Source organism: Epinephelus fuscoguttatus, linkage group LG5 (assembly GCF_011397635.1).
Source record: "Epinephelus fuscoguttatus linkage group LG5, E.fuscoguttatus.final_Chr_v1".
In the NCBI taxonomy this organism is placed as follows: Eukaryota; Metazoa; Chordata; class Actinopteri; order Perciformes; family Serranidae; genus Epinephelus; species Epinephelus fuscoguttatus.
Window position 1 is genome coordinate 30,991,282 of NC_064756.1, and position 106,582 is coordinate 31,097,863.

The 106,582-nt window shown below is 40.0% G+C and overlaps 1 protein-coding gene across 1 annotated transcript; it reads left to right on the top strand.

Moving 5' to 3' along the window:
* Positions 1-3,257: 3,257 nt before the first annotated feature.
* b3glcta (beta 3-glucosyltransferase a) lies at positions 3,258-92,358 on the top strand. The gene is made up of 15 exons (XM_049576600.1): positions 3,258-3,521; positions 15,836-15,879; positions 33,213-33,252; positions 53,902-54,011; positions 63,223-63,299; positions 64,013-64,124; positions 65,909-66,045; positions 66,182-66,245; positions 67,312-67,443; positions 72,784-72,853; positions 75,588-75,701; positions 87,792-87,891; positions 88,356-88,475; positions 89,362-89,506; positions 91,628-92,358. The coding sequence occupies exons 1-15, from the start codon at positions 3,458-3,460 to the stop codon at positions 91,793-91,795; spliced, it is 1,497 nt and encodes a 498-aa protein (XP_049432557.1). The 5' UTR covers positions 3,258-3,457; the 3' UTR covers positions 91,796-92,358.
* The last annotated feature ends 14,224 nt before the right edge of the window (positions 92,359-106,582 follow it).

Genomic DNA, 106,582 nt, shown 5'->3' on the forward strand with positions numbered 1-106,582 from the left:
ATGAATGCTGCCTTCACAGGATGTCGGAAATGCTGTTTCTACAGCTACACATGACAGAAAACTAATTATAAAGCTGTGAAAGTGGGACGTCCATGTTGCCAAAATGTGGCAGTTATGGGGCTCAGAACATAGAGGTCATGTCAAAAAAGCCAATGATAAGCGATGGTGTATACAGAAACAAAATCAGATTTTCATTTTCAGTATGTTGGAAGTTAAATTGTTGCACGCCTCACTGGTGGTTTCAATGAACTGCTGTGAGTAAAGCATCCTTACACACAGTATTGCTTTTAATAATGAAAAAGAAGTGATTGTACTGCATTCATGTCAGACAGCGTGCATGATTTAACCACTGTGGTCAGAGACTAAGACACTTCTCTCATTTCTACAGGATCATTAAGCTCTCGGCTTCATTACAACCCTCAGAAAACCATTCCCTTCAAATTATGTATTTTATAACTGAGAAAATCTGTAAAAGAGACACAAGTTAAGTTTTATCCTGAATCTTCATGCCTCAGCAGAGGATCTATGCACCACTAACATAACAGGAAACACACAGGTGTAACTAAAACACTCGTAATGTTTCAGTTAAATGGTGTTACACATCAGCTTAACATATAAAAAAGTCAAACTAAGAACTTGGTAACAAAACACATTCACAGGCCCAGTACACCTACACAGGTGTTTTGGGTTATTATGATTAATTAGACGGCCGCTCAAGTTAAAGTTATAGTGTTAATAAATGATCTTTATGTACTAATAAAAACGATAAAGTTGCAATTTGTCCCACTCTAACAAGTACAAGTTATGTCAAAGGAGAGTGAGACAGATGAATGAACCACTGTCTGTACACACCCACACATTATTTCAAACAACTAAAGTACATAAAGCATGACTTTAGTAAATACTGGTCATGATTCCTTCCCCAAAAACTGAGACACTATCAAATATGTAGGTCACAAAAGTTTTGATAAGTTGTGGATCCTCCAAGTGGGAGCACAGTCTCCAACTGAGCATGTTTCTAACTGGAGGACACCGAGGTTAAATCATTAAAACTGTTCTCTACTACGGCTCTAAACAGTATCACTCTTTTTCTCGACAGACAGTTTGACTTGACATTTCAAGAAAAGCACAGGTGTTATTTATAACAATGATGGTGGCATGCCATTTAGGTGTTCCCAATCCAGGGACGACTGGCATGGCTTCCTGAGGGACCTAAATGGGATGGAGCTGTGCAATTAGTTACACCTGCTGTGACAAGACAAAATGTATTGTGTGTCCAGCTTCTTTGTCCCCTGTACTGTTGCTCAAAATTTCAGAGCTCGACACATCCAGAGGAGGACTTCACATTACACATGGTGTTTTTTAGGTTGGTTCTGGTATGTATGCTTAGCAGTGTTTCAGTGTGGTCTTTGAAACAGCATTTACATCATGTGGTGAGATGAAATTACCATGTATCAGCAGCAGCAGTTAAATGAGTAAACGTGAATGAAATTAATTTGGAAATTTTAGAGGGTTTTTGGTGGCTAGTCAAAAAAGATTAAGGAGGTGGGTAGTGCTTAGGCAGAAAATTAATCTGCAACTATTTTTTAGATTAGTTAATAAATTAAGTAGTTTTTCAAACAGAAAAGCTAAACATTTGCTGATTGCAGCATCTTTGTTGAGATGACTTGCAGCTTTGCTTTGTTTTATATCATTATAAATTCAATATGCTGGTATCTGAAGCCCCTTTTACACTGCCAGATTTTCCGCGAATGTTGGGTTTTGCCGGCAAGCTGCGAGCGTTTAGACACACAGAGCTGGACTGGCGAGATGATCTGAGGTGTCCAATTTTCCGCCTTGTAGGGTAGTCATATTGGCGGAACCCTTTTAGTTTAAACAGACCGAAGCGGCCTTCCGCAACGGGAGGGGCTGTTGAAGACTTGTGGGAGGAGCTGTTGATGATGTGCGACCCACTGGCGGTGGATAAACAGGAAACAACTGATAGCAGGAAAGAGCAGCTAGTAGCGAGAGGGAAACGCAAACCTCACAGACACTGTAAAGATGAGCAACTGAGGAGACAAGGAATTGCGTGCCCTCCTTGTCCTCGCAAACGAAGAGGCCATTAACCGTCAGATGACGGGGACGGTGAAGAATGGGCCGACTTACAAGAGAAGCGCCTAAGGCCTGACTAGCCACGGCTTCCCTCCCCCGTCACTGTTTACATCACACACTGAGCTACATGTTTTGTTACTTGCTCACGCCCCCCACTGCCTCGAAAAAGGCACATTCTGTATAAACAAAAGTAGGTGGGCGGCATTTTGCCGCACTACCCTATTTTGTTTTTATACTGCCAATGCTGAACGAAGACTGATTGGGCTTTCCTGCAAATTTGCACAATTCCTGTTTAAAAAGGGCTAGAGTTAGGGCCAGTGCTGGACCTAGCACATTTGGGGTGCCTATGGTGCCTGCTCCCCCTTTTGGGTGGTGCCCTAGGAGGCTCCCTATAGGCTCACTTAATACTCCTTTTACATGCAAAAATAGCTATGCTTGTTTCAAGTGTTGTAAACTGCCCACATCCTTCCATGCGTCCTTTATGTTGGCATTGATACAGCCAATAAATGGCACTAGAGGGCAGAGTCAAAAGTTTTGGACAACAAACAACAAGGCGACAGTGGAGGAGGTTGTATTGTACCTTTTAGAGGAAGTGTTACAGACAGCAGTGGTCTTTGAGGTCAGTGAATACATCACAACAGTTCTTTTCACTCTATGACTGATTCAGTCTGTTCCACCATTATTTGAATTTCTTTGTCATGTCCTACGGTCGTATCTCGCTTCAGCTATGCTCAACTGCCTGCACACTCCCTGGTGGTACAGCTATGTTTCATCTGTATGCGAGGAAATGAACAGAGAGCATGGACAAAAGGCTCCATCCGTCTCTGTCATATCTTACGCTGAGCATAAATGTCGCCTATAGCAGAAATCGCCACTGTGCTGGTCTGTTGGTCAGACAAAATAAGGACAGGAAGCTGTCGCATCAAAGACAAACTTTTTTTTTTTTAAAAGATAATTTATTAACCAAGCAGTTAATTGAAAAAAATATTCCTTAATAACAATAATCCAGATATTGGTCTTTATATAATCCTGGCTACGGCCCTGTTAAAGTTCTCTCTGTGTGAATAAAGTTAAACTCCGCAGTTTGAATCAAGAGTTTCACAAGAGCACTTGAAGGCAGCAGCAGTAAGCTCACATGTGTGTTTTTCGCTGTCAGCTGAGCTCAGTGAACGCATCCCGCCAGCAGAGCGCGTCCCTGCGCCTCGCACAGAAAATGGGGATGCCTCCGAGCCGAGCACAAACCCACTCCCCGTTTTCCGTGAAACTGTGAAAAGAAAAAGCCCTGTTGTTTTTTTTAACACTGTCAGAAAGCCCATGCGCTGCGAGCCTTCTCCACCTCCTACACCGCTCACAGGACTCACCCAGGATGCTGTCGAACAACCCGCACATCGGGCACAAAGTGGCAGGCTGTGTGATTTTCCTCTCCCTCTGTAAGTACTCACTTTACTTTCTAATCTTCATGTCAGGGGGCTCGGACCACACAGCTGCGAGAGACTACTGACACCCTCAACAGTAAACAGTTTGTCCTGGTCTCAAAGGTGAAGCTTGTGTTTGGAGAGAGGCGACAGTGTAGCGCTGAACACAGTGTTTCCAGCTGCGAGAGCAGACGAGCTGTGAGTGCATTTCCATAACTGTTGGAGAAGTGCGGAGCCATGATTTGACTCAACTTCCTGAGGAGTTGAAAGGCGATTTGCACATACTGTTTACCATGTGGGTTTATGCAGACCATCGACTGGAAGTTAACACTGGAGTTGATCACAGGGAAAGGGCTGAAAGTGCTATCCGTTGGAATCACGGCATTTCTGCTGAAATCTGTTCCCACTCGCGACAAGCGGCGTTAAGTAGCTTCTTCCTGACACATCGACGTTGCACTAGTGGGAGTCGAGCCCGAAGATGAAGGCACCTCAGGCTACAGCTACTGTAAGCTTTACCAAGTCACATTTCTCTGTGTCAGTCTGGAAGTGCACCAGGAATTTAGCAACTAAAGTAGAAGAGTCAACCACATGCAGTGATTTATTCCTCTTTCTGTTGCCAGAGGAGAGATCATACCAGCCAGCTGAGAGTCATTGTACATTGATTTAACAATAAGTTAAATTAGCTGCAGAAACATGTTAAATTATTAATGATTACATTTGACCTCCTCCTCATTGCTTAGATAGTTAATGGCTTAAATTTAATCTCACAGGAATAAAAGCATGTTTGAACATTGCATACAGTGCCGTACTGTATCTTCCACCATTACCAGCAGAGATCTCCACATCAGAGCAGCAACAATTAATTGAGTAATTAATTAATTGAAAGAAGATCAAACATTGCTGATTCTGGTTTCCTAATATGAGAGAACTGGCTGTTTTTCTTTGTTATAAATGAAGAATCTTTGGGTTTTGGACTGTTCAAGAAGCAATTTGAAGACGTCACTTCGGGCTCTGGGACTGTGATGATCATTTCTCACATTTTTTTGACATTTTATAGATGAAACTATTGATTCATCAAGAAATAATTAGAAGATTAATCAATAATGAAAATACTAATTGGTTGCTGCCCTGCTCTGCATACAGTATTTGCATATTGCACATACTGAATATACTTGGTGATGTGTGATCGTGACACTCTCACATCTGCTGGGTGGGGTGCAGGTACAGCTGCAGCTGTGGAGAGAATTACAGCGAGTGACCAATATTGCATTGGCCCTGTGTACCATGCTGATGTCCTCCTGAACAGTATGAGATAAATGCTGAGCGCAGTAGACTCTGCCTGCGTTGCTGGGACTGAATTTTGTCACTGTAGGATAATAAAAAATGCCAGAATATACAAGGATCTGCAAATATTTTAGTGCTGAAAGAAAAGTGCAACATCTGCCCGAGTAAATAGCACAGGAAATAATAACATACTTTAGTGTTCATGCCCACAAACAGAAAGGTTAGAGGCTAAGAGGATATCTATGAATCTTAATGCTGCAAGAAATTGATTCCGGACACACTTATTTATTATTAATTGAATTCGACCGAGGATAATCAGTTTTTAACCTCCCCTTAGTCACTCTTTCACATTCCGTCTCTGCTCACTGTTCACCTGATCGCGCTTATGTCATATAAAAATCTGCTTGGTCTCTTTATTTTACAGACTTTAATCATTTTTTAAGTTCTCTGGGTTCTCTGGGCAAGAAAAGTTGTCAGATGTCATTTACGTATCATCTTTCATTCTTTGTCCCTGATTGCGCTTTGAAAGGGTAAGAGGTTTTTCTCAGTTTAATCTGTACTTAATACCTGGATATGGTTGAAGTGTTGCATTTCAGCTCACCTCAAGATGCTGCACGTTGAACAAAAAAAATATACTTCAGAGCTTCTATTCAACCTTGTGGATATGTCAAAAATACAGTACAGTCTGGGCCGTATGGAGAGCCAGGGTCAATGCTGCAATCCATCGGTACCCTGTACACATGCAAAAGCTGTTTTTCTGCATTTGGCACCAGGTCAAGCACGTTTAGTTGGGCATCAGCCTCTGACAAGGCTGCTTGTCTGCTCCCCATGCATGTAATATTCATGGACCAAACTTGAAGGCACAGCCAAGATCTGGAGAGTGTCCAGTTTGGTGACATTAGGGTGCCACCTCCACTGTTTTTAAATGATGTCGTCCATAAGGCTTCACCAGACTGTCATTTCTAGTGTGCACTGGAGCAGATTGTAGCTGAGTGTGAAGCAGACAGGATGAGGAGCAGGACCTCCAAGTTGGACTCTTTTTGAGTCCACGTGGGCCAAATTTCAATTGTGACGCATGTGGTAGCTCCACAAAGTCAGCAAGTGATTGCTGACACAGACATACTACAACAATGTACTATATGAGGGACAGAGGGAACACTGCACATGCTGTGGATTTGATTTCAAAAGCTAAAATCTTGAGGAAAAAAAGTCCTATGCTGCTGTTATGTGAGTGTGGTGAAACACTACAAATAGCACATTTGTTGTGGTTGAAGATGCTCCTCATACTCTGCCACTGAGAAATGTTCCTTGCACCTTTTATTGCTGCTTTGTCATCTTAATTTAAGGTGGAACATCTGGAAAGTTCCAGATTGCCATTTTATCTCACCATCCCCCAATTTTAAAAGACCTCAATACAAGTGTCTTGTGGTTTCACTCAGAAGTGAAAATAAGGACTGTGAAACTGATGTGGGTGATGATGGTGAGGAAAGAGAGACAAGCTCTCAAACAACTGTCTTAATTCTGACCGCCAGCTGTTGGGTAGAAAGACTGATATCGCAGACATGAGCAGCCACGTTGAGTTTTCTCTGCAGGCTGGAAGGCCTCACTGTGGGTGAGAGGGTGAAGAGGTGTGTGATGCAAGAGGGCTTCAGGGTTCAGCTGCTGCTGTTGCTTCCACACACTCAAAGGGGCCAGCTGAAGTGGATCAGGCACCCTGTAAAAATGCCATCCACCAAAGTGGCTAAACTCTTTCAGATGCAGGATGTGCTGGTGAGATTACCGTACGTCTGGGAGGTTTTGGGAGTGCTTGACGATCTCGCAGAAAGAGAGCTGCTGGGGAAAATTTGCTCTGTGCACTTGCTTTTGAAAATCTGTCCACCTGTCATCCAACTGATGAATGGATGGATGGAGGTCTTAGTTACAGCTGCAAGGATTAGTCGATTAATCAATTAGTCGATTGACAGAAAAATAGCCAACTATATTGATCGATTAATCGTCAAAGTAACTTTTCATGCAAAATTGGCAGAAAATGCTGTTTTCAGGCTCTCAAATATGGACGCTTCCAGTGTTTCTCTGTTTTATGTCATGTAAACTGAATATCTTGGGTCTTTCTTGGACTGACAAAAGAAGACATTTAAGACATCATCTTGGACTTTGAGAAACTGGTGACATTTTTTCCTATTTCCTGACAGTTCAGTGACCAAACGATTATTTGAGAAAATAATTGGCAGATTAATCAATCATGAAAATAATCATAGTTGCAGCCCTAGTTTTAATCATGATATCTGACTGAATTATCCATCCATCCATCCATCCATCCGCTTATCTAGGGCCGAGTCATGGGGGCAGCAAGCCGAGCAAAGCATTACAGATATCCCTCTCCCCAGTGACGCTTGCCAGCTCCTCCTGGGGGACCCTGAGGCGTTCCTAGGCTGGATGAGACATGTAATCCCTCCAGCTTGTTCTGGGTCTACCCTGGGGCCTCCCACCAGTTGGATGTGTCTTGAATATCCCTAACAGGAGGCATCCAGGAGGCATCCTGATCAGATGCGCAAACTATCTCAACTGGCCCCTTTCAATGTGAAGAAGTAGTGGATCTACTCCGAGCTCACTCCGGATGTCCAGGCTCCTTACCCTGTCTCTAAGGCTAAGGCCAGCCACCCCAAGGAGAACGCTCATTTCAGCCGCCTGTATCCACAATCTCATTCTTTCGGTCACTGCCCAAAGCTTATGACCATAACTGAGGGTTGGGACGTAGATGGACCTAAATCGAAAGTTATAATGAGAAATTTTTAATTGAACTTCAATTACTGCTATCATATAAGCCAAAGAAAAGCTGAAAATCTTCAGCAACTGAAACCAAAATATTTTTGGCATCAATTATCAAAATTGTTGCAAATTCATTTTCTGCCCATGAACTAATGAATTAATCAGCTTAGGATTTCAGCTCCTCCATTAACAAGGCTGCTTTTTGGCAATGAATTTTTATGCAATTTCTGCACCAGTATGATCAAGTACTTTAATTTTCAGGTATTTAATTTCCTGGATCAGTCAGAAACATGACTTCTACATCTGGTTATTTTATCCATTAACAATTTCCCAATTCATTTCCCACAAAAATGCTCATACTGATATTGGGATAATAAAATCACATACTGTGATGATGTAGGATCTTATTCTTATCATCCGCCCTGAAGTGGTACTTACCAAAGAAAACACTGAAGATAAGTAGTGTTTTGACATTCCTTTTAAACACACATATTTGCAAGGCAGATCCAACTTACAATGCTGTAAAAAATGTAGATCATTCAGTTACTGACAGCAATATTATGATTGACAGTAACTAATGACTTAAGGTATTTAAGACACCTTACCACCATTTTTTGTTTTCCTTTTGTATGGCCATATTAATCACTAATGGTATATATTAATATTTTCTTTAATTGAAGATCATCTTTCAGTGCACTTGAAGATGTTGGATATTAGGCATCCTAAGTTCAAAAAAGATGTAAACTGTATTTAGATAAAAGGATAGCATTGAGAGAGCTCCAAGTAAAAGCAATAACTGGGTTAAGAGTTGCCAGTATGGGATCTAGATGGCTGCTGGCAATGCTTGAGTGGAAAGAAAAAGTTTAGATTTAATATGACACAATGCCAGATGAAGCCTTTGCTTCTCGCATGCCTAACATACAAATCAGATGCATTATTACGATTGCATGTGCAGTGCAAACTGTGTGCCATCTGTGCCAGTTCTTTGAGGAGCTACTCTTATTATAATAGTGTTTGCTGCCCCTGTCACTGCAAAGTGTTTGTCCCTGAAATAATTACAGAAAGAATCACACTTTGTGATTAACTTTACAGATTTTTCACCAACAATGAAAAATGGATTGAAGCTGCAATAAGTGATTTTTTTTTTTATTTATAGGGACCAGAGAGTGAAATCCAAAAACTCACAGCAACACATTTCTCGCTTTCTTAAATTCTGTTTGGATGGAAAGAAGCAAACAGACAACACAAATCAAGGCCCAGACAGGTCTGCATGATTCTCATTCTCACTTTTTCACCAAAAGTAGCACGTGTAGGCCGATGCATTTTCTTTTAACACAGGAAAACACATAAAATAGGCAAAACACTGCTTTCACATTGCCAGTAGACCAGCAGACAAGGATGCCTTTCTGTTTTGTTTTTTTGTCTGGTGGTTTACATTCAAGCCGGAAAACTGTACAGTAAACAGTAAAAAGCAGCATGGAGACCAGTGAAAATAGGTAGTTACTTCCTTTTAAGTCTCTTACTTATTCAGTCTCTCTCTTTCAAAGTCAGTGCTGACTGAATTTTGAAAGGTTTTTTAGCACTGCTTGGATTGAGACTGACAGTATTTTGTGGTGACCTCTCATCAGTGCATTGGCAAAGAGGTTTAACCCTATGGGCCCAAACGACGCAAAGTGCGTTCAAATTCACACCTGTTCTTCTCTATTGACTTTTTTTCCGCATCATAGCGAGAAGCCACGCATATCACGTGAAACAGCAGAACCGCAGCAATCTGACAAGACCAAGCACTTGTCGGTAGTCCAGTGTTTTCACAGCGAAAAAAATGATAAAGTTACACTAAAATGATGTATAAAAAGCTTTCATACAGCTTTGTGCACACATTACTCTTAGATGGATTACTCGCGAATGCAGGGTCGCACAGAAATGCCACACATATCACATGAAAGCGCAGGAGCAGAGCTTTCTGATGACACCAAAGAGATTGTGCTGTCATCCCATCATGCAGTAAATACAGATCAAGTGTCTACAAAATGAAAACCTGACGAATTTCTTTACAATCCATGACACAGATCTTGTTATCAGTCACTGAGGAAGTGAGGAATAATATTATTACTATTTTTCTGTTACCTTAGATGTAAATATTGCATGTTTCTTTCAGATAAAACACATTTTTGACTTGTGAATGAGTCAATGGAATTTCTTGCAATAATGAAAAAATACTGGCAATCATGTCCGCCTGGCACAAACCACATGTTCTGGACAGCTGTGAAGTGACAGAATGTCCCAGCATCATGGTTCTTATAATGCCAGATTCCAGAGAGTCTCCCCTCTTCATATATGGCAGAATATGTCAACTTCCAACTTGCTATGCTGAGATACATGCAAAAATGTAAGAATTTAGTAACACTTTTTTTTGGATATAAAATTAATATAAAATACAGGCACATAGAAGGACATCGAATTATGGCTAATCTGGATAGCCCAGATTGTCCTGAAAAAAACAAGATATAGCATGTGTATGTAGCCTTTATAATGACTGTGATATGAGCTTAAAAGTAAAGGCAGTAAAAATACCCCAAAAAGGCCTAGGGCCCATAGGGTTAAATTAGCACGTTCACCCGGGTGTTGTATTTTCATCACTGCTGATTGGAGCTGGTGTTGATAGATACCTGTGACTACTGCAGTCATTATTTTAGTAATTTGCACATACATGCACATAGAAAGACAGAAATATTTATATATATTAAAATGTTTAAACATTGTGCAGGAAAAGTTAGAAGCTGAAAATTGCGTAATTGATCAGAATGTCAGGACTCAGCTGTTACACAAAATTGATAGAAATGTAGCTACCAATTACAAAAAAGTTTGTGTTTACAAACTGAAATGTAGAACAAATGAATCAATGGACTGAGTCCTTTTCAGATGTTCTTTGAATAACAATAATGTAGAGGTTAATTAGAAGCAGGTTGTTCCAAAGACATGGTCCTCTGCGGTCCGACAATACGGGTCCCGAGAACAAATGCCAATTGTAACTTTTCCCATTAAATACAAAAGTCAGATGTTATTGGGTGTAAGTGGGTTTTTTTGTCCAGTGGCAAAGGGGCTTCAGTGAGCTGTACAACTCCCCTCCTTGAATGCACAGAGACAATAATAAAACTGAGAGAGGTCATAAGACAAAGAATTGGACTTCTTGCTCAGTGTTGAGATCAGAACAAACCCTATTGACTGCCAAGAGCATCCATTTAAAATGATTCTGCAAAACCCATAATAGGTTCAATGACAATGCCTTTTTTCATCTAAGGCCAACGCTTTAAAAATTCTTCCTGCAATGTCTGTGCGCAGTAATTAAGAATGATCAAGGTTATGAAAAGTCAATAGACATGGTAAGAATAGAACAGCAAGCTTTAATTAAACATTTGTGGTGGGTAGCAAACTTCCATCTCCTCTTTTTAAGTGTTATGTTTTGTTCTAATGGAATTAGGCGGACAGAAAACAGCTTTTGGATGACATCGGAAATTCTTGTTATTATTTCATGTCTATTATTTGATGTAATTAATAGTAATGTCCAGTATTTGTCCACATTGTGGTACCTGCCTGCTTTCTTCTTGTGTGAGGGAGCTAGGTAATTATGGTTGTAAATTCGACCCCGGGGGGATGGCAAAAGGTTAAAATATTTAAATCTGAATGGCAGTGCAGGCTACGGTTACTGTAGTGGTACCTGCAGGCCTCATCTAATTTTATCAACCTGCTCTCATCCACTAAAATCATAATTGGTTTGCCATCTACCGTCTGCCTGATTCCATGTGAACACAACATTACTTGCTACCTACACCACTCGACCTGTGTACTATACTTTGCATTGGCCATAAATCCTAAGATTCAGAATGATCAAATATGGTATGAAGGCACAATCTGCAGACTCATGGTCAGTTAGCTAGCAGTTGGAGCTAACCTCGGTAGTCCGCACTCATGCTACGAGGGCTGAAAAAAAAAAAAACCCTCTGCAGCCATCAAATTTGCATGAATACAGCAAGATGAAAATTAACTTTGTGTTAAATTTTAACACACCTTACTGGCAGAAACAGGGCGACATGAGAATCCCATTTGAGTCCACTTTGTCACCACCAGTGGAGTTTAAGTCCAGTATTCACTCGCCTTTTATCTCTCAGTGCGGAATGTTTGAATGTCCTCACCAGCCACTCTATGCCATTTTTTTTTGTATGAACTCCAGTGCTGGGAGCTGCTGTCTATGGTTTTAGGAGGGGTTGGTAAGAGCTGAATTCACGTTTAATGGCCCTCAGCTTTGGGATGTTTGTGCAGTGGTGTGGATGGCAGCCCCCCCATAAATATCAGCATTGTGAAGCTAACGTGATTTGAGGCTTTATTGTCTTTGCCAGATTAAATAACTTTGTTTTTCAGGCCCGGTGCAGCTGCAGTTCAGACTCTTCACTATTCAGCCTCTTTGGAAGCCTTTGGTTGTCTCGTTTTGCTTTGAGCACTCAGACATGGACGTGGTGATTATCAGAGCCCTTTTAAAGCTGACACTGGCTGCTAATTAGCATTCAAGTTAATATAATACACCTGCATAGCAGCCTTTGTTAATGTGATTTAGTTACTTCAAAGTACTTTCATGTGGTGTTTCCATTTATTTCCACTCCCGCTGTACCCATTAAATCCTGGATGAAGTGGAGAGTTCAGTCAAACACCAACCAATTGTCAAACAAGCAAATCATCGCTTAATTACTATAAATCTCTCAAGATTTTTAACATTTTAGACAAGGAAATGACTCCTGGCAGATCTGTTCACCTCCAACAAAGAGGAATTGTCGTCCTGTAAAGTATGGAGCCATTATGCATATTTTCTTTGCACAGTGCTTCCTGGCTAATTGCATTGGACATCTGCTTTTATTACAAAGACAATGTAAATTGAGAAGCATGTTGAAAAGCCTTCAGCGAAGCCATTCAGAGCTTCCAGCATGTAGAGTGATTTGCAGTGTTTCTAAAATCAAAGCAAGTAAGTTCCCCTCAGTGCGTCTCAATTGAAAACATGGTTGACAACAACAGAGTTGATTATGCAGGCTGAGAAGGCGATGAGATGGAGGTGCTCCCATCAGCACTCCTGACACTGTGTAGGGAGTTACACCCCCTCTCCCTCTCCCACTCCTCTCCGTGTGTCTCTGCCTCTCCCTCTCCAGGGTGAGCCATGAAAAGATGGGAAGTTTGAGCAGCTGTAGCGGGAAGGATTATGAACATATTCCTGTAGGAAGGCTCGTTTCACGCCAAATGTTGCATTTTTAATACTGACCGAAACTGGGATGCCAGATGACAGTGTAGTCGTTCTACTCGCTCTGCGGAGCTCATGATTTGCTGAATCCGATTTTATGTTTGTGAACTTCACATGGCAATTAGGATCCATGGACATTAGATAATAATGTGTTTCAGCCTGAGTTTGGTTCAGCTTGCTTTTTTGTTGCTGATTAAAAAAAAAGAAGTTTAATGCAAATTGGTATTACTTTTCTTACATTTAGTGCTGCTTTATCAGCAAGCAAAGGCTTTTCTTCTTTAGGAGCCATAATATTCTGTATAGAAGAGATAGAAGACACCTTTGTAAAGGGGCAGTTGATAGAAAACAAGTTTATAACTGTAAATAAATGAAAATAAAAAACCTTGACATGGCATGGTGCCTTCTCGACAGTCTCAGCTCAAGGTCCAACAACCATATCCTGTGGGGGTGACCTCTAGTTTACCTGGAAGAGTGTGCACCCCGTATATGTAGCAGCTTGGGCTTTGCTGAGTGTCATTCCCCCTCTCTCTCCCACTGTTCCTGGTCAACTACAGCCGTCCTATCAATTAAAGCTAAAACGCCCAAAAACATATGTGGTCATCAGAAAAGCATTTCCCCAGTTGCCATGGAGCTGTAGTTGCTCAGACCTTACACTATTCTGAGCCCTTTTATGACTTCTTGTCCACGTTTGTCCAGAAGTTAAGTTTGATGGTTTGTTCAGTCATCAATTATATTAATTAACAATATCATATTTATGTTATTACTTGTAGTATTATATAATAGGTGAAAATTGAGGCAAAAATCACAGCTGAAATTTGATGAAAGGAATACTTTACCTACAATATGAACATTTGTAAATCAATTAGTCATGCTGTGTTACCTTGAATTCATGAAGAAAACTTCTTGCATGCCTTCACTCAAAACAGCAAACATATTGATTGTTTGATGACCATGTATAACAACATAAAAATTATATCAGAACATCCATTTATAAACTCTCACACAACAGCTCAGTACTTCTCAAACATATGCATTTTTGCAAAAAAAGAGAGAAGTTTGAAATTGTAAGGTTTTAGTGAAAATGCATGTGTTTGGGAAGTATAAATGAGTTATACTGCATGAGGTGTGTGAGAGTTTGTATACTGATGTTTTGATGATGTTTTGCTGTTGTTTCACATGGTTCCCAATCAAACGATAGATCAATGTTTGCCATTTTCTGTAGAGGCATACGAGAAAAACAATGTTGTCTTCACAAATTCAAGCGGCATGACTACTATAGATGGTCATTTTGTGGGTGAAGCATTCCTTTAAGATGCTATTTGGTGCAGAAGCATTGATTTTTTTTGTGTGTGTGTTTATTTTTCATTATTTCCAAGGACTCTGGGTGATATAAGGGATCAGCAGAAATCTTGTCATGTTTTGTGTGACTTTCTTTATTGGAGGCATGTTTGAAAGCATACCTTGAGTTGCCGCCAACACAAAACCACTTTATTAATTGTAAACTGCAGTGAACAGTGTCCTCTCAAAATAATAAGCAAATGTTGTAAAAATCAGTTCCACTCTCCTTTGAAATCACTGTGTATATTTTTGTGAAAATCAGCAAAGATTGTAGATGTAATTATTGTCTCATTGTGTTTTGTTTGTTTGTTTCTTTTGCTCCTGTTAAAGAAATTTTATTAGGGTTGCAGCGGTATATCGGTTTCAAGTTAAACCATGATATTAAAATTGACGGTTATCATACCATGTATAATTGCTTTTCTATGATACTGAAAAAAATGCAACTGGACAGAATTATATATATTTCCATTAAAAATGTGTTTAAGTGTCAAATATGGTTGTAGAATGTTTGTTTAGACAAAAATAACCCTTCAGTTTTAATTTCTTAAAGGTCATTCTGACTAATAATGATAATAATTCTGTAATACCGTGAAACTGCGATATTAGGTATTGTTAAACTATCATACGGTTGCAGCCCTACATGGACCATGTCTTCTCTTTCAAAGGAACTTTAAAAAAAATCCTTTGGCTTGGGTGGCAGATTTGGACTGTGTGAAAATTGGCTTGCATCCTTTGTTGTTTTTTGGTGCTTTCATGACTAAAATAATTAGGTTCATTACACTGTTCGTTTGTTCTGAACTGGTGGCTTTACTTCAGGCTTTACACACTGAAGTGTTTTGAAGTTAAATCAGCTCTTTGAATAATTTAAGACGAGGGTTCCCTTGCAATGGAATTAATATCTGACCAAATTGCCACAGATTGGGTCATGAAAGCAAAGTCAGAGAGATTGTATCTGTCTTCAGAAATGTATACCTTTTATATTGGACTTTGTGTGTGTGTGTGTGTGTGTGTGTGTGTGTGTGTGTGTGCGTGTGAGTGTGAGTGTGTGATATTACACTACAGTAGCTACTTCAGCTGGATTGTTCCTTGAAAATGTTGTTGCTCTTAGGTTTTAATCAACACTCTCAGTTGCCCTCTAATGGCTGCTGCAGCGAGTCAGGAGAAGAACTTTAACTCTTTCTAGGTTCCGTCACCTAATTAAAGTCAGATTTAAAGCTGACTGATGTTGGAGTGCAGGCTGATTTGATATAAACGGCTGTATAAATTCATTCTCAGAGACACTGCTGTTTTTGAAGTATTGATTTGAAATCCTGGGAATCTTTCTGAGAAGATTTTCTCGTCTCAGAATCGATGGCAATGTAATTGGATAGAAGCACTCTGGGCTCTAATTATAAACTCAAATAGATGAATGGTGCTCTCAGAGATCCAACATAGACTCAGCACGGAGGAATTAGGCTGTGAGTTATCTTTAAAATTTTATTTTTCAGATATAATAACCTAAAGCAGGGTATTTTGATTGGTTCTGCCTGTATACGCCAGCTTTTGGATAGCCTGCAGAAAAAAAAGGAGACGGTTTATGGTTCATTTCAAAAGGATTCATTGCTGTTTGTGTCATTGTCTAAAAAATATCATTTTTCTCTTTCTGTTCTTACAGTTCATATCAACTTTTCTGCTGGCAGCTCAGGAAAAGGCTCACAGGTAAGAAAAACAGTTGATGCATGTGATACTTTATTTCCTGTGTGCAGATGAACTCTTGCGCTTCTGCTAGTTTCTTGATAATTAGTGTTAATCATTCATTTGCCAGTCTCCTCACCTCTATTAAAGCCTTAATTACCTGACCAACTGAAATTAACGACCGTGGTTTTCTTTCAAATGGATTGATTATTGCCCTCAAGATCGGAAGCTTAATTTGCTCCGCAGTGCAAATCCATTCACTCTTTCCTCAAGTGCGAGATGATTTTCTTGCTGTTGCATTTTCTAAGTCTGCAGTTGCTGCTCGATAAATAATTAACATGTTCAGTTGCTCTACTTCTCATTGGTGTGAGAAGATGTTGACAGTAAGTCTCCTGGCAGAGGTGCTTAGCATCACTGAAATGGGAAATTACTGTCTCACTCTCAGCCTCTTCTTTCCCTGCAGAGAGAGTTACACCCTTTTTGCTTTGTCACTTTTTAATTTTTCTCATGTTGTTGTAAATGATGTTAGGTAGCAATTATCATCAACTGAACCTCCAGTGCATGGATGGATTACTGAACGAGCCAACCGGGCACAGGCCCAGAGTGTCAGCCCCCCTTGGCATTCATCCACAAAATGTTACTCAAATTAACACATAATGACCATCAAATGTTACATTGACTTCAAAAAGACACAAACAGACCACGAAGAGACACAAAATAACTACGAAGAGTGACAAAAAACACACAAAGAGACAAAGGAACTGAAAAGAAAGGGGCAAAACAACATTATACACAGAACAACCAAAAAAGACACAAAACTATTTTTAAGAGATACATGACGACTAAAAATGACGCAAATCCACCAAAAAAGACACAAAATTACCACAATCAAACACAAAATGCTCTCAAAGAGACACAAAATGAATAAAAAGGTTACTATATTACCACAGAGACACAGAACAACCAAGAAAAGACACAAAACGTTCCTGTGTAGGAGAAGTGGTGGGGCCTTCTGCATGTCTGTGCCCAGGGGCCCGTTATCTCATGATCCGCCCATGCTCCAGTGTAATCTAAGTACAAAAAAACCCGTCCTGGAACAATTGATATTCTGTTAGATTGCACACAGGGATATTGGCATCTAATTTGAGCAAAAAAGTTTGCCCAAGTCTGTTTTCTACCCGAAAATAATTGTGCCACATTATCAGTGTGCCTTTTAAGAAAGGATAATCAGTCAAAGCACAGTCTCACGCAATCTCTGGGTTTTTTCCCCATAAAAGAATGATTAGGGACAGCTGCCTGTCAGAGTGATAAAGCATTAAGCAAAGAATTAAATGGCATTCATTCAGGAGAAGAAACCCATTAAAGGAATGAAAAGAGCACTGTTTTTTCAACAATGGAAATCAGGAATAAAAGTCATGTCTAATGTGGTGGAAAAAAAAGACATTATAAAAGCTGAGAAACTGTTTTATGGAGTTCATTTTTGTCCAAATTGTTACAATCCATCTATACTTAGCCATAAATGTCTAAGAAAAGCATCAGAAAAATGTGTTTTTCTGTCTTCTCCTCCCTTCTTGACCCTGGCAAGTGGCTGCTAGTGTTTTGCAGAGCTCATGGGGGTGTTGCCTAGTTACCACGGGACCACAGCAGCAGTTCGTCTCCTTCGCTTTCTAAACATGCCCTGTGTGTCTTAATGCATTCGCAACGCATTTGAATTTATAAAAAAATCACTGTTTTGACAGGTGTTTCCCAGTCAGAGAGCAGGGCCAAAGTGTGTTTTGCACCTTGTATCAGACATTTGTTGTCATCAGTGATATTTGTAGTGTGTTTTTCCTCACTGAGCCCACCTGCAAAGTGGAAACCAGGTTGTTGCCCCCTTTTTAGATCTCCTGAGCCGAAGAACAACATTAACAAATTAGAGAGGAATACAAATTTGTAGGTCAGGGAGGCGCTCTAGTTTAGTTATGGAAAGATGTGGTGAGAGGCCAGGCAGTCATTTACATACTGTAGACAACATTTTGCAACACATGCTTATTAATGAGTGGACTCTAAAGTTAACACGCTTGATTTATTATTTCAAAAGAAAACCAGTTGCCTAATAAAGCAATTAGTTATCGCTCTTTCCACAGAAAATTATTGACTTTCTAACAGAGTGTGCTGTATGTGGGACCTTTTTCTCAGTGTAGCTTAAAACAGTTTTGTAGCAACAAATCTAGAATTCTAAGTGCATATACATCTGTAAACTTTCAGATCAAAAAAATATATATTTATATTTTTGTGTGTGTGTTTTGGACATATCAAATGCAAAACAATTTCCTTTGGCTCACTGATCCATGTTAACAAAGATATTTTCCTTTTAGTTGGTGCTAGATATTTCAGGAACTTGGGTGCACAACAGCGGTAACTCACTTGTTAAACACATCAAACATGATTGATATTTCTTTCAGCAATGCAGAGTTGTTCATAAACATTTACTCAAATTTGGCACAAACATCCACTTGGACTCAACTGTGTACTAATTAGAGTTTATTGGTCAAGGTTACTGTGCCTTAACAAAACGGGCGAGACATTTGTTCGGATACTGAATTGGTGACTCTCATTATGGTAGTCAATCTTGACACTGTACTAGTTGCACAGATCTTCTGTCCTTCTCAGTTGAAGATGTGTGTGAAGGACTCATGTTCTGAAATATGTAGCTTCTTTGCACCAACATCGATATTTATAATATTGTCAACTTTCATGGCTTCATATATAGTATAGTATGGATAGACACTGATGTAAACTGTAACTGCAATTCGACTGGTTCCCAAGGTATACAACCATGAGGCAGCAATTTTTGTTGACTTTTATTTTGATTAAATGGCAATGCTGTTTACCAGTTGCATATTTGTGGGAGAAAAGAATCTAATCATTTAAAGAATCAATTAATAGTAATGAATATGTAGTTTATCTACCTGGCTTCTGAGAAGATGAGATTGTAGTATGCTATGGAAAATGGTTGACAGAGATGTAAACTATGTTGTATATCTAACCATCAGTGTTAGCCTTTAAACTACTATTTGATCTGAGCCTTTTTTCACATGATCTTTGCGATAGTGGTCAGCATAGAAGATCTGGCACTGACTAAGAGAGGATTCCCCATCTGACTTCAAACAGCTGGGCTCATCCCATCACGATTAAAATCTGGCTAAATCTGCAGGGGCTCCAGTAGTGTGTGTGTGTGATACCGGTAATGCTGATCTCAGAATGCAAAGTAGCAACAGCCAAGTAGTATCACACTTCCAACAACATACATTTGCAGTGTGATTCTGCAACCCATGGCTTATTGTTTGACCCCTTACGGTGGAGGAACAGATGATCGTCTCTTTCAGGATATGAAAAAGTGACATGCTCTGCTTTGATCAATATAGTAGTAATCTAACATTTACAAAAGGCTTATGATATGTAAAGCAGGAAACATGGTTGCAGCAATAAACATTAAAGTGTCATTTTAAGTAGTTGTCTTTGAACACAGTCCACAGCTTGCATACAGAACAAGTTCTAGCATCCTCCTTACTCCTTTGAAGATGGCCTGAAGCCTCTGATGACTGGCATTGTTTTGAACTTAGAATGACTTGGAGTAGTTGGCAGAGGCAAGCACAGGTACCGTGATTATCTGCCGCTTCGGGGCTTCATAAACAACCACTGTACTACAAGTTTGCTAATGTAAGCAGAAGTGCCTTGATCTTGTGCACTCAGAGGACTCAGAGCAGTGTGAGGATGCAGGAGGACGACACCATGTGAGAAATTATTCACCAACTTCCTGCTGAGGGTCCTGCAAAGCCAACGAGTATTTTCAACTTGTTAATGTTCCTGTCACTTTGCCACCATTCGAGTCTTCTCGAGACACGAGGACACAAGAAATTCCAGGGCCCAAGCAGGAAGTGTTATTCTAAAAGGGGCAACTTTGCTTCAGGCGTTGTTCCTAGATGTGGGGAAAAAGCAACAACCAGTCATTCAACATACAAAAGAACACAGCCAGTACAGCAGAAGTAATTGAAAGTGCTGATCTCTGTGAGTCATTTAGTTATTTCTTGTGTTTTCCAGCTTTAAATGTAGCGTAACATAGTTACATAATACAAACATTTTCTCAGGTTCATCTTAAGGCTGTGCAGGAGGTGACAGGAACAGCACATTTACAACCCAGATAGGAGACATAAGCACTTCTTATCTGCCACCCTTTGTTTTTTGAGAATAGATCTTCATGTTGGTGCAGATTGCACTCAGTCCCAAATGCCACTTCATAGCTGACATAATGACCAGCCTTGAAGGAAAAGAGATGCTGCCTTCCTTAATGACACACTCAATTAAACTCATCATGTCTGATTGGACAATAATGTCTTCTCTGTTGTTTGCAGGTTGTCGTGATTTCTGCCAAACATCATTTTGTGAAGATTTGTGTTTAAACTGTCATCCATGCTGCTTAAAAGGCTGTCACTACATGCAAAAGAGCTTTTCTTTATCTGAAGCATCTCTTTACCTTGGGCAGTTGTAAGAAAATCAAACTCAAGAGGAGGTGTGTGAGACTGCTGTCTGAATCATTGCCTCAACTCCTCTGCAATGACGAGATTCCTTTTTCTGTTATTACAAATCTGCATGAATGCTGCCAACATGCACCTGGAGGTCCCACTGCAACTGCACAAAAACTGTGATTATCAACAGTTTGCCAGGTGGCACACACTAACCTGCATCCATTAACATTATCTTTTTCTGGAACCAAATTATTGGGACAAAACCTGTGGTACTTATAAATACCTAGAGGATTATCTGACAGTTTCTCAAAGTACTCTTAGTAGAGTAAAATAATAAACTTTGAATGAAATCACATTTAGTCCCTTTATGTGGTCAGAAAAATGTCAGCGCTTTTTATGCCTCCACGCTGGCGACAGCTGTGGCCGGAGACATAATTTTTTTTGGGTTTGTCTGTCTGTCCTGAGCTCAATATCTCAAGAACTTCTCAAAGGAATTTCTTCAAATTTGGCACAAACATCCACTTGGACTCAATAGTGAACTGATAAGATCATGGTAGTCACTGGTCAAAGGTCAGTGTCACTGTGATCTCAAGTCTGTCACATTTTCATTAATGTGGTGTCTTATAGGGGTGGTGGAAAAAAGAATAATAATTAATAGAATAATTAAATCAATTGCTTATCGGTTCACTAGATGGTGCTGAGGTTTTTTTTTTTTTTTGCTTCCTTTTTTTTTTGTCTGGTGAGCTCAGCAGAAGTCTCAGTCAGCAACACTTGGCAGTGAGTTTATCAAAACAAAGATGGAGGCACCGGATCAAGAAATCAGAAATGTGTCGTTGGCATTTAAATCAATCATCTGGACTTACCTTGGATTTTTTTGTTGTGAAATGAAAGGAGGACTTCGCAATGACATGTGCGATTGGCAAGCAGTGTCATATGAAAGTACTTAAGGAATACTACGAACATGAGGCCTCTGCTCACACTCCACCATCCAGAGATAGCGTTAACCGCTGACGGCCAAACTAATGCTAATCCCACTCTGCCAAAAAATCAACCAACACTGGACACACTTAGCTTGACAAAACTACCATCCAACTCTGAGAAAGCAAAGGAAATGACACAGGCTATCATATACTTCATGTGCGAAGATCTGTGTCCATACAGTGTTGTTGAAAACAAAAGTTTTTGTTTCATGCTAAAAACGCTGGAACCCAGTCCCACTGTTTTCTCACTGGCACAGATGTACCCAAGCTCTACAGAAAAAGAAGCATGCAGTCAAGGAATCTAAGGGTTGCATTGATTTCAAGGTCAATTCATATGTAGACTCACAAGTCAGACGCTTTGCTTAACTAAAGACTGATGACTTTCTCCCCGATTTTGTGTTTAGATGGGCGGATACAATTTCAGAGTTTAAAAAAACTCCCTATGTTGCAGAACCAATAGTAAATCTGCAGGGTGGTGCTTTGATCGCTTGCTGAACTCTTGTGCTTGTAAACATAGTCCCACTAGAAACACGTGTAACGGTACAAAATGGCTCAGCCATACTCGCAGAAAACGATGTCAAAGTAAATGGATGTTTGTCGCGTTTGCGGCGACACATTCTCGCCAACTAAAAGAAACAAACATAATCTTTTACAAGGCCATGACTCATCCGTCCGGGTAGAAAAGCAGCAGAGCTATATTTCACATTTTTCACATCACTGTATCACCGTTTAGACTAATCGATGTTTGTAAAGTCTATAAACACAATGATTGAACAAACATTACTATTTCTGTGTGCATGTTTAGCTGGGCTAACTGTTAGCTGTTAGCCCTGTTAGCCGTTAGCGGTGTCTGTAATAGGTAATAACTCGTTAAACGGTTCGTGAAAAAAATATCTTTTCCAGCGGATATCTTAGTTACAACATGATTGAGCTAGCAAAGCAGTTTTGTGTTGCAGTGTGTGGTATTTATTCAGTTTTGGGAAATCACAATGTCTAGAAAGCATCAGTGGCTGCAGCTGACAGGGACAGCTAACAGCAGCAGCAAAGCTAACATCAGGACGTCATCTGTTAAAAGCCTCCCGTTGTCGGATACGACATGAAACTACTCCAGTTAGCTCAATCATGTTGTAACTAAGAAATCCGCTGGAAAAAAAATATTTTCTTCACGGATGAGCACACGGGCGGCACGGTGGTGTGGTGGTTAGCACTCTCGCCTCACAGCAAGAGGGTTGCCGGTTCGATCCCGGGCGTGGGAGCCCTTCTGTGTGGAGTTTGCATGTTCTCCCCATGTCAGCGTGGGTTCTCTCCGGGCGCTCCGGCTTCCTCCCACAGTCCAAAGACATGCAGATTGGGGACTAGGTTAATTGGTAACTCTAAATTGTCCGTAGGTGTGAATGTGAGCGTGAATGGTTGTTTGTCTCTATGTGTCAGCCCTGCGATAGTCTGGCGACCTGTCCAGGGTGTACCCTGCCTCTTGCCCGATGTCAGCTGGGATAGGCTCCAGCCCCCCTGCGACCCTCAAGAGGATGAAGCGGTTAGAAGATGAATGAATGAATGAGCACACGTTTGATAAAACGGAGTTTAATCTCTCGACATCCATTGTCAAGCTCTCTGTGTGTTTGTTTCCTTGCAGACGAGAAAAGGGGGAGCGCACATTTCCGAGAAGGCGTGTCCTTTTCAAAAATGCAAGAGGCGTTGCTTTGTTGCCAGCCGTTTTCGCCAGTGTGTTAAACACACTTTAGAAAGGAGTGTCCCCAGACTATCAGAAGGCGGAGATCTCTGATTGTCTGGTGGCGAGACTAATTCATATGTGACTGTAACGGCACATTATCTCACAGAGGACTGGCGACTGCTGCCTCATGTACACGAAAGCAGTACATGAAAGTCACACTGGAGCAAACATTACAGACCTCCTGCAAATTGCAGGACAAGAATGGTGAATTGTGGTTGTAATGCGCTTCTAACATGGGTGCTGTCATTCAGTTAGCGGGATAACTGCATGTGAAGTGTCATGTTCTCGCGTTTAATGTGCTAACAGTTCAGTTTGTCAGGTGTATGCAGCATTTCCGGTTTTATGACGGTGTCTATCTGCTTTGAATCACATTTTGCTGCAATAAAGATTAAGTCAGATGAACAGACTGAAAACTTTATCTAATGAGGTAAAACTGGGGAAATAATTCACAATTGGAAAAAGAAAAGATAAATCGCAATATATCGCAATATATATTTTACCGGAATACTCAGCATATTACAATACTTTTGATATCACAATAATATCATATCATGACCTCAGTATCGTGATAATGTCATATCATGGGGTGGTGATTCCCACCCCTATTATCATACCAATCTCTCTTTTGGTGACTCTAATCTGGGGTATCCCCCTTGAAACTGTGATGATAATATAGATCCTCAGTGCTGCCAGGGTTGAGGACGTGTGTGAAGCATCTATGTTCTAGAATATTTAGCTGCTTTGCATCAACATTCATATTTGCAGCATTGCCAACTGTAATGGCTACATATGAGTTTGGACAGACATGGATGTAAACTGTAATTGCAACTTGACTGGTGTGCGTAGGCAGTAATTCTAGTTTTCTTTTTTTTTTTTTTCTTTTTTTGCATATGTTTCTCTTATTAAAAGGAAGGACACAAGGTCAACTTACTATCTTGGCTGCTATCTGGTTTAGGGTGAACGTCTCCTCTGCTTATAATAGCACTCTGACATTACTGTTTCATGAAAGACTTGCATATAACTCTGCATGTAATGCCTCCACCTACGCAGATGGAAATCAGAATGGTATCATGAAGCCACAAAATATAGAATAGAAATCCATCCCTTCTGGTTTCAGGTTGTTTTTTTTCTCAAAGGTATTTTAGTTCAAGTTATTTAAAACAAACTAATTGTAATTAAAACAAAGTTATTTAATTACAAAGCAGATATGTGTGCTGTAGCAGCCAAAAAGCTATTTAATTTCCTCCGGTAATCAAACTTAAATGATTTGTTTTTCTGTTTGTAAGACACTAACCACCATTGATTATAAAAAAACAAAAAAACTTTTGAAACAACTTCTTGCATTTCCTTGCTATTTTCCACGAACTGTACCATCTCATTAAAGTTACATTAATGAGTGTTTGCTTATTTGTTTCTTTTGAGTTAGACTGTGATCATGTATAGACGCAGGTTTTGGATTGCCATAGCACTTCATAGCAATCAGTGTCCTTTTGAAATCCTTTGACCCACCTCAGATAAGCCACACTTGCAGCAAAGAAGCCACAATACTGGAGAAATGTTTTTTCTAAGTGTTATAATTAAAATCCAGTCAAAAATATCCATCAGCCATCTCATGTAGAGGCCAGGGAGCATACTGTGACCCTAAATAACTTACACAGCAGGGCTTGACAGTAACAGTTGCCCCGTTGCCCCAGGCAACCAGATTTGGACCATTGTCAACAATTTTGTGCGGTCTGGTCGCCTCTGTTGGCAACAGTTTCTCCACTGCTTAGAAAAACAAAGCTGAGTCCCTCTGCGTACAGTCTTCTAACTAAGTGAGAGTGCCCCTGTTGAACACTTTTACTGTGTGGGAGATAGTAACATAATGGATGAAAAATGTCAAATTCTAAATCATCAACTTCACAGAATAACACACAAGAGAGCTGTATTGATACTGAAACATGTGGACCCGAGAAAAAGAGAAGTAGTGTTGTTGTTTTTACAGAAATTGAGAAAATATACCACAGACTCTGTCCAAGAAAACTGCTATCATTCTAGGTTTGCTCATCCAGGTAACACATTTAGAGTCAAAGGGCAGCTTAAACATTTTAGAGGAGGAATAATTCAGTGCAGCAGGTGCACCTACTACACAAGAACTAACCAAAACTGTACTTAAGAAAATAAGCGTAGAAATCAGGATCCTGGCAAACTTTTAATCTTATTTAATACACTCTGGACAGCAAAGATTCGCCTCGTATCTCCAGATCACAAACCTCTTCTGGTGCAACAGAATTGTGAGGCTGTAGATTAAACCAGGCTTGCAGGAGATAAATATTCAGGCGATTGTATTTTATCCTGCTAATTACATTACCTTGCAAATTTGAAATTGAAATGCACTAACGTTAGTCGCTCAGTCTGTCGTCTATATTCCAGAGTACTAATGAAGCCAATACACTGGCTCTAAATCAAATCCATTGTATGTGTGTGTTGTTGTCTCTGACTGTCTGTATGTCTTTTGTTTGAGGGGTAGCTAAAATGAAAATTGTGTCATTTAAAGTAATTTATAAGGTTCCTTTATTTGTCATTTTACAACACAGAGTTCCACAATGAAATATGCTACACACACATAGAAATATACATATAAGATCATTTAGATGGGTCGTAGTGCCCTCCTTCAGTGCTCAGTGCTACATCATTTCCTGGGGCTAGGGTGATGCTTGCTGCTATGGATACCCTCTCATTACAAAAACACAGCATCAAATTTAATTAGCCTACAGGTTACCTTAAAAGGATGCATATAATTACTGTGCTATTTGTTTTTGTTTTGTTATCTGCACAATAAAAATGAGTTGAGCTCTATATCTCCCTCTGCTCTATGCTTCTGAGGATACAGTGACTCATGACATGTAGAACAAATCTACATCAAGTGAATCTGTTAAGGATTCCCCTGAGGTTTGATTACCTCATCTGTGTTTAATTACAGAGTCCATTATATATCACGTTTATGCGTTTATATATTTGACCATTCTTGATAGGACTCAAAATTTAGGTAGAAGTTGTAATTGACCGTTCGCTAAAGTCCTTAGCTTTTCCAAAAACACAAGCATGAGAGTAAAGTATGGATAAGATAGTGTGTTCATGGGGCATCGGTGGCTTAGTGGTAGAGCAGGCGCCCCATGTACAAGGCTGTTGCCGCAGTGGCCCGGGTTCAACTCCAGCCTGTGGCCCTTTGCTGCATGTCCTTCCCTCTCGCTCTCTCCCCCTTCATGCTTAAGCTGATCAATTAAAGGCTAAAACACCCAAAAAATATCTTTAACAAAAAAAAAGATAGTGTGTTCATCTGCTCTAACGTTCTGCAATGAGAGATTTAGTATTTCGCACAGATGGGTGTGGCCTGCAGGATGTAGCAGTGCACACTTCAGCGAGCTCTGTGACTGTCTCAGCTTGTGCTCTGTGCACACTTCATATGATAACTTACGTGCACCTTTGTAAGACAGCATTTGAATTATTTTGATTTGATAAGTTTAAGTAGTTGGACTGAGTGGCAAAGTAAGGACTTGTTTTATTAAATTCTATTCATTTTTTCCTATAATTTGTATATTTGGTCTTACACCTATGCACATAAAAATTGATAGGCTGCCTTGCAAGCTAGTTTAGCTTCTATATTGTATTTGGGGAAGTTTGCATTCCAGCAGCCCTCACCAACATTACCAGAGATAGTGTTACGTTTGCTGAATTCATGCAGAAGTGGATCAGTGTGGATGAATGAAAAATGGAAGCAATAAACAGCTAATTCGGGGTGGTAATACATTATGTGACACTGTAAATGTCACAATATTACCCGAAATCCTGTTGGTAACGCATTATATTACTGCGTCACTGCTAAAACATAATATATTGTACTGCACATAGCTATCAAGTGCATATTCAAGACCACTTTTACAAGACTCCTGTTTTAAATGAGTCTGCTAGAAACATAAAAAACTAAACTAAATTAAACTAATTAAAGAAGCTTTGTTAGCCAGCCTGCCACATCTAATAGAATTTGGCAGCAATGATTTTCATTTCAGCCAATGAAATCGACAGTCTAGAAATGAAAAGCCTGCTTTTGTCTGCCTGCATATCTAATCAAGGATGCACTGTTTCAAAATTAACTACAAATTTTAAGTGGTAAATCTGCTAATGTAATCTTTGTAATCTGCACGGTATGTGACAACAGAAGTCAAAGCGAGGCTTCAGAGGCTAAGCAACAGTAACCAGCAGTGGGCAGACCATCATGTACGGTCAGTTACCAAGGTCATTGTTCATTCACTTCTAATAGTTACTGTTGGGCATATTACCGTGTACGTCATGGGGTTAATGGTTAGAATCACCAAGAGCAAGTTAACAGTCTAACTTGTCAGTGTTGAATGTTTATCCCCTGGACTGATAAACAGTTGTTTTCTCTTAATTTCCAATTGAAGTCAACAAAATGCAGAGAAAAGGCTGTGAAGAAAATCTGTCAAGAATAGCCTGCTGATGTTCAAAGGCAGCAGACGTTCCAAGTCATTAAGTCATCACACATTAAGAGCTTTAGCTTGTCTATGAAAAATGACTATTGAATGCAATTTTAATCTGTCAGTTCCTTTGGCAGCCTGACATGGAGGAGGGATATAGAAGGGGTTTTAATTCTTAAACCGCTCAATAGATCTGGAAGAATCCTCAAAATGAAGCTGACAATTTGCACTTCACCGACACGTCATTTTGTTCCTCAGTTAATGTAAATGTGGAGGGTAAAACACGAATAACAGTGTTCAACCCCTTAGGTATGATAGGTGCTCATAGTGTTTCTAGACAGCCAGCTTCTGTAAACATCACACATTTTCCCTCTCTCATGTCAAAATTCAGACAATCCTGCAACCTTGAATCATACTTCCCATCACTGAAGAGAAAGCTAATGGGACCTGACGGGTCACTCACAGCAGTGGAGCATGTGTGCCCTCGGGATTGAGGGATGTAGCAGGGGGCAGGAGCTCTGCTGTATATGTATGTGAAGAGCCTCCAAATCAAAGGCAGGGCTCAAAGGGTTGTCTTTGCGGGTGTCCTTGATTACATAACAATCACATCAAGTGGGTTGACCATTGTTCTCGAGGAGTTTACGCATGTGCACCTCAGCCGGGAAAACCTTAGTCGCTGTACTGCCATTGTTCCGAGGTTAAACTACATGTGGCACAATCTTTCTGTCTGTCTGCATCAGTGCTGAGATGCCACAGACCAAAAGCGCTCAAGGCACAGTGAAACTAACCCCTTCAGATAGCAGGTGTAAACTCATAGCAATTCCTTTTAAACACCTATGGGTGTCTGAATCCAGCTGCAAATGGCTGACAGCCTCCTGTCAGATGGGATTAAGGAGAGTGTTACCTGTGTGCAGAAGCATAGAAGGCCAAAAGGAGCAGAGTTCTGTGAGCTGGGAATAATTCATTTCTCGGTATTAGTGAAAATGATGTTAGACCTGATCTGAGTTCACTCTTCCGCAGAATATTGGATCATTTACTGGAGAAAGATTTGTAGCCTTCGTGTCACTCAACTGCAGGGATTTTTTTGAAGTGTGACCAAGGAGCAGGATTTAAAATGGTATTTTGTTAAAGGTCCAATAGCTAACTTTTTGCCGCCCAGCCTCCAGAAGAAAATGTTGGTAGTGTACATTTCTACAAGCCACTAACATGTTACATTTGCATATTTCATGCGTATCATATCAACATTTCACAAGTGACGTAGTACCCAACATGAGCTGACTTTGTTATCAGGAGGTGAGGGGGATGGTAGATGGCGTGTGCGTAGGCAAGATACCTCCAAGCTGCAGACCACCGCAGACCACCGTTTGAGCTCCAACTAACAACAAAACTGGTTGTGTTTTGGTGCGTCATTGCGAGATACCATCAGCTTTTTAGGCTCCAACCATGGGTGTTCTGTAACGACCATCGGTGTCAGTCCAGTATCTTTTTAGGCTTTAAACGTGGGTGGTTGGTAGCAAAGTGTCGGGGTTTTGTTAGCTTGTGTTTTTGAGTGTTTTTTTTTTTTTTTTTTTAATGTTTTGTAGCCACCTCATGTTTTTCCAGTGGCTTTTAAGGCTCTTAATGTGGGTGTTTTGTAGTGACCTGTCTGCATCTTTTTTTTCAGTGTTTATTTTAGCCTTTAAACAAAGGTTTTGTAGCAACCTGTAATTTTTTCTAGCGGCGTTTAATGCTCCAAACATGGGTGTTTTGTAGCGAGTTGTCGTTTCATTTATTTATTTATTGTAGTGGCTTTTTAGGCTCTAAACATGGGTGTTTTGTAGCAACACATCAGTGTTTTTACAGCTGCCTTTTACGCCGGAATTCCACGGGATGCATGTCCATTGCGGAACGGCTGTGCTGATAATCCGCTGCATGCTCCACCATCCGTCAACACCCACCGGCTGCGTTTGCTGTGCGGAGCGGTGCAGCTCCGCCGGACAGCGGGAGCCACAAGGACCCACGAGATCTCGTGAATTCATGCATAATCGCGCGATATAACAAGATGTAGTTTCTATAGACAGAACCACAAAACCAGAGGAGTAGTAGGAAGACATCTTGGTGCACCTCCATGATTAACAGCTCCTCGTCCATGGTGTCAACGGGGTGAAATGACATCTGAAAACCTCTGACCTGTTGACTTCAGGCCTGACTCTGCCCATTATGACGTTTTCAAGGTGTAGTGCAGGGAAATATGATCCACCGTGAAAACTGTGTATTTTATTTTGAAAATTAACGGGATGTTTTATTTTGTTTCTGTACACGACTTCCTGCCCCGCACGACCTGCTCTGTGCTGAATTGCTGCGTTGTGCTCCGGCGTCCGGCAGAAATAGAAGTCCTACGTATCTGTTGCGGAGGGCTCCAGAGCGCCGAAGCTGTGACAGAGCCGGAACGCAGCCGGCGGAAGCACACACATTGACTAGAATTGAAATATATCGGCTCCGCTGCCGCTCCGGAGCGCAGACGCAACCAACACACATCTGGTGGAATTTGGGGGTTAGGCTCCAAACCTGGATGTTTTGTAGTGACCTGTCAGTGGGTTTTTTTGTCTTTTTTTGTTTTTTAAGGCACCAGATGTGAGTGTTTAGTAGTGACCCATTGCATAGGGGGATCATACCACAAGCGGCTGTTTTTTTTTTTTTTTTTACCATGACATTGCTTTTCCTGCTGAGATGTGCCCTCAAAACTGGGTATTGTAAGCCTAAACCTGATCTTTTCCTAACCATAACCAAGTGGTTTTGTGCCTAAACCTAACCATGTTAACCACAGCATTGTAAAAACACACTTTTTTTTTTTTTTTTTTTCATTTTACATGTTGTACTTTATAAATATATGAGAATGTTGTCAATGATCCAAACCAAAAAGAAAAATGATCTGATAGAATTTCAGGATATCTCAATCTAAAGTACACTGGAGACTTGCAACCTTTCGTGTAAATGATCTGTCATAAATGCAGTGTCATCCTGTAAGACACAGGAAATCATAAAAATAAATACAAATACCAGGTCAGAGTGAAACTCAGGCTGCATATTTCTGTCAGGACAAGATCCTAGTCTGAGAGTGTAGTAACCGAGTCCAACCCTATCCCATTCTGTTTTTGAACAGTTGTCTGAACCTTCCCCAAGCCCAACGCTACTACCATAAAAAAAAACACTGCACTCTGATGCCACTTAAACTTGCAGGCAACCCTCTTTACACTGCCACATCCATTTTCATGTGTCAGTTTAACAACAAACCGAAAGATTAGCATGGATAGCAAGGAAACAGATGCGAAGCGAAGCACAAAGCACTACATCCAGTGGGCCAAGCCCAAATCTAACATCATTTGTAAATATGTGTCCGAACTCAGCCTGGTGTGGGTTGGGTATCCACACTCTGATCCAGGTATCTTAAGCAGATGTTCAGCTTCAAAAATAGGTCCAGATGAGAGGAAGAAGTCTTATTCAAGAATTGCAGGTTGAGTGATGCATCAATGAGCTTGAAGGCTAAACCGACGACACATCACTACACAGTTGTTTATAATACTGTAGGGCAGGTTTTTACCATCGCTACAACAATTCTTTTACCCTTTCTAAGTGATCACCAGGTCAAAAATAAGAATAACTGTAAAACAGTAATTTACATAACAAAGAATGTGCACTTGGATGTAACTGACTGGCCAAAGCAATGCCTTGCTTGATGATGATGTGTTGTGGAAAGGCTGAGCCAGGTTTTACTTTTTTGCCAGATGACCCTGTGTTTTCCGCTGCAGGCAGCTGCGTTGAGAGATGTGCTGTGCCAAAATAGTGGTCTAATTGAAAGGAATGAGGAGGCTGCCTTTCTTTGGACTGAACGCAGCCTATATTAAAACAGCTCATTACAAAAGAGCTCCTGAAATACACAGAACATTATAAATTGACATAAAACAGCGTCAGGGTATCTACACTTCGGTTAGATTCAAAGATTTCTCATTAAAGCTTCATTTAAACCTGTCATAAAACATTACGTCTTATCAACAGAAGGGTCATGTAAATCGTGTAGCGGACTCACACATTACAGACACACACACAGTGGTGCACACACAGTCAATATAATTGGTAACGTTTCATTGACCAGTTCATTCATCACACTGGAGGTCCTGATTTATTTTGTTTGACAGCGACAGTGCAGTGATTTTCTGTTTCCGCTTTGCCCGGTAGTTGAGTTTTGCTGGAAGAGACAGACTGGAAAAATTTCCACCTGCCACTCCTCTGTCACAACTACCATATGCATCCATTCAAATGTGTTTTTTGACTATTTGCCTGTTGCTTTGATGTGTTTTTCTACATTGATAAAAGTAGAAAAGATCTTACAAGACTAATTATCTGATAACGAGTCAGATTCTCCCGGCTTATGAGGTGCGTTTTTTTCCTTGAGGTGCCCTCTCTCTTCAGCTGAGGAAATGATTTCAGAGGAGTAGTGTGTGATAAGATGAGACAGAAACCTTGCGGGCATGACTAATGCTACTGAGTCCAATTAAGTTGATGCCTTGTACCCACTGAATTAAATCACCCTGATATGATCTTGTCTGCCTGTGCATATATTTGCCTTTAACTCTGATCACCTGAAAAAAATTAGAGAAGACAGAGAGCCTCACATATGCACAATGCATCGCTGTGCATATGTTGAACTTTGTACTATTACTTGTATATTTGTGCCCACATGATGCTTGTTAAAAATGCTCAGTTCAGGATTTGATGAATACAGTTGGAAAGATAGAAAAATGCCGGATATATGTGCCCTCCCAAAAATAAATGATGTGTTATCATGACAGTTGCAGGAAACTCTTCATGGGGTGGAAACTGACTAAATGAATAGGTTGTTCTCTACTATGAAAATTGCTAGGCTTCCAAGTGTGCTGGGATAGCCGATTACATATAGGCTTGTTCCCACAACTGCCATAAAACTACTGTGATTCCCTGTAACCACTGCACCACACCCACTGAGAGTGAATTTATGACTTAGTTAAGCTCTCTGAAGGCTGCAACAGCTTGCCAGTAAAATGATTGTTAGTCTAGAGGAAGTCATAAATCAAAACAGGCCTCGGTTTGTCATTATCTATTAATACTCTGCCACTCTCGCTCCAGAGTTCTGGAAACAGCCAGAACTTGCACGTTCTCGCCTTCTCCCAAGACTGAAAGATTTCCTCTGAAAGATGGAGGTAAAAGACAGCTCTTCAAAGTTTGCTCAGCTTGTGATTGATTTACTCATCTCTCCACAGTCTGCCTTATGTGCTGACAGCTCTGGAGGTGGAACAGTGTTGAACACCTTAATTGAGCCGAATGCGCGGAGCTTAAACGCTGCAGGCACAAACCCACACAATTAGGAAGGACTAATGACGTGGGGTATCACCCATTATTTCTCCAAATAACCCATAGGGCTTTCCATATTTAGTATCACTGAGTCTTAATTAGTGATTAGTAAGATGAAATGGAGTATTTAGTGATAATGGAGCATCTTCACACAAGCCACAGTATGACAGTATCTGACAGTATCTGCATCTTTTGTTAAAACACAAAAGTGGATGTATATAGGTCATTATTTGAAGATTTGTTTTTGACATCTTTTTGTTGCTGTAGTAATTAAGAAGTCTTTCTGTTCTTTCAGAGTCAAGATGATATGCATGTCATCCACAACAATCAACTGGGTAAGTCTTTTTTCTTTCCAATTTCAGTAGTAGCAAAATAGGTAAGACTATAAAAAGAAGCAAAAATTAAATGGGTAACACTTAAGATTACAATACAGGGGAAATATTTTGTACATGTGGAGTGCTAATGAAATATTAAAGCACAAGGAATAAGGAATAACAAATGTGCATTGAGGAGGAACCCTGAAATAAATGACTTTTATAATTACTCAGTACATATTAAATAATTAGGGTACAGATAGGAGCCCAGCGGGCTTGTGCCATTTAGCAACAGCTATAATAATGTCATGAAAAGGAACCAACCTACATGTGCTATTTCATAGAAAAATGTATATATAAAGCGAGAAAAGTACACTCAGTAGTGTGTAGATCACTGCAAGGCAGGCGCCCAAGCTGATCGTGGCCACTACAGACGATTCTTGTTACTTCAGCAGACGCGCAGCAGCACGTTTCAGAAGTATCCCAGAAGCTTTAGAGAATACATGCCTTGTCTATTTTTAACAAAGCCACAGCGTGTTGCAGAGCAGATCGAGTTTTCCTGCTCGTGGCACTGTATGTGAAATATATGTACAATATAATTATGAGGATGGATGTTTTTTAATAACTGAAACACAGGCACAAATCTTTGATCCATGATGCTCGTAACCGGACTTTCAATGGTATTAACTGCTGCACAACAAAGTAGGAAATAACAATAACTACAACTAAAACGGACAAAGAAAACATGCTAACTACATAGACTGCTTGCTTACTACAAAAGCTCCACTTCCGAAATGCTCCCGGTATGTTAGACACCATGCCCGGACCAAATGAAACCGGTTGGCAGCCGACCGCTAAAAGCTCATAGTTGTATAATAAATTGGAATTGTCCCTCTCTGCTCCCTTACAGTCAAGATGATTGGGAAGATAACAGACACGGGGACTAATTAATCTCCTATCATGCCTGACTTTAGTGTATCATAACAAATCAGGTATGGAACTAATCTGCAGATGCTCCGGTTCAAAATGAGATGAAACCTTTTCATGGATGCCAGTTTTTGAGCCAGAACAAAGGCCAAAATGAGGCCTGCAACAGACAATAAGGTTTGTTGTTTTTAGCTGAGCTAATTTTCAGCCAGCCAGCCAGTTAAAAGGAGTGTGAAGTCAGCATTTAATGATGGTATAAAACAGTCAATAAAACAGGTTTTTGAATAATTATGAATCACCGCAACCACGAGAGGTCCTTGAGCATAATGTCATAAATGTGCACTCAAAATATTAGACTGATAAGTCTAGTAGTTTTCAGACACACACACACACACACACACACACACACACACACACACACACACACACACACACACACACAACAGAATGCATGATCCCCTACAGGCTTAAACCAAGAATAACAAACAGTACAAAGAAATGTTTCTTATATTCTTTCTTATGTATGTTGTCCAATAAACTAGAATAAATTCAATTTCCGGGTAAATGTCTTATACCAGGTTTGATCTTCACATGGATCTTACATTTGACCCCTAAACTACATTACTGTTTTTAGAATTGTCTCATTATTTTATACACAGTTTTATCATTACAGCTAAAGAGATACGGTACAGCTGTCTTTCTGTTGTGCCCTACAATTATTATGTAAGAGTTAATACTCTATACTATACTACACTCTATTATAATCTCTCTCCCAAACACAAAGGTGTCTTCCCTTTATTCGGCAACCTCCACCAGATAGCCACTGTAATTTGCAGGCAACAATAAATAAACAAAGTAAGTTGTTATTATAGACCAGAATATATTAAACATCTGCTAATATGTTTAATCATCTAGATCAAAGATATTGCTGCTGTCTCTATGTTCAAAGCTGCTGTCATAGTACAGGTCATATTTTGGTCTCTGTTATTGTGTTCAGTATTTGAATCAGTCTGCATCAAAGGATCTGATTTGTAATGTTGGATGACATTCAAAGGGATGACCTATTACTGAGTATTTCCCAGTTTTAACAGTATGCTCAAAGGATTGAAATACATTATCACTTGATATGATATTGAAAAGTAGATTTTGAAATAAAATATGTCGGACAGTGTGACATTTGAATAGCAAATGCTGTTAAATTAAATTGGTAAAGGGACTCTTGTCTGTTGCCTGCCTTGAAAATGTAATCTTCAGAGTTCCTGAGACTTTTTCATAAATATAGCCCCATCTCTTTATCAATTTGACAGCAACCAGGAAGCAGAGCAAATAAAAAGATCTCATGCATGCCTTTCATGCTACAGGGGGCTCATATACAATCACCATCTGAGAGTGATTTTCGGGAGCCTGCAGAGGAGTTTGGAGCCAGTTTTCTGGACCTCTGCCTGTTGTTCATTCAACTGGGTCACCACAGACGCAAAAGCACACAAAAGCAACTTCATAATGCTCTCATTTGGCACCTCAGCACAGAGAGGAAATACAAACAGACAGCTATCTGAAAAATGGAGCTTCACTATCTGGCACCGCCATAGTAATTCCCTTTGTCACACCAGAAAAGCTACGCTCGCCTGCAGAGAATATTGTTTGTGGGCAGGAATTCAGAAGATGAGTAAAGCAAAGTCTGGCTTTCTGTTGTTTTAACAATACAGCTAACATCAAACGGTATAACCGGTTTGTTTATATAAAGGAGCTGGTGACCTTTTAGAAGATATTGGACAGAATCTCTCATACAATAATTCTTTAGAGAGAATACAGGGTGCCAAATCTAAATGCAGTGACATCTCATTTAAATCTGAATAAAATGAGGCATTATGAACAGTTTGTATACAATGCACATCTACATTATCACATTATAAAAAGCAGCGTGAGTCCTCTCACCATATTGTGCAGCATGTATTGTTTTTATGCCTCTTTTCCACAGTAACCATGGCTGGAGGCATTATGTTTTCAGGTTGTCTGTCCGTCTGTACATCTTTACATATGTCCCACTCTAGTGAACGAGAATATCTCAAAAAAACGTCTCGAAAGAATTTTTTCAAATTTGGCACAAACGTTACTTGGACTCATACAACACTTGGACTCAGCAATGAACTAATTAGATTTTAGGTGGTCAAAGGTCAAGGTTACTGTAACCTTGCGTCCATCTCATTCTTGTGTATCTCATGAACACCTTGTGGGAATTTCTTCAAATTTGGCACAAACGCTCTTTGGACTCAGTGCCGAACTGATTAGAATTTGGTGGTTGAGATCAAAGGTTAAAGTCAGTGTAACCTCCCAAACATGTTTTTGGCTGCAAGATAATATTGTATATCCAAAAGGTTATAGTAGGTCGGCTTAACAGTGATAGCAAAATGTTCTGCAAAAACACTTTGCGGCCATTACTCAACGTCATACTCAGGAACAGAAGGAAAAACATTTGATCAGATACTGAATGGGTGGCATGAATCATGGGTGTCCATCTTGAAACTGTGCTGGTTGTATAGATCTTCTGTGCTGCCGGGGTAAAGATGTGTGCGAGCCATCCATGTTTTCACAGACATGGATTTAAACCGTATGAGAAACTTGACTGGTTCGTGGAGGCATACAACTGTGGGGCAGTAATTCTAGTTTAAAAATGCAACATACTGCATCTCAACAGCTGAAACCTTGGCGAACATCACCTACCAAAATGCCTTAGGAAAAAAAAATGTTCAAACCAGCCACAGTATAAAGATACATAACTGCATAGCTTGGTAAAATATGAGCACTGAAAACATTCCCCATCAGTGCCCAGGGCCCAAAGTCCCAACTGAATGTAGCATAATCTCCTTCAGCACAATCAACAAATGTCTGTTTTCCCACACATTTTCTTGAAGCTTCACAGCGCCAGCATAAATGTTAGCTGATGGAGGAACACGTCTTCAATTGGCCATTAAATTCAGCTCATAGATGTAGAAATATTACACTAAAACTCCATCTCTCTCTTCTTCTTCTCTAAATTGGTTTATATTCAAGAGTATCAAAACAGCATTATATTCAGCAGCATCACAAAAAACATAATAACAAAAGTCTTCTAAAGCCTTTGGCTGTCGAGTCCAATCCATTTGGCCAATTCACTTCATTTTCAGACTCATGAGTTCAAAGTTCAAACTAAAACAATAGATGAAATGATGTTTTATTTTCAGTGTCACAGTAGATGAGTCACAGTAATGAATGATAATTCATGGAAAGAACTTTTTCAATTTAACTTTTTAAGTATAAAAGATAGTTTTAGATCATGTCCTGTGATCTAATTTTTTCTTTAACTCCTGGTTTAGAGCATACATCCTGTATATACATGTGCAGTATATGGAAGTAATGCATTTGGACAGGAGAAGCTGTTAACGAACTGAGGAAAGTCTAAAGTTTTATCCTGATTCAGACATTTTGATGTCTTCTCTGCCGAGCTCAGCTCTTTTAGTAAGTAGATGTGAGGCAATGATGCTCTTATCTCTTATGCAATGTCTAAAGAAGGCAGTTTTGACTAAAACCCTGTTGGCTACTCACCCGGACCACAGTAATGTTTTACTTATTTTGCTATTAGGCTGATTTTATATTCTGTACCTTTTAAATTTAGACATTTAAAGCTGTAGTTGGTGACTTTTATTAAAACAATAACATCTTCCATATTTGCTGAAACTGTCACCATAATCACAGTACTAAATGAGACGAAAAAATCATATTCCACCTTTGCCTACTCTGTTGTCCTGAAGCACTTATGTTGGCCTAACTGCACGTGAACAAAAACAACCAATCAGAGCCAAGGAGTCTCTACAGCAGCTGTCAATCATGTCAGTCACTACTTGTGAACTGTGGTCAAGCTGTTAAACTAGACAACGCTGATCAAATATGAATCAAGATTCTGTTATAGCGTTGTCGGTGTCAAATGTCTACAGAAAGATTTAAGTAGAGGTGTGACAAAAAAAGTCACAGTTCGGTTCAATACCATACAGTGGTGTCATGGTTTGGTACGTTTTTGATACATCAAAAAAGTAAAAATGCCAGAGAAATTTCCTTGATTGTTAAAATTTTAAATGAATGAAAAGTAACATAATTTGGGCTTGTGTTTTTTGTACAAAGCAGGGATTACAGTCTTGCTGAAATGGGCTTGTTAAGGTCTGGGTAAAACAGAATCAGTGATTTCTTATACACATTATACATGTTGGGAAATACTTGCTGAACATGTGAAAAGGCTGATAATTGTGTGGTACTGAATTGTGGAGTTACACTGTTTAAATTTTTCATCAATTCTGTGTCCAGAAATATTTTGGGTGAGCCAAAAAGCCTGCTCGATGACACACTGCCATCCTTAACATAACCCCTTTCCCTACTATGTAAAAACTACATTACTACTGACTTTTCTACGTTTCTTTCACCCACTGTATGTCGGCATCGAGTTCACTACATCCCACAAGCTCTCAGTCTAATAAATACATGATTAAACATCACTGCATGCCACAATCATATAAACACAAGCTAAACAGCCGTCACTAATGTACCTTTTAGTCTATCTGGTTGAATCAACTACCTGTTCTGGCAATAGCCGTGCAACAGCTCCTGTTCCCTCATTAGGGGGGGTTAGTACTGTGCAGCCATGTGTTTGCTGCAGGCTTAGCTGCTAAAGAAAGTCTGTGGCCACACAGCAGCTCGTACTTCAGCTCGAGGGTCATGTATGTTACAGTGCTACTGGGTCAGCTGCTAAGGAGAGTCTGTAGCTGTGTGGTGGCTCATGCGTTGGCTCAGTGTGTTTTTATCCACCACTCTCTCTCACCATCGCCCTCGTAACTCACAGCAAAACCAAAGTGGCTCCTGTGGGTTATTGGAGGATCTTTCATTTCTGGTCTGGTGATGGCATCATTCACCGTCTTGCCATGAGTTACCTTAGCGTAGCTGCCTCCCATTGTGCCTCACTGGAGTAGAATGTTTTGGTTGCGAGTTGAGAGGGGAAAACAACATGGTGCCTGTTACGTCATGTGGGCTGCCTTGGTGAGTGCAGTGGCACTGATAACATTATGTTAAACACAGTTTATGCTGTAATATTTTATTTTCCAGATATAATAGGATAGTTCGACGTATCGTTCGGTTTGTAATGGGTACCTAACAGAAAGCCTCGCACCAAACGGTTCACTATGAATACGTGTATTGTTACACCCCTTTATTTTAGTGTACTGTTTACCTGTAATAGAAGACAGATAGTCCGGCTGGTGGGTGGTGCTTGGTACCTTAGTCAACTTTGTTCAACATGGCAGCCTGGTTACAGACTTCCTGATTTTTACAGCCAAACAGTACACTAAAATATGTTTACAAAAACATTTGACATTGGCAAAACAGTAACAGAATCTTGATACATATTTGATCAATGTTATTTTTTTTAATTTTTTCTTTTTATGGGGAGACAATAATTTGTGAAACTGGAATAAAATAGAAGGAAATTAAGAAAAGGTTACAATCAGCTTCTAATGCAACATATCTCATGCTCTACTGTTAGTTTTATGTGTAATGCCGGCCTTACACCAAACAACTTTTCAAGTGATTTTGCTGTTGCAGACAGTGTTGGAATAAAGGGTTTTACCTCACTTGGTGCATGCTCTCGTGAACTTAATTACTTGCTGTGAGGTAGCTGTCTCACTCCGAGCGGTCTTAAAGGGATAGTGCACCCAAAAATGAAAATTCAGCCATTATCTACTCACCAATATGCCGATGGAGGCTCTGGTAAAGTTTTAGAGTGCTCACATCCCTTGCGGAGATCGGCGGGGGGAGCGGCCAGCACACCTAATGGTAGACGGCACCCCAGACTAACGTCCAAGAACACAAAATTGAATCCACAAAGTATCTTCATAGTGCTCATCCATAGTGATCCAAGTGTGCTGCAGCCCCTGAAGTTGTTTCGAAAAACGTCATATGAACTGTGTTTGTGCTTCACTGTAGCCTGTAGCTCTGTCTGCTTCTCTGTGCTCCGCGCTCACGTGTGCGCGCCTGCGTGAGACCAGCGAAAGCATGAGCTTTGCTCACCCGTGTTTACATCATGTGACACGTGCACCGCAGGGAGAGACAACAGTAACCACAGAGCTAAAAGATAATTTTCACTACAGTCTTTTAGCAAAGGACAGCCCAACATGTCTGAAGACTTTGAAATTGAGGAGGAACAGCATTTCTTTGTTGAGCCGTATTTCTTTGAGCCCGAGTATACGGACGGAACTCAGGCTACTGGACGAAGCAGCCGCCGCAGCTCATGAGCCAAACCCTCAGCCAGCCGCAGAGTACCAGAGTAGAGCACAGGAAACCTGGTGGTGTAGTTGTTTCAAATGCAAAGCAATGCCAACGGATGAGGAAAGTCTTTGCTGCTCAGACTGGGAATTGGCGATGCCTGCACTTGAGAATCTGGATATCAGTACTGACGAGACTGCTGTTCTTCAGAGACCGTGCATCACCGCACACATGTGAGCGCGGAGCACAGAGAAGCAGTCAGAGCTACAGGCTACAGTGAGGCTAAAAACAGAGTTCATATGACGCGGCTGCAGCACACTTGGATCACTACGGATGAGCAGTATGAAGATACTTTGTGGATTCAATTTTGTGTTCTTGGACGTTAGCTGGGGGCGCCGTCTGCCATTAGGTGTGCTAGCCGCCCCCCCCGCCGATCTCCGCAAGGGATGTGAGGACTCTAAAACTTCACCAGGGCCTCCATTGGCATATGGGTGAGTAGATAATGGCTGAATTTTCATTTTTGGGTGCACTATCCCTTTAAGTCAGTCTTTTTCTTGTCTTGACATTCAGACAAAGTTAAACATGTTTATTATTATCATATGTTTTAGTCTTGGTTCATGCGTATCTGGAAATTCAATGAGGAGAATATTGACAATGACCAATAGCTGCGCTCTCTCCATCAAACAAGGAGCAGCAAAGAGGGTAGACAGTAAATATGGAGGGGACTCAAGGGAGGCGTTAGAATGTGAAATAGTCTTGACTCTCTCATACTGTGGAGAAGGAGTAGGTGGAGTTGTGGAGTGAACAGTAGTCAGTGTTTAATTCGGCAGGTATCTGATCAACCAACTGGCACTTATTTTAGTGAGAAATCTCAAGTTTTGAAACATCTCGTCTCTTATGTCAATGGTCTTCTCTTAATAAAATAGCTCAACTAACCAACGAAGGCAGGTAGCGAGTTGAGTTGACAAAATCCAAATGTAAAGTTTCTATGCCAAAACAGTTTATTTTTTATAGATGATGTTAATACAGAATTGACAAGAATACTGTTGACATATGACGCCTTTTATCTTGTGTTTTTGTAGAGGTGTGTTTGTGTGGACACATAAGGAATTGATAATGTGTCATATTTCTTTAAGGGTGTTTGGTGTAATATTTTCCACCAGGTACTGAGAATTTAGTCTCTTAAAAGTATTTTCAAAGTCTTATCAAAGTTTTGTAGTGTATGGTAGGCATAAGTAGGAAGACAACATAAGACCATGATGCAGAATTTTATCTCCGCTCATTCATCATATTATCTCTTACATAAAACCTCTTGACTGCATTACATTGTGGTCTAGTGGTGCTACATTGGTGGAGAAATTAGTATTTCTGCCTCCTCTACTCCATTTTTCCTACAGTCTCTTATGGTCATGGCCAGGTTCTGTGTTTTTTAGTATGGTTTTTTGTGCTTTGTTTCAAATGTAGAAATAAATCTTTGCTCTTTGACCATGAGGGAATAGCATCAAAATCAGACGTTCACTGTTGTTGTAGAAAAATAATTGACCTATAGGTTTGGTTCTTTGTATGTAGGAGAAAGAAAAATGTTCTGGCAAACAGCAGATGCAAGCAACATCAACAAAAGCTGTTTCTGAGGTGGATTTTTCTTTTTTAATGTATAAGTGTTTGATAGTTGAGGGCACTGGGCAACTCTGTACCACAAACAATGAATGGTGTTCTTGAGAGCAGAGAAAGAGTGCCAGAATTTAAATCAGATTATCACTATAACAATAATTACGCTCAGCAAAGCAGTGCTACCGTCCCCTCAGCAGTTGTATTATATTCATGAAGTGGCTCAGAGCCAGCTTCTCCAGGCCAGGGAGATACGCATTGTATCTTCAAGAAGCTACAGTGTTCACAAGATGTTGACTGAACTTTTCCTGCTTACCAACTAACATTCCCTGTGTATTTACTTTCCCTTATTTTCTAGCCTCTCACGTTTTTTAGTGCCTGGCTGCATGCCATCTCTCCTGTTTCTGCCTTTGTTTCTTTATTATTCTGAGCATGGCTGACGACTTATTTTCCAAATTAAAAGAACACCATCCTCAAAAATGTCACAAACAGTGCTGTGGTATATTGATGTATGAGGTATGAAATCATGTGTCTTTCAAAAACAAAAAATCTGCTTTTCAGAAGTGAAGAAAGATTTTCAAGCACTATTATAGATAATTAATGGGTTTCATAAGCAAAACCTGGAATCTGTTTAGTGTTAATTGCCCTAGCTTCCTGAATTATTGATGCTAAGTGACGGTTAAGGGTGGAGTTCAACTCTCATTAGCCTTCGGCAGGGTTGTCCATAGAGTCATGAACTCTAGAGAACCTCTAATGAGTGCGATGATCACAGATTGGAGACCCCTTTTTTTTCAAACTTTACGTGTTGCAACTGCTGTGTGGTTTTCTGTATGTGTGTTTGTGTGTTACAACTCGGAGAGAATTGTAATGAGCTAACTTTTACAGCAGAGTGACTTTTCCCTCTGATGGCTTTCCCCTCATGCATACTTCACACACACACACACACACACACACACACACACACACACACACACACACACACACACACACAACCCTGTGCTTCAACCCTGTGGGGCTGTATGAGGTATGGCTGGGTAATATGGACAAAAATTCATATCGTATTGTATCATGGATGCATACCGTTCATATTTTCAGGCTGAATGGCAATACACGATAAAATCTTGTATTTTCTACGAAAGGGGCAACATGTTTTCAGTTGCTAGTCAAAGCCACATTTGAGATGTCACACACACTTTTATAAACACAGACTGTGATCAAAATTAAATGTAAAGACAGGAATTTTATTCCTGCACATAGCATCAACAGAGAGGCTGAGGGAGGGAAGGAGCAAGAGACATTTGTATTATACACGTCTTGTATATGAAACGTCTGCGTTGTTGCTGCCTTTTTTTTTTTAGACAGATCTGTCACCTGCATTGAGGCGCTGTCTCCATGTCACCCAATAGACTACAACTGCCAAGAAGACCAGCGACATGCTATGATCCACCTCACACACAAACTAGCAGCGCAATGCTTGATTGTATGTGTGCTGCAGTATTTTCATCTCACAGACTGATTTAGCATAGCTCGTGCAACATATAGTCCGGCGTCGCACTGTAGTATAAATTAACAGCCAGATTAAACAGAGGAGCAGCTGTGTCTCTCTTAGAGTTGCTGAAAAACTCGTGAGTGAGTGGGGCGGAGTTGTGTGGAGAGTGTGAAAGAGGACAGATACACACTGGTGTGTGTTTTGTAACGCAACTTGATCCTATATCAATATAAGCAGTGTCTAAATTTATAAATATATTCATATATCATACATAGTCATTATGTCGCCCAGCGCTAGTCTGAGGTACTTACCCATAGTAGGCTTGTGCCAGTTTGAAAATTTTCCAACTGGTTTCATTTAAACCCAAATATCTAACCGAACTGATTTATCGAATTATATACCTAATTTTACCACTGGGGGTCGCATTTGAGCTATTTTTCCCAATAAAAGCCCATTATAGGTGTAATGCACTTCCAATCCACTAGGTGGCGATAATGCTGTATTAACCGCCAATACCCACAAGGTTACACAAGAAGAAGAAGAAGGAGCAGAAGGACATTTCTGTCACAGCAGCAGCAGACAGCTGAGCGGAGCTGCGGAGTCCGCAGTCCACGGAGCCTCTGAGACAAACTAAACAAAACACTTGTAAGCTCCTCCACTTCATTTAAAAACATACATAAACCTTATTAAGTTGTCATAATGCATGTTTCAATGCAAGATAAGTTGAATATAGTCCCTTGACACATCGCTGATGTGAAAAGCCACCACTTAACCTCACCATCAGACAACCCTTTCCTTTGGGGTCCATGTCATTGGTCTGACAGCCCATTGGTCCGACATCCCATTAGTCCGACGGTCAGCGGTGCTGAACGGCTCCCGGCGGGCGTATTTCTACCTTGATGGTGCACCGCGACCAGCTCTGGGCCAGCTGGGAAAGGCTTGAGGTGAAGTAGGCTCACAGCTTATATGTTTGTCACTTTCTTTTTCATTTTAACCCACACCATGATCTTTTCCTAACCCTAACCAAGTGGTTTTCGTGCCTAAACCTAACCAGACCTTAACCACAGGGCATCATGATGATTTTGGAATGGACTTTGGAACAATGGGTTTAAAATGGTCAGAACAATGGGCTGTTGGACCAATGGGCAGTTCCCTCCCTTTGGCACTACATTATAGTCTTAACCAAAAGCCCAACTGTGCCATGTACTGTATTACGCAACAGGTGAGCTGTTTGAGTCAGAAAGTGCTGTTGTGAGCTCCGACTGAAACAAAACTTCACTTTTCTGAAGATTGCAAATATGGTGCCTGCTTGTATTTCTCTGGGCTGTTTACTCAAAGAAATGGAAACAGCTGTGGCTACTTGCACTGAATGTAGACATCAGCACTCCATCTGCAAGACTGATACAACTTGGCTTTTGCGGTGAACATGTGTCCTAGGAGGATAATGTAAAACCCAACTATTAGGTGAAATTACATCCAAACAGGGTTGTCTGACAGCAAGGTAAAGGGGTGAAAATATTTTGAATACAGGGTCCACATAGACTCATCTTCATGTTTTTAGCTAGGCCTGTTTTTGGGTAACTAAAGTATGTTTTGCTGCTAACCCCCATTGACAGCAGTATATTGCATGCCAATCACCATCTACTGTATGTAATACATTGCTTATGGATACTTCATACAACCCCACTTCAAAAATACAAACTTTCCCTTTAACCCTCACAACTAAATGCCAAACCCCAATCTTTACCTAACCTAAACATGCTTCTAACCTGAAACTTTAAATCAAGTCTGAACCCTCAAACAGGCCTTTAAAGGTCTGTCTGAAGGTGAGGAAAATATCCTAACTTTCCAAACATGTCCTCACTCTCAAGGTCTAAAACTCAAACTGGTTCTCACAAAGATAGAGGTACACACACACACACACACACACACACACTTCCTCTCTTCTTTTGCAATCGTAGTGCATCTCCCTATCTCTCTCTATTGCTTTGCTTCCTCATTGCACTCCCTTCCTGTCTGCCCCCTCTTTGCTATTTTCCCCTCTCTGTTATACTGAGAGATATTTATGACGCTGACCTTTTCAGCAGTAAGCTGAAAGTTAAATACACCATGCTCTCTATTGATCTTGTGTGAGGCAATTAAAAGTCTGTATTAATATGAGAGGATGGCTGATAGAAAATCATTTTACTTGCTGGATGACACATAGGTCTATGCCACACTAGATGATTGCCTGTAGGGAAGGTAAATTATTTTTATATGGCTAAATCAAACTCTCAACAGCCTAAAAAGTTGGCTATATTGAATTTGGCCTTCCAGATTGAATATCACCGGATGTCTGTGGATTGGCTATTAAATCCTGGTGCTGTCTGGTGTGACGGTCATGGTTAGTTTGGTCAGGAAACTGCAACCCAATTCTCTTCGGTGCAGCATGTCTCTCGGATGCACCGTTTTGGACGTGAGTAAGAGAGAGAGAGATGGAGGGGGAATTTTTACGAGAAGGATGATTCTGGGCCATCTTGTCTCAGGGAGTCCAATGATGTGAGTCATTGGAGTGTAGCAGGTTTTACACCAGCACAATCAGCTGCTGGATGAGGAAGTCAGGCCCGCCGACTATGGAAATGAGCTATTGACATCCTCTGTCATCTCTAAATATGTGCTGCCAATGGAGAGCTCTGGATCTGTCATGACAGTTTCATTGTTCCCACAACAGCCTAATGGCCCCACTTGCAGAATCTTATCCCTCTCAACTTTTGCAGGCGTTTGTCATTGAAATTGCACTATTGATCTGCTTTCCCTCGGTGCACTCCTCCTTTTCCTCTCAGAATTCTGAACCAGATTTAAAATGCTGCTCTCCCAAATATATGCATGCATTCATTTGCGCATGTTCACTGTCGGTTTCCTCACCATGGACAACTGTTTATTAAACTGTGGGGACAGAGATGCTCCGGGCTGAAATGAAACATTCCTGTGACAGCTCTGATGACCACACACACCTGCTCTGTGACACTGATGGAGATGACAGAGCTCCAGGAGTGCCTAGAGGTCACTGTGCTTTCAGCTCCTCTGCCACTTGGCAACGTCTACCGTCCTGCTCTAAGGAAGTGTCACTATTGATTTGTGCCATTGAGGTGACAACACTGCAGGGCAAGGCCACGACGAGAGCACACAATCTACATTCAAGTGTAGATATTTACTACAAACCTGATGTATGCATGCACACACCAAGAAATACAAATACATTTTAGTTCATTATCCTGGATGGGGCTGCACCTATCTATTATTTTTGTAACCGATTGCACTATTGACTAATCCATTGATTAATCGAGTAATCAGATAAGAAATACTTTTGCTTTAATAAAGAGCAATAGTTAATGTGCAAAAAAAGAAAATAAGACAGGTCTCTTAGATGAACAAGTAATTGGTTTGCTTTTTCAGAAAAATCAACATCTTTATTGCTTAAATTGCTCACTGTTAGGCTTCAATGGCTGCTTACCTCACCTGATAATGTTTTTGTTTATTTATACATCACTGTGAGGAGCGTAAGTCTGTGTGTGTGTGTGTGTGTGTGTGTGTAAGATCATAATAATATGAATGAAGCTCAGGTTTTTACAAACTGACTGCAGCAATTTATTTTCTGTGGTTAACCAAGTTTTTCTCAAGAGAATAAACAGAAAATAAAATACTGCAGTTAATTTGCGAAAGCTTAACCAGCTACCACTATGATTTATATTCTTACAAGGCAAACTTTTGCCAATTTTTCAAACAGCTTTGTGTCACCACAGTGTGGGCAGTGTGTGCAGATGAATGGTGGTTGGCTTCCCTCTGTGCTGCTCTTTCTGCTCATCCACCTGCGGGGGTCCCTGGGTTTTACGTCATCCAGCGGACTTTTGCTGGTTGATCAGCGGGGAACTCGAAGTGCTGGCAGCCCAGAGGGACTCAATGCTGCCATTGATGTTATCTTGTGGAAGGTCCACTTCATGAACTTCAGCTAGTTTGGTTTTATAACAGATGGACTGTATTGGATTGCAGTCTTTTCATTTTGTTTCAGCTTGAAATTATCCCAGACTTTGAACACTTTCTGTCATCTTCTTTGGCCTGTCTCCTCTCTTCGCCTCTCACTATATTCTACTTCTCCTTCCATTTTGAAATCTGCTCTGTCAAATCACATCTTCAATTTTAAGCACAGCATATTTGTAGGTGTCTTCTTCACGTCATGTGTCTACGGCATAAGCGCACTGCGCCACAGTGATAATCATCCGTGTGAAACACAGTGCGCTGTATACAAGCTGCAATCTCCAAGGCTAAAACATTTAGCCAAAAAACTGCAGTTCCTTGAATGGCCATTTGAGGCTGGCTCCGAAGGTGAGTCAATCGCCATAGACTCCCATGTTAAAATGCCCAACTTTACAGCAGAAATAAATGTGTTTGCAACCTGGTTCAAAAATATTTGGGTCTCTATAGCTAATTTCAACATTCATGACAACTGAGCAGAGGCAGAATTTTTATATAACTCACCTGTTTGCATTTTATTCAGGCTTGAAGTAACGCATATTTAAGGTGTGGCCGCTTGAGTGACAGGCTGTCTGCAGGGCATCACCACAGTCTATGAGTCAGATCCACCCTTTGTTGATCCACGGCTCCAACCTCTCATCCAAATATGGTCAATTCTGGCTCCAATAAAACAAGATGGTGATGGCCGACATGCTAAATTTCAAAAAGGGAGTCCACAAACCAATGGTTGATGACACGGGAGCTACATCCAGTATTTTATACAGGCAATGTCTGCATATAGTTATATGGGTTAAACAAAGCTTTGATGCAGATTATTTGCATCAGTGATTTTTCAATAATTGAGTTATTCAAGTTTCTTAAACAGTCATTGCAGCCTTACTTGATTCTTTAATCAGTGCGATCCTCTGCCTTCCATGTGCAGAACTCGCTGGGCAATGACACAAAGTCTTTGCACAGAGGTTACTGGAGACCAGATGGTGATGGCCTTTAAAGGGTGGCTCCATGCATTTAGAAAAGCATCAGATCAGAGGGAGAAAGAGGCAGAATTCTCCTGTGTCTCATTTCATCCAATATATTTCAAGGCTGATACAGTCTCTTTTTTTTTTTTTTTTTTCACGGAGTGGCCTCTGTGGAATACTGAAAGAGTGAGGGGAGACAAACGAACACAAGACTCATGCTTTCTAGTTCCATCAGGCTGGCAAAATAAAATCATCTGTTTCAAGGTGACAGGGGCTTTGGCTTCATCTCCCCAGGAACCTTCAATCTCTTTCATTCGAGGCGTATTATTTTCAGCCAAGAGGCATCCTTTGATAATTTCACTTAACCACCGAAAAAAGAGCTTTGTGGCATGTTTGGCAGCAGGGTGCTGCTGCACATCTTTGCCCTACTATTAAACAGATGAATTGATTGCACACTTTCACCTCTGGTAATACTGCTATTAATACATCCACAGTTAATACTGATGGTACTAGTAGAACAACCTTGGTGGCAACTGTGAAAACGGAACATTCATGCAAACATTAAATACACTCCATAAAGCACTCGGAGTCACCCTAACAACCTTTGCAATGACTGCAAACTCCCTAGCAAACACCTGGCAACATCCTACCCAAGTACACTAGCAACTGCCAAGTAAAAGTCAAAAAGGCAAGCAAACTTATATTTTCTAAAATACAACTTATAGAAGTAAAACATCTATAAGCAAAGAAACCTTGTACGCTGAGTCCGATGCATTTTATCGCTCTAGTCGTAACGAGACAAAAAAGTGCCACCCTGGCTATCACCACTCTCTGCCCGTGTTTTGTATTTGGCATTGTGGCTGCCTGAGTTGTGAAGTGCTTCTGTGCAGCTATTTAATTGCACTCTGCTGTGAGCTGTTGTGTATTTCTGGATAGGCTAACATTACCTTCTCTTTGTCGTGGAAGATTTCAAGAAGGACATCCCTTCCATATATATTCCACTCTCTGATTACAGATGTATGTGTTCCGCAGGTTTCGCCACATTTCCTCCCTTTCTTTCCAGTCAAACAGCTCTCTAATGGCTTTTGACGGATGCGGAAAAACGCAGAAAAACAAACCTGTTCCAGAAACTTTAATGATGGATAAAAGTTTTGGAGTCAGTGTGTAAACATGGTTGACACAAAATGAGTCATATTTATTTTTAAACATGGCAATTGCAGGCAAAACATATGGACTTGGTGTGAAAATGCCTGAAGAATCACACTAGCAGCTCTGTGAGGCTATACTCAGGCTGTGATTAGTGGTGCTTTGAAGAAAATTCAAATGAAGACATTGATGATGGTGCTAGAGAAAAAGTCAGAGGGTCACCAAAGTGAGATTCGTCATATGGGGGACCATTTAGAATATAGAGTATAACAACTTATTTAATGAACTACTAGAAAATGTGTACATACCAGAAATTTGATTTTAAATTTAAAAAAAAAAAAAAAATGTTTTCAAAGATGCTATTTAAAGATGTGCACCAATCTGGCTTCTCCCTGACTTTAGTGGACACTGTGTAGTCGCTGAGGTACACAGCAAAAACATGGTAAAGTCTGGTGTGCTGCCCTGCCACTGGAACAGTCAAAGCTTCCAGCCCTGAAGACCTGAAATATTATTGGTCACATGACACACCAACAATGACCTTACAACCATGCACAGTTGTTACAGCAATCACCTAGCAATCACCTAGCAGCCATCTATCAGCACCCTAGGGACAACTTCAAACACTCAAGCCTAGGCACCCCCCAACACCTGAACATCTTCTTACAATGCCCTAGCAATGCGAGGGCAAAGTGTTAATCATGTATTCTTATTCATATTCCTCTCAGTCCAGGGAAATCCTTGGGTAATCTCACCTATTCACTAAGTGTTTTGTGGCATCCTTGGCACAGAGGCGTAGTTTTAAATCTTTGCCCTATAATTAAATAGAGGTAGAGGTATCGATTACACAGTTGTAATCTTGCATGGACTGCCATGTGTGTCAAGGGAGTGCACAGAGGTGATGTTAACCTGATAGGAGAAGGACACAGGAATGATGGAGGTGAAGAGGAGCGTTATAACAGGATTTTTCCTTTTCTCCCCGTTGTTTGATGATTAATCGAAACCCATTAGTGTGGAGACGAGGCCAGTGAATTCACTCTTAATTAGTTTCTTTTTTTACCCCTCATTCTCCTTTGCTTTGACACAGGGCGTAGGCACTATCTGCACAATGAGGGATTGGCAACCTGCTTATCTGATTTTGCTGTGAGTCTCGTGCAGCTGGCATTATTGCTGTACTGTGCAGTATCAGGAGGCTGGTACCTCACCTGGGGCTTTAAAATGCACTGCTTTATGTGAAACCAGATGCACACACACGTACCCGCACACAGTGATTCATTTAGCAAACTCAGCAGAAGGACATTTAGAGGTGGTGTAGTGGTATTCACTCTTTAAGCTCAGCTCTCGGCGGAGGTTAGATCTGTTGGGGAATGGACATGCTGAGATTTAGCAAGTAAATCCAACCCCCCCGCCCCCCACCCCCACCACCACCACCACCAACCACCACTGCTCCAGGATCAATGTGATCTTTGTTATGAGCGCAGCAAAGGAACGACACACCCACCAGCACTTAATTAAAAAAGATCTGACACAGATACTGTTCTCTGACATAGTGTCTACCCCTGACCCTGCTGCTAATATCTGAACCCAGGGTGGGAATAGGTTCAAGTAGTGTAATTGAGGAGGAGGCAATCCATCTAATCCTGCCATTGTCAGCACTTGCCCTTCCCCTTTTCCCTTGTATTGCTTTTGCACTATTCCACAGGGTAGATTATAGACCTGTCAGCTTTTACTTATTTATGTTTTGAAACACTAAAACACCCTTTGTCAGCAAATTAGTCAAAAGCTTCATGGGAAAAACTCCTTAATCATAATTTATGATATGGGGCACTTTTTATGACTATATTTTGTACAGATACTTAAGCAGCTAATTAAAATGTTTAAAGCAACTCAAAATTATTTGGCACAAAGCCTGTTACTGTATGTTTGTTTGAGCTCAAATTAATTCAAAAGTATACACAAAGAAATCCCAGCACATCCTCATTACCGGGAAGTTTCTGAGCTGCCTGTCATAGCAGGAAAACTGTGCAGCTCTGCTTTTCTTCATACCTCACACCTGGATATTGGCCCCCGCCTCTCAGCTCTAAATCCTTGAAAAGCCTTTTTGTTGTCACAGTCATTCCAGCCAGGTGCTGCAGACTTGAGGTTGATGTGAGGGACAGCTTACAGGATTTAGGAGTTGTCAAATGTAATTGTACAGAGCCAAAGACAAAATGACAGTTTTTTTTTTTGTTTTGTTTTTTTTTTCATTCTCCCCTTCCCCCTCCCCTCGTCCCTTTGGTCTAGTTTTGATTGTACTGGTCGTGAGAGCTTCAGGGTTTATGTGGACATGTTTGTGCAGCCAATGTCATTCTTCACTGAGCTGTGTCACTATTACTGCCCTGTAAATGGATTTCACATGAAGAGGAGTTGCAGCGAGTGGGGCCGATGACAAGGATGGTATCTTCACATGTTATCAGCACTGAAGTGGCCTGATGGTTTTTACACTGACATTATTGATCAAGTGGGGTCCCTGTTAAAAAGATACTTCATTCACAGAATGTTCATTTGTAAATCAGTAATTCATGTTGTGTTGCTTTGAATATGTGAAGAAGACTTTATTTTCTGGCATGCCTCCACTGAAAACAGCAAACATATTTATGTATTGATTGGTTGGGGACCACGCCTAACAACAAAATATCAAACATCTGTTTACAAACTCTCACACAACCCAAGCAGTATAATCCAAATCTCATTCATCCAGTAGTATGCTCAGTATCTCTCAAACACTAAATTTCGCTAAAAACTTACTGTTTAAAACTGAAAGTGAAACTTATCTATGCTCTCTTCAAATCCAAGGCCAGTTTTTCTAGGGAAACTGCATTTGTTTGGTAAGCACTGAGCATACAAATGGACTAAGACTTAGCTGTGGGTGACATATTGATTATACTGGATGCATCGCAGCATGTTCCATGTGGGGTGTATAAAATTACTATATTGTGAGCATCAAGTATAAATTGTCATGTTTTTTTTTTCAAGCTGCAAGCATGAGACTTGCTTCAGTGTTGTGCTTTCTTGCTCTCTCTTACAGCTCTCTCCCTCTTACAGACAAAAAAAACAAACTCATAAAAATGATACGTCACACACACTCCTCCACCCATCCAGAGCACTCTCTCCTTGGCGATAGTGTGAGCAGGTGAGGCAGGTGTTTTTGTATCTGAAGGGTTCCTAATCATGACTATTAAGTCACATTTTGTGACCATAAAGCACCAGTGCAACTTGCAAATATTATTAATATACGGACTGGAGAGCTGTTGGTTTGTTTCCCATTCACAGTGAATAAATCCTCAAGTTTAATGGCACGGTGGTAACAGTTTAACTTTCTGCTAACTGCTAGCATCTAACTGTGACTGGGAGCTTCAAGATCACAGCAAAAACACTTCCGGCCCAAGACAAGTGGAGTACTTCATAATAAAAGCACCAGTGGTTCTACTTTGATTTATTTAACTTTATTGTAACAGCACTATGTTTTACTTTAATGTACAACAGTAGCTACTTAAACTTTATTGTAACTGTTTATTTAGTAGTTTAGTATTTTAGTAGTTTTGAAGAGATTTCAAAATAGCGAGATATTTTTTTGTGTATCACAATGTATCCTAAAAATATTGCAATACTATGTATATGCCATATCATCCATTCCCTCTTGGATTATGCTGCACGGATTGTGTGAGAGTTTGTAAATGCATGCTATGTCATAGTTTGCTGCTGCTGAATATGATTCCAAATAAATCAATAAATCAATATGTTTGCTGTTTTTGTGTAGGCATGCGGGAAAGTTTTCTTTTGAAATTCGATTGAGCATGGCGTGACGGTCATTTTGTGGATGAAGTATGCCTTTAATCTTGGCCTTAACATGCAGTTACAATGCTAAGTTTTACTGCCACTGCACTTATGTCGTTCAGTCGGAAGTGGACAGCTGGGCCGTGTCAACCTTTTGGGTGTTACTGCACCTCAGAGGAAGACTCCTCTGACTGCTAATCTTTTATTAAGCAACACAGTCTGGGCTGTGACATTTACATACTCTTTCCCCGAGCCAATTAAGCTCTTGATGTGCTGGTTATTATCACCAGGCCAATAATGGAGATTAGCAAAACCACCTCAGTTATTCAGACCGTGGAGCTTATCTTGTCTTGCTCTCAGAAGGTCATCGATTGCCATGATCCTTTCCCACAGTGTGTGAGCAGTCTCACATCTCTGTCCTTTGTGCTCCTCCAGACCTGCGGGAGATAGTGTTCGTCATCCAGAGTCAAAGCAACTCCTTCCATGTGAGGCAAGCAGAGAGACGGAAAGCAGACCTACTGAAGCAAGCACACAGTCTCACAGAGGTAAGGAGACATGCTTCACCTATGCACACATGTTATTATTCTGGAAGACCATGTTAAAGCTCACATACGTTTTAGAAGACATCACTAGCAGCTAGTGCTGCAACTAACGATTATTTTCATTGTCGACTAATCTGTCGATTATTTCTTTGATTAGTCGACTAATCATTTTATCAAAAAATATGTTAAAATGTTGTTAAATGTCGGTCTGTCTCTTCCAAACCCCAAAATGATGTAATCTAATGTCCTGTTTCATACTCACGCCAAAGGGTTTTAGTTCACTGTCATGGGAGATAATATTTATATTAATATTTTAATATATTTTAATATTCAATATTTGAACGTAAGAGGCTGCAATAAGATTATTCTGGGGTTCTTTTATAGTACTTTTCTATGAAAAATGACTCAAACCGATTAGTCGACTATGAAAATAGTCACCGATTATTTTAATAGTCAATTAGTCATCGATTAGTCGACTAATCGTTGCAGCCCTACTAGCAGCAAACATGATATCTGAATATGAGTTGCTGTGAGCTGCAACAATCCTCTTGATTGGAAATCCATTTGGGAGAAAGAACTCCTAACATGATTTCACTGGGTAGAAATAAGCTTTACCAAGTGTTTGCCATGTGTTACACAATTACTCAGTACTGATAATTTTAAATATTGAATGATAGAATGAAGAATTATTCATGGTATCCTTCATATTAAACCTCTTTCATCCAAAATATGAAAGTGTGGTTTGAAATATGCAACATTCTCAGCTCCTGGCGATAGTAAATGATGTTCTTACTTATAATTTTATGTATTTAGGAAATGCAGACATTTGTGCAGCTTTGATGCTCAGATATGTATCCCTCTTCCCAACAAATCAACCTTCCATTTCTGGCCTCTTGTAGGTAAATTTTTAATGAGAAGTGATGATCATCCGAAGGCATATGTTCATAAGTAATTCCTGATTAGAATTCAGATATTCCAAAAAATGTCTGGAGGAAAGAATAAAACCTTATTCTCTCCTGGGACTTCAGCTCAGTATTTCGTGCAATTTGTAAAATATCAGTAAGTAAATCAGCATTATGTCAAAGGAAGACACGCAGTACGTTTACAGGTCACAGTGCCTTTTTGCTTCTGTTCATTGAATCTCTTCAGAGCCAGATGAAATGTGGTGTAATACACGAGTTATATTCCGTGTGGTTAAATAGTGAATGCAGCATCGCTAATGACAATATTACAGTAAATTAGATGAAGGAACTGCACGCTGTGTTTCTTGCAGCAAGAGACCAATTTAGATCCCCTGTTTGGGTTTATATTTCTGTGGTCTTGGATTTGTTGTTGATGTCGTCTCTGTCTCTTCCGCTGCTGGATATCGCATACCTTTTTATCTACACTATTGACTGGCTGTACCATACAGAAAAAAATAAATAATCACAGTGAATCATTATTTCTCCTTTTAGTGCTCTTTTTCTCATTTAAAAAATACTTTGTGTGCCACACAATTTAAATTATGGATGCACCGATCTGACTTTTTTAGTCCCAATACGCACACCTGGGCTTTTGGTACACCGGTGTCTCATTAATTAGCTGCATGCCTCACTGGGTGGAAGTGACCAGGCAACATTAGGCTTGACTTAAAGGGATATTTTGCTCATTTTCAACTAGCTTTGTATCATAACAATGTGGGTGGTATCTGTAAATAAACTGTGATAAATTTCCTTCCATCCTAACAGCACCCAGGTCTCATCTCCCAGTTGATCTCCCAGCTGAAATGGAAAGTCATCATTTGATGGATTTTTGCTGGCTGTATGGTTGTAGCTCGAAGTACAGCAGCAAGCGCTTTTGCTCAAACTTCTGCATTTTCATATGCCCACCACACTTCATATTCTTTCCCTCAAACTCAGACTAAACTCTGATCAAATGGTAAAACTAGCCAGTGCTGATCAAATATAAGCCAAGATTCTGTTACTTTGTTGCCTAATTCTCACCTACAGTCTCCCTAGAAACATATTTTAGTGCACTGTTTGGCTGTAATATGAGAATTAGTGAAAAAGAGGCAGGCACCACACTGTTGACTGTATTGTGAAAAACAGGCTGCCTCTGCATTGCCCATTTCTCAACTCAGATGTCTTTAGGAACATATTTTAGCTTACCGTTTAACTGTGCATTCCCAGCAGGCAGCCATATTGTTTCCTGTGTCAAAATGGACAAGCTCACATTACATCACCCACTAACACCAGTGTTTATTGGTTCAGGGCAGCTTAGTGCATTTTGGTGGTTGTAGGTTTTCTACCGTTTGGAGCCTCCATTTTCTGTGGTCATGTAGCACAGATATTTGCATCTATCTACTGCAGAGACAGCCCAAAAACTCCATCATTCTAAGCAGTGAAAATTAAACATTGCTTTCCAATAAATACATAGATACAAAGTGACTGAATTAATATTTATGATTAATAAATCATGCTCCAGCAACTTGGTAATAAAAATATTCAGAATAAACAGGCATTTTAAATGCAGGAACAAATGGGTCAAAATTTAAACAGAAATTAGATTTCCAGTATAAAACAATGCAGGTGTAATCATACATAAACTGAGATTTGTCCCTCTGTCAGCAATATCCAGTCCAGCTATTTGAGTCGGTATTGCCCCGGTATCCAATGTCTGTGTCGGAGTTAAATACATGCTCTCAGAAAAGTACTGGAGGCCTGATGTTTTGTTTGTCTCCTGTTCTTCTGCAATAACTCTGAAATCCTTTACTCCACCTTCAGCAATACAAAGAACAAAATACATTCATTATCATTTAAATCTGATAAGTCAAATTTGTCTACAATTTGGAAAGATTGTTTCTTGTTTCCTGTAATGAATAGTGGCATGAGTTTGTGCCAGTGGATAAGATTTGTCATGAAAAGATTTAGTTACACTAATGGACGTCAGATTTCATCAGATGAGACAGACTTTATGAATACCGCATCATGTTGTGTTTGCATTTATGATCTCAGAGATGTCTGGAGTTTTAGTATCTGTTGCATGCAATTACATAAACTACTTCCAGGGAGGATTTTAATCAGCAACTTCTCCAAGAGGCAGCTGTAAAGGCTTGACAGCCTTTCAAAGTGATATAAGACCCAAAGACTTCATCCAAATGAGTTATCTGCACAGAATCAGAGTGAAAATACCTTCAACCTCAGGTGTACCTGGAAAGCACTCAGAGAGCACATGCTGCACCTCTACCAAGGCTGCACAGTCCTCAAATTTATTTATTCATTTTTTAATAAAAGAAAATGTTCAAAATTTGAATAGAGTCTGGAGCTACAGCTGTACAGAGGATCATTTTACCCCCCAAAAACTTATTTCTACACAGCTTGAAAGGCTACAAAATACCAAATGGAAAAGGGCATATGCAAAAGAGAGATGAAACAGGGAAGGGACATAAACAGCTTTACATATTAATACTTCTATATGTTTTATAATGTTTATATTCCATTGCATGTTGAAATTCCAGCTTTTGCATTTAAGCTTTTATTTCTGCATTAACGTTTAAGTTTTTCTAGTTTTTGTTTTAGGACCTTCACTTTTCAAAGGTCCATTTTTCAGATATAAAACTTAAATTCTCCAATCCATCTCAAGCGCTGCCACCCCCACCTAAAGTCAAACACCAGTTACAGCCAGACATCCACCAGTTCATTCCCACCTCGGAGGCACAAACACACAGGCTTACAATCTGCTATTTGACAGTCTCAAAGTGTGTTCGAGGGATACTGAAGGAAGAAGATCAAAGACATATAATACAAGAGATCACTTAGTTTGTAGCTGTTAAACATGTTTGATGAACAGTATTTTGTGGTGCATTGCCATGGAGAGAGCTTTGCACAAAACCCTTTTCATGTCTTGAAAATATCTTGAGATCAGAAAGACACTGGAGACATAAGAGAACTGAAATAACCTTTGATTTCAAGTCTTATGCTCAAAACCGAAGGTTCAGGGTTTGGTTAAACTGCTGCCATCCAGGCTTTTTTGAATTTTCTTTTCTGTAGGTCAGGAGAAAAATGGCTAGTTTCCAGTGTCCAGTATTGTGGTCAAAAGCCTTGGCGCACACATTTGTGGAGAGATAGTAGGTCAGCAGTATGCCTCATAGAAGTGGTGTACATCATCTGAAAGCTGGGAACCAGAAGATTAATTTGAGATGCAGCTCAGCACTGTCTGTCAAGATTTTCCAGTCACTAATCTATCATGAACATTGTGTTTTGTTTCAGCCCCAACTCCAATTTTAAAGTGTAGAGTGTACTATAGGGGCTTGGAATATTATGATGGACATATATGATGGCTATTCCCATGCTCAGTGATGTCTCATAAGTTGTTGCAGCAATTTTTTAGGTGGTTACAGTGTTTTGATGATACATTTGAGCATTTTTCACCACTCAAGAATTGATAGAAAATACTAAAAAATCCCTCCAGAAAACACACTAAATGATTTAAGGCTGACTTAGTGTTGCTAATTATGTGAAATTTCAGAGTTGAAGATTTATGACCTGATCACTGCATGTATGAGACACATATACAGTGTGTTTTTCTATCTCTGAGCCTTTTTCACCCTCAGCGGATATTTCAGTTTTATCCTCGTGTAGCCATGCAAGGTCTTGTGATACCCACAGATTTACACAGACAGGAACTTGCGCATTCTGTGTGGCAACTCACAGCCCATGTTCCTGCATTCTGACATTCTGCCTTCTGGGAGGAATTCACATTACATTTACACAGTATTTTTGTCGTTTAGCCAATGCTCATGTCCACAGAGACGCATATGTACAACAGAAAGAGATTAAACTCAGAAACCTTTTACAGCAGTAGTGCAATACACCATGTTTCTAAACTCTTTCTCATGCAAAATTAAAGGCACAGTGTGAAGGATTTAGGGGGATATGTTGGTTGAAATTAAAAACAATAAGTGTGTTTTTTTTAGTATAAGATCACCTGAAAATTAGAATTGTTGTGTTTTTTGTTACCTTGGAATGAGATAATGTTTCTACGGTAGCCCAGAATGAACAAAGCAAACACTGGCTCTAGATAGAGACATTCATGATCAATTACCACTGAAGAACCAACCAGGAGAAATGTCAGCAGGTTGCAGTCTGAAATCCTCACTGCTAAATGCCAAACTGTTCCTTTAAGGACCCACTGTTATAAAAATATTTCAATATGGATCCCTGTTCCTCAGTTAGAGATTTGGCCCTCATTGGCATCAATGTCACTTTTGACTGCAGCTCATCACTGAAGTGGATTTGACAGGTTGCTATCTCCAGTCTCCCCTCCGGCCCTTCCTATGGGTAAAAGCACAGCTTCCTGTCTCTCCATTACAGCTAGGTCTTCGTGACCCCCATCTTCTCCCAAGTCACCAAGCAATTGGTGTCTTATTCATTGCACGCATGTCCACACATGGACCAGCTCTTATCTGTTGAGGAGTCTGCAGCTTGCACACAGTTGCCGTAAAAGAATCAGCCTCTTCTTATCGAACGCCTCCTTCATCACAGGAGTGTCAATAGCTCTTTGAAGCAAAAGCTTTGTTCTTCAGATTGCATTATTATCTGAAGACAGCACTTCTTCTATTCAACTTTTCTCTTAGTTATTCTTTTTATATAACAGACATGGTGTGAACGTGAAAGAGGGAGTCATTTAATAAAACATGGTAGGTGTCATTACACCATTAGCTTTTAGATAAAGTTCATAAGAGACAAGAGCTAACTGACTAATAGGGTTTAATAAGTGTAAACAGTGTCAGACTCATCCCCTAAATCAAACAGGCTGCTGTTAGACAGAGTGGCTCAGAGGAGACTGTTCCCCCTGACTTCCTGCATGATGAGTTGACCATGCTGTAATGAACCACAGGGTCTTACGCTCTGTTGCTTTGTTTTCCTCACAGTGTGAAACATTGGCTCCCTCAGACAATCCTCACACACCTTCTACCATCCGTCCTCGCTGCAGAAAATATCACTGAAACAGATTCCTTTTATTTGGAAGTGATTGTGTGAACTGTTCGTGTCCTGTAATATCCTGTGCTTGTTTCCAGTGATATTTCTGTCTTACTTACAGCTTATTTCTTAGTGCAAGGGCGAGCGAGAACAGTAACCCTGAAGGCAATATGGGTTTTAAAGGATAACAAGCTTTGTCTCCTTAAAGGGACAGTTCACCTCAAAATAAAAAAATACATATTTTCTTCTTATCTGTAGTTCTGTTTATCAGTCTCAATTGTTTTGGTGTGAGTTACCGAGTTTTGGAGATATCAGCCATAGAGATGTTAGCTTTCTCTTGAATATAATGAAAATAGATGGCTCTCAGCTTGCAGTGCTCAAAGCACTAAAAAATACATTTGAAAAACTCGACAGCAATGTCTCTTTCCAGAAATCAGGACCCAGTTGGTCAAGGTAATCCGCAGACTTTGTTATGAGCAGGTTTATGTGGGAGCTATTTTCTTTCTACCAAACCGCCAATGGTATCATCAGTGAATGTATGAGAGGCTTGTGACAGCACGAGATAAAAACAATAATGGCGTCCTCTTCGGCTGAACTGTAACTTATGTAACTGCTAGCTCATTGGTGTTAGGTGAGCTAGCAGTAGCTTCTATGCGGTGATACGGTTGGTGGGTATAGTTCAGCAGAAAGAAAATAGTACCTGAAACTGCTCACAAGGTCTGTGGATTATCTTGAGTAACCAGATCATGATTTCTGGAAAGAGACATTGCTGTTGAGTTATTTACTTGAAGCACCACAAGCCAAATGCCCTCTAGCTACATTATATTCAGGAGAGGGCAAACATTTCTTTGGCTGCCATTTCCAACACTTCGTAGAGAGGAAAAAATGTGCTTTTGATTTTGGGTTGACAGTAGGTTGGCAGTATGCTGCATTTTTCATATTGTCAACCTATCACATAAAAAGGATCAAAACCAAAATAAATTAAAGCCAAGGTCAAACTGCACAATATGAGCCTGATAATGGACTGACCCAACAGACGTTAGGAATGAAAATGAGGTTAATTTGATATTTGTGACTACAGGCAATACAAATAAAATTTACTTAACTTGAAAGGAGCATCCAGTGCAACAGCTGGTCAATGAATCTTGTGTAGTGTGTCCTGGTGGAAGACAACTGACACAGCACTTGGGATGCCTTGTGTCTTCGAAACAGAGAGACTAGCATTTTGCTTTCGAATCAACCTCTGCAGCGTGTTCTGTGAAGTCGGCCCGTAGGCAAAGCGAAAATGGGAATGATGTTTTATTTAATTTCAGAGAACCTGTAACCATTTTCATATCACCCTCTGGTCAGGAGCATTATACCAAATTAATCATACCTGTGTGTGCGATCACAGCCACCCTCTGCACTGACTGGAAAGAAAAAAAGACAGAGCCCACTTTCTCTGACAGTGGACAATGAATTATTCCAGGTCCCCCCAGTGTGTATACATATGTAAACATTCATTGTTGTTGCAGTCAGGTGTACAGTAAAGACATTTCCTTGCTTTTTACTGTTAATCTGCTGTAGGTGTGCAAGGTGGCCAGATTCATAGTAAAGAAGCAACATGTCAGTGCAGCAGTGATCTGTTTTTAGACAACCATGGAGTTCTGTGGAACATCAGACTTTGGCAACACAGGAATTGCCTGAGGAATAAATCTGATGTTGGTTTTGGTCTTTTCCTGGGATTTGTTGACACTTGACTGTAAAATATCACCATTGTTATCAGGCTTTGGCCACTTTACAGTCTGTGTTCATTTTTGTCAACATACCACAATATTGCGGTGAGGTCAAGCAGCGCAGATCTTTCAAATTGCATTATCATGCAGCGATAATGTAACATTAACGAAAATAACAGTAGACTTGATGTTCACTGGGATGGATTAATCAATTCAAGCAAGTTTTAGCAGAGTCTGCTAATAGATTTTCATATTTTACACATGAATAGACAATTGTTTGATGGTAGAAGAATATAAATGGTTATTTTTAATGTGGAGTGTATGTGAGCTGTAGAAAAAGGGCTATAACATACAAAACCACTGTTATGGTCCTTTAAAGGAACAGTGTGTAAGATTTAGGCAGATTTAGTGGCATCCAGTGATGAGGACTGCAGATTGCAACCAGCTGAAACTTGAAACCTTGAAATCCAGATGCCCCGCCCCTAGCAAATTCAAATTTGCTCTGCACGGGGATCTGGCCCCGTCGAGCAGAGCCCGTTGAATCGCCATCAGATCAGTCTATCTGACAGAGGCGGGCGCTGGGCGGGCGTAACATGATGACGACATCGCTATGCCGGAGGAGTCGAAAATTAAACAGACAAGATGGCAGCTGCCGAAGGACCGCGTCCATTCAATTTAGCCAACTGCACTTATCTTTTTCCGTGACAGAGGAACAGGAGACTGCCATAGAAGCCTTCGTTTCCAGGAAGGATGTTTTTGCCGTTTTGCTGACGGGATATGGCAAAAGCATAATATATCAGTTAGCCCCACTGGTCGGCAAACAAATGGGGCTTACTGCAATGAATATGTCACCTTGTTTTTTTGCTCTGATTGGCTATCGTGCTATCCAATTGCGTGCGACGGCATTTAATATGCCTCAGTTAGTGCTGCCCCTTGGGTAGTAAGGGTTTATCGGTGAGGGCCAGACTCAAAACTCTTTGTAGATTTGAGTCTGGATTTCCAGGCTACCTTGAGCATTCATTGTTCAGTGTTTTCTCACATGCTCTCAACAAAAAGGGGCTGCTAACGTTGGTGGCCGTCATTAAAAGGAGAATGGCCCCATCTAGAGCCAGTGTTTGGTTTGTCCACTCTGGGCTACTGTAGAAACATGGCAGTGCAACATGGTGATCTCAGTAGATGAGGACCCGCTCCTTATGTACAGTAGGCTCATTCTAAGGTGACAAAATCATGATGATTCTCATTTTCAGGTGATCATACACTAAAGAAAACACACTCATTATGCCAGTTTTGCCAAAAATATACCCCCCTCAATCCTACACACTGGACCTTTAAGTAAGAGACTAGAAAGTCAGTGGTTTGATGTGCCAGTTCTGGACCATGCTTGTCCCTATTACCAGACAGTGTCTCCAAACACCAGCCCACCCTCAAGTCCTTTGCTGCAGACAAATTGCTTGCAGTGTCTTAAGCTTTGTGTGTCGGTTGTACAGATAATAAAAATCACTGTATCTCTGGTTTGTGTGTTTTGTTTTTTTCTTTCAGAAACCACCGGTGGTTTTGCTTCTTCACAGTTTATCAGATAATGAGGGAGACTGGAGTATCCTTCCTCTGCTGCCTTAGTAAGTATCCCAGAACTCTTAGGATGGAATGAGCATGCCATTAAACTAAAGATTTAAAATGTTGACCAAATGTCAGAAACATTGGGCGATCCTCCTGCTGAGATTTTGGAGGTTATATTTTGGTTTTGAGGACATATTGTTAGCCACTTTTTAAGGCTGCAGATTGCTGAGAAGCAATTACCCACATAAAAACTGTGATTGATTGCCTCACAGTCTGATAAATGTCTTCCTAATGTGTCTATAACTGCAACAATAAACCTATGACTGCAGTTACCCAGTGGCCTGAACAGCATGATAATGACATTAGTTACAGTCGTCTACATGCTTGGGCCTTCTCAGAAATCCAATATGTGTTCAATAATTATTGGAGAGATGTAGAATAACATAACATAACTTCTTCCATCATACAGATTTAGGACATAGATCACCAACAGCACCCTGAATCATTACAGAGCCACCCTCGCTGAAAGAAGTCTGTGTGCTTGTGATATTTTTTTTTTTTTTTTGTCTTTCTGCCCTCTAGGGAAAACTGTGTGGCTGCCTTGATCTGACTGGGTCAGGAGCCTCAGTTAGATAGTTCCTCAGACTGGACTGAAATGATAAAAACACTGATTTTTTTTTTGTAGGGTTTATCTGTGCATGGCAATGTTCCATTTATTCTTGTTTTGTTATTAAACTCTGGTTTTGATGATACTTTTTTTGTGCATCCTCAGCTTATCTTCCTCCTTTGGGAAAAACTCATCCTGGATTGTATTTCTTGAGGAAGAAACAAATGTGAAGATGACTAAACTGGTTCAAGTCCTCGCAAAATTTGACAAGAATAAAGTAAGTGTATAATATTCCCTCTAACCTCCGTCTCTCTGTGTGTTTCTCTTTGCTGCTTTGTCTCTCTATGCCAAATTCATCAGCGAGACAAAAGCTTCCTGTTTGGAGCTCCAGTTTAGTTGATCATCGGTTCAATTAAGTGATACAGTATCAGTTTGGCTCCGGCTCGGCTGCAGCTGCCGAGCTGCACTGAGCGCACATTGTAACCTGTCAGACATGTCGCTCCAGTCTCTGCTGTAAACCTAATTTAAGCTCTGTCTTTCCACTCATGAAATTATTTTTCTTGTATGTGGGTCGATGTGGTAGGTCGAATATAAATATTGCATAAACACTGCAGTCAGATAACCATAATAAAAAGATTTTTGCTTAATCAAGCTCAGCAAAATAGCTTTCTCCATCAATAATTTGTTTGTTTATGAATTTTTAAAACAATCCCAATAACTAGTGCATTTTTATGGTTCACGGGGCTATTGTGTTGCTGCTTGTGCTTGTTGATAAGCCTTTGTTACACAAGTTTGAGCTGGCTTTCAAGTGAAACAGGGCCAAAAATGATGTTAATTACACTTTGATGTAAAGCCTACAGGAAAAAAAAATGACTTACTTTTATCAGCAAATGCTGAAGTTTGCTTCAGTCTGTCTCAGAGCAATGCTGCACAGAAATAAATGGAAACCTTTTTATTGTTATCTGTTGTTGCCATGTGTTTCCTAGTATGCTGGCAACCTTCAGTGTGAAGAATTAAAACACACGTCTATAGTTGCGCTCCTAAGGGAGAGGGGGGTGATGGTGAAAATAACAGAAAGCTGATACTATGGTTTCATCTTTTAAGCCAGTGCAAAGATATATTTTGAAACTAGACAACCAAGGCATCCGTTGGTAGCAACCACATTAGCATAGTTGGTCTGGAAGGGGCCTTAACACGCTCCAAATAAGGCTAAATTTTGGCAAGGGACCATCTGGCATGGCCATTTTCAAAGGGGTCCCTTGAACTCTCACTTCAAGACATCTGCCTGAAAATGGGTTCTATGGGTACTTGTACTGTAAATCTCCCCTAAACTTGAGAAGGCTTGTTCCAAGTAAATGCTATGTTTCTTATGATCAGAATGCATCTTCAAATTAAAGCTGTATATTTGTCTTTTGAAGGAAAAGGAGAACCAGCCTATTTAAAAAACAATGAATCACTTAACATGTAAATATAACGCATTAAAACAGGAGTGTTGTGGAACTCAAAGTGTTAACTGTGTCAGTATTAGTCTGTGCACATCAGATAATTAGTTGGAATTACTGTTAAAAAAAAGAAGCCAAAGTATAACAGTATATGATTCCTTAACTCTCCATATTGACATAGTTATCAAGCAGCCTAATTTCTCTGAACACAACCATCTTCTCATCTGACTCTTAAATAAGCATATTTCCCCAACTGTTGAACTGTTCCTTTAAACTTCATGTCATTTAACTCTTGCAGGAGTTTCTCTGTATACAGTATAAAATTATTTTTACTCTGGATATGTAAATTCTGATGAGAGCCTTTGTGACTACAATATCTAGTATCTTTTGAACTTTCTCCCATCAAGAAATCTCATTATTTTCACAGCCAGTGACAAACTTAGTCACCGGAAAGAATTTCAAAGATTTTCTTGCCAGCACGGTGTTGAAAACTCCCAAATTAGGCCAGAGGCTCAGTATGTTAATGGTAAAAAAGACGTTAAAAAGAAAAACATCTCAAAGTAAAAAGAACTAACCTGCACTCCTGCTGACTTCCTGTCGTCTACTTCTCATTTATCAGGAGTGGTTTCTTGGTAAGCCCCTCCAGGACGAGGAGTCGACCATCATCCATCACTACGCGTTTGCAGAGAATCCCTCCATCTTTAAATATCCAGATTTTGCCGCTGCCTGGGCCTTAAGCACCCCTCTTGTTGTTCGGTGAGTATCTGCAGTAAATGTCTTTGTCTGTGAAATTGAGTCATTGAGTTTATATCTCTGCAGTAATATTTTTTGAGAGGTTATATTTTGTCTTTATTGCATATTTCAACCAAAAATCTGTGATTTGTTTTTTTAGGCTTGCAAACAAAGTGAAAGATGAGCCACTTAAATCTGACTTCACCATTGATCTGAAACATGAGGTGAGATAGCATGCGAGTCACACGGTTACGTTCAGACCTTGTGTTTGGAAAGTGATGATGAGGCTGCTGGTTTTCAGCCATTTTCTAACAATTTTCTCATTTCTCACACTCAAGCCAGCACCGACCTGCTATAATTTATTTGCACAAAAAGCGCAAGGCATGAAATCCATCTAACCTTGAAGCAAAATCTCATTACTTTGGAGAATTGTCATGGTGCTGCATTGAGGTTCTTATTTTTATCACTGAAATTCAGTGAGGGAGGCATCCAGGGATTTCGTTGAGTAAACACGGCATCAGACATATCAAGCGGAGTCTGGAAAAGGTGGTTCGGTTAGAGATGGCATGAGTTCAGTCCTAGAGATTCAATTACAATACTGTATATTCTTTTGTTTAAAAAAACAGGATGCAATGCATTTTATTTCCTGCTGAGGTTTCATTTATAAGTTGTTTCAGAATTAGATTAAGTCATATTTTGTTGCAGATGAATGGGCTTCCACACACCAAGATGCGCATCACAAATTATGCACATGCAACCTCATGCAAGTGAATATGAAGACAGCTGTTATGCAAAAGTACAGACAAATATTGCATGAATCTTCAATGTCAATCCAGTTCACTGTCAGTAGATTAGCTCCAGGCTCTAAGTCGGCAAAACATCACAGTTTCTAGTTTCTGTAGTTCCTTATTCTTTGAGACAGTTGCCAATGTTCAGACAGCTCTGATTGTACTGTCCTCATTATGTATTCTTTTACTGTAACGTCTGGATCTCCCCTGTAGAATAGTTCAACTAAATCCTAGATTTTCTGTTATTCTTCAGAAAGAGGTACAGTAACATTTACCAGCACTCAATTTCTCCTTCTCCATCATCCTCTTATATCTTGTCTTAGTCATCTTAAATATTACATTTGCTCATTGGAGTTTTGTTGTGAGAGAGAAAATGTTATTTACTAAAGAAGAAGACATTGCTCATCGCTTCTGTTGAGTTTGAGATAACGCATTAATGTCTGAAAGATTGCATCTTGTCTTTGGCTCAAAAACTATAAAGGATTGATCTGTGTTATTACAGGTTGCCTTGTATATCTGGGACAACGGGAAGGGTCCACATCTCACTGCTGTTCCTGAGCTGTGCACTGAGCCAGAGGACTCTCCTCAGACCCACCACTGTGCCACCACTCTGAGCGTCGAGCCACCTCTGTGTGTGAGTGTCTGATCTGTGTGCAGATCAATTAGATTTTCTCCAGTTCCCGGGAAACGGTAAGGGAACAGAATTAAACATAAAACAGAGGGCGCTTCACTATAAGATGTTGGCAGTTCTGTGATGATGTATGACACTGTCAGCCTTCGTGCCCATGGCCACATGGAAGCAGCGCCAATATTTCACCGTGCAGCATAGCCTTGAATGTTATTGCGTCATACACCATTCAGTGGAGCATTGTGCTTTAACCTAAGAACACTGGAGTCTTGGGCTTGTTTGCTTGCTAAATTTGATTAAGTCATCCAGAGAGAAAGAAGTACTTCTCTGTTGCTAAGCAGCATCCTTTTGCGTCCTGTCATTATCTAGGGTTGCATCTCATTTTTTTTCTACTTATTTTTGATACTCATCTAAATGCATTCAAGTTTATCAATCTTCAACACTGACTTTGTGTCAGCTAACATTCAAAGTTGTTTTAGGGTTTTGGCTAATCTCCCTCTGTTAAATTCATCCTTTCATCATTTCTCAACCAAAGAAGTCAGATTTCATATGCAACTTCAAGTTGTGCCCAGCTGGTGACTAACCAGCTCCCAATTACTCCCTCTCCTTTCTTCTCGTTATCTCTTTTGTTAGCCATCTTACACACATGCTCATCAGAATTTTGTCACATGAGCATAGCTGTTGTATTTATCATAAGAAAAACCTAAATCATTCCACCTATTTTTTGATGTATTTAAATAAGTGTCTGAGGGATATGTGTTGCTTGTTAATAAGCTGGCTGTGTTGTTTCTCTGTGGTAGTAAAACATTTGTAGCAAAAGCATTGGAAATTTAGTGTGTAAGATTTAGTGGTTTTTACTGAAGGTCGAATTATCCTCAGATGTCTCCTCCTCTCTAAAACTAAGACAGAGACAAGGTGATTAAGAACAGTAAAAACACAGAATAAAGCAAATATAACATTTCATCAAATATCCTGTGTCTTATTGTGTATTAAAGGCTTTATTACAAAATTAGTATTAAGCTTTAGTGGTAGATCTCAGGCATAGTTTCCTGTTTGCTGGATGATAAAGAGAAAAGATATTACAGTGGGTTTGATGTGCAAGGGAGGAATATCAGGAGGCAGGCTGTTTCTTACTATAGAGTTATCTTGCAGGAAATAATTGGCACTATCTTAAGGCCATACTTGATGTTGTGTAGCATCTATGTGGGAGCCAGTGAGTGGGTGTGGCTGAGGGAAAACTCATAATGATGGAGACACAAAGTAAGTAAGGTCGTTTCTCTCTGTGTCATGCAGAAAGGAGTCTGCTTTAATCATCACTGCCAGTGCACTAATGTTACAGTAATGTATTTTTCTGACCATGGTGGTGTGGTGTAGTATAGGCGTGCTTTCTCACATGATATCTGACCTATTGTGAGTGTTATGTTTGCTCTGGTTGAAAGAACAATGGTTTGTGAGCCGATCAGAGCGGCCAGCCATCCTTTAGCAGGCAGTTGTTGACCCCGCATGCAACCTAATGCGATCAATAATGTTGGGAATAACGGATGTGTTGAGAGTGGGTGAGGCGAGTTGAATTTGGGATGAGAGAGCTGCAGAAGAAAGTGTCCCAATTCTGATTTCTCCTCCTTCCCTTCTTAGTTTTGACAGAAAAAAATCCAATCTGATCTTTTTTTCCCTTTTGTTTGTGATTCAAACCACATACTGCGCGTGCACATGTGGTCGAGATTCTAATCCGTGTTTTTCGCAGTCTGAATTGTCAGAGTTATATTAATGTGGTTTTCGCCTCCCAATGGAAATCACCATCCTCATAAAACGGCATTCATTTGACCAGAAAACAAGACAGAGTCTCGAGCAGCACAGCGGAGAAACATGAAGGTCACAGGTTTAATAAGTATTCAGGGAGAAGTTTCCATTCAGCCTAAACAAGAGGGGACGTATCGTAATCGGGCCAGTGTTCGAAACACTTGCAAGACAAATTGCCAAGCGGGGGCCACAGCCGCACTTGGCTGCAGTGTCAACAAAGAGTCAAGAGCCTCAAGAGGCAGATTCAAGGAGGCGAAGGATGACAATCAACAAAGTGGCCGCGGCAGCAAAACATGTCTTTTTTCTATTTCAGGCAATAAACTTATTGTGATGTCGCTGCTCTCTGCATGCCGGACATTTCAGGACAGATGCTTGTTCAAATTTGTATCAGACATGAGTCACTTTGTAGAATGAGTAAAACAGTAGAAATAACAAAAACAGAGAATGAGGTCTGATGAGAAAACTGAAAGAGAGCAGTAGAGCTCATAATAAGAATGTATTCTGAGCCTCACTGTGGTTTTCTAGGGCTTAGGTCAACAGAGTGTCTTTGCCTACACACTCAGTCCTGTAATACTTGAATGAGGTGCTGCTTGTCTGTCTGACAGTTGTGTGGATAGCAGTCGGTGCAGCTGGAGATGTTCAGATACTTTTTTTTCCCTTTTGATCCTTGATCCTTGAACTTGCCTATCGGCCTATACTGACTACCTATTCAATACCATTGCATTTAAAAAGAAGAATTACAGCTGTGTATTACTAACCCTGTATGGACTGGAAATGATTGCTATCATTCTTGCATGGCATGGCTTTGTAAAACATGAATAGAGAGAATGAATGCTACAGAACTTTCTTTTATTATCTAATTTGACACTTTGCAAACAGTACCATACTTGGCACCGTATGTAAGAATGTGGCCAAAACGGTTACTGCTACTCAAATTCAAAATACTGTCGCGAGTCGTGTCCGCCCGACACTGGCTTCTCTGCTGCTAACGCTGCTGCCGGGATACAGCGGAGGAGGAGCCGGCTGCTAATGCTATGTACTGGGACACTGCTAATGCTGTTTGCCGTGCTGCTAACGTTTGTTTCTCAAAAACATCAGTCGGGTTGATGACCCACCTGCACATGGCCTACAATGTATGATCGAAAATGAATAACAGTTGAAAGTATTCGAAATGTCCTTCCCCGTCTAGCTATGCTGCTAGTTAGCCAACTTTGGCTAAAGCTTACCTGTGGAGGAGAAGAGTAGCCACTTTGACATCCGTTTTCAAATTCTTCTTTGCTTTCAACCATCTCCACCATTCAAAAGCATCTCCTATATAGACCCTCGCTAGGGCTGGGCGGTATACCGGTTGTTTGGGTTTAGTCGCACCGTCAGCCATTGTAGCTCAGTTGTAACTGTAACTGATGCTGAGAATCTACTGACTGCGTGACTGGTAGACGGCGGTGGGTGGCGCAACAGGCCAAAACACAAATTCAAAACATAAACATGATTTGCAGAAAGTAGAAATTTTTTTTAAATGCGAATATTCTGGCCGTACTATTGTTGTTGGTGAGATCAGTATGTTATATGAACATTATTCCTTAGTCTCTGTGACATATTAGGAGGATTTTACGACTACTTTAGATTTCTTACATATAGCTCCTTTAAATTACACTATTCACTGGACATCAATTTGTCTTCACCACTCTAACACAGTGGTTGCTGGTGGTAGCACAGTGCAACTTGCTGTGTAGGCTACTGTTTTAGAGCAGTAGCAGTGATTAAGAATTGATTTCCGAGAAAACCGCCCTTTAATCCGGGTGTGATACTACTTTAAAGTTGATTAATAAATTGTGTGGAATCAGATCGATGCATGGACTCACGTACTCGCCAGTACTTACAGAGAATCATCACCTAAATCTGAGGCTCCCCTTGGTTTTACAGAGCTTTACTGTAAGTTTCAGCTCATTTTTTAGCTGTTGGACCCAAAGCTTTACTGTTTTGGTTCAATTACACTTGTCCTTTTTTGCATCAGCAGCACACAGCTGTTTGCAGCCAAAAAAAAATATCAAAAAAACCTACGAAGATATCGGCTCTCTTTCATAGACATTTTATGAAATCAGTCCTAATGTTACATTGTTGCTTGGTATGAGAATTTGACTTTGACCAACAAAACCAGGCTCAGTAGCTTTATCAGAGTGTCTGGTAAGATTTCAGGTCAGAGTCAAGCCCAGCTGTCAGACCTACAGAACAAGCAGATGCTCAGGAACACTGCTTCTCTTCTGGAGTGCCGATACCTCCCCCTTTGGTTAGAGTTTGATCTGCCACACTCAGGTCATCCTTTTAAAGTGCCTGTTATAATGTTTCCTCATCGCTGCTGTCACTCAAATATTGAATGGTAGATAGTATTTACCTGTTGTCTGTAGATTGCTAATTTGCACTGATTTCTTACAATGTTAACTTCATTTTTGACCTGGACGCTTCTGAACCACTCTGTAAACTATGTGCTCTTGTTGTTGTCCATCATTATTAGAGTGTTTTATAGGAATCCTTGCTGCTAACCAATTCCCTATAAGGGACAATGAAGACACTTTAAACTTTAGACAGTCTGTCCCAAGACACAGTTAGTGACAAGCTGCTGAACTGAGTGGAGCATTTATTAGCTGAAGAGCCAGATATTTACTTCTGGAGCTGTTTAAGACCAAAAACAGAACTAAAAGAGAATTAATATTAGACTCCAAACGAAAACTAATTTTGTTCTGTAACTGCTGGCTGTGTAAGAAAGCATTTGATTCCTAACAGTAAGTAAGTGAAATAATTGAAATAAGCCTTAAATGCAGCCCTTATTTGTATAATATTGTTAAAATGTCCATCTTTTGGTTACAATGTGATGCTCAGGCTTCATCTGGGTGTAAGAGACCGTTACTGTACATCACGTCCTGTCTACAAATGTTCTTGGAAAAGTGATGGTTTGTGCAGCAGCCGATGACACTTTAATGTAGCGTACATTTTTAATGCATTCTGTCTGTTGTTGATTTAGTGAATCTTTCTGTGTGACTGTTTGAGCTGGTGAAAAAAAAAAAAAAAAAAACATTCCAGCCTCTTCCGTCTTGGACTGTATGTGGTAACAAAGGGCTCAGACGTGCACGCAGAGATGCTCCATTTTCAGTTTCATATTCTTTCTCGTTTAATCTATCATCCTTCGCTGTCTCACTTGTTACTTGTCTTTTTATTCCCAAGGCTTTTACATTTTGCAAATGTACACCCAATTCAGCATAAAGTGCTGAACTTTTTACATATGCTGCAGTGTTATCAGCGGCTGTATGTCTTTAGTTTCAGAGGGAGAGCCAAAGACAATCAGAGGGCCAAATGACCTCAGACCATTTACAGAAATATTCAATTCTAATTTCACTGCGAAGATAACAACGCCCACTGATCACTTAGACACTTAACATTGCCTGAAAAACTCAATTTCAACCATTTGGCCGCATATGAAATAGATACATGATTTATGTGGTATGTTCATGCGAGCACTTGGTTGATTCATGTCTCCTGTTTTCATCACAGGGGGAGCCTGTAAACAAAGAAGATATATTTGTTGCTGTGAAAACGTGTAAGAAGTTTCACAGTGAAAGAGGTAAGTCACACTTAGAGAATCCACCAAAGATGCACAATTTCCCTTTAAATGGCGCAAGCTTATGTCCTGTTGTTAACTCGTAATGGGTTTGTTTTACCTTTGACATGTGTGACTGTGTAAGAGCTTTCCCTCATTATCATAATTGAGTCGTTCACTAAATTATTCCACCGTCATGTCTGAAAGGATTTGATAGTATTGAGGCTAAAAAAAAATACCTTGAAGTACTTAGCTGCGTGCCCCCCTTGATGCTGGAAATGCACGATCATCCAACAATCCCGCAGATATTAACAAATCACTTACTGATGTTAAGCCATTTATTTGTAAGCTCTGCTTGACATTAAGCTGCTTCTTTTCTAACCTGATAAAAATGTAGCAGGTTCAATGTGCAGATCAAATTGCAGATTTTATTTCAGAGGATCAGACAAATTGTACACTACATTCAAAGATTGTTCCTGGGAAGTAATTGCACTAATTACCTTAATTACCATTTCCTCTGGCACGCTGCCATTATCAGTTTCAAATATAGACAAGATGAAAATGAATATTAGATTTATATATCAAAGGTTAGCTTGGATCAATAAGCAATAGACATGAAAGAGCTGCATGTTTAATTTACGATGTCACTAAGTGTTAAGGCTTTTTCATCTTCTTCATCTGTATTGATTATATAGTACAAAAGCAGTGTTATAGACATGAAGATACACATTCATCTACTTAATGAATTACTGTAGAGTTCGTATAGAAATAGAGTGAATTTTCTGATGTGGTTGCAGTGTTTTTCTTTACTTTTTCTTTTTTGTATAACAGCTTACACTGGTTCTGTTACTGCTACAGTATAAAGGATTCACTCTTCATAGCTCAATATTTTGTTTTTACTCACAGTTTTCATGCTGCAACAGTGGAAGAACTATGCCATCGAAAAAACAAAGATATCCATTAGTTGTGGCTCTGTGTAGATTTTGCACATTTGAAACACAACAAAGGAAAGTTGGGAAAAATTGTTCCTTGTCCTTGGTTTCATTTGGCCCGGTTTGTTGGGTTTTATTCTGTCAAAAACAACCCACACATAACACACACAACAGAAGAGAACCAAAACTAATGACCCACATTTAATCCCTACATGGGGCACATACAGGTATAGATATATAAATATATAAAATGTAAGAAAACAAAATAGAAATAGCATATAACACAAATAATCATGAGGGGATTATGAGACAATGGGCCCCTGGGCACAGATATGCAAAAAGCCCCACCACCTTTCCTACATTGAAACAAAACACACAGACTTCATGGTGTTTGCTTTTTTTGAGTGTGTGGTTTTTGTGTCTCTATCGTCATTTTGTGTCTTTTTGTGTCTTTTTGTGTTTGTTTTCCCCTTTTGTAGTTATTTTGTGTCTCTTTGCGGTTCCTTTACATCTTTCTGTGGTCTTTTTTTTTTGTCTCTTCCTGGTCAGTACTTGTTGATTTGAGTGACATTTTGCAGGTGAAGGCAAGGGGCCCCCTAACACTTTGGCCCCCTGAGCCTGTGCCGGTAGACCTGTTCAGTGTTAAGTGTAAAATTGAAGTGTTGTGCCTCTGTTACATTACAGTCTTAAGTAAAGGTTGTGACATGCATATGTAATGGTGTAGTACAGTGTTGAATATAGTAGTACAGTAATGTAGTGCAGTCTTACAGTAGGTATTACTTATACTGAGTACATTCACCCATTTCTTCTGTTTCTGTTTCCTGTGATTTTTGCAAAAGCTGTAATATATCTCAGTATCTTTTGTCATTCTATAATTAAACCAATAGTCTGATATAAAGGTTATTAAGTTATATGTTGTCTTTTTCACAAAGTTTGTTGTGTAGGTTGCTTGTCTGTTTTCAAACTGCTCCTTAACATCTATTGATTGACTTCTACAGTTCGACAGGCAATCAACATCTACCCTCCATGATGCACTTAGGTCTAGTTTGGTTTACATAATGTCACTGTGGTGATAGAAAACAGCAGGGTGGCATCAGGAACCTAATTGTACTCACTGTTCTTCATGAGTTCAGTTGTCAGTTTCTGAGAGCCTTAAGAGGCAGTGAAGGCCAGCCAACTCAACTTTTTGTTTTTTGGTTCATTCTTTCAGTGTTAGATATGCCACTCTGATTCACTTTTGTTGATTTATGAGAGTTGAACACTGCCTGGAGCTGCTACTGCTGCTGCAGATCTCTGGGTATTCTGTGTTTCTCAGCCCTCACATACTCTCGCCTCGTCAACCCAGTAATGCATCACAAAACCTCAAGATCTCGTCAGGCAGATCCCACTCAAATCTATAGGAACTTAAAAAAAAAAGGCAGCTCAGATAGAGGAGTGTGCTTTTTGTTTGACAGTATGTAAAAGTGTTGTGATTTGTATTTATTTTTATAACCATTAATATGACTAGTGGAACACATTAAGTTCTGATATTTCCTGCTTATTTTTTTAAATCCATCTTCAGCGAGGTCAGAGGATGAAAGCCACATAATATCTCTCTTTCTCTCTCTTTTTCTTTCAGTCCATCTTGTCTCAGTTGATGATTTATTTCTTTAGAAACCTTTTCAGTGCTCTTAAATAGAATATTTTACTAAAAACATTTGAGAAACCATGTATTGTAATAAATATGAAACAACCATTGCTCAGAGAAGCTTACAATACAGTGAAGCAAAGGTCTGCTTGCTGTGAAACTTAGTGAACACTATTGATTTTTCTCCCCTTTGCTCTAGTTCCAGTGATAAAGAAGACATGGGAAAAGGATGCCTTCTTTTTAGAGTACTACAGTGACTATGCTGATACTTCAATACCAACAATTAATTTAGGAGTTCCAAATACTGAAAGAGGTAAGTGCTGCTTTTATAGGCTAAACCCCTTCAGATATAGTTATTGGCCTTGGGTCATGGTGCAGGGTCAGCTGCATATTAAAGCTACAACAAAAATGTTTTGTTTTGTTTTTTTTTTTTGGCATGCTTTCTCAGAATAATGCTGAGGTGATGGATGGGTCTGTGCCTTCTGTTTGTTCTTGAATCTGAGGAGCTTCTCTCTGACTGAGCTATAAACTGTATTTACTCACCAGAAGCTTGGCCAACATCCCCCGCTGATTTCCACAGACTGCAGGGCTGTCAGTATTTAATGAAATGTTTGCTCCGGATTTTTATTTTAAGAGCTGGGCAGGATGATTTGACATTACTTTAGTTCATCACTTGTAGTAGTTTACTTTTAACCGAGGCACGCTGTAACCTGTTTAACTTTGCCACACACACTGTTGCTTCTACCTTTACAAAATGTTATAGCAGGGGCCAAGTGTTGTTAAAAGGTAAAGGTGGTCATTTTGTAAACATGTTTCAAGGCTTTCTTGATAAGAGTTGGGTGAGAAGATTGATACCACGCTTACATGAGAGTGGTATCAATCTTCTCATTTGACCTCCTGCAAGAAAGCCAGTATACTTATTTTAAAGTCGAGTATTCCTTGAAATCCACAGGGCCTAACTTCAATTCTACCCACGCTCCTAAATGTTATCATAGTTTTTGGAATTAGAGTTTGAGGAAATATATTCAAAATGATGCAAAAGACATCTTCAGCATTTTCAGTTCATATTATAGTAGAGTTCAGAGGATAATGACCACTGTTCCTTTGTATTAAGATGCTGCACCTGGTAACAACACCCAAAGTTGGCTCCCTATAGGTGCACTGGATACGGCTGACTGGGAGACCCTGGAACAGTCCAGGCTTTTCTGGAAAGAAAACACATCCCCCAGCTGGTCTCAGAGCGTGGCGATCCCTCAGGAGAAGCTTTACCCCAACAACATCCCTCAGCTTCTCCTGAGGTGGATGCTGGATGCTAAAAATGCATAATGCATGATAATCAGAAACATGTACCAGAGCATGTACGTGGAGCATCAGACCGCTCAAAGCAATCCAAGGTAGTTTGTAAAGACAGCGGTAGCTCTCTGCTTCAGCACCCTCCTGGTTGCCTGAGCCAGTGGCCTTTTGGGCACAAATTATTTTACAGTCTGATGGTTGTTGGCACAAAACGGCACCCAAATACTCTCATGCTGCACCTTAATGGGATGATGCATCGGCTGCAGCCACTTTTAGTCCACTGTAGGAGGAGTGAAGGTTGTTATTCGAAAGAGTCTGGTTTAGCCTCCAGCCTCCCTTCAGTTACTGTCTCCAGGCAGCTCAGCTCTTTAACAGGGACCTCTTTGCAATGAGGCAGTGAAGGATGCAAACTGCCACTGGCTACTTGCTGGAACATGCACAAGAGTCTGTTGCAGAGCTAAGCTTTGCAGGAATTAAAGTCAACCTTTTCTGGTAAAGTTACTCTGTTATCTGTCCAGTTGTTGATGTACAACCAACCCCCTGTGTTTTAGGGCCACCTCATCTCCACCTCCTCGTTGTGGATAGTGACAGGTCTTGGCTGCCTCTCGCTCTGTAACAAATCCACTACCAGCTCCTTTGCTTGCCTGACACTGAACTACAGATAGTTCTTTTTGCACCGACTGTCAGTGCTCCCAGATGTCAGGCAAATTGTATCCTCGCTGGAGTCATCACCTTGGATTTTTTAAATCAAACGTTATCAGGATAGATTTTTTACAAATCTAATCTAATGAAGTTTGATCAGATAAAAGAAAGTTAAATCAGATTTCTGAAGTTGTGTCTCACCCCAGCTGCTCAGGTCAGATTTCAATCAGATTTCAAACCTTTATGTCACTTACAATCGGAAACAAACCTTGATGTAACGTGCAGAATGATGTTATCCCTCTCAGTTAACCACATGACAGCAGCAGGAATCAGCAGTGATGGAGCTTTACACTGCAACTAGGTATTGTTGGTCTGTGAAGAGTTAGACCATTCAAGCTGTCTTTTGTCCAGTCTGCTTCTTGTTATATTCTGTTCATATCAGTAGAATGCCACCAGTGAATGCAAATGTTTGTGTAGTTTACTTTGATGAAATGAATTAGTGTGGCCAGGATACAGTAGACTGGTTGTTGCAATGATGTAGAGCCATAACTAAATGCCGTCTTGAGATGGCACGCCTATATGGAGTTGGAGGTCTGATATGGGCAGAGTAAAAAGAAGGTGACAGGACAATCCACTGGGCCACCCAGTGCCACTCTGCAGCTTACAGCGCATCACTAATGGGTAATTGTTTGGAGTCAGGCCACGTTTGGCTGAAACCAGCCTGCTTTAAATTTAAACCTAAAAAAGGAGCTAAAAAAAATGTTAAAATCCCTGAGAAATGATTATATCATACAGTTAATGACTGCTTGGGGTTAACTGTAGGTGGAAAATGTTCATGCTGTACAGGGATAGTGCAGTAAAAGAGTTGTTGAGTTTACACTTTGTTTATGACATGATATTATATTCTTATTCTTTGAACAACTTTTCAATATTTGCCCATATCACAAACTCTGCCACGGTATGATCTGAATCAGTTTAGGGGCCTGCGATCGATATGGCACGATATCATATGCCCATTTAACACAGTCGGTTACAGAAGAAGCTGCCAACCCTTTCTTTTTTGTTTTTGGCCACTGAAGATGAAAACAGCACATGAATAATGTAAATAATTGTAACTGGTGAAGTGCAATAAAGTTTGCTTTAAAGTGACTCAACTCATACACATAAAGCAGTACATGGGATAAGTTATCTTTCATTTTGACCCAAACCATGACCTTTTTCCTAAAACTTCAGAGCTATCTGGCTTAAAGCCCTGAAGGCAAACTTCTCCCAGCAGCCATAAAATAACAACTTTTAGCAAAAGAATAAAATTCAGCTGAATAATAACTGCCAAGGTTCATAGACAAAACAATTGTAATCACCCATCATCAGCTAAAGCACTTTTTTATTGCATTAATTAACCTAGCGACTAACTTTTCCTTTTCTCATAACCGAACAAATTACATCATTATTACTTTAGTGGTGTGGTGGTTAGCACTGTCACCTCACAGCAAGAGGGTTCCTGTTTCGAGCCCTTCTGTGCGGAGTTGTATGTTTTCCCCATGTCTCCAGGTACCCTGGCTTCCTCCCACAGTCCAAAGACATGCAGGTTGGGGATAGGTTAATTGGTGACTTTAAATTGCCTGTAGGTGTGAATGGGAGTGTGAATGGTTGTCCGTCTCTATGTGTTAGCCCTGTGATAGTCTGGCGACCTGTCCTGGGTGTACCCTGCCTCTCGCCTAATGTCAGCTGGGATATGCTTCAGCCCCCGCGCGACCCTCAAGAGGATAAGCGGTTATGAAAATGGATGGATGGATTACCTTTCTTACTTACCGTTGGTTTAAGTTGCTGCATTTCCTGAAAGATCAGCATTATTGAATTTCAGTCTGCATGGACGTTTGTTTTTGTCTAACATTGTTGAAACAGAGCAGTTAATGTTGATGTTGCCGTAGTGAGAAGGTAGTGGAGTAAGAATCCTGGCCAGACAAGAGCGTTGTGTATTTTATCTTGTAATAGCGTTGTTTACATGTGACAAGTACTTTGTCTTTTGACCTGCATTTTTGCCGAAATCAAAAATATATCTACCCTGCTGATCTATTCTTGAGTAAATAACGATATCCTCATCGTCTTTCGTGGCTGCTCAGCATTATCTGCCCGGTGCTGTTTGATGGTGACACAGAATTTCAAAATAAAGGCTTATGTTAAAGATGATGCTTTGGATTGATGTTTTCACTTTGCAGAGATGATACTGGATCATTGCTTACTGAATTGATACATTGATCAAGATCGATGGATTGTTACACCCCTACAAAATACACCTTTTATGTGGATGTCCAATCAGTGTTGGTGGTAAATGTTGTCTTATTCTTCACTGTGTGCCATATTGACCGAGAAGGCTGAGTTCTCCTGCTCGAGGAGCCATGCCAGCAGTGCCTACATGTACCAGCATGTAGGCACCCAAAGCGTTAGGTGACAGAAATGCTCTCCCAGTGGTCATCTGCCCTCTTGGCCCTGCTGGTCTTTTGGAGTTGGCGTTGGCATCTGCGACAGTATCCATCAAAAACTGCCCAATGTGAAATTTACGTCAGCAGAATTATTCTGTTTCTACTGGCATCAAAGAGCAATTTGAGCAAAGGCATTACCAGACATTGTTTGCACTCGACAGCTCAGGTTGTGGAGGGTTCCTGTCAGCCATATCCTCTTGCAGGGCTCATGCAGCCACAGCTTCGACCTCTCTCTGCTGCATTTCTTCAGCTGTTTACTTCAGTAAATAATAAAATAATAATAATGTTGTGTACCTGTACTGACTTACTGATTACCTGATTTTCATCCTGTTGTTGATGTTGAACGAGATTGCATCATACAGAAAGGTGTTTTAAGGACCAATCCACCTGCATTTATACATATGACAGACAAAGAATATAGAAAAACCACTGAATATAATAGAGTCCAGTACAACATGTTCATTTGAAACCTGAAAATGGTCATACATGAAACTGAACCAGAGTAAAAACATTGCAGCCTTGACAAGGTGTATTGCAGAGTTGTTCATGTGGATTGCATTAGATTACATTAGATAAGGTAGATAACGACACTGCAAGTATTGATAATTTACATTGTCGATGAATCTGCTGATCATTCTCTCAGTTTAAGCATTTGGTCTATGGAATGTCAGAAAATAATGGAAAAAATGCTTGTTATAGATTTTCCACAGCCCAAGGACTTCTATTCAAATAGCTATTTCAGGCCTAGTGGACTAAGTCCAAGATATTAATTTTACTATGATTGACAAAAACATGAAATCCTAACATTTGATGAGGTGGAACCAGCAAATGTTTGGCATTATATCTTGAAATATCAATCCATTAATTGACTGTTTGTTGCAGCTGTAGCAAAGTGTTAACCTTTTCTGTGCTAAAGATTTGATAAATGCAGAGCGATATTAATATTCCAGATTTTTAAATGTTTGTCATGATATTCTCCCTCCCTGCGACAGATACCAGGGTCAGGGCAAGAGACGATGTGCGCTCTCATTCACAGTTTGCATACTGCCAAGCTGACAGGCTGGCAGCTGGTTATGCCATGACAGAAAAATATTAAGTGGAACTTGTCTGGCTTCTCAAACCTGCTCATTTGCATAACTCGACACGTTACCTAACCCAGTTGGTGTAACTTGCTTGCAGGTTTGATATCTTACTCCAGGAAAGAGCCACAGCTCAGCTTCTCTCAACAGATAAATAATGTTAGTATTTTCTGAAGCCAGTGTTGGATAATTCCTTCTCATAGATCATCTTGGAAAAAATCTCTCATTTCCTTTAACTTTGCCTTCCACTGCATGCCAGTATTTTTTACTTTCGGGGGACAACAATTGAATGTTGGAAGTTTGGCAGCAATCCACAATCCATCATCAAGGCAGGGGGATTTTTTTCAAGATTGGTAGGCAGCCAGATACTGAAACTACTCTCAGTTTAGTAACTGTGCATACAGTCAATCAGACAGACCACTCATTATGTCATTTACATCATGGAATTCATACAGTAGATTGGATTACAGTAGTATCAGAGTCTGATGTTAAAAAAAAAAAAAAAAAAAAGCTGCATTAAAATGTTTTACACAACTAGCCCTATGTTATAAATTGATTTATCCTAAGTGATAATAAAAAAATTCCATAAATCACAGAAATCTCTGACTTTATTGAAGATAAAGGTGTGTTTCATTTAGTCACCTGTCGATGGCATCATATCCTGGTTACCCTCTCTATTTGCTCTAACTTCCAGGGAAACAAAAACACCAGACAGTATGTCAAAGAGTGAGGAAGGAATGAATAGTTTCACAGAATTATACTCAATAACAGTAATACAGCATTTTCTGCCACACAGCATATTTTTTGTCATTAATTGCATGCCATTCTGCAACGCAGTAATCCAGTAGAGACTTAATTCAATATTGATCCAGCTTACTACGATTTGCGACAATGGCAAGTGGCTCATGTCCACCACAAAGCCAATATGTATGGCAAAGTTATAACTTTCAATGTGCTCATAAAGTTATCTTTAGTATGATTGTTTTGACCACGGATAATGCTGGACTACCCCATGATTGAATTCGCCACATCACAATATCTACAGTATAGCTGTATAGGTGGTCGATCCATCTCATGTTAAGGAAGTAAGTGGTAAGTTAGCAAGTTAACCTTACGTTACCTTATGTTACTTTACGTGATTTTATGAGAATGAAATGACATAACTTGAATAAACATAACTAAACAGACCATGAATAAAACACTTTAACTCGTCCGTCAACACGATTTCTGCGTGACTCGCATCAGAGGGCTTGTCTTCGGTGGTTATTTAACAATGAAGTCAACTCCGAGGATCCAACGCTACTTCACGACATCATCAAAGAGTGTCTTTTGTATTTGTTTTGAATGAGAGACCCCTTATCTGCAGAAGTTACACAGTGTGTTTATATTAGTCCTTGATTAAATAACACCATGAAAAAAATTCAGAAAATGAGTATTAAATTGTATGTTTATTGCATCTTATGTCAGTCACATAGGAATACAGAGTATAGCCACTGGCCACTACAGTAGTAAAATTAGCATACATTGAAATGATATATGATCTAGGTCAAATGAAAAATATGCAGTTTATCTATCCCTCGGTGCCAAATAGCTATGACACTGAATAATTTATTAGACTAAAATTGAGATAAAGTCAGGACAAACGTAGATTTTTCTTTTCTTTTTCTTCTTTGTTTCTTCTATCTGTTCCTTTTCCAAGTCCTCAAGGTTTATGCTAATGATTGCTGAGACCTGCCGTGGAGTTCATCAACAGTCAACAGGCATCAATATGTCAGGAATCTGTAGTCACAACCATTATTCTTTATTTTTTTCACCTTCCACTGACTTCATTGATTCCACTGAAGTCTTTAAACTGTGTGTCACTAATGTTTGTTATATACAGTATTTCTAAAGAGAATCTTTGTTTGGAATTTCAAGGTTGCTAATAAATTTGAGGCAATGTTTTTCTCTAAAGAAAAGCATAATAAAAATTCTTGCTAACAAGATGTTGGGGGGAAAAGCAGCCATTGATGTCGGTAGGTAGGTCTCTTTGTAGATAGGTGTGTGGGTGCGTGGGTAGGTAGGTAGGTGAGTAGAGTGGTCTGTCGGTAGGTTGGTGGGTGGGTGGATGGTTTTGTGGCCAGTTAGGTACGTAGGTCAGTAGGTAGGTTGATCGATGGGTAGGTATTTGACGACGTAGTCCACCCACAACCGTGTGGGTCGGGTGGTTTGGGTAAGATGGTTGTTAGAAAATATTGCAGGTTTCAGACGGGTAGGTCATTGAGTGTCAGTCAAAGCAGCGCTCTGAATAAGTTTTCAGTAACTTACAAAAACATTGTACAATAGTCCACCGCTCACCTTTTCTGCCCCTCTCCGTTTCTCTTCTTGTCTCTCTCAACCAGGTAGGTAGGTAGGTAGGTAAATTAAATGAACTTAAAATGATATTTTATGCCAAGCTAATATCCGTAACAAAACTTTGTGTTAACGTGTTGATTTTGTGGCAGGAATGACACTGAAGTTTGGGGAGCTGTCAGCCCTCCTCCTCCAAATGATACTTATACACAGTTCTCCCCTTCCTGCATTCCTTTGGTACTGTTCTGCAAGTGGGAGAGCCCACCGTTCAGATATTGAAGAATTAAACATGCAAAGCAAGTGATATTAATTCTAATCGTATAAAAAGGAAAGAATCAAACCAGGGAGTTTTACTGATGGGACCGGCATTTCACATCAGTGACATCAGAGCCCTGGGCCACAGTCTATTAGATCACACCCACAGATTGCTCGCTCTTGAGTTTGCCTAAATTTGCTCTTGCTCCTATTGCTGCTCTTCCAATCCATTGCCTATGACCCGTCAGTTTAAGTCTGCACCCACCAGAAACTTTGCTAAAGCCCTGACCAGACTATAAAACTACAAAGACTCCAATATTCACACATTTGTTCTCTGGCTTGGACCTCTGTTCATGTTCCTTGTTCTTGACTTGTGAACCGCAGAAATGACGACTGCATCTCCGCAGCTCCCCCCACCCCACCCCGCACAATCTTCCAGTTTGCCAGAAACCAGCAACTATTGAAAGAAAAGACACTTAAAAAAACACTCCGAAATGAAAAAGGTCTGGCAAAGCTGCCACAACAACCCCAGCTGAAGGGAGGGTGATCCAGCTGCCTGCTGAGAAAGATGGATCGAGGTACTGACTCCAGTCGAGTTAGCCATGCGGGAGCCAATATTTTCCAAAAATGCCCAGGTGTGCCAAAGGAGGGCCTGCTGCCGCTCCCTCCACTGTAACTTCTCATCTGTCCATCAGAACTGCCGGATGAAACAATACATTTTTGTTAATGCTAGACTTTTTAAGAAATGAATGTGATACACCAAAACAAGGATCTCCCCTAAAATTAGAATGAGTACTGAATTGCTCTACACTCTTCCCTGGTGCTTCTCAAACAGTACATTGATAGGTTAAAACGCTATCTAACTGGTAAATATCAAAGATATGATTTACATGTTTAACCTGGTCGACATGGTTTCATTCATGAATTATTAATTGTTGTATTAATTGTGCTCGTTTATTCATCATTTATTTGTTTATTGGTCCATTAAGTAGTTAAGTTGTGTAGTTAATCGTTCTTCATAAACATTAAGTGATTTGTGAGTGTATGAAGTATGACAGTCACTGTATACCTTGGCCAAGAACTCCATAGCAGCCTGCAAATTTCAAAACTAAAGTAATTAATTGGCTATCAGTTTTCCCTTGTCAAAAAGGGTGGTGACTCAAGGTGACTGTAATGTTATGTTAAATTCTGTTATTACCAAGACCAAGGGGTAATATTTTTGGCTCAGGTTCTTTGTTTGTCAGCAGGGTTACGGAAAAACTACTCACGTGATTTTCAGAAAATTGGTGTAAGGGTGTAGCATGGGCCAAAGAAGAAACCATTAAATTTTGGAGCAGATCCAAATCACAGCGCAGATAAATTTACACTGTTGTTTACATTGTGAGATAGGGCATTTGGCTCTGGCAGGGTCTGTGCTCTGAATGCCCTTCAAGTTTAATAAAATACTGAACTTATTGTTTCTGATAGCCAAAGTTGAGTGCAATCACTCTCCTTCACCTCGTGTTTACGGTGCATAATTTTGAGTTATTACTTATTGTTACATACTTTGACAGCTGACAACTGACCTAAAGACTATTTTAACTATAAAATGCATGCACTTGGTTGCCTCTAGAAACCAGCTTTGACCCTGTTTTAAACTTTCTGGGTAATCTTAGTGCCATTTGTAGTCATAAAGAAAAATATGAAGTCTGGTAAAAACACAAAAGCCTTACAGTATACATATTTTGAAAGTGGAACGATAAACTCAACAGTCTGAGGTTAAAAAAATGTCATATTCATGATAGAGCAAGTGAGGGGGGAGGGTGATGCAAGAGGTTGAAATGCGAAAATGGCAGAGGAATTTTATCAAGTAGCCTAAGTAATCAAACAATTCATGGTCAAGTGTCTTGTACTTACCTCCAGTGGAAGAACAAAGACCCGGTGACAGAAGACACTTGATGAACTTAATATGATATTATGCTCAAGCATATGTAGCAGTGGTAAGACTCTCTTTTGTGCTGACATTTTAATGATATGTACTGTATGAAACATGAGCAGAGAAGCTACCGCATCCTTCCAGGCCTCTGAACGTGACTCACTTACGTCCTCCAACTAGAAATAAGATTACCAGGCTTGTCTGGAGATCTGCCTCTAAAAGTGCATTTTTGGATTTTATTCCTGTCAGCAGTTCAAGGTGTCCTTACTTATTCTATATTCAGATACGAGGGAAAAAAAAACACCTTGGGTGCCTTATAAATAAAACAGTAGGGCCTCAGTATTCTTTGTGATGCTTGCCACCAGGGATTTCCATGTCTCAGCTCTCAGTCCTGATGGTGTGCAGATATTTGGATTCTGATGAGTATATTTCTTTGGGTTCCTTGTATTTGTTATGTACTACCACATCACCGTTTTTGTTTTCAGGAGTTGGCAGAACATTTTGTTCCATCTGGCAGTCATGTCAAACATGCCAGAGTAAAAGTTTGATCTTTCTGGCCCATCATGCCAAACATACCTTATTATTTCTTTGAGATGCCAGAATGTAGACAACAGCTCTCTCCCATTTCTCACAGCTCCAGAGGACACATTCTAACATTCAAAAGATTTTCTTCAGTGCTGTACAATGCGAATCTTAAAAAGGTGGCAAAGTCATTTTTGCCCCTTGAATGGCTGACACTTGTTTGATCACTGCAGTGGCTGATGTGTCCGCCTACAGCCACGTTTGCTTTTGAGGTGTCCTTGAGCAGAATGCAGAATCTCTCCTTGTTCACACTTTGTAACTTGTGATGCAGCCTTGTTAGGTCTGGGCACAGTAGTCCCACTCATTTACATTGCCTCCTCAAAGGCTGCTTTTGAGAGAATGAAAGTCTAATTAACAAATTGTTTGTTGAGATAGTTGTGATATTGTTTAAATAAAGCCCTGTGGGCTACATCTAATGATTCTTTTTCTTATCAGTTAGAGAACAGTATTAACATTACCCAGGCGAGATTCCCACAGGAGCCATTCATGCTGAGAGATTCATTCCCTCACTGAACTGAATGGAGCTGTGGTTACTACCGTAAAAATATGGGCCTTACAGAAATGTCTTCTTCTAAGTGAAATGTGGCTGTTTTTATATTCACTAATTGTGACCATTGGAGAGCCTAACACCTTTTTTAAACCATTTAGCATTAACATATTTATGACTGCACTTTTTATGCCTCCATGCTGGTGACAGCCATGGCCGAAGCATTATGTTTTTGGGTTGTCTGTCCATATATACTTACGCCTCATGTCATGAACATGATATCTCAAGAACGCCTTGAGGAGATTTCTTTGAATTTAGCACAAATGTCCACTTGGACTTAAGAATTAACTGATTAGGTATTGGTGGTCAAAGGTCAGTGTCACTGTGACCTTGCATTTGTCTTATTCTCATGAACATATTATCTCAAGAAAGCCTTGAGGAAATGTATTCAAATTTGGCACAGGTGTTCACTTGGATCCAAGGATGAACATATTAGAATTTGGTGGTCGAAGGTCAGTGTCACTGTGACCTTGGGTCTGTCTTATTCTCATGAACATACTGTAATATCTCATGAAGGCCTTGAGGGAATTTACTCAAATTTGGCACAGATGTTCACTTGGACCCAAAGATGAACAGATTAGAATTTGGTGGTCGAAGGTCAGTGTGACCTCACAAAACATTTTGTCCATAACTGAAGAATTCATAACTTAATTATGACATTTCATACAACTGTCAAATAAGATGATGATGTAATGACATTTTAATTTTAAAACGGCAAAGGTCAGCTTCACTGTGACATCATAATGTTCTCCAAAAACACTTTTCTGGCCATTATTCAGTGTTATAACTCGGGATCAGAGGGAGAGACGTTTGGTCGGATACTGAATTGGTGACACTAGTCATGGGTGTCCACCTTGAAACTCTGCTAATTGTATAGATCTTCTGTGCTGCTGGGTTGAAGATGTGTGTGAAGCTTTTATGTTTTAGAATACGTGGCTTCTTTGTAGCAACATCCATAGCCTATTTGAAGCATTGATAACTGTCGTGGTTACCTAGGCGCCTGGACAGACATGGATGTAACTGCAACTTGACTGGTTTGCAGAGGCATACAATCACAAGACGGTGTGCCTGGTTTCTTTTTGTGGCTGAGCTGTTGTCCTGTATGTTAGACTGTGTGTATGCAGGCGTGTGTGTGCATGTTAATACCTGCTTATCCCAATTGTGCATTTCTTACCATAACAGGGTCATTTATCTTTGTAAACCAGAATACAGCACATGGTCAATATGTGATTAAGATGTACAGGCCGGTGTATTGATAGCATGTCTCTGTTTGCAGGCCACTGCGGGAAAACATTTGCAATCCTTCAAAGATTTTTAAGCAGCTCTGTCCCAAACACCAAGTGGCTCCTCGTTGTGGATGACGACACACTTATCAGGTATGTAATTATGATCTGGAAATAGGTATTCAACATGGTGCTTCTCCCCCCTTTTTTTTAACAGTGTCTCATTCTTTAAATGCCATGGCTTCATTTTTCTCAAAGTTTGAGTGACATTTATTCATAAATTTTGCAACAGATTCTGTCTCACAGCCATGAAAAGGTTTGCACGGAGAAAGAGAGAAACGCCTGGAATGGAGTCATTTTGGGAAAAATGAGTTCCAGAGATATTACCATCCTGTCGAACATCTAAAAAGCCCAGTACATAAATTCAAGTCCAGCTGGCTTCACTTTATATCTGTCAGGTTGCCCCTTCATGTGGAAGCCTCTGGATGTGTAATAGTGCCTGAGGGAGAGCAGTTATTTCAGCTTCTAAATGGACAGTTTCATATGTGTGTCTATGCGCAGGCATGTGTGTACTATGACGATGAGTGTGTGATGAGTTTGATCTGTGGTTCCTGTAGCCTCTCTAGACTGCAAGTCTTGCTGAGCTGTTACAACCCCTCAGAACCAGTGTGTCTCGGGGAGAGGTATGGCTACGGCCTGAGCCAAGGCGGCTACAGCTACATCACGGGAGGTGGAGGGTGAGTTTCGCAGCTCAGATGCTTGGGGAATAATGATGAAAGATACAGATGCAGCAGAGGGACTATAACATAAGAAAATGGAAACCCTGTAATCTGTAATTTACAGATGAACCATTTAACAGTGTGTTGCTCCCTTAAGGGAAACTGTGGTTTGTAGGCTGCATTACAGTAAAGATACTCAATAGAAAAGTGGAATAAATCAATGCAAAATATAGTAAACAGACGGTCATTGGGTGATAAGATGAGACAGGGAGTCAATGCTTAATACTCACACTACATCATACAAACTGTTGACTACCGCAAGAAAATGTATCGCACAAAAATAACAGTCCTAAAAGATCCATATTTTCTTATTACGTGCAAGAAAAAGTGGGCAGTAAGCACAAGTTGTATGTCAGCTGTCAGTGCTGGAGGAAAGCTGCACAACAGATAAATCTTGAGCTGTGAGTGAGCTGTGTGAGAAACTCTATTTAGGGACACTTGAGTCACTCTGACACTATACAGCACTGCAACTGCCAGTTTTCTCAATAGTGATATGTTCTAATAACTGTTTTGAGTGGCAATGAGCAATTTTTCTTGGCAGCGCAGGATTTGTTGTTTCATGTGTAATTGCGTCTCTCTTCAAAGAGATGTCACATCATTGTTGTGCAGAGCCGATTCACAGAAAACCACATTTCCCTCTCCGCTTGATTCCCACTTTCACTCACTTCTCTCTCACCCTCTCACCGGCTGAATACAATAAGCACGCTGAACCTTAAGATGACAGCTGAGAGGCATGCTTATTATTTTCTGGTCATTTGCAACAGTTGCTTCTCCACTGATATTTTACAGAGCAGCTAAATCAGCTGTGTTATGTATCTATTTTTATGTTTCTGTGTCACTGCAGTATGGTGTTCAGCAGGGAGGCTGTGGTCCGGCTTCTTAACAGTGGCTGTAAGTGCTACAGCAATGACGCGCCAGATGACATGGTGCTGGGAATGTGTCTCAATGCCCTTGGACTTCCTGTCACACACAGTCCTCTCTTCCACCAGGTTGTATTCACACTCTTACAGTGCATTATTTGTGTCTCCCTCTGTGTATTTGTAGCTATGCTGGGACTGATACGGCTTTTTTATTTATTTTTTCTTGCAGGGGATAAAATACCATCTGAATATTTTCTCACCAAAATGCACTGGAAATAGGTTTTTTGGCTCATTGAAAAATCATTGAAATCTCTTTCATGCCTGTTCAGTTAAGGGGGAAATTTTGTGGTGAGATACACAATGTATTTCATAGAATAAACTGTGCAAAGAAAGACAGATTTCATCACAGGTTTTACAGACAAATCATCCAGAGATAGATGGAGTCCTCTATCTTAATGGTAGTCGACAACACAACTGGCCAATATCTGATATATTTAGAGGCCCTGCACACCCTCACAGTTGTTTGCAGTTTTCTAGCTGATTAGATTTCTGCTTATGCTGCGTTTAAGTCATATCTTAGATCTCTGTATTAATAATTCTGAGACAAGATATCAGGAATTTCTGACAGCCATGATATGTCCCATTTGGCAAACAGAAGAAAAATGACAGCAAAATTGGCTTTATATATGGTTTTCCCGTGCTTCCCATTCTGCTGACATGATGTAAATGCAGCACCCTGTCGCATTCATGTCACATGGGATGGATGGGAAAGATGGGAAAGATTAATTGCTACTATTCACACTACCATTGGACAAGTCAAGATGGTTGCAGAATGGGTTTTGTGGATGTTAAAAGTATTGAACAATGATATTATATCACCATATCATTAAAATATGGGTTTATTTACTTTGAATGATGGATTTAAATGGGCATTTATACTTGTTAACCTTTTCAGGCTGTGTTAAGTCAGATGTATCTGAGCTTTCAGAGAAATCACAGCAGTCGTTGTGACTTGCCATAGTGGGAAAAGCACATGTCTGACTAATAATATTATCAATGGCTTTGTTATTTTTTAAGTGTCTCAGTAACCCTGCATTCATGTGATGTCGGAATAAGGAGAAAAATGAGTTTCTGGCTGGAAAAATTCCTGTGAATGAACAACAACTCAGAAAGTAAGCCAAAGTGTTGGTACACAAGTTGTGGATTTGCCGTCATACATGTAGGAACATTACTGATGAAAGTAAATGTTCTGTAGATATTAATAAACTTTAAATTCACATATTGCATATCATTTTTTTGCTCATATGTCAATTGTAACATGGTGTTAGGTGTATCCGTAAGTTGCTGTCCATGTAAGGTGACCAAGATTAGTTAGAAAAGTTGTTTATTAGCATTACTCAGGTAAAGCAATACTTCAGTAGTTTTAGAGTATGTACTAGTGCAGCAACAAGGCTTGGACAAAATCACTTTGTAAAATAAAGCTTCAAACTCATAATTAAGTGTAGTTGAAACACTCTGAGCAATAAAATACAGCACATCTTGTTTGTAGTGTCCGTGTTGTTTCCACATCAAGCTCATGAACACACCAAAGCCACAAGAACAACTTCCCGATTCAGAAAATGGGACCATGATCGAAGCAATGAATGCCGCATTAGCCTCAACAGTGTGACAGTGAGCCAGCACGCACAAAACCCGGACCCTCAAACTGAAACAGCTAATTGGAATTCAGCTGTCATTACTTCTTTTACTAACACCTGTGCTTCTCCTACTCTGACATGTCAAAATGAGTTCTGTGGGAAAAAAAAGTTGTAATTGGTCCTACACAAACAACACAACAGGAGAGTGAGCGTCAATCAAGAAAAATCTATACACTCTCACACAGCCCCGATTGGAGGGCTAATTAGCACAGATAAGTGAAATGACCTTTGTGAGCACACCACAAGTGTGCCGGACCCTTAACACACCCATCTTTTAACAAGTTGACAAACCAATACATTGATTTAATCCAAATTATGGGTCACTCTGTCAAAGAATCAGCCAGTGAAATCAACAAGTTGTTCCAGCTTAATGATTCGATTACTGATGTTTGGTTGATTATATTTCTTAAAACACAATAGTTTGAGTTGCTCAGTTTTCAGCATGCAGCATCTGTTACAACATAAACTTTCACACCTTCGCTCTTGCTCTCTGCACACAGTCTCTGGTGGCTGCTTCCAAATATAAATTACTGTACTTAATCTTACCTTTCAGGCGCGCCCAGAGGACTATGCCAGAGACTTCTTAGCTCACCAGGTGCCCATCTCTTTCCATAAACACTGGAACATCGACCCCATTGAAGTTTTCAACAAATGGCTTAAGGAGGACTTGAGGGCTAAAGCTTCAGATGGACTTAATAAGAGTGCTAAGACGGAGTTATAATCATTTTAAGCACAAAACTAGCCTGTACGAGTATGTATGTATGTATGTATGTATATACTGTGTGTGCGTGTGTGCGTGTGTGTGTGTGTGTTATGGAGTCATGGAACTGACATATTGTCCTTCACAGATGTAAATGTTTTTGTATTGTTGATGTTGAACTGTTAAGAGGGACCATGCGAGCGTGTGTCCATGACTTTATCTGTAAGCGTCTTCATGACTGAGTTGCATGTTGAGGTTACTGTTATTTTGGAAATATGTGTATATTTATATCATATGAATAATCTGAACCTTACAGAGGAGCCTCTTCTCTGGGAGATACTGTACCTTTCAAAAAGTATCACTAATGCTGTACAATGTGCTCTATTTTGACATAAAAGTATAAATATTTGAGAATGTTTTGCTTTTCTTTTCCATCTGAGGCCCATTATAGGATTTAGTTTAAACCAGTTATGTATAAATTATGAAGCTGTTAAAGGTTAATTGAGGCTACAACTAAGATGGTGAAACACAGACTGTTTGGTGCAGCTAAAAAGCATTAAAACTCTCTAAAGCAAGCTGAAGGTTTGTAATTACTCCTAACATGTAGTCTTTAAAAGGGTCCAACTGCTGCTCAGGCAGATAAACGTCTTACCTTTATTTTAGGCTCAACTAAACACCCTCATTCATTACATTTTCGGCCAACACCGTCTGTTTCTCAAAACTGTGTTTGACCTCAGTCGCAGGAAAAAAAGGGAGCATAATTTCTGAGACGTACTGTCTTGTAAAACAGCTGATATCCTTAGGTGTGAGGTTGAAATGAATTTTATCACCATCAGTACCTATTATTCATTTTCACTTTTTTTTCTCCACAAAATTAACTGTCTCAGATAATTAATTGGCAGACCCAATGATTTGTTGACCATTATTAAAGGTCTTTCAAAGACCTTGAGCCTCGGTTGAAGAATTAAACTTTTCTCCTGGCTGTTTGCCATCTAAAAGAATTAATTTGCAGCTGTAATGCTTCATTTAAGAAAAAAACTGCCTGCAGAAGGGTTTAGAAAACCTTAGGATTATGAACTAATGAAAATTTGAAATGTTATTATGGGAAAACTCATTTTCAGCATGTAGAAGGCACACTGTAATACAGAAGATGCTCCTCCACTCAAACTCTGTCAGCATCGTGGTGCTAAATTTACACTGTCCTAATAGCACAGTAGACCGGCTCGAGTTCATGAAAAGTCTATTAGCCTCAGGCATTTGAAGCAGTGCAATAAGTCAAGTAGACATCTCCTCACACACCTATGAATTGTAACCTATTTGCAGGAAACAAGTTAAATGCCTAGTGGGACTCACCCACACATAGAGTGATGAGTAGTGGTAAGACAGTACTTTGCACTGAGGGAAATCCTCTGCATAATTCTAATAGGTCCACATGACATGCTTGCTCCGCCAATATTTCTAGCGTGTCAGCAACAACATCACAGTTGGGTTTGTCTGGTGTTGAATTTTATGCCTTTATCCTTGTCCAAAACAGTCAAACAGAAAGATGAGAGTTTCACTGCATTTCCTCCGAAGTACATCTTCTGTTTCTTGTTCGGCTAAGAGCCTGGGTTTTTAGAAACACTGAGGTTATGCACTCCACCCCCTCAAAAGAAAACTGAGCAGACATTAAAGGAAAAATAGCTTTTTGGTGGAAGTTTGCTTGATTATATTTTCTGTAGAATTCATTCCCCTACAGAAATGTTTAAATGCTGTTTCAGAGCCTTTGCACGCTAATGGGTATTAAACTCCAAAGGGGAAAATACTGCATTCTTTATTTATATTTTATTTTGTTGGCCTAAAGAAATCATGCTTAAAAAAAACACGCCATGTGTAAATGCAAACCGTTAACTCTCCTGCAGAGAAATTCCAATTTTCACAGAATGACTTCAGTGTCCTCAGCGGTGAGAGCACTGCAGTTTACAGAGTGACATCCGAACCTCGCTTAAAACATCAGCTATGCAGCTATGAATATGGTTTTGATGATCATTTTAGTCACTGAAGGGATTTTACATTATGTGCTTCAAAAAACACCACAGATGCCTGCAAATTACCCAATTCTAGTCATTTGTGCCACAATATTGCTCTCTGAACTGCTTTTGCAAATATGTTTTTTGCCTCTGGTATCATCATAATTCACATATCTCATCCAGTTAGGGGTTTTGTGATTTATCTGCTATTTGTTATTGGTAATAGTTGATCGCAAGATACACAAAAATCAATCCACTTGTAGAGAAGAGGCAGAATCTTATGAGTCTTTAAGGTTTAACTTGACAATATTTATCATCTGTTAAGCTTTTGTGTCGGTTAAAGAGCTGATTGACTCAAACTGCAAAAACATCCTCTCACAGTTTGTGTCTTGTTTGTTCAGGTGTTTAGATATCTGCCTCTGAGATACTTTATACCAAAGCAGTAGTCCCAATGAAACTGTAAAGCATGTTTTGCAAATTGGCTGAACTAGCTCCTTAGAATTGCTGCGTGTTAAGATAGGACAGGGGTAGGCAACCTCTTTAATCCCTCTCCAGTGGCTCTAATTAATTACATTATTTGTGATTGATTAATCTAAATTAATCGTATGCATCAATTTTTGCTGTGATAGTGTTTAAAAAAAAAAATTAAACAAACTTTGGCAGATGAGTTGTAAAGCTGCTGGATTTTGGACACAATTGTCCCCCTGTCCTTCACCACAGAAACTGGTCTGCGGTCCATTGCAGTCCTTTTTGCAAGGGAGTTAGTCAATCACAGGTAGTCTTACTCAGATTGCGTCTAAATGCCTGGTCGAGTGTGGCTTGACGAGACTGGCTGCTAGCGCTAGCATCAGAGTCTGTGCTAGCTCAGAACTCCGGGCGCGCTGCTAAATGCTTTGCACTGTGATATTTCAGGCCTGAAGTACTCCGATGGTACGAAAATTCCTTACTGCAGAAATTGCAGACAACAATGCTCCTATCAATAGTTATCTGGGTGTTTTTTAAAATGTAAATGTTCCTTTTACAGGACCAAGCAGCGTCATCTTGCCTGCTTCCATCATGTGACAGCCAATCTGGCCTTCAGTGACTCACCGGGTCAAAGGGCACCACGGAACACAATTAATAGGCGTTTTTTTAAGACATTATTTTTTCTGTGATTGATTAATCAACATTAATGCGTTAGTTTGACAGCCTTAGGTAAAATACTTCAATGAAGGCTCATTTAGACCTTTAAGTATTCCCCACTCCCCACAAACATTGGCTCTGTTTATAGTGTGTGTATAGTGAGTTTTGAGCAGTAGTGAAGAGGTAGCACACACTCAAGACACTCACTCTCCACCTATTTACCTTTGTCCCTCCTTTGAAGCCGTTAACTAGATTACAAATTAGCTGTACAGAAAGTTCAGGTCTTCATTATATATCACTGTCTGCCTTCACATAACCGGATTAATATTCACAAAGCATTACTTGAATAAAAGCATTTGTGAGTCATGGAGAGTCCTGGCTGGACAGCAGTTGGAAGATTCAGAGTTTTCAGTTTGGGGTTGTTTGAACATGAGTGCATTTTCCTCAGAGGATTCACTGTGACCAGCAGGGCCTCCAAAATGGAGCAGATGAGAAGAGCTGCCGCAGTCAGTGCCATCTCAAATCTCTGTCACAGTCGACTCAGCTGAGGCTTTTATCATCACTCAGTGATCTCACTTGTTGCCAATCTGTTTTCCATCCCTTCAGGGGAACAACAGTGACTGCAAAGATCTCTTTAGCAAAACAATTATGAGACATGAGCCCCAGAAACATAATTCTCCCCAGTTACAGTAGCCTAAGTGATCTCATTAGGTAAAAATGAAGCCTTTTGAACCATGTGCTGTACAACATAAGGATCACTCCTCTGTGCTAGCAGCGTGGCTCTGCTGGGATGGGCTACCACTTTGATCCAGTCTGAAATATCTGAATAAATAACGTTATTAGATAAATTCTCATGAAATTTTGTACTTAACTTTTGCCATCCCCTGACGTCTGCACAACTAATGACAGCTCCATCAGCCTCAGCTGTGTTTTGAGCTTAGTGCTAATTAGTACATGTTAGCATGCTAACAATGATAACAACATGGTAAACATATCTGCTTAACATCACCCATTAGCACACTGAAGTTAGCATTTCAGTGCACTGCAGCCTTACACAGCCACTAGTGTGGTTATAGACTCATGGATGGATTACCAAACGCACACACTGCATACAGGCCATGGTGGGCTCTAAGTGTCAGAGCCCCCCCTGGCCTTCATCTGCAAAAATGTCACTCAAGTTTACCAACCAGGAAAGACTCAAAAAGAAGGAAAGGAACTGCAAAGACACACAAAATGATCAAAAAACATGTAAAACTACTACAAAAAGATGAAAAAAAGACAAAATTACATCAAGGTGACACAGAATGACACACACACTTACCACAAAGAGACACAAAACCACAAAGAGATGTATAACAGCTTCAAAGAGATGCAAAACAGAAACAGAATAAAAGAGGCGAAACAACTATAAAGTCCCTGTGTCCCTATGTAGGAGAGGTGGCAGTGCTGTTTGCATGTCTGTGCCCAGGGCCCTGCTGTCTCATACTCCGCCATTTTAGACATTTTGTGACATTTGTGAAAGAGTATTTTGTAAATTAAAATGAGTTGCTTTCAAACCAAACTATAATTTAGAGTATGTATCCAAACATATTTCTATGTAGCGTATAAAAAAATGTTGGTTTCTTTTGTAAATAATTTTAATTTCTTTTCCTTTTGATGCATACTTGCAGGTAATTCAATGAGTCAGGGAGCACGACTGTAGTAATCTGTGCCGAATGGAATCTTTTAATAATGAACACAAAGGAAGCAGTAAAGGTGTTTTTGTTTGTTTGTTTGTTTGTACATAATTTCCATTTAGAGCCCAGATTGAGTGTGCAAACCGATTCACGCATAGCTTTTTGTATTTTCATATTCCTTAATGCAAAACCACCAACGATTACACTCCAAACCCTCTGTTACACACACATAAAGCCTGAGATGAGCCAGGCTGTGTTTGATTAGTCCAATCTGTGTAACATTGTGAACATTGTTAACAGTTTTATTAGCAATGGGAAATTTTACTGGTACTATCCAATAAATGAAGTACTGATTTTGAGCATTATGCATTCAGAAGGTGCTCCTCAGCAGGACTCATCTCTTTGCTTGTCTATTTGGAATAAGAAAATGATGATAATGAATGTTGGCAAGTCTGATGAATTAATTATTTTCATGTATATGTATAACTCAGTAGTGTGGTGTAAGGATAATATGATTGTGCCTGCACAATTTAGCCTCATAGAATAAACTCTGTGTCATATTATAATACTACTTCTGAGAGGGATCTCTTTAAAGAGGCAGAGTGGATAACACAGAGGGTGTTAAACTCGTGCAGATGTGCTGCTAAATGGGCGGGTTGCAGTAAAAGCCAGGCCAAGGACAAGTGTTGAAAGTCAAAACGCTACCAGCGCTTAACCACCGGTTACACAAGATTGGTTTTATAGCGAGTTCAATAGTAAAATAAATAGTGTGCTGTCATAGTGTCAGGCTACTGATAGCGATTAAGATATTTCTGAATACTTGCCCTCCGCCAGCTGCTTATTCCAAGAGATTAGATTAGATCAAATAAACTTTATTGTCCTTGCAGGGAAATTTGTCTTGAACATGGAAGTCACAGCAGCAAGGACACGAAAGCAGCAGTGCAGGATCAAAACAAAATATGTCATACAAAAACTGCAATTAATGACATACACCATGGGAAAAAATCCTCCCAATTACTATACATAACCACTCGCCATAAATAAATAATAAGAACTAAAGGAAAGGCTAGAATTGGAGGGTGAGGCAGAGTGTGTGTGTTTGTGCAGTGGAGACCCAGACTATCATTCTGAGTTAATCAGTTTTATTGGCAGGGGAACACAGACTACTTGTATCTGTTCAGGCTGCAGCATGGGACACTGCATCATCTGCCTGATGGGGAGAGATGGTATTAGCTGTCCAGGATGGGAGTGGAGTCTGCTGATATATTCACTTGTGGTGTATGCATTTGCTTCTGTGATTAACTTTTTATGGCTATAACAATATATCAGTACAGTAAAGATAAGACAGAGAGCTGGGTGAAATGGTAAACACCCAAAAAAAACAAACCGGAACATAAATCTAACTAAAATGGAAGGAGTGTGTGTCTGTACGCATGTATGACTGTCCTTTGATTTTCTCGACAACTGTTCATCCGATCGACTTCACACTTGGCGGGTGTGTTACTGAGGACCCAAGGAAAAGTAGTGTTGAGTGTGAAGTTGCTTGTATGAGCAGTTCCCTAGAGAGCTGCAAACAGCAAGGCCAAGCAATCTGCCTGTTCTAAGCAGGTGCGTTGTGAACGTGCGCTGCACTAGTCACCAAAATACAGCATTAACAGTTAGAAAGAATAACAGTTAAATAGGTTTTGGCAGCATGATTTCAAATTGTTAAACCTGAATGTTTTTTACACAGTTTTACAGTGTCCCTATGGCCTAATACACTAAAACAGTATTCATTAGTTCCCTCCAACAGCTGAACACATTTCACAGTCCAGACTGACTGTCAATCAGTCAGTCAGTCAGTCAATCATTCATAACCACATGGCAAGATCAGTGGAATTTGCATTTGCTATTGTGTGGTTATTGATTACCAGTTGATAAGTGGTACTAATTCCAGATAATTCCAGCTCATCAAATACTGACACTTGGTCAGTGGCCCGACACATCAGTATGACACGCTACAGTAGGTACCCCTTCTGCGTCACCTTTGGATGCTGAGGGACGGTGTGTCAAGTCACACTCATTACATGCATTTTCTCTCTTATAAATAAACCTCAGTTTTCACAGGAAATTAACAGTTTCTCATTTGCTTGTTAAATGCACCTGGCCTTTTCTAAATAAACTCAGAACGTGGGTAAAACACTTGTTTTTAGGTTTACTTCCTTAGGTTTAGGCAACATGAGCAAGTGGTGAAAAAAACACTATACTTCGGCTTAAAATAACTATGTTTCTCATTTATGCAATATAACTTGACATACGCCACTGGCATACTATTACACTAATTTGTTATTAAAATTAATTGACTTACTTACCGTTTTACACGAGACATGAACAGCAGGCTCCAGGGTCAAAGTCCAGAGTTTGTTTGGCCCAGCCAGTTCCCCTACTGCCCAATCTATACAGACTTTCTCCTTCTTCATACAATGGTAGTTGCTCAAAGCATCAACAAATGCGACTACCCGAGCATCTAATACCACTGCTAGAGGATGCCTCTATGTCTTGGTGTCTGATCTCAATGGGCCACTGACCATGCAATGTGGATTTGACAAGCTGGGGTTGACCAGGTCTACGCTTCCTGTCAAGTAAACTGATTTTTATGTGTAAAATCAGTGGAGTGCATCTTTAATGTTCAGTTGAAACTCATTTTTTGTGGGAAGCACTGGTCATCACAGTCCTGAGCAGTCAATTAGACATGTATATAACCAGAGACTTTAATGATGTGAACGTTGGGAGTGTTGTTTTATACAGGCATTGGTAAAAAAAAAAAAAAAGTAACAGGGGTTAGGGAAAGGCTGACAACAGCTCAGTTGATAGTCATGAGCTCAGGGAAAGTATTAACTTTAACAAGCTTAGTTTGTGAGAAAGGAGTGGGAGCACTTGATTATGTGAGCTTTCACCTCCAGTTCCCGACACTGTATGAGCTGCACGTATGGAGGTGTGATACAGCTGCAGGATTAGGAGAGAGTTGAGTATTACTGTGATAGAGGAGAATGTGCACTGTATGATTTTGCTCCAGCAGTATGTCCCTACAAGTAACAACTACGTCCGTCTTCATTTACTGCAGTCTAAGGACTATAATGTGTGTTTGTCTGGTGCATTCATATACACTGCATAGTCACTGCCCTTACTTCAGAATGTGTTTTTAGGCATAGTGTGGCTCTGTGAGTTCATTGGTAGTTTAGTCATGCCTGCAGATAATTTGTCCCGTGAATTTGACCTGACCCAACTTTTTAGGAGCAGTAGGCAGCCACGCTGCTGCGCCTGGGGAGCAACTCCAAATCTGAGGCCACTGTCCTTGACCGAGACACATATTATATTCAGGTAGTCTGTGCTCAAATAAAACTGTTCAACGCTGGTCTGCTTTCAAAAGGTTCAAGCAAGAATATCAACATTATGATCATGGTGAGGATAGTTATTTAGTAACCAGAAAAAAAAATAAAGAGTGCAAAACAGCTCGGTGTGCAGGTGCCCTGATACTGTAACTGTGTAATGAAACAACATGGTGTTATGAAACTAGTCAGAATTCCTCCCACACATGTTAACCCTCATTTATCTTTGAGACACAGAAAGCAGAGAAAAATGGCCACCTGTTCGCTTTCATCTCTCACATGAAATGTAATTATTGTGAGAGGTGTGGGTGAGTCTGGAGCAGCATAAGCTCCTACATCGCAGCTATAGTCTGTGATATGTGAAGAAAAATCTGGAAATATTGCACCAGTTCATTTTACATTTTTTTGGATTCAAAAATGGGAGGCAGCTATTTGAACTTCCTTCTTGAGATATTTCATTATCCAGGGTGTAACATGATGTACCCTGAACCCAACTTTTAATCATAGTAAGGTGACAGTGATGACAAAACATAGTGACTTCTGTCACGGTCAGCTGTAAACCCAGCTTTCACAGTACAGTGAACTCATTCAGTGCTGTGTAATAGCTGTTATGTGTTTCCCTCACAGGGTTAGATTCAGCACTTCCTGTGTTGTGTGACCTCGCCTGATAGCAGTATTTCATTTTGCCAAATAGGTCAAGCTGCACAGCTCCATACAGTATGTGCAGTGGGTTACATCCACCACATGGACATTGTGTTCAAAAGGTTCTATATGTAACATCTGGAGCATTAATATAGCAGCAAACATTTTTGCTATAAAGATATAGTGGAGCAATGTCCTGAGCAGAGAATGAGGTCATGCTCCCTCTGTGTGTGTTGTAATCTGAGCTACTCTGTTTTGATGTGGTTGACTGGAATGTCCAATGTCCGGCCTGGGGGCAAATTATGACCCGTGAACTGATTTTAAATGGCTCGCAGCTTGTCTCTCAAAATTAACTATTTGTGGCCCACCACACAATATTGGTTAATCAAGCAAAATAAATTATATTTTTCATTCACCACATAGTCTGTAGACATGTACCAAGTAGGAACTACACAGATGTAACTAATGTGTTTTCATTAACAGGCAGTGAACCAAAGCAAACAGACGGTTACCTCACAGCAGACATCTCCTGCTGGGGAGCAGACATGGCCTCAACAAAGAAGCTTCAAGTTGACAGCGTGGGCCACTGCCTTCAGGAGCTGTGGAAAGCTGAATACAAACAGTTGTGTTTGTCTCATTTGTCTATGATTTTTTTTAAATGACCCATATAATGTGAGATGCAGCTGGCAACCAAGCATTTTCACATTACCTTATCTGGCTCCCATTCAAAAAAGTTTGGACACCCCTGTGGCAGGCGGTCCAGCCAGGGGTGCATCTTGGTGCATGCGAGTCCCTGCAAGCCATTATCATGCCAAAATGTGTAATAGATGAGTTGGTCCATTTGAGTGTGTGTGTGTGTCCCAGTGGCTGGCTGCCAGTCTGCACTGTGCTCATATGGGGGTTATTGGGTTGTTGCTATCGTTAGCACTGTTATCTGTTAGCTGCTGACTCAGTTACCTCCATGTTGGGTACTGTGTGCAGACAGCCCCGGCTCAGACTCTGAATTGTTGGTATGCTCGAAATGTCACTCCCTTAAAGTCCCCTTGAAATGGAAGTTAGAGCATCTGTAGCTTATGTACTGTGACATATATCCCAGTGAAACTGAATATTTAGGCGATGAACAGTCACAAGAGGAATTTAAGTTAAATCATTCATATTTGACTGGACCACTCAAAAGTGGGTGGGCTTAGAATTTAGCACGGTACAGAGCTACATGGAGTCCGGTGCTGAGTGGACTGTTGGCTTCATACACACCTCCTTCGCCATTAGATCAGGAGAAGGATGAGGGAGAGATGAATGAAATAGAACTTGGCCACATTGTTCTGGAAATGACAATAAAGGTTTTGCCCACTGATATCCTAACACTCATAATTTCTTATCTGTTTCCATACTGCTCTGTTAGTGGTGAAGTGCGGTTTCATATGACCAGTGTGGCTAGCTAGTCACCCAAAGTCTCATTTGACTGGATGAACTTTTGTTAACATCACTGAGAGCAGGATGAGTCATGAAATATTTAAAAGTCTTTAACCTGGTTTTATATGAAGAGAAAAGACAGGGATTTTGATGTAAGACTGATTTTAATGTATATTTGGCATATGACAAGAGATAAATGATTAATTAACACAGGAGCACAGAATTAAAACATTTCTTTTTCATCTCAGAGGTGGTGTTTTTTCGGATCCGCTTCTGCAGCAGTGGCCAGAAACACAAGAACCACTGATGGAAACATCATTGTATCCTTTGACTTTTAAATAAATCTTAAAAATATTTAGGCACTAATTCCATCCTTACCTACATATTATTGAAAGATATGTCTCATTTTTAACATCAAAGTTTCTTACTTTGATGTTGGAGGTGAAAAAATAAAACTGGAATAACTTCAGAAAAGCTCATAATCCTCTTATGGCATGTTGTTGTTGCTGGTGTTTTATGATATGCAGAATTAAATCAGGCAGCGGAAGAGTACAGGTAAAAATGGAAATGGAGTAAAGGAAAGAAACTTCTGCCTTTATCTGATTGGCAGTTGGTATTCTGCATGCTTGCCGTTGGTGATAGCATACCTAAGCAATAACAAAAATGGAAAATCATGTAAAAATGTTCCCGCTGGAAACCAATAACATTAGCTTGCTTTTAGTATAGAAATCTGACTGATCTGATTCTTTACATCCTCGCTCACTCACTCACTGATGACCTATTGTCATTTCTGTCCCAACCAAAATGCACAAAGAAGACATAATTCATTATTTTCAAATAAAAGACTACAGTACATCATCGCTACTTATTAACATTTGTGAGGATGTTTGGGTTTAAAGTGCGAGATCAGATGAATAACAATACCTTGAACTTATGATCTGTAGCCCTTTAGTGAGAATAAAATGGTGTGGAGGAAGAGGAGAGAGCAGTTTTGAAACATGCATTTTAATGAAGAGGAGAATTAAATATGAGCAGCCTGAGCACCCAGGAAGAATTCCAAAGATAAAATCTAAAAATCTGTTAATTGTGTTTGACTGTGTGTGACGAGCGACTACAGGTTTGTTTTTGATGTTGGTTTATTGTCTTCTTTGTGCATTTCGGCTTTTCACAAAGCTCGCCAGGCTACACTCTTTAAATAGTTGTTAATTGGTGATTCTGCACTCTGGTGGTGGCACCATACAGAGAATGCAAACCTCATGTGCTCCCTCCGCTCTGTATGTTGACAACTGTTGGCAAATATCAAGCAGCATGGTAGCTACAACTGAATAGCAATTTCTTTCATGCACACTTGATCTAGATTTGGCTGGCTGGCTGGTCTGGTCCTTCATAAATCACCATGCTGGTATCATCTTATTATGAACTGAATACTTGTTATTGTTTTATGTTCACTCTGGGTCTTCTGGTTAACTTTATGGAAACTGCACTAAGATGTAGCAAAGCGAATTGTAATATTCAAGCCTAGATAAATATATGTTTTTAATATATGCAGTTTTATGGGCTCTTTTATCCAGAGTGCTCATGAGTACATGCCTCTTTTTTTTCAGCGTCAGTGGGAATTAAACCCCTAAATTTCATGTTGACATTATCATGGTCGGCCCACAGAGCCTGTATGAGACCAGATTCAAACAGTAGCTTTCCCACAAATGCTGTACTGTAAAATACAAGGAGCAAACAAACATGTAAATTATTAGGCATAATGAAGGGAAACCATTAATTACAGGATCCATTAGTGCCCACTCAGCCAAACTAAAATAGCAGAGTACAAATATACATAGCAAATTGCGCATGGAGGGGGTCAGGGGTTGACTAAAAATTGATTCAGATTGTTTCCTTCTGATGACTAAACCCACTCGCCAGGATAAATGTTGGTATTGTACATTTCTGCAAACCACGGATATGTAACATTCGACATTTTGACATTGACTTTTTATGTTTCTTTACTTTTGAGCAATGCTGTGGTTAGCATGGTGTTATTTGTAAGCACAAAAACGTCTTGGTTATGATGGGAAAAGATCATGTTTTGGCTTGAAATACCTGGTTTTGGTGGCCTAATCACCATTGGAAGTGCTGCAGATGTCTCGTTGAAAAACAGCCATTTTGGTACCACAATCAGGGCTGGAATTGCCTCCAATGGCGCACTAAAAACCAGCTAGTTTTGGTGGCACAATCACTCTCAGAAATACCACAGATGTCTCGCTAAAAAGCAACCAGGTTTGATGGCACACTCACTGCTGAGGATGCCACTGAGGTCTCACTAAAAAACAACCACTTTGGTGGCACAATTGCCATTGAAAATACAGCCGATGCTGTTGGTCTTGAACAGTGGTCTGCAGCCCCTCCAACCCCGATAACTAAATCACCTCATATACATGTAATTAGAATTATGTCACCTTAGTAACCCTGATATGTTACGTACAAAACTTACAAATGTAATGTATCTGTGGTTTGCAGAAACATACAATGCCAACATTTTCTCCAACATTAACTGAGCTGACTGCCATTATGTCTCTCTAGAAGCTGGGGTCTAGTTTTCAACTGTATTCATTCCCTAAACATGTATTACCATACTGTAGATGTAAGAGCTGTATTTGTGCTTCTACAGTATGAAGGCAGAAAGATCAAGCGCATGGTGAGTTTCTTCTTTTTCTTCAAAGGAGTTTGCCCTTCAGTAGCTGCTGCATGAAACTAAAAAGGGATGCTGGTCGTGTTCTACTGTTTTTGAGACCAGGTCTGTTTTGTTAGCCTCTTTGTATTTGGACTGATCACACTCTCATACTAATGAATTGTATGAGTCAGCGACGGAAACAAGTGGTTTGGAAATTGTTGGAGTGAAATCATTATTTCCCTTGAGTGTTTGCATCTCCAGTTTCACCATATGATGAATGTGAAAGAATAATTATGGTGAATCCCCATGCGTGTTTGAAATTTTAATCAGACTAGTGAAACTGTCAGTGTGACTCTGGTTTGATTCTTCTATAGGCAGACAGCCAACACGTTGGTGGAAAAACACAGATAACAGACAAGCTCGCAGTTTATGTCCCTTGTCTGTGTTGTAATAACTCACGGTGCTCGGGGATAAATTTATTCTGTCATTCTGTTTAAATCTACTTATATTGGTCCAGTATTCCTACAGTAATGTGTCCCAGTGGTCATTAATATCACTTAAATTGCTGTCAGTATTACATTATTTTTATTGTCTCCATTATTATTGCTCTGGCCCCATGAAAGTCAGGCCTCATGCAAATTCATAAAGCAGCGGTGATGCCAGAGTGCAGAAACTTTCAATTGATCAGTAGAAAAAAGGAAAAGATGTAATCAAGCGTGATATTTAAAGCAGAATGAAGCTCTGTTGTTTCATCTGTCCTCTCTGTGCAGGGACTTTGAAGACAGCCAGATACAGAGAGTCTCCACTTTTCTTTTATACAGTAATCTCTCTATGCTCTCTGTTCAGTTTACTTGCCTGTTTCAAGTCAAAGATGTATTAGCAGGGTATGACTCCAGGTAGGCCTACTTTGAAATTTCTTTGATATTTAAAAAAAAAAAAAAAAAAAAAAACAACCCACTAAGAGTCTACCTCTATGCTAGCGGCTGTTACTCTGTTCTTAGGCACAGCAGTGCTTTGTGCTCATATCAGCATGCTAACACGCTGATGGTTGGCAGATGTAAAGTTTAGTTCATTCATTATCATAGTTTAGGGTGTTCACATAAGTACAGTTGAGACTGATGGAAAAGTCATTAGTGCTGAAGGTTTAATCATAAACTTGGTAATAATGTTGGTGATATCCTTTTCAAACAGGTTCAAACAGTTGGTGGGTATTTGCCAGTCTGCCTTGGACTGGTTCTCATCCTATCTTTCTGACAGAACTTTCTGGGTCTCTGTAAGTCAGTTTATGTCTGATACAGCACCTCAGTCTTGTGGTATCCCACATGATTCTGTTTTGGGTCCAACTCTGTTCACCCAATGCTCCCTCTTGGGCAGATTATTAGCCATTTTAGTGGCATTGCTTATCATTTTCGTGCCAATGACATCCAGATATTTTGCTCTTTTATACCCAATGATTTTAACTAATCGTCCATTTTTTAATGAATGCTTAGATGGAATTAAGATTTGGAGGGCTGACAGCTGCCTCTGGCTACACGCTGAAAAGAGAAGACGCTCCAATGATTGCTCTTAAAAGTTCAATTGCTTACATTCAGCAGCATATGGGGCCACTAAGTGCTTACGGTAGGCATAATATTCGTAATTTAGATATCATCTTTGACCAGTCTCTGTCTCTTGAATATCATGTCAGCCATTTTGTGCATGCATGTTTTTTGATGAGTTAAGATCTGTGAAGTTAAAACAGAGATGATTATTAATGCTTTCATTTTTTTTCTAGTTCAGATGACTGTAATGCTCTTTTTACCTATTGGAGTCATACTTCCCTGAACTATTTTTAAACAGACAGACAATCTTTAAACAAATAGATTTTTTTTGCTTCACTAGCTTCATATTAAATTTTGTTTTCATTTAATAGT

Bases quoted from the DNA above. Each gene is read 5' to 3' on its own strand.
- b3glcta (XM_049576600.1), top strand. From the start codon at position 3,458: ATGCTGTCGAACAACCCGCACATCGGGCACAAAGTGGCAGGCTGTGTG. The intron at 15,880-33,212 runs GTAAGAAAAACA...CTGTTCTTTCAG, and splicing joins GCTCAGGAAAAGGCTCACAG to AGTCAAGATGATATGCATGT. The intron at 88,476-89,361 runs GTGAGTTTCGCA...GTGTCACTGCAG, and splicing joins TACATCACGGGAGGTGGAGG to TATGGTGTTCAGCAGGGAGG.